This window comes from Ochotona curzoniae, unplaced genomic scaffold (genome assembly GCF_017591425.1).
Source record: "Ochotona curzoniae isolate NIBS_2020 unplaced genomic scaffold, NIBS_Ocur_1.0 contig_883, whole genome shotgun sequence".
Lineage (NCBI taxonomy): Eukaryota > Metazoa > Chordata > Mammalia > Lagomorpha > Ochotonidae > Ochotona > Ochotona curzoniae.
In genome coordinates, this window is record NW_024466599.1 from 50311858 (window position 1) to 50433879 (window position 122022).

At 53.9% G+C, this 122022-nt stretch overlaps 2 protein-coding genes and 1 long non-coding RNA gene across 6 annotated transcripts; 1 reads left to right on the forward strand and 2 right to left on the reverse strand.

Annotated features, from left to right (window-relative positions):
- Positions 1–9624: 9624 nt before the first annotated feature.
- On the reverse strand, positions 9625–76938 carry KCNIP3 (potassium voltage-gated channel interacting protein 3). 3 transcript variants are annotated; one of them, XM_040994063.1, is made up of 9 exons: positions 76906–76938; positions 65848–66013; positions 19821–19945; positions 19398–19467; positions 19096–19166; positions 11303–11410; positions 10845–10949; positions 10003–10065; positions 9625–9794 (listed from the first exon to the last, which is right to left on the reverse strand). In XM_040994063.1, exons 1-9 carry the CDS (start codon positions 76918–76920, stop codon positions 9747–9749), a joined length of 771 nt encoding a protein of 256 aa, XP_040849997.1. In that variant the 5' UTR covers positions 76921–76938; the 3' UTR covers positions 9625–9746. The 3 variants fall into 3 exon arrangements, with proteins under 3 accessions (XP_040849997.1, XP_040849998.1, XP_040850000.1); XM_040994064.1 differs by lacking the exon at positions 76906–76938 and adding an exon at positions 66340–66345 and having other exon boundaries at positions 65848–66010; XM_040994066.1 differs by lacking the exons at positions 65848–66013; positions 76906–76938 and adding an exon at positions 36418–36520.
- On the forward strand, positions 57721–58783 carry LOC121165063. The gene is made up of 2 exons (XR_005885193.1): positions 57721–57758; positions 58225–58783. It is a non-coding gene; the product is annotated as an uncharacterized LOC121165063 (long non-coding RNA).
- A 4337-nt stretch (positions 76939–81275) lies between the features above and the next one.
- On the reverse strand, positions 81276–96234 carry PROM2 (prominin 2). Of its 2 annotated transcripts, XM_040994067.1 has the most exons (24): positions 95988–96234; positions 95303–95352; positions 94802–95004; positions 94583–94703; positions 94312–94375; positions 94050–94139; positions 93525–93727; positions 93163–93237; positions 92447–92510; positions 92055–92214; positions 91615–91767; positions 90296–90419; positions 89705–89796; positions 89508–89592; positions 86855–87001; positions 86325–86396; positions 84970–85062; positions 84797–84856; positions 84413–84487; positions 84214–84282; positions 83645–83734; positions 83354–83460; positions 82961–83035; positions 81276–82738 (listed from the first exon to the last, which is right to left on the reverse strand). In XM_040994067.1, the coding sequence occupies exons 1-23, from the start codon at positions 96232–96234 to the stop codon at positions 82972–82974; spliced, it is 2508 nt and encodes an 835-aa protein (XP_040850001.1). In that variant the 3' UTR covers positions 81276–82738; positions 82961–82971. The 2 variants fall into 2 exon arrangements, with proteins under 2 accessions (XP_040850001.1, XP_040850002.1); XM_040994068.1 differs by lacking the exon at positions 81276–82738 and having other exon boundaries at positions 82972–82996; positions 83357–83460.
- Positions 96235–122022: the final 25788 nt, after the last annotated feature.

The window sequence follows — 122022 nt, forward strand, 5'->3', positions numbered from 1 at the left end:
GCCGCGGCCTCCTCTTCACAACTGTGACATTGGGTGTAACTTGGTGTCCATTCAGATGATTTACTTTGTCATGTCTCCCAGAAGTTGCACCCGGAAAGGTTTGCCGATATTCTGCTGTTTTCTTCCCGGTACCTGGGGCAGAGCAGGTGCAGAAGGGATTCTCACGATATTTTCTCTAAATGAATGAATGGATGGAGCAACGGGCTGGTGGCAGGGGCAAGATGGATGGATGCTGGCGTGGAGGTTCCTCCCCTCCAATAGGTCTTCTAGCTTTTTCCATAGAGGTGGGCCGGGGGTGGGGGTGATGAGATGAGACCAGTGTCCCTCCCTTTGGGACCTGTTGTCCCTGGACAGAAGCCTGGACTAGGACCCGAGGGAGTTATTCACAAATCCAGAGACTTGGGGACTTGGCAGTCAGGAAGTGACATGCAGCCTGCTCTCAGGGGCATTATTGTTAGTTTCTGGGTGTTTTACTCTTTTTGTTTTTTTTTTTTTTCCAAACCTGAGGAAATTGTTGCCTAATTTTGTGCAGCGTAAGGAGGGAGACTCCAGGTGCCTGGACATAGGGTCGGGGGAGACAGAGATCCCACAGGTTCAAGGACGCGCAGAGCCAGCCACGAGAGCTAAGCAGAAGACCAGAGGCTGAGCAGGTGGACTGGAGGGCAGCAGCGGGTCCCTGCAGGAGATACAGACAGAGGCGAAAGGAACAATGCAGCTGCTGGCTGGAAGCCTAGGTTGAGGCTGAGACTGGGCAGCCATCGTGCGTGCATGCATGCGTGTGGTATGTGTGCATGTGTGTGCATGTGGTGTGCATGTGTGTGTGTGTGTGGTGTCTGTTCAGTCCATAGAAGCTTACACAGGCACCCAGAAGAGGGTGATATGCTGGGGCCCGCCATGCCCATTCCCTGTTCGCTGCCTGGTCTCTGGGACCTTCCCACTCTGGGCAGGGGCCAAGCAGACCCATAGCTTCTCTCTGGCTGTGAGCTAGACATGTGGGAGGGCGTGGGTGGGGTGGTGACAGATTCGCTGAAAGGCCCTCATCTTGGCCCTACCCAGGCCAGGGGTGACCTCAGCTGGGCTGGATGTGTGCACACTGAACTCCCCTGTCTTCCCCCACCCCAGGGGGGGAGCACAGCTGCGGGCATCTGCCCATCCTTCCTTGGACAGTCCATTGGTCTGATGCCCAGGCTGTCAGGGTGGTTCGTGTGTGTCACTCCCGTGGTGTTCTTTCTGGCTGTGATGGTAGCTGGGCCCTTACCTGAAGGGCTAGCTAGGAGTCAGATGACGTGCCCTGCACTTAATGTGGACTTGGGAGGGGTGCTTCTCTTGGGGGCTGGGGTACAGGAGGTTACTGAGTGCAATGAAAAGTGCCCCATCTGGACGCTGGGACCTTAGGCAGGAGGGGTGGGCATCTCAGCAGTATGTCTCCTGCTTGCAGGCATCCAACAGGGGGCACCCGAGGAATGAGGAGGGGGCTCTGGCACCCTCTTTGCTCAGTGCAGACACAGCAGCCCCTCCACCTGACCTGGCCAGCCTTCTGGCTCCCTGGGAAGGACTAGCTAGCAAGCTGGGCCCTGCAGCACCCACGCTGTGGTCCGGGGCTCCTTGCCACTGCCTGCTGGGGTCTGGGGGGTGGCCAGCAGACACTGCCGCTGGGTCACATGTCCAGCTCCTTCCTTTAGACCTGAGGACTTGGAAGGGAGCTTGAGGAATGACTGCCCGAGGTGAAGAACCAGGTGGCAGCCCCCCACCCCAAACACGTGGAAATGATTGGACGCTCTCCCAGGGGTGGGGGATAGGGGGCCAGGAACGAAGAGCTCTGTGACTTCAGGAGCCTCTGAGAGAGACCCGTGTGTGAACTTGAATGATGGGAGGGCTGATGGTCCCTAAGACTCCAGGCCCCTAAACCACAGATGAGTGCCGCCCCCTCCTGCCGGCTCCCAGGGGAAGGTGTGGGTGTGTGGTTCCTCATGGCTGTTGGACCACAGACACATCACTGATGCCTGCACTCTGCATGGGAGTGTCTGGGCGCTGGTCCAGGCTCCCTCTCCTAACTCCAACCTCTTGCTAGTCCAGACCCTGGGAGTACCTGGGTCCCTGCACACCCATGTGCAGGTCTGGACTGAGTTTCTGGTTCTCAGCTTCAGCCTGGTCTAGCCAGGTTGGACCTGGTCCAGCCCCTTGCTCTTCCCATCTTTCTTGCCTATTAAATATATATATTTATATATATTTCTGGGCCAGCCATGTCTGGGAGGGGCGGAAATGGAAATCTGGGGCTTTGCCCCCACCCCCCCAGGACTTCAAAAAGGCCATGCTGGGAGGATAGGTGTGTCCCAGTTAAGGACATAGGAGGACAGGTTTCTGTGCCGCCTCTCCCCAGCACCTTTCGTGGGAGCCCCCCGAGCGGCTGGCACTGCATTCACTCCGTGTTTGGAAGCCCAGTGGCGACTGGAGCAGAAACCACCTGTTCTTTGCGGCGCCCAGAGATAAGAAGGCTGGTGTGTGGCTCGGGTTCCCCCTGGTGGTCAGCACTTGCTCTGCAGGTGGAGAAGGCACCCTGAGCCGTTGTAGACCAGCCCAGCCAGGCAGGCTTGGGAACCTTAGCCAGTGTCTGGGAATCTGGGTCTCCTCTCTCCTGCAGGGTAGCTAGGAGGGTGTCCTGGCCAGGGCCAGGCTCCATGCTTGCAGTGAACCCTCTGTGAATGGCACCGGGAAGTAGGTCACCTACTAGACTTCTCCTTGGCTAACTGGTCCCTAAGTGGGTATTGGGGTTGCAAGCGAGCAGAGTTGGGGGGCCATTATAGGTGTATTCCCTCCTCTGACAGTGCTTGCTCCCAGAGAACTGGAGTGGGTGCAAGAAAACTTGGATTGGGGCGCAAGGAGGCTGAGGAGGGAGGAGCGTGGGGAAACAGGAGAGGGAGGAAGGAGGGATGGAAGAATGTGAGAGGGAGGAGGCTGGAGGGAGGACGGGGAGAGAGGAGGCTGGGGAGGGAAGGGGGTGGGGAGCAAGGGGGCTGGCAAAGACTGGGGGACTTCAGACAGTTCAGGTGTCTCTCAGGTCCTCTTTGCGCAGAACTGTTGAGATCCCCGTGCACGTTCCCAACCGCCCCAGCGGCACCACAGAGCTCCAGAGTGGGAGCATGCACCTGTGCCCCAGATGTCCTAAGGCTCTGCAGACATGGTGAGTGTTAAGGAGTTATGGGGCTGGGGCCCAGCGTGGTAGCCTAGTGGCTAAATCCTCACCTTGCACCTGCTGGGAACCCATGTGGGCGCCAGTTCGTATCCTGGTTGCTCCACTTCCCATATCCAGCTCCCTGCTTGTGGCCTGGGAAAGCAGTGGAAGATGGCCCAAAGCCTTGGGACCTGCACTCGTATGGGAGACCCAGAAGAAGTTCTTGGCTCCTGGTTTTGGATCAACCTTAGCTCTGGCCGTTATGACCACTTGGAGAGTGAATCAGCAGTTGGAAGATCTTTTTCTCTATATCTCCTTCTCTTTATATATCTACCTTTCCAATAAAAAACATAAAATAAATCTTTTTTTTTTTTTAAGTTATGAGGTGGGGGTGGGGAAGACAGCATTGTGGTGTAGTGAGTTAAGCCTCTACCTGTGATGCTGTCACCCCAGTGGGAGCTAGTTCCAGTCACAGCTGCTCCACTTCCAGCATTGTTGATGTGCCTGGAAAGGTGGTGGAAGGTGATTCAAGTGCTTGAGCCCCTGAACCCATGTGGGACACCTGGAGGAGGGTTCTGGCTCCTGGCTTCAGACTGGTCCAGCTCTGGCCATCACAGCCTTTTGGGGAGTGAACTAGCAGATGGAAGATTCTCCTTGTCTCTCCTCCTTTATTTGTAACTCTGCCTTTCAAATACATATGTTTGAAATATATATATATATATATATATACATATACATATATATATGCCTTCCAACTACAATAACAATAATAAAAGACAAGCTTATATATTTAAAAAATTTATTTATTTTTATTGAAAACTTAGACATGAACCAGTGCCCATATGGGATGCCTGAGATTAGCCAGTTGAATCGCTGCACTGGCCCTGAAAACAAACTTATTTTTAAGAAAAGTTAAGGGGAGGGGTTTGGTGTGAACCAGGGACACAGCTGTTCTCCAGCCTCAGGGCAAGGTGCCTGGGAGGAGAAGGCCTCCTCAAACCGAACCACACCCACCGCCCTGGGCTGCTCCAACCCCTTTCGCCCAGGCGTGTCCCTGGAGCAGCAGGTCTAGAGGCTGACCAGAGTTGTGGCAGAGGAAGGCCATGGCCAGCGGGAAGGAGCCCCTTCAGGCCGCCCCATGTCTTTGCGGGCCATGGGAGTTCCCAGGACGGGAAGCCACAGTGGCCTCGGCAAGGGGAAGAGGAAGAGAACAGCCCAGTGTCCTCGGAGGCCACGACACTGTATCTGGATAGAAGATGGCCCGTCCCCCTGTCCAAGCTGGGACCTCCTAGGGTTGCCTAGGACAGGCGCTGACCCTGTGCTGGTTTCCCAGGTCCACGTTGGAAGGTGGAGGCCCAGAGAGGCAACCTGGATTCCAAGCTTCTGTCCACCTGGGGTGCAGGAGGTGCTAGCAGGCTGTCCTGTCCTCATTGGACGCCCTTCTCAGCTCCCTGGTGTTCAGCGGGGCCCCTTGTAGGGCACCTGCCACTTCCCTGCCCAGGAACATCTGTTCAAGTGACTTCTCAGCTGGAAGCAGACAGTGCCTGGCCACACTCACCATCAAGTCCCACAGGCAGAAGTGAGTCCTCCCTCCTGTTATGCTCTCATAACCATGTTTTAGTTTATGATTTTTTATTTGATTTGAGCAGCAGAGAATGCACATCCACTCCTTAGATGCCTGCAGCGGCTGGGGTTCAAGCTGGGAGCTGGGAACTCCTTCCAGGTCTCCTGAGAAGGCAGTGGGCATCCACCGATCACAGCCATCACTGCTGCCTCGCGGGGAGTGGGCACTGAGCACTGACCAGAGGCCCTGTGATAGGAGATGTGGGCATCTTCATAACACTAAATGCTCACCCCCATGCCCAATAGGAAGATTATTAAGAGGGGTGGGATTTAGCCTTGCTGTTGAGACTTCTGGTTTAAGACACTTGTGTTGGTGGGGGAGGGCTGGCACCTTGGTGTAATAGATTAAGCCTCTGCCTGAAGTGCTGGCATCCTGTATGGGCACTGGTTTGAATCCTGATTGCTCCAATTCCATTCCAGGACCTGGGAAAGTAGTGGAGGATGGCCACCCATGTGGGAGACCTGGAAGAAGCTCAGGGCTCCTGGCTTGGAACTAGCCCAGCTCTGGCCATTACAGCTATTTGGGGAGTGAATCAGGGGATGGATGATCAGATTGCCTTTCCCTCTGTAACTCTTTCAAATAAAAATAAATAAATCTGAAAGAGAAAGGAAGGAAGGAAGGAAAAAAGGAAGGAAGGAAAGAAAGCAAGCAAGCAGGCAAGAAAGAAAGCAAGCAAGCAAGAAAAAGAGAGAAGCGTCAAACTCCCGATGCCAGCTTCCTGCTGAAGCAGGCCTGGGAGGCAGCGATGATGGCTGAGGTCACTGAGTTTCTGCCTCCCACACCGCAGACCTCATCTAGTTCCTGCTCCCAGCCTTAGTCTGGCTTAGCCCGGCTGTGGTGTGCACCTGAGGAATGAATCAGCACATGCGACTCTTTCCTTCTCTTTCAAATAAGTATATATATATATATAATCATAATTGCTAAGACTTAAAAAACTGGATGAACTACAAGATAGCACTGGAATGTCATTCATGTCCACATCGCTTCTGTCTCTCTTAAACTCACCACTCCACTTACCACAGAGAGAGCACAGACGTTGGGGTCTGCGAAAGCTGCCAGCTCCCTCCTGTCACAGTTTTCACTTAAGGCCACCTGCAGCCTTGCGATGGGCGATCGGAGTCTGACCGTGAAGGGACAGAGCCTGACACAGCCGTGTGTCACGGGGATGCATCATCAGCCCCAAGACGTTTCTCTTCTGGTCCCGATTTTCTTCATTCCAAGTGGATGTTGGATGTTGCTAATGCTTTTCTGTATCTCAGGAGACCATCCTCTAACATATTGTTCTAATAATGACTCCTGTAAAAAACCCTCCAAGGCTGTAGTGGCTGCAGACCTGCAGATTGGTCTGCAGGCAGGGCGGGGCTGGGCAGCTGTGACGGTGCAGTGCGCGTCAGGGCACTGCTCCCCACTCACCCACTCACATTCACATGCGTGGACACTGCTGTTGCTGACCGTGAGCCAGGACAGCAGTGACATGCATGTGTGGCCCCTCTCCTGAGTTTGTCTTGAACCCTTCGATGATCTTGACCTAGAAGTCCCGCCTATCGCTCCTGCCACATTCCGTTCACCAAGACACATACGGTACTACTGACACACAACACTGCCTGGTCCAGGGCCCAGAGAGCAAACGCCATCACTTTACTAATTGTTGATTTCATTTGTTTGGAAGGCAGAGCAACACAGAGAGCTCTTTCTGCTGGTTCACTTCCCAAATGGCTACAGTAGTCAGGCTGGGTCAGGACAAAGTCAGGAAACCATGAACTTCGTTCCAGGTTTCCCACCTGGGTGCCAGGGACTCAAGCATTTGGTTCACTTTCCAAGTGCATCGGTAGGGAGCTGGATCAGCAAGGCTGAAAACAGTTCTCCTGTATGGGATGCGGGTACTATTAGTGGCAGCTTAACCAGCTGAACCACAGTGCTGGTGCTAATTTTCTTTTATGAGACATGTTGCATTTCCTTAACATTTTGCCTGGTATGGGGTGAGCAGTTGGTGCTACAAGTGACACAGCTTAGAGTCCCTTGTTGGAGAGCCTCGTTCTTGTGTCGGCTCCTTTGCTTATAATCCAGCTTCTTGTTACCAGGCACGCTGGGAGACAACAGGTGACAGTTGAAGTGGCTGAGTCTCTGCTACCCACACAGGAGACCCCCGGGCTTAAGGGTCAGCGACCCTGACTCTGGCCTGGCCCAGCCCTGGCTGTTGAGGCCATTAGAGAAGTCAACCAGTAGCTCAAGATCGATCTCTCTGCCTTTTGAATGAAATGAAAATGCAAAAAACACATACCTGAAGAAAGACTAATCAATACCATTTTCCTCCTTCAAAATAATGCAGTCCTCACTGATTTAAACGCAGCCATTGCTACTTACTCCAATTTTATTTTGAACTTGAATCTGGGTTCCTGTGGGGGGTGATGTCATGCAGTTGGGCATGGGGGTGTGGTAGGGGGCTGGCCCTACAGCATGGTCAAAGCACACCTCTCCCAGAATCCTCTCTTTACTATCACAGACAGCCTCACACCCGGTGTGCCTACCCCCAACTTAACTCAGAGTTCAAACTCCCAAAAACCAACACAAGAAAGATTTTCATCCTATTTCTGCTTCCTTCTGACCATGACCTACACCCCTCGTAGCAAGAGCAGACCCCAGAATGGGGCCCGGTGTTGTGGCTGCAGCGGGTTAAGCCACTGACCTGTGAGCACTGGTTCCTGTCTTGGCAGTGGATGAGGGTCCCAGAGGCTGGGCCCCAGCTGCCCCTGAGGGAGATGTGCCTTGAGCTCCTGGCTCTTGGCTTTGGGCTGGACCTGGACTGGTCAGAGCAGCCGCTTGGGGAGTGAAGCAGCAGATGGACGATGGAACATTCTCCCTCTCTTGGTAATTCTGCCTTTTAAATACACAAATCTTAAAACAAAACCAACCAACCAACCAAACAAACAAACAAACAAATCAAAGTTCAGCATGGCTTCCTGGGAGTGGGCATGATGATGCCATGGGGGAAGAATCATAGCTGGCACCTCTGGAGGTTCAGGTGGCTGGAGCCTCTGGCTGGAGGTCCCCATGGGCCACTGGGCTTATCTCTCCTGCCTCTGCTCCCTGACGTCACACTGGGAGCTGGATACTCTCTGGGGAACTCCGTCTCCCAGAGCTGGCTGCCAACACATCTGCCCTTGCAGCCCTGGGCAGAAGGGCTAACCGCAGCACGGATGGACCCAAGTTCAAGGTCAGGTAAAAGTCAACACGAGACCCTCTCCTTTGCCAGGTTTATTTTATTAAAATATATGGGGGCTGAGAACAGGAACCACCCTTACAGGCTGTGCCCGAGGGAGATGCTTCTGCCATGCAGACATGCGGCCAGTCTGCGCCCTCCCAGCGGGCTGAGGGGATGGGGCAGGGCCTCTCCTGTGGCCTGGGCCCCTCAAAAGCACAGCAACACCAGATGGGAAGGTCAGGCCAACGACAGGGTTGGGGTAGAGAGTGAGGGAGGGGGTTGGGACTCAAGATGTCTGCCAGTGCCATTCATCCTGGGTTCGGCCCACCTGCCCAAGAGTGCCAGGAACCACAAGGCCTCTGCCATCCCACCTTTCTCGCAGGGCCCCACTCACCCTGGGACCAGGCCTGAGCAGAGGCCGAGCAGCCACAGATGGAATGTACATGTGGGAATATCTCCCTCTCCCCTGCTGCCAGGAGCAGGTGCCAGCCCACAGCTATCTCCCGGCTTCTCTTGGCTTGCCACCCAGCCATGGGCCCTGTAACCCACTCTCTCTGCTGGCTCTGGCTTCAGGCCATGGGTGGGGGAAGCCTCCATTCCTAGGGTGGAGCCCTGCCCAGCACAGCTCCCCAGGTTTGTGCTTTTGAATGTTGGTGAATGGGCTGGGCTGGAGCTGCTGTAGCCCCTGACTGTGGCTCTGAGGCTCTGGGGAGCCCCTAGCTTCTTCCCTGGACTCCAGGCCCTGGGCCCAACAGGAGGGTCTGGCCTCTGCCAAGCAGTGTCCCCGGCTCTCCTCGTGGGCTACGGCCTGAGCTGATGTGGCGTTTGTGCTTTTCATCTGGGGTTGCGCTGCTGGGCAGAGTAACAGGGCAAGAGGAAGAAAAGGGAGCAAGACCCTGCCCCAGGCTGCCAGTCCCTGAGCCACGTTGCCTTCTTAGGGCCAATAGTGTGGTACTGGGTGGGGTGAGGGCAGCCCCAGTCACTGTAGGCCCACCCAGCCAGCTAGGATTGGGACAGGAGGAAACTTCTGCTCCCTGGAGTTGGCTAAGAGTGCCCCCTCCAATCCAACAATGAGACCTTCACTGAAGGTGAGTCTGGGACGGAGTGAAAACACTGCCCAGGAACCCCTCAGTTCCCAAGCTCACAGGTGGGGCGGTAGGGACCATGGGGGTCAGGGTCCTGGGGAAGTGAAGGACTCTGTTCCATTTCCACTTCCTTCCTGGTCAGTCCTCCCCTCCAGCCCAAGCTGTCCCCCTCCTCCAACCCCCCATGGTGCTACACTCAGTGTTCCCCTGGGAGTGCAGGCTGGGGACAAGGCCAGTGCAGCCAGAGGGTTGGCCCTGGGTGGAGAGGGAAAGGAGGAGCAGGGAGGAAGGTGTGTCTTGCAGGAGGGGCCCTTCCCCAAGAAGGAGTGGAGGGTTCTTGAGCCACTTCCTGGTAGCATCCAGTGGCTAGTGGCTTACAGGCTCTGTGCAGCCCACCGCACCCTGGTCCTGCCAGCCTGGGAACAGCTGGCTGGGCCTATGTGGCTCTTGTCACCTAGACTTGGTTCCCTCTCCCATCAACCTCAGGCCTGTTTGCTGGCCCACAACATATGTGTGTGTGCGTGTGAGTATGTGTGTTGGGAGCAAACTGCTCACATTTTGCAAATGTACTAGAAAAAGTTTCTTTTGGCGGCTGCTCCAGGCAGGACTGAAGTTTTCCTGGGGGGTGTGGGGGCCGTGCCACCAGGCTCTCCTCCTGCTGGCCTAGATGACATTCTCAAACAGCTGCATGGAGTTCATGATGTTCTCATCCTGTGTGCACAGAGAGAGGGGAGGGCTGCTCAGACACAGGGTGGGGAGAAAGACCCCAGATCAGGGAGCTGAGAAGGCAGTGCTGGGGCGATGGGGAGGCTCTTCTGGGTACCTTTTTCCCATGTGGCCCTTTCCCATCACCTCCTGCCGGCCCCTCGTGTCCGTCCCAGTCACCCACCTGTTCCCAGAGCCGCTGGCTGCCACCTACCTTCTGACAGGTCTCCAGGAACTCATCCATGGTCACCACCCCATCCTGATTCCGGTCCATTTTCTGCAACCCAAGCCATGTCCAAGGTGAGACTATGCCTGCCGGGGACATCCCAGACAGCAGCAGGAGGGCAAGGCGCCTGTTGCCCATTTGTTCTCCTACCCCCCATCTTGGATGCAGGCTGGGCCTCCTCAGCCCCTTCTCCATCACTGTCCCTTCTTGTCCTGCTTTCCACCTCCGAGATGATCTACCTCCCTTGACCCGTCCTCATGAACATGGATCCCTCTCTTCCCTGACACGTGGCTTGGGCAGACAGAGCCACCGAGGCAGAGATGGCCACGGATCTTGAGGGCCCCCGGCAAGCGGGAGCCTTCAGCCCTCGGGAGCACAAAGCAAAGAACCACATAGAGGGAGCTGGAGAAGCTTCTGGAAGGCACTGACTTGGAGCAGGGAGGTACAGTCCAGCAGGGTGTGTGTATGTCTGTTTTTCATTTATTTGAAAGGAGTGCACACACACAGACCTGTACCATGGTTCACTCCCAAATGCCCGCAACAGCCAGGGCTGTGCCTAGCTGAAGCCAGAAGCTCCTACAAGGCTGGCAGGGACCACTGCCAAACCATCAAGCGCTCAGCCATCACCGCTGCCTCCCAGGTCCGCATTCACAGGAAGCTGGACCTGCAAGGAGGGCTGGGACTGAAGCCTGGGCACTCCTACACGGAAGTCTAACTGGCGTCCCTCTTCATGCAGCAAGATGCAGAGGGGAAGTGGCTTGCCTGGGGCTGCCCCAGGCCCTCTCCTCTGCATGCTCCCTGCGGAAGCCTGGGGGCGGGGACTGGCTCACCTGGAAGAACCGCTCCACGTGCTCCCGAGGGGCGTCCTCCCGCAGGATGGGGTAGGTATGGCGGCCCATCATGTCGTAGATGGACTTCATGATGGCCAGCATCTCCTGGGAACGGGGAGCGCTGTGTGAGTCCCACCCCACTCCACCCAGGTGGCCTCTTCCTCTTCCTGGCAGTAGTGAGTGTGGGAATGGGGCCCGCAGGCTGGACAGAGATCAGTTTGTCCGCTCTCTGGCCCATCCAGCAGGAGTTTCAGCCGCTCCTCAGCTGCTGTTCCATCCTTGCCCTCAGGAATCACACCACCACCCCCTGTCCCTCAAGCAGGGATCAGGGCAGGGCCCCTGGCCCCTTTGGTAAGAGCTGGGGAGCCAGGAGTGGTGAGGCCACCTGAGGACACGCTGGGGCCTGGCTGTGACAGCAGGAGAGGGAAGGTGCAGGTGCCCTGCCAGGTGCCAGTTACCTCCTTGGTGATGTAGCCGTCCTTGTTGATGTCGTAGAGGTTGAAGGCCCACTTGAGCTTCTCGTGGACTGTCCCTCGCAGCAGGATGGAGAGCCCGACCACAAAATCCTACAGAGGACACAGCAGGGGGTGGAACAAGGGGCTGGTGGCGAAGAGGGACAGTGCCCTGCCAAGCTGCCACCTGCAGCTTCCTGGGTGGCTTCTGCTGAAAACCACCCCTCCACTCAGGACCCCAAGGCCTCGTAACTGACACTGAGCTCAAAGAACGGCCGTCAAACATGTGGTGTCCCAGGCACCTGTGCCGTGTCGGCTGCTGACAGAAGACACAGACGCTCCACATTGAGTTACCAGCTATTCTCATGCCAAAGGCGCTTGAACAACTTCACACTAAAAGTGTTTTTTTAAAAAAGATTTATTTATTTTTATTGCAAAGTCAGATGTACAGAGAGGAGGAGAGACAGAGAAGAAGATCTTCTGTCCATTGATTCACTCCCCAAGTGGCTGCAACGGTAAGAGCTGAGCTGATCCGAAGCCAGGAGCTCTTCTGGGTCTTCCACACGGGTGCAGGGTCCCAAGGCTTTGGGACATCCTAAACTGCTTTCCCAGACCACAAGCAGGGAGCTGGATGGGAAGTGGGCCACTGGGATCAGAATTGCTGCCCATTTGGGATCCCAACACATACAAGATGAGGGCTTTAGCCACTAGGCTACAGCACCAGGCCCTAAAATTTTCATTTAGTCATTTGAAAGGCAGAATGACAGGGAGACATCTTCCATTTGCTGGTTCACTTCCCAAATGGCTGTTAAAGCCCAAGGCCGGACCAGGCTGAAGCCAGAAGCCAGAAACCAGGAACTCCAGTCGGGTCTCTCACATTTGTGGCAGACCTGGATCATCTTCCATTGGCTTCCCCGGTGCACCAATAGGGAGCTAGATGGAAAATGGAGCACCAGCAACTTGGACAGACATTCTACCATGAAATGGTGGTATCACAAATACTGGCTTAATCCACGGCTCCACGTTGCTGGCCCTTTAAAAAGTTCTGAACTAGCTGGAGAGGTGGTGTATCAGGCTAATCCTCTACTGCAGTGCTGGTATCCCGTATGGCTGCCGGTTTGAGTCCTAGTTGCTCCACTTCAACCCAGTTCCCTGTTGGTGACTTGGGAACGCAGCAGAGAATATAGTCCAAGTCTTTGAGCCCCTGCATCCATGTGGGAGACTCAGAAGCAACCCTTGGCTCCCAGCTTCAGATCAGGTCAGGTTAAATAAATCCCTTATAAAAAAATTTTAAGTTCTGAACCAACGGTGCTCAGCTTTTGAACTCCGACACCCCAGAGGTGTCACCTCTGAAAGTGACAGATACATGTATATTACTAATGTGACAGGCTTGACTGTCGCTGTGGCTTCTCTGTTACAATAGCAGGTGGCAAGTAAGTCTTTCTCCCCCCACCTCCTGGAAGGTCTGAAGCTTAAGCCCTCCCAGCTCCGTGAGTTCCTCCTGGGCAACTCTGAATGTGGGTGGAGAATGCGATGAGTGAAGGCAGGGGGTCAGGGCCACGTCCCAGGAGTTAGGCTCCACTCACACACAGGCACATGCTGCCCAGCAACCTGTCAATCAAAGACGGCACATACAGCAGTGGCCCCAGACGGTGATCAAGAAGCTGTACAATTCCCGTTGCCTAGTGACCCTGGCAGCTGCTGTCACGGCGATGCTGGTGTGAGGGGGCCCCACTGTGCTACCAGTTGTATAAAAGCACAGTATATAAGTGGTTAACATGCCCATGGGAATACCCATATATCATATTAGAGTGCCTGGGTTCAAGGCCTGGCTCTGCTCCCTAGTCTCAGCTCCTTCAAGTGCACGCCCTGAGAGACAGCAGGGGCGGCTCAAGTGCTTGGGTCCCTGCCACTCAGGTGAGGGACTCAGATTGAATCCCAGGCTCCTGACTTTGACTTGGCCCAATCCTGACTGTTGTGGGCATTTGGAAAGTGAACCAGCGAATGGAAGGTCGCTGGTATTTTTTTTTTTTTTAATATGAGGCATGTACAACATTGTATGGAACATAATGATATCATAAAAGGGTTCTGGTTTATGGATTTGCTGCACTATTACTGTCTCTCATGGGTTTGGAGTGTTACCCCTACTTATACATAAATGTCAACCTGGGAACAGTGTGCTGGGTGACACGAGTGGCAGCCTCATCCCTCTGGTGTTTGCAGCATCTCCTGATCTCATGCAGGGACCACATCAAGTGTCTGACCTGCATGTTCCAGGCTTCTGCAGGTTCACTCTGCGAGGTACCCCCCACGACGAAGCTGCCTAAGGACACGGTGGTCCCCAGAACACATCCCTGTCCTTCAGGGACACATGGCTCTGTTAGGTTTATCTGAAGAACTCTGTACCATGAGAAGACTAAGGAATCAGGAGTTGGGAAGAAACGTTACTCCAGCACAAAAAAGTTAACTATCAGATCCAGTGATTAGGAATCTTGCATCTCTAAAAGGAGACTACTGGGGGAAAAAATATGAAAGTGCACTTGGGCCTTAGAAATAAGAACACTAGGGCTGGTGTTATGGCTTACTGGGGAAAGCCTCTGTGACATTGGCATTCCATATAGGTGCAGGTTCATGTCCTGACTGCTCCACTTCCTATCAAGCTCCCTGCTAGTGCATCTGAGAAGGCAGCAGAAGATGGCCCAAGTGTTTGGACTCCTGACAGCCATGTGGAAGACCCGGAAGAACCTCCTGCTCCTGGCTTTCCGTGGCTCAATGCTGGTCATTATGACCATTGGAGAGTGAATGGAAGCAGATGAAAAATTGCTTGGTAGCTCTGACCTTCAAATAAGTAAATAAATCTTAAAAACAACTGATGGATCAAGGATGGAGACTTGATCCAGTTATGGATCCATGGGGGTTCTTGAGATCACTGAGCCGTTGTCCTCAAGGTAGTTTGTATAAGTGTGTTTTCTGTTCTCTCTCCTTCTTGGCTTGCCATGTGATCTGCCAACCTCACCGGATACCAGAATCACTTGGGCCCCCAATCTTGGGACTATGTACCTCCAAAACTTGAAACTGAAATAAGCCTTCCTTCCTTCCTTCCTTCCTTCCTTCCTTCCTTCCTTCCTTCCTTCCTTCCTTCCAGTGTCTTCTTCCAGGTGAAAGTACAAGTGGGATCTTTCAGAAAGTGAAAGGAGAAGGCAGCAAAGAGCCGGAACACAGGTGCCAAAAGAGGAGAATGAGAAGTCCGGCACAAAGGGGCTGTCGCTGGACATCAGGAGTTCCAGGGAGAAGTGGACAAAAGGGAGGAGCATATGTCAAAGTGATCCTGAGAGAAGACTGCTCAGGATGGAGGCCTGTGACATCTGAGGTCACTGTAGAGCCTGGCACAGTGCAAGACAACAGTGCCCGCCTAGCCTGTAGGCAGAGTCATGGTGAAACTTCAGACCCTGCAAGTGTCCAGAGAGAAAGGCAAAGCAGAGCAAGAAAAACAGAACCAAGCACTGTTGCTATACACAGGACCCCGACAGCAGACCATCCTCCCCGGCACTGGAAGTAGCAGGCCAATGGAACAGCACCATGAGTTCCTGAATGAAACCAACCCCCATGGGTGTTCTCATCCATGCCCCAGGCCAAGCAGGAGTGGGAACAGAAAAAGACACTTCCAGACACAAGGCTCAAAAGTTTCGTGGCACACACTCTTCTCAAGGAAACTGCTGAAGGTTGTGGCCCTGAAAAGAGAGAAGGAGAGAGGAAGATGAATGATTCTGGAGTTGGAAGATAACCCAGAAGAGAGGGGAAGAGAACCCCGGGAGAGTGAGGCAGGGGAGGCATCCTCTGGAAGATGTTGGATGGGAAGTGTAGACCACTGATGGTTCTGGCGGGGGCTGGTCTTGAATAAATGAGGTCACAGAAAACCAAGCAAAGGGAAGATGAGGGCCATGGCTAATCATAGGCAAAGTTAAAATGTGTGCAGCAGAGGAAAACCTATCTGTTGACTGCAAAGCTCCAGGGACAGAGCTGACATTATCAGAGTCAAGTGAGTCTTTGCCCAGTCTGATTCCTAGAGAGATGCCCATCTATTTGCCACGGGGCTGCGGCCGGATGAGCACATTGTAGCCTGAAAATATCACATGCTGGAAATGCATGGTATCTGCCTCATCCACCTAGCCACGTGCCTCTGCCCACACCATAAGAGAGAATCTGGCCACGTGCTGCAAGTCTGGGCTAAGGTCAAATTTGGCAACACTGGGTGTCACTTTTGCGCCATCACAAAGTTGTAAAGGCGGAAAATCATTAAGTGGAACCATGGTGAGACAGGAGTGGCCACAGTCTAGTGGGAAGCCAGGGAAAGGAGCCGGTGTGCGTGAGAGAGGCTGAGTCCTCCTCACCCACAGCAGAGGGCCAGTATGCCACAGCTAAACCAGGGCAGCCGAGAAGAGCCATGAGAGCAAGTGCCGGGGGGCACAGATCCAAGCGCTGACAAGAGGCCTGCTGCTTCCCCAGCACATCCTGTAACTCTGCTAGATCCCTGAAGCTATGCATGCATAAGGGAAGGAAAATCTATATTTTTTAAAATCAAGGAGGAACAATGTCATATTTCCAGATGTCTGAGTTGGAGGAACAATCGTTGAAGTCTGGATACAGCTGATTCACATGTCATCCCCAAATCTGGATCTTCCCCATCCCTGCAGTGGGAGGGGCTTCCCCAGTAGGGTCCAAGTGTGTCCCCCCACCTGCCTGTCTTTGCAGCTGGCATCCAGGCTGACAGAGGCCTGGCAGGTGGCTGGTCTGTCTATCATTGTGGAAGCCCTCATGTTCAGCTACAGAGCCTCAATGCATGTCTCCATTAGGTTTCCTTTAGTGTGTGTGTGAGGGAAGTGGAGAGAGAGAATGGGAATGTCACGTGGGAGGCCCCTGGGCAGTGCTCATTTGTAAAGGTAACACACAGAAGATCCTCAGTTCAGTCTGTCCATGTTCAAATGCTGTTCCAAACTCTGTGTCACACACCAGGCTTTCTCTGCACCCATCACTGCCTCCAACTCCCTGCATGCAGCTCCAAGCTGTAGGAAGCCCAGCACAGCCACAGCCCCCTGCTCTGTGGCTGCCCCTACATGACAGTGCCCAGGGTGGCTATAGTGAAACAGCAGACACCAGTTTTAGACTGAGATGCTCCAGCGTGCACTTGCACGGTGTCCAGTAGAGACCTAGGCAGATGCTCAGATGTGCTGGGAGCCAAGGGCATGATTCCTGGAGTCCTGCTACTCTGGTGACCGGACTTGGCCACCACACCCAGTGCTTAGGCAAGGTGACCACAATCCCCCAGACATGTGTCCTGCTGTCATTTTCTGAAAGAGCATCATGACAAATGTCACTTCCGACAAAGGCAGCTGAACTCTCTCCTGGCACCCATCCTTTAGGACCCACAGCCTAAAAGCTCCTTTTGAGAGCTTTGCACCAGTCCAGCAAGATGAACTGCTGAATTGAAAAGGCCCGGAATCGCATGCAGTATCAAAGTGTGTGTGTGTGCGCATGTGTGCACGTGGTATCGCCCCATCAGGAGGGGCAGAGGCTGACACCTGTCTCCCTCCTGAGGGCAGATAGATCTCAGCAGTCATATGGAATGGAGCAGAAACCAGGCCTTGGGGTGGGACTGCTGTGGGGACACAGCAGGGGAGGGGCGCTGAGTCCGACTTGTCGATGACTGACAGTTCTGGCTGAGCTGAGGTTGGACGCTTCAGCTGACCTGCAGCCACACAGCTCCTTACTGATCTGCTGGACAGCACGGGTCAGTTGACAGCTCTGGTCAAACTGCTGTGGACAACCAGGACCAGCAGAGGTGGGTGACTGATCGCTCCTGGCCATCTGCTTTTTGACAGTCACGGTGGCCCCACCATGGGACAGCTGTGGCCAGTCCATGACAGTGCTGTGTACATCCCTTCCACTTCTGTGCACAACCCAAGCCCCCGTCCTACGCACTGTGAAGGCCCACTTCCCATGCACCAGCAAGCCCTCAACACTCTCCGAGCAGCAGAAATGGAAAGTTCCACAGACTGCCAACCTGTAACTGGTGCTAGCTGGAAATACCCAACATGGCTGCACGATGTGTCCTTCCTGAGGGTTAGGCCATTATCATATCAGTATAATAAAATTACCATATGGGAATGCCCACTCTTAAAGAGGGCATGGCAATGGGTGGGCTCAAGCTCCATGCTAAACCCTACCCCCTTTGAATATTCAATTGGGCTCCCCCCAGTCAAGGAGATCCTCCAAGGGAGAATGCTGGTGTGAAACCAGGCTCCTGGGCAGACAGCCACACAGCAGGCCCAGGAGACAACAACCAGAGACCCTGCTGCGGTTTGGAGGGGGTGGGTCCCAAATGTCCCAGTGCTGCTGAAGACTGGCCCCATTTGTAACAGCACTGGGAGGTGGCGGTAGTTATAAGGTGGGGCTGGAGGGAGTGACAGAGACAGCTCCAGCCATCATAAGATGGGCTAGGTCCTGCCACAGCAGGTTGTCATAGAGCCAGGGGCATGGCCATGTCTTTGAGGGGCGGTAGTGGTGGTGGGGGGGTCCCTTCCCAGAGTCCTGTTGCAGCACAACATCACCCCCAGCCCAGCCACGAGCAGACTCAGTCCCCACAAAGCGTAGCAAAGGGCTGCACAGACCTCTCCCACGGGGTGGAGGGGGTTAGAGTGGTGACCATAGCATGGGAACCCGGCCCCTCCCAGGGCGCCCTGTTGAGCCAAACAGCCATCTCATCGTGGATGAGGAAAGCTGTCCCACAAAGCCTTGACCATTGCACTCCTTCCTCTTGGTGCCCCGGTAAGTCGCCGGAGCGGTTAAGCAGGGGTGGGTGCAAGGCAAGGACCCTGCCTTTTTGCCTGCCCGTACCTTTGGGCTGACTGTGTGTTCCCCATGTGGCCTGGCATGGGCATGGCATCACAGGTGTTACTGGAACTACAGAGGCCAGAAGGGCTTCCAGAGCAGCCCTCCTGAGTGTGGTCTAGGGGAGGCTCTGCTGTGGACCCACCCTGGCATATCTCCGTGCCTAACGGCTCACTGTGTAAAAATAACCCCAACCACCACATCGATGAGTTATTATTACCCCCATGTGTCCAGGGCTTTCTGAGCAGGCCAGCCACAGCCGCCCTTGGCCCTGGGCTGGTTATCGATCAGGCCTGCCTCTCAGCGAGGTTTTCCTCTCTGAAGAGGTTTCAGTTTTGTGCCTGTGGCTATTTTTAGGGACCTGGGCTCCACAGATGGGGCCTCTCGCAAGTGATCCTGTGTGGCCAGGCCTGGGAGGAGCCCATGATGCCAACCACAGCCAGCACACAGCTCAGGCAAGGCACCCTGCGTGCAGAGGCTGTGTATGTATGTGTGTGTATGCTAGCCTCTGTTTCCCCACAGTGGGGAACACCAGGCTTCCTGACCAGGACCCAGCTGGAATGACCTTTCCTCCCCAATTCCTAGGGGTCCACAAAGGCTGGGGGAGCGGTTTCTGAATGTTTCTGGCCTGTTCTGAACCTAGGGGCTTGAAATTCCACAGAGTCTGCCCCCTTTTAAAATGCAAGTTCAACGCCAGGTCACCTCTGACCCAGTATGGCCAGACAGAACCTGGTGCACACTCCGGGGATGGAAGAGCTGGCTGCCAGCAAGGTGACTCAATCACAAAACCTACCACCCTACTAGCCCTGGCCTAGGACCATCACTTTTGAATCCCGCAGCCCTGGGAACAGGGAGATCACCTGCAGGTCACAGGGGCCAGGGCCTGGAGCAAGGAGTCCTTGGGCACCTACCTCAAAGCGGATGGCCCCGTTGCCATCGGCGTCAAAGGCATTGAAGAGGAAGTGCGCATAGGTGGTAGCATCTGTGGAAAGCCAGGTGAGGGCTGGGGTTTGTGAGGGGCCACCTGGCTGCTGGGCTTTCCCTCCAACCCAGGCTGACCCATTGGGGTGTGTCCAGGCAGCCTCCACCCACTACAGGCTCTGGCAGGCAAGGGAGGTGGGGCCGGCTGAAAAGATGGATGCAGGCTCCGCCCTATGATGGAGGGGCGGGGCTCCGGAGGAGTGGGGGTGGCAAGGGCGGGGCTTACACTCACCTCCCTGGGGGAAGAACTGTGAGTAGATGAGCTTGAAGGTGTCTTCGTCCACCAGGCCCGTGGGACACTCCTGCAGCAGGAGGTGGTCTCCCTCAGCACCTCGGCCACCCCCAAGTCCACGCCCTGACTGGGGAGGTCTGGGTGGGGGTGGAAGAGAAGCAGGAGCGGGCACTGGTCTCCCCACACCCTCTTACCAGGACCAGACTGGTTGGGGAAGGGAGGATGCAAAGAAGGGAAGGGGGGGGGGCCTTGACAAAACGGACTGACAACCAGGGTCACATCCTGCCAGCTGGGATACTTGCTGTGCTGTGAAGATGTTTCTAGAAGGTTCTATTTTCTAGAAGGTCACTCCTGCTGGAGTCAGGCAGGGACAGGCTGCCCAGGGGCCTTGGGAGTGGCATGGCGGGGAGGAGGGGGACTCACATTCTTGAAGCCCCTGTAGAGAGACTGCAGCTCCTTCTTCGTGAACTTGGTCTGTGCCTGCAGCTGGTCCAGCCCTTCCGGCTGGTGGCGCACGGTGGACAGCTCCAGCTCACTGTCGCTGCTGTCTGGAGGGGGGACACAGACCCAGGAGGGTGAGGGCCAAGGCCCTGCAACCTCTCTGAGGAATAGGCAAGTGCTGGGTGAGGGCTGGGCCATGGTGCAAGGGGCTGTTCACGTGACTGGCAGGATTCAGTTCTTACAGTGAAAGCTAGCCTTGTTCCCACTGGGAGGAGGCGAGGTGCTGGTGATCTTACTTATTTTATTTTATGATTTTTTAAAAAAAAGATTTATTTATTTTTACTACAAAGTCGGAAATACAGAGAGGAGGAAAGACAGGAAGATCCTCCATCCGATGATTCACTCCCCAAGTGAGCGCAACGGCTGGTGCTGTGTCAAACCAAAGCCAGAAGCCAGGAACCTCCTCCAGGTCTCCCATGTGGGTGCAGGGTCCCAAAGCCTTGGGCTGTCCTCCACTGCTTTCCCAGGCCACAAGCAGGGAGCTGGATGGAAAGTGGAGCTGCTGGGATTAGAACTGGCACCCATAAGGGATCCCGGCATGTTCAAGAAGAGGACTTTAGCCGCCAGGCCACTGCACTGGGCCTCTCTTGAGGGAGTGGCGGCCACCACTCATGTTGCCTACTTCACTGACGCTGCCCAGCAGGCAGCTATTACACATCCTCTTTAAGCTTCCAGAATCCCTTCCCCCATTGTTACCCTTGGTCGCTGTTAGTGTCACTGAGAAGACATAGCAAGGGAAGACATTTTTGGGCCACACGGGACCTCTCACCTGCCTCCAGTCAGGACATTCGCCTTCCCTCTGTCTCTGTCGCTGTTCCTTGCGAGGGCCTACCTTTCCACCTGGGCAGCGCTCCCAACACCTGTCACCTAGTCAAGCAGGCGGCTCCAGCATCTCTTCCCTTCCTCTTCTCCTCCCTGCACTCCCCCTGTTCCCGCCCCCAGCCTTCTGGAACATTCCCATCATTCTGTGGACACTGTTCAATTTGGCCATCCTTAGTCAAATGAAGTAGGCTAAGTCTGCCAGAGATTCCCCTCCGGGTAAACATTCCATGTAGATTCTGCCCAAGCAAAGAGGCCTCTAGGGATGGTGCCAGCAACAGTACTTTCAGGGCAGGACCTTAGAGGTAACTCAGACATGTGAGGCATGGAGGATGCATCCAAGGGACAGCCATGCAGTGGGTCACACGGACACCACAGCAGCGTGGGCAGGTGGTAACAATAAGGTGCCACCTTCAATTATGAGGCTGACCTTAGACAGACATACTTAACTAGATGCTCTGTCCAGAAACGATTCCCTGAATACATAGGCTAGATGACTGTAGGGTAAGATATTCTATTAATTGATAAAAATAGAATCCACGTTCTTTTCAATAACACCTCCTGTGGTTACCAAAGCGACCCAGACACTTGAACATAAAACTGAATTTGATCATAATGGCGTTAAAATTCAAAGCAAGGTGTTTAGAAAAATCTCAGATACTTGAACATGAGACAGTATTGCTTCTAATGAACCCACCAGTCACAGAAGAGAAATTTCAAAGTTAAATTTTACAATATTTTTAATTGGTCAATAATGAGAACACATCAACAATTTGTTGGATGCAGGTAAAACTGTGAAAAGAGAAAAATTTATAGCCTCAAATTTCTTTATTAAAAAATAAAATAGGAGTGAAACTAATAATGACAAAGTTTCCAGATCTGGGATTCTCAGAATCTAGAAAAAAGCAGGGTAAATGAAGTCTAAGTAACTAGAAAAAAAGGCATACAAGAAGTCAATGAAAAAGAAAACAAAGAAAAACTGGCCAAGTCATTAAGAAATTCAACAGGCAAAGGACAGGCTGAGGTAACCTATCCTGAATCCTTACACAAAGACTCATTTCCAGAACTTAGGATGAACTTCTACAACTCAATAGGGCTAAAACTTTTTTTTTTTAACAGGCAAAAGACAAGACATTTCTCTCACCACACATGCAAAAGATTACTAAGCACAGGAAATAAGCACGGTAATCATCAGAGAATGCAAGTGATCCCCATGCAAGATAAAAAGCACCCATCACTGAGCACCAAATGTCATAAGGATGTGCAGGAACAGACATTCTCGTGTATTGCTGGGGAACACGTGCAGTGGTACAGACACTCCTCAGAACTGCCTGGGCAGTTCACAACATAAACCAAACCCCAGGGCGTTGTGTCTAGAAAAGACGACCACAAACATGTTCTTACGAGAGTAGTTGCAGCAGCTTTACCATAACAATCCCAGACTGCAGACCGCCCAATTCAACAGAAACGCAATCTGTGGCACATTTATATAGTGAAATACTGTCCTCCATTAGAAATAAAAGGATGAACTATTGGATATGTGACCACACAGGCACCTTTCAAAAGTATGCTAATCAAAATGTTGGATGTTCTCGAGTTGATATGCCTGATTCCATTTATGCCAAGTTCTAGAGCAGCCAGGGCTAATGCACTGTGACAGAAAGCAGTACACAGGAGGTGGTGGTACTAAGGGTGCATACCATCATCGTCAAAGCTCACCGAACCATACAGTAAACATCTGTGTATTACATTGTATGCAAATTAGACAAACAAAAAGGAAACATACCAATTAGACTTGTGCTTCCAAGCCTAAGATAAAGTCAGGTGTACCTTTCCGCTGCAAGCAACTCTGAACCTGGAAGAATTAGGTGAAGGCAAGGGTCTGATGTGATGGCTCAGTTGTCCCATCCTCCCCTTGCAGGTGCTGGGATGCCATGGAGGCGCCAGTCCATGTCCTGGCTGCTCCACTTCCCATCCAGCTCCCTGCTTGTGGCCTGGGAAAACAGCAGAGGATGGCCCAAAGCCTTGGAACCCTGTACCTGTGTGGGAGACCTGAAGCAGGCTCTTGGCTCCTGGCTTTGAATTGATTCAGCTCTGGCTGTTGCAATCACTTGGGGAGTGGACCAGTAATGGGGGATGTTTTTCTCTGTTTCTTCTTTTCTCTGCAAATCTGCCTTTCCAATAAAAACAAATCGTAATAATAATAATAATGATGAAATAATTGGGTGAAGTAAGTGTTGTCAGGCTTTGAACTGTGTCATGGGGCTGCAGTCTTGGAAGTAAGGGAATGGCACTGAGTAAGCTCTGAGGCTCTTTCCCATCTGGACTCAGCAAGTGGGCAGGATAGAAGCCAGGACACAGTAATCTTACTGAACTGGCAAGGGCTTGAGGCTGCTGAGGCAGGTGGAATGTTCAAAGCAGGATCCTGGAGAGAAATGACTCACACAAAACATGGGCCCTGAGGTCTCTGTGGGTTCCCCTTGGGGCTGTGTTGACTTAAATAAATAATATTTTTAAGTACATTACTTAGAGGTTGGGCTCCTTTGGAGGACCAGAGGACTCAACCAAAGCCTGAGTCCACAAAGGCTGCCAGACAAGATTAATACGTGAACATCAACGGCGACTCTCTTCCCCCAGCAACAGCCACCAAGCCCCTTGTTCAGTGACGGACTGCTTGGCACTCAGCAGACAGCAGCTGATAGGAGCTGGGGAGCAGATAGGGACCGGGCACCCGCAAAGACACAACGGAATTCATGCGGTGATGGGGAACATTGGAGAGCGGGTCCAGCCAGGGGAGATGATCTAGAGTTTAGTGGAAATTCCAGAAAGGAGACACTTTAGAAGGACCAGATCCTCAGGTGAGCACACGCTTTAGAACCAAGGGCAAAACCAAAACAAACCTGTCCTGGTAAAATCTAAAATAAATGCTAATGAAGATAAGTGGCTACAACAGTAACTTAACTACCAGACAAACTAAAATTCAATAGCATTTAAATTAATAATAGAACCAATCATGACATCATATATGTGTATATATATATATATATATATATATATGAATATATAAAGGTATGAGAAGAGGGCCCGGCGCGGTGGTGCAAGTGGTTAAAGGTCCTCGCCTTGCACGCCCGGGATCCCATATGGGCGCCGGTTCTAATCCTGGCAGCCCCGCTTCCCTTCCAGCTCCCTGCTTGTGGCCTGGGAAAGCAGTCGAGGACGGCCCAAAGCTTTGGGACCCTGCACCCGCGTGGGAGACCCGGAAGAGGCTCCTGGCTTCGGATTGGCATAGTATCGGCCCGTTGCGCTCACTTGGGGAGTGAATCATCGGATGGAAGATCTTCCTCTCTGTCTCTCCTCTCTGTATATCTGCCTTTCCAATAAAAAAATCATAAAAATAAATCTTTAAAAAAAAAAAGGTATGAGAAGAATCAGGAAAATGCAACCCTGTCCAAGACATAAAGGAATTGATAGGACAAGTAAACTCAGCAGGATAATTACTATAACTATTACAAAAGAACTTTAAAAGAACTATTGTCAATATGTTGAAATAATTCAAGGAAGAAAACCAGTAACAGGTGGGTACAGTTGTCATAGAAAAAAACAAAACAATTTTACAAAGAACCAAGTGAAACTCCATCTGGTCTCCCAAGTCTGAAATTCACCATTTCCAGCTGCATGAACAGGGAGCTGTACTGGAAGTGGAGCAGCCAGGACTGGGATCAGGGCTCTGATATGGCATGCTGGCCTCACAAGCAGTAGCTTCACCTTCTGAGTCACAGCACCAGCGCCCAGCAGAGTGACTGTGACCCCCCCAAACCCCATAAAGACATTACCAGAGCAAAAGTCATATGTTCATTTTTAGACATAGATACAAAACCCAAAAGCAAGCACTTGTCAAATGATCTAAATGCATTTTAAAAAGTATATCAAGACCAAAAGGGTTTTATCTGGAAGAGTATAGGACAGAAAGTCACAGCCATCTTCATTCAGAAAAAGACATTTGATAAACTGCCTCAACGATTTATAAAGGAAATATGAAAACAAAAGTTTTCGGCAAGACCTGGCACAATGGCACAATTGGTTAATCCTCCCCCTGCAAGTGCAAGCATCTTATTATGTCCTGGCTGCGCTAGTTCCTAAAGCAGCTGAGAATGGCCCAAATACCTTGCGACCCTGTACCCATGTGGGAGAACGAGAAGAAACTCCTGGCTTCTGCCTTCGGATCTACTCAGCTCTGGCTGTCGAGGCCATTTGAAGAGTGAACCAGCAAATGAAAGATCTTTCTCTCTCTCTTTTCTGTAAATCTGCCTTTTCAGGAAGAATAAATAAATCTTTAAAAAAAATTTTCTCAGCAAATTAGCAATCAAACAGAACTTCTTTAGCTTGATGACATGTATATTTTATTTTTTTTCTTTTTTGATATGTATATATATATATTTTTTTTTTAATTATTTTTTCATTGGAAAGGCGGATATACAGAGAGGAGAGACAGAGAGGAAGATCTTCCGTCCGATGATTCACTCCCCAAGTGAGCGCAACGGGCCGATACTATGCCAATCCGAAGCCAGGAGCCTCTTCCGGGTCTCCCACGCGGGTGCAGGCTCCCAAGGCTTTGGGCCGTCCTTGACTGCTTTCCCGGGCCACAGGCAGGGAGCTGGAAGGGAAGCGGGGCTGCCGGGATTAGAACCGGTGCCCATATGGGATCCCGGGCGTGCGAGGCGAGGACCTTTAACCACTTGAGCCACCGCGCCGGGCCCTGATATGTATATTTTTAAATGACCTGTTTGTTCACAGCAAAATTTACAGGAGATATTAGAGAAAAGGGCAAAAATACAGATATATTCTCTTTAAGATTGAGACCAATCACCACTCATCAATGTCCTGTCAAGGCAATAAGGAAATTCAGGGAAAATAATAACAGTGTGAAAATGGGAAGGGGTTGGCACTGTTGCCAGGTGGGTTAAGCCACTGCCTCTGACACTGGCATCGCATCATCGAACGGTCACTGCCAGTTTGCACCCCAGCTGCTCTGCTTCAGCTCCCTGCTGCTGTGCTTGGGAAGGCAGCAGATGTCCCAAGCACTTGAGCCACTGCCACCTCTGCAGGGAAGCTGGAAGGAGTTCCAGGCTCCCGGCTTCAGCCTGGCCATTACAGCCATCTGGGGAGTGAAGCAGCAGATGGAGGATCTCTGTCTCTCCCTCTCTCTGGGTCACTCTACCTGCCAATTACACATTTTTTAAAAAAAAAGATAATTAAACAAATTGGAAAGTAGAGGATAAATTTTTATTATTTAAGTACATTATTTACAGGATGGGCTCCTCATGAGGACCAGAGGACTCAACCATTGCCTAAGTCCAGGAAGGCTGCCAGACACAAGATTAATATGTGAACATCAAGGGCAATTCTTTACACCAGCAACAGCCACCAAGGAAATACAGTAAGAATACATTAGCATGACTACTACTATGGATAAAACAAAAACATATCTAGCATTAATCCAAACTCACTGTGTAGAAAGAGAATCTGAAACCGACACGTTCCATCCTAGATGGGCCTGCATCAGATCATGAAGATGCCATCACTGCCCCGAGGAATCTCTAAGTTAATTCAGTGCAAGCCTCAAGTTAAACATCCAAGCTGGAGTTTTGAGAACTTTGATAAATATTCAAAAAGTTTTCAAAAACTTCATGTTAAATACACATTAAAAATTATACATAAACTTTGAAATTTCTGTGCACTAAAGTCAGCTTATCTTTTAATTCCATTTTTCCATATTTTTGAAGTACCTTTATATACACAGGAATAACAAAGCCACATAAAAATCTAAACAGGGAGAACAGAGTTTTCCCTCTCATTTGCTATACACTTTACACAATCACCATAATAAAAATGTTGGCTACAAGAAGAAACAGATCTGGGGCAGGGCGGCGTGGCCTATTGGCTAAAGTCCTCACCTTGAACACACATCGGGATCCCATATGAACGCTGGTTCTAATCCCAGCAGCTCCACTTCCCATCCAGCTCCCTGCTTGTGGCCTGGAAAAGCAGTCAAGGATGGCCCAAAGCTTTGGGACCCTGCACCCGTGTGGGATACCCGGAAGAAGTTCCTGGGTCCTGGCTTCTGGATTGGCATAGCATCGCCTGTTGCGCTCACTTGGGGAGTGAATCATCGGATAGAAGATCTTCCTCTCTGTCTCTCCTCCTCTCTATATTATCTGACTTTCCAATAAAATAAGTAAATCTTAAAAAAACAAAAAGAAAGAACAAACAGATCTGTGAGCTCAAGAATGTGAGGTGTAGAAGGAAATTACACAAAAGACATAACTGAAAGGTCAGATTGTTTGGAAACCAGATCACCACAGAAGGGACACACACCTAGACTCTCTTCCACCTGACAGGCAAGCATGGGTGCCTGCCAGCCTGATGTCTCCAATCTGAACGGTAAGCCATCAGGTCACGCGGGACGTAAGACAGCTGTTGTTAATCTAGGAGTGCAGATTCATGAAAACTCCAAAAGCTCAAACCACAAAGGGGAAAAAAAAATCGATCATTTCTATTAAACCAAAATGGAAGTATTAGAGACTGGCAGACTGGCTGTTGAATGGGAAGAGATGGGGTACATGGTTTGCAAATGATGGAGGAGAAACGCCTGCCACAGAGACCCATTCAAAGAGGGGTCTGGAGAGGGGCATGCATACAGCGGGCCATCGGGCCATCGTATCCTGACTCTGCACCTGTGGCCTCACCACTGGGCATGGAAAACGTTCGCAAAACACAGCTGCATCAGTCCTGAACATATCCTGTCATTATCCCCCAGCTAACACAACAGCTATTTACACAGCTGTGAAAGCGGATCAGGTGTGGCAAGTGGGCTAGAGAGCCCTTGGAGTGCACGGGAGGGGGTGGCTAGGTTTGATTCAAATGTTGTGCCATTCTATGGAACAGTTTTGCATCTCTGTAGATTCAAGTAGCTGCAGGGAGTCCTGGATCCATCCCCAAAGACACCAAGAGATAAGTGGCCATGAAAGATGGCACAATGTCAGGAATACGGAGAAAAAGAATACAACTTATGATGAGAAGGCAACATCTCCTGGACTAGCAAGAAATAACAGCAATGACAATGACAACAGCAACAAAAAGTCTGACAATGTTAAACTTGGGAGAGGAAGTGGATCCATAGTAGCTCTGTTTTAAACATTTTTATTTATGCATTTGAGAACAAAAGACAGAGCTCCCAACTGGTGGTTCACTTTTGAGATGTCTGCAAAAGTCAGGCTGGGCCAGTGCTGATTCTGGAAGCTGGCTGGAAATGGGATCTAGCACTCCCGCATGGGTGGCAGGAACCCAATGAATTGAGCCGATGCCACTACCTCTCAGGGTCTGAGTTGGCAGGAAGCTGTAATTAGAAGCCAGAGCTGGCCATTAAATTCTGGCACTCTGGTGTGGCACATGAGCATCTTAACCACTAAGTTAAACAAACAAACAAACAACACTGGCCAAGGTGTAGACTGGTATAACCACTGAGGAAACCATCGTCATGTTTCAGATGGATGCGTAAGTTGTACAAAATGAACACTTGGCATGAAACTAGCACTGGGCCTGGGAGTCAGCAATTCTCAGGTACATACGCTAAGCCCAGGTTCTCCAGAGATACATACAAGCAAAATCACTGGAGCACTCTACAGCATCAATAGCTCCCGCTGACATGGCAGGTGAATGTATCATGAGTGGACACCTGACCAAACGTCACACAGCAGTGAAGCCACAACAGCACAAGGTTATCTGAATGGGTCTGAATGGGCGTTGAATGAAACACCAGCCCCAAGAAACCATATACTACCATTTTTTAAAAAATAAAATGCACAGCTAAGACTAACTTGGTCATATATATATATATATATATATATATATATATATATATATATAAAATCATAGAATGACTCACTGGTTTTCATTCCACTGTTTTTTTGCAATTTATTTATAAGATACATATAATACATATTTGTGTTTATTAGCAGTTAATTGAAGTGTTTAAGACTGGTTTCCCAGAGCAAGAGAGACTAAGAGCAAGGGGTGGAGGTGGCAGTGGGGAGGTGTTGGAGAAGTCTGGGTTAAACACCAGATGCTTAGGAAACAAGAAGAAAATACCAAGAGAAATAGCCAAGGGATGTGAGTGAACAGACCAAAAGGCCAACGAGCACAGATGGAGGTGTGGGAAGACACTGGCAGTGAAACAGGTGCGTGAGGATAATGACAGCAAACATGAAACGGAGAATTCCAGGGCTACTGATGCAGCCAGGCTTGGTTGGCAGACGTGGATTAGTCGTCCCAAGAGCTCCACACCAACCTGTGCACTGTTCACCCGCCCTTAGATGCCTGGGAAGTGTCCATGAAAACACGTCCCGACTGAGCTGCTGGGCGTCCCCTAAGCCTGGCCCTCTCCTGGCCTCTCGCAACTCCATCACCTCTCCTTACCAATATCGCTGCTTCTAACTTAGCCCCTGCCAGTCCATCCTTCAAGTGTGACTGCGTCTATTAGCGGAGTCACAGGGGTGAGGTTCTACCCCTACAGTACATGTTAAGGGAGAGGACGAGAGTTGTTACTCCCTCTGTGTGTGCACACTTAGCCTGCACCATGTGAAGGTGGAGCGAGAAGTGGTGCAGCTTCCAGAACCGAGAGAAAGCCCAGTTTCCGGGTGTAAGCCTGTCTGCAATGTGGCTCGAGGAGACCGGGACAACCGGCTTATTGTTGGTCTCTCCCGACTTGCTACTTTGGAGACTTCAGCAGGGACAGAGCCAGGAGACCGGTCACTCAGGTGGGCGGCACAGATCTGAGTACATGTGGTACATGACCTGCTGCCTCCCAGGCTGTGCACAAGCAGGAAGCGGGTTAGGAAGCAGAGCAGGGCATCAAGCTCAGGCACTCCAAGCAGTGGGCATCGAAGCAATGTCCTAGGAGCTGTGTCAAATGCCTGTCCCCTTTTTTAGGTTCATGTATTTAAAAAGCAGAGTGACAGAGATGAAGAGAGAGCACTTCTTCAGGGTTCAAAGTTGGCTGTCCCTAACTTGTACTGTAGCCTGACAGACGATAACCTTGGCTTTCTTCGTGGGCTGTAACAGTCTCCCTCTGTGTGTGACCCACCTTCAGGGGCTTGGGAGTCATGGCTTCAAACCCATATCCCACCAAGCCGAGATACAGCAGGTGCTCACTGAGGGGAGCTTTGGGGGCCACCCTGGTGGCATTTCCCAAGCTCCGCGTACACCACACCTTTCTAACAGCACCAGCAGGGGGATTTTGCCAGCTTGGGATTAGGACCCAGGATGCTGTCATCACTGTGGGCTCCAGGCACCTGTCCTGTAAGAGGCTGGGGCCCACGTGGCTGCATCCAGGGGTCCTGTGAGCCCTTCAGTTAGAGACACAGCTGAGGCAGGCATGCTGGCATTTGGAAAGCCCCGGTCTCCACTCTCCTGCTGGGCAACAGTGGAGGAGCCACGTAGCCTCCCTGAGGCTTAGCATCTTCACACAAATCTGGCTGTACACAGAATACCTGGCAGAGAGAATGTTCACCAGGTGCTGGCCCCTGTCCTTGTCATCAGCATCATAGAGAAAGAGAAATAGCAGTGGGCTTCTCAGCCAGCTCCCAGCCAAGGCCTTCAGGGTTCCCTTTACAGGCCTGGCTCCTGGGGACAGAGAGGGAACTGCAGTATGTCTGGGCATCTCCTGCGAGGGAGGAGCGGGGCTGGTGTATCAGGCTGCTGGCACCCGAGTCTGGGTGCTGGCAACACAGGCATCTGCTCCTCCACCTGGCACCTCGCACCTGTTGTCTTTTCCCTCTAAGACTCCAGCCACCATAACTGAGTCTCTCAGTCCCCATCCCAGCCACAGGGGCCTCCTCGAGCAGGGCATCGTCCCAGTGCCCAAGAACCTCTGTGCATCCTGGAGTAGCCTCATCATCCTGCTTGGCACACAACAGATGCCCAATAAGTGCATGCCGGCACTGGTGGATAACTTGCATGTTGTCAGCACAGTTTGCTGGGCTGGGCTGGGTTCGGTTCACTGTAAAGCTTGCACCTCCCTGTCTTTCACAGAGATGGCCTAGTCTGCTGGGCATCATCTAATACCTGCAGGGACAGGGAGTGGAGAGGGCCAGGGTCAGCTGTGGGAGAAGCAAGCTCTGAACTCACAGCTGGGGAAGAGCTCTGGCGGGAGCAGTGAAGCAACTGCCAGCCCTGGCCAGTGCTCCTTCTGGCACTGGCTCCCTCCGTACCTTGTGGCATTGGGATCACAGACCCCTTTGTGGTAGAAGCTATGTACAGCATCCCTGGCCTGCACCCACTCCCAGCCATGAGTCTCTGTGGTTAAGAAGCTAGAATTAGGGCCAGTGAAGGGGCTGAACAGGCTAATTCTCCACCTGTAAGTGCTGACATCCCATATGGATATCGGTTTCAATCTTTTCTGTTTTGCTCCCTGCTTATGGTCTGGGAAAGCAGTGGAAGATGGCTTAGGCCCTTGGGACCCTACATCCAATGCAGGAGACCAGGAAGAAACTCCTGGCTTCAGATTGGCTCAGCTCTAGCCATCGCAGCCATTGACGATGAGGGAGGGGGATGAGCGAGAAGATGGAAGATCTTTCTCTTTTCTCTCCTTCTCTCTGTAAATATATCTCTCAAATAAAAAGTACATAAATATTTCTAAAAAGCCAGAATCCCACCTGGAGTATGTGGATTTGATCCCTGGCTCTGGCTCCTGATTCCAGCTTCCTGCTAACATAGACCTCGGCAGGCAGTGGTGACAGCTCAGGTGGTAGGCTTCCACCGGCCCCATGGGAGAGCTGGATTAAACTTTAGGCTCCCAGCTTCAGCCCAGTCCATTCCTGGTTATTGTGGGCAGGTGCGGAGTGAACCAGCAGACAGGAGATACTCTACCTCCTGAATAAATGCACATATGAAGCATCATGCATGTATTTAAAGATTTATGTGTTACTTAAAGACAAGGCAACAGAGGGAGAGGGAAAGACGGGAAGATCTTCTAGTTAGGCCAAAAAGACAGTCTAGTTAAGCCAAAACCAGGAGCTAGGAATTGGTCTCCCACATGGGTGGCAGAGGTCCAATAACTTGGGCCATCAATTGCTGTTCTCCCAGGCCCTTTAGAATGCTAGATTGGAAGCAGGGCTGTCCTGACGAGAACCTGCTATACCACAACACCAGTCCCTGGGAGATCGAGGGCAGAATTACAAAAATAAATAAATAAATAAAATAAAATAAAATAAAATAATTGGGCCTAGCGCAGTAGTCTAGTGGCTAAAGTCCTTGCCTTGAATGGGCCCGGATCCCTTATGGGCACCGGCTCTAATCCCGGCAGCCCCATTTCCCATCCAGCTCCCTGCTTGTGACCTAGGAAAGCAGTAGAGTATGGCCCAAAGCCTTGGGACCCTGCACCCGTGTGGGAGACCCGGAAGAGGCACCTAGCTCCCGGTTTTGGATCAGAGCTCAGTTTTGGCCACTCTGGCCGCTTGGTGAGTGAACCATCAGACGGAGGATCTTCTCTGTGTCTCCTCCTCTCTGTATATCTGCATTCCCAATAAAACTAAAATAAATCTTTAAAAAAAAATTCTCCCTGGGGCTGGCATTGTAGTGCAATAAGCTAAGTTGTTGCCTGCATGCTGGCATTGCATATCAAAGCACTGGCTTAAGCCCTGGCTGCTCTGCTTCTAACCCAGCTCCCTGCTAATGCACCTGGGGTAGCAGTAGAGGATGGTTCAAGTACTTGGGCCCCTGCACCCACATGGGAGATCCAGATGGAGCCCTGGCTCTTGGCTTTGGCCATGCCCAGTCCCAGTCACTGCAGCCATTTAGAGAGGGAACCAGCAAATGGAAGGCATCTTTCTCCCCTCCTCTTCCTCCTCCTTCCTTCCTCCCTCTGTCTCATTGCTCTGTCTTTCAAATAAGTAGCTAAAATTTGCAAATAAAAAACCTAAACACCACATTGTTTGAGTTACACCCACAGATCCAGGATTTGGGGGCCTGGAGTAGACATGGCAGGTGTTTTGTCAAAACTCCCCAGATGATGATAACGTGATATGGGGAAGACCAGCACTGCCCCCCCGCAACCCAGCAGTGCCCCTCTGCCACCTCTCTCACTAGGGCTCCTCACTCACTCTGCCCCAGCGACACTTAGCCCCTCTCACAGCTGCCACACCTCCCCTTCCCAGCCTCTGCATCTCACGGTCACTTCTTTGCACTACAGTCAGCAGCTCTCCCAGGACCCAGCCTCGGATTCAGCAAAGGCTGGAGCAGAGTGGGCATGAGGTGGACCTGGTTCTCCTAGGGCACCCAGACTCCTCCCTGAGCCGCAGGCACACTGCTCCAGGTCCAGGGCTGCCACAGTGCACAGGCAAAATCACTGCTTTGGTGGCTAACATCTGGCAACAGCTGGTCACAATCCAAGAAAGCAACTAAGACACCCGGTGCTTTTCGGCAGAGATGGGGCTGTGGGGGAAACTCAAGTGGAGGCCGCTGCATGGCACAGAAAGAGCCCAGCTTCCACTGACAACACCAGCATTCCACATCAGAACACCTGTTTGAGTCTCCACTTCCGATCCAGCTCCTTGCTCATGTGCCTGGGGAAGGCACTGCAAGAGCAGTGCACTTGGACCCTGCCACCCACAGGGAGACCTGGATGGAGTTCCTGCTCCTGGCTTTAGTCTGATTCAGTCTCCCCTCCCCCGAGTCACTGCAGCCATTTGCAGAGTGAGCCAGTGCATGGCTGATCTCTCCTTTCCTCCCCACCCCTCTTTACCTTTCAAATATGTAACTCTTTACAAAGAACAAAAGAAAACTCAAGTGCAGGACAAACGCGGATGAAGACCTTGCTGGGGCCTGGCATTCACCACATGCTCAGTGGCTCAGTGTAGAGCCACAGAGGCTCCCGACCTTGAACCTGTTGGAACAGAACACCCCTGCCCTGCTGTTCCCCCACTCCCCATCCACCAGCTCTCATCCTGGGAGAACCACTGTGCTTCAGGATTGCGGGAAAAACCACCACTCAGCCTTGCCTGTAATTTCAGGGACTCAACGGAGACTCCATCGTCAAACGCTGAGTGTTACACATCACTCAGAGAAGCCACAGTCCTGGCAAGCAGACCTCAGCCCCCGCCTCTCCTGGCCCCAGTGCTGGGGTGGGGGGGGTCCAGGGCTCCCAAACCAGGAAGGCCCAGTGACACTGGGCTCTTGTGTTCTTCCCGCATGAGGCAGTTCCTACACCCACAATTACCCCATGCAAGGTTGTTCGCAAGGAAGGAGAAAACACCCATTTCCTAGCATCCTCTGGGACAGGCCAGCCTCCTGCCAGGCCTGACCCCTGTGCCAGTGGCTCTGCCCTGGTGGTCTGGGCACCCTGGCTCTGCCTGCTTGTGTGGGGAGCAAGGACCCCCCTCCCCCGTGCACATGGCCATCACACACACACGAACACCCACAGGAAGGCCTTCACGAAGGCTGCATCTCTAGAACCGAGATCCATTAGTCCCTAACAGTGCCCAGGGGAACTGGTTCTTGCCTTCTGCAGATGAGAACCACAGAGAGCAGAGACACCTCCCTGGCCCATCCACCATGCTCAGAGGGGCCCGGGAGCACTGCCCCTTGCCTGCCCACAGCAGCCCACGAGAAAGCTCACGCCCACAGCCCCACGGCTCATGGCACAGTCTCCTAGATGCCATGGCCCAGCCCAACCAGCACTTGCAGGCCGTCAGCCAGCACCACTCCCTGTAAACACCCACCCACACAACATCCATGCCTTGAGCCAACAGCTTCTCTACTTAGACCTAGACAGGTGTTGGGGAGCCGCGGGAGGGAGCGTTTTCAACTGTGACTTGGGCCTGTGGTCAGGAGTAGCCACACACTGGTGACAGAGCCACTGCTCGTAAAGCCTGCACACGGACCAGCCCCTGAGAAGGGTGCTGAGGCTGTTCAAGAACCCAACTGATGGGCTACTGTCTGCCATAGCGCTAGAACAGGAGTGACTATGAGCCCATTTTATGGAGGGTAAAACTGAGACTTAACAGTTACAGCAGTTTTATAGCCAGTTTGTGAGGGTCACAGGACTTTGGGTCAGACCTGGCTGATTCTAACACTTCTGTGCGCCCCTTCCCGGGCATGTCAGAGCCTTGAACACTGAGGGACACAGAAAATCAAACAGAAAAGAGAAACTCCTTAGAGCTGGAAGCAGGTTGAATAAACCACCTGCAGTCTTGGACATTCTCTACTCGGGTAAAAAAATCATTTTTCAAACACTGCAAATCAAACCCCAGGCTGCCCCAGTCCTGTAAGGCAGGCTCAATTAGGAAGATCACCCAGCCAAAACAAAGAGCACCTGGCCACTGTTCCTGGCCCCTAGAAGGACCCCAAAACAGAGAGGAGCACCGGACTGGCCAAGGCTTCCCTAGGCACCAACTCCCTACATCCACTCCAGCTCCAGGCAGGGATAGCATGTGCCAGGGGTTCAGTTCTCACCATGCCAATCGCAGATACTTGTGCAGTGTTGCCCACCAAGCTCCCTGTCCCAGATGCCCTCGCCCTACCCCAGCAGAGGCCCAGTTGGGGCCATTTCCCTCCTCACCTGCAGTGGAGAGCTTAGGGTGGCAGCGAAGCTTCTGGGCCTCCACAACTCACCCAGACTAAGCCATCCAGGAAGCCAGTGCTGGCTTCGGAGGGGCTGGTGGCCAAGGACTTCAGCTAAGGACCAGCCTGATCTCTGGAGGCACAATGATAAGGGCAAAGGTGCCTCCCTGGCCCGGGACACCCTCCTGCCCTCAGCAGCCCTAGCACAGGGGCCCTCCAGGTGCTGCTGGGCTCTCAGAACCACAGACAGGTGCTTCCTCTCCTCTCCCTCCAGGCCTCTGGGTTTTAGCTCGCAAGGTCAGGCAGGCAGGCAGGATGCCCACTGGAGTACAGAGAGGGCAGCAGAGGGGACGGGCACAGGCGAGAGATGACAGGGTCCCTTACAGTGCAGAGGAGAATGAGAAAGGGGTAGTGGGGCCCCCTTCAGAACCAGGTATGCCATGGAGGGGCTCTTCCTCCTCAACTTGTCCAGAGGGTGGGGAGCAGATCCCAGGGCATCTGCGGGGGGGGACAGGCAGGGGTCCTAGGATCCAATGGGGTCAGATTTTAAAAGCACTCCTGTCTGCTATGTTAATATTTTATTGCACTGCAATGTGGTGCCTGCGGATTTAGTTACAGATCCCATAGGCCTGAGCCTTCTCTGGAGAGAGGAACTAGATATGGAGTGGGGTGGGGGTCGAACAGGGCTGCATCATCACGTGGCAGTGATCTCAGATCACTGGCAGCCACAGGGCACCCTGGGCTTAGGGTCTTTCAGGGCATGGACTACTGTTACCCCGCACCACCTCCAGCCCAAGCTCTCTGCACTCACCGGAGGCAGCTCGGACTTGCAGGCCTGTGATGGCCAGATACTGCTCAAGGTGTTACCGGACACCTCACTCAGGCCACCCCCAAGCGTCCGCCCGCTGTCTCCCTCCACCCCTTGAGACCCAGGCCCAACCCTACAGAGCCTGGAGGTGCGGCAGGCTCCAGGGGCCCGCACCTCGCCAGACCCGGTAGACTCGGGCGAGCTGCTCCCTTCCCCGCTGAGTGCGAGCCCTTGGGGGGAAAGGTAATGATAGGCAGGTGGTCGGTCGCACAATACCTTCCATGGACATGGGTTCCAGGATGCCAAACTGTTTGAGGACGGCGATGAACAGCAGCACGACCACGGCCATGGCGCACAACTCCATGCCCTGGATGCCCATGGCGACCGGGCTGCCTGGGGCCGGGGCGCGCCCCTCGCCCGAGCGCAGGCTGCCACGAGAGGCGCCCGGGCCGGTGCAGCCCGCCCGGCCTCTGGGGGAGGCGGTGGCTCACATGCCCCGGGCAGGCGGGGCTGCGGGAGCTGGCGGAGCCGGGACCCCGCGGAGGGCGGCGGTGGCGGGTGGCGGTAAGAGTAAAGCCGTCCGGGAGACTGGAAGCGGCGCCGGGGCCGAGCCCCAGCCGGAGCACAACTTTCCGAGTCAGCCAGCAAACTTCAAGGCGCGGCAGCGGCGCGGAGCGCACCTCGGGCAGCCGGCGTGGGCCGGGGGTGCCTCCATGCCCTCGCGCAGGCGTCGCGCCTCTGTCTCCCCCTGTCTTGCCCCGATGGCGCGGGGGCCAAGGGGGCACGGCGACGAGGGTCCCAGGTGCTCCCGGACGCCCCTGCCTTCATCGCGGCTCCCCGCGCGCTCATTGGCCTAGGCTCGGCGACCACTGGGGGCGGCGTTCCCTGCGGTCCTCCTCCGCCTACCCCGCACCCGCGGCCCCGCCCCGCACGGTCCGGCCCGGGACGGCACCTGGCGTTCGGCCACCGCTCCTCAGGCAGCCCCCGGGAGGGTTGCGCTCGGCGCGTTCGCCCAGGCACGGTAGGGGCCGGGTGGCTGGGAGGGTGCGAGGAACTGGGGCTGGGACGGAGAGGGCGGATGGCGCCGCTCAGCCCCCGACGGGAATGGGGGTTCCACCCTCCCAGCGCGAGGGAGCTGAGCCTGGCCTCCGCCCTCCACCGCGCAGCCTCTGCTCCGGGAAGAGCGGGGAGCCCTCTCCCGGGGATGTTTCCCGCGCGACCCTCTAACCCCTCCTCCCCGCCGGAGACTCAACTTGGCTCTGTAGGCTGGCCCTCCTTTGCCAAGTGGAGAAGTTGGTTTGCCAAGTTCTCCAGTTCTCGAGCGCTCTGTGCGCTCTAGGCTTGGGGGAGATGGGGGTGGGGAGGGACGTGCAGGTTTTGGCATTGGAGCCTCCAGAAAGGAGTTCAAGGGCCGACTTTGCTGCGTGACCTTGCAGGAGTCACGGACCCACGGTCTCCTCCTCCTCCTCCTCCAAGAAAGTCCGACGCCTGCCTTTCCGGCCGTGCGGACGAGCTGCGAGTGTGCAGAGTGCTCGGCGCGGACAGGCCAAGGGCGTGTTAATTAGCCTGCGGGCGGCTTTCTTCCTGCTGGGCTTCAAGGCTGAGAAAGGGAAGCCGCGGCGAGAAAGGAGAGAGGAGGAGGAGAGGACGGGGCGTGGCAGGGCGGAGTCGGAGATCTAGCCGCGATGCCCTGGAGTGGGGGAACCGCAGGGCTGACGAGCGCCCTGGCTTCTGCCGCCCTCCAGCGGGCGCCGCGCTGTGCGGCTTCCCTGCCCGGCGCGGATTTGCACGGGCGGGAATCGCGCAGTGAGCCCCAACCCCACCCAGTGTTGGGGAAAAGGGAGGTTTTCCGAACCTGAAAGTGTGATGCGTGCCTGGACCTAGGGCCCCCAACGATCGCAGCTTCCACTGGTGGATCCTCGGCTCCCCATTCAGCCGAGCCTACACTCTGGTGCCAGGCGTGGAGCTGGAGGCCGGCCCGAGGCGGGGAACCGCAGCGGGTGGCTTCCCGGAGGCCCAATGGACTGGCACGTGCATGCTAAGCCATAAGGTTTATTTCCAATCAGTAAAGGACCTCCCTCTTCCTCCCCATGTTCTTCCACCTCTTCCCCGCCACGCCTCTCCCTGATTTACAGGTGGAGGAAGCAAATCTCACAACGGGCACCAGCCCCATCTGCCAGGCCCACTGTGCCATGACGCCCAGCTGTTGCCAGCCTTACTGGTGACAAGTTTGAACGTTGGTGATATTGTTAGGAAACAAGTGCCCAGCTTTTCAGCTTGGGAGGTGGTGGCTCTCTCCACTGATCCAAGAGGCTAAGACTTTTAGAAAATGCTTAGAAGTCCCGGCTGGCCACAGAGCCTCCTGGCATCTACTTTACCCACTGCACTACTGGGCTGCACATGTAGCCTGTGTCCCAGGCTGATCAACGCTGAAGCCTGGTTGAGAACCAGGTCGTAGATAACCTCTCCAGGCAATGGTAAGTGGACCTCTCTGGAGGTTTTGTCTGTGGCAGTGGCTCTGACTGCCTCCATTGGTGATGTGCCCTCAGGGCTGGGTGTGCCCAGCTTTGCAAGGTGACAAGGTGACACCTCCAAGCAGGTGCTCCTGAAACCAGTCCCCGTATTCTGGTTCCTGTGCCTCAGTTTCCCCTGCTTCTTCTGAGCATCTTGCCAGTTCCCAGTGAAAGCTTTAATGACGTCAGCATTTAGCTAGAGAGGAGACATCGATCCCCAGGCTCTGCGGTGTGAAATATTAACGACGCCTAAGTGGATACCAGGCCCAGGAGCAGAACGTCCAATTGGTATTAGCAGCCTGGGCCATGGGCCTAATGCATGGGAAGCTGACTGCCCTGCTTGCTCACCAGCTTGAGGCCTGTCAGCTCCAGGTCCGCTGAGGCTGGGCTGGCTGCCCTGTCACACTCCCTTCCCTGGCACCTGGACAAAGGCCCCCTCCCTTACACAGACCCTGTGTATCTTTCCTCTGTGTAAAATACTGGGCAAGCCGCCCCCCCCCCCAACTCCCTCTGGCTCTCCTGCCGGAAGACCATCTGGGCCCCTCCCCAACATCTCCAAGTGTGTGCATACATGTGGCATCTACTAGGTACTGTTGGCCCTCGCTGCCTTGAGGGAAGGGACAGGCTTGGGATGGGACACACACAGAGTATTTCAAGAAGTTCGTGGAAAATGGAATTGTAAAACGAGTTTAGTTTGGTCACTGATCATTGAAACCTATGCACTCAAGGGGAAATTTAGAAAATTCATGGAAAATGCTTATAGTATAAAAGGGATACATGGATTTCCATGGTTTTTTGCACCAAAATAAAAGCATCTTTTAATTCCATTTGGGGGACCCAACGGGGATCCCATGTGAGGGATGTCGTGAATCTCAGCTACTCTGCTTCTGACCCAACTCCCTGCTAACACACCTGGGGAAGCAGTGGAAGATGGTCCAAGTGCTTGGGCTCCTGCACACACATGAGAGACCTGGATGCGGTTCTAAGTTCCTGGCTTTGGCCTGGTCTAGCTCTGACCACCACAGCCATCTGAGGAGTAAAGCCAGCAGATGGAATATGTTTTATTTTCTGTCATACTTCTCAATAAAGAAATTTTTAACTCCCATTTTCCGCCAGGTGCGCTCATGCAGAGATCCCTGCTGGATAGATGCGGAGTGCCTGCTGCCCAGGTGAGGTCACGGGGCAGCACACTGGTGGGGCAGCTCCCTCTTCCTTCAGTGGTTAGGGAAAGGTGGGGCCGTGAGAGCCCACTGAAGACCTGGGGGTACCTGGGAGGCTCAGCAAAGCTCCACACATCCTGGCTAGGTTAGAAAATATTCCGTGAAAATGGTAGGGCACCCCTGAGGTCGCAGTCTCTGCTTGCCTGGAATATTGAAGCTGCCACCAGCTGTCAGCCCAATGCCACCAGCCCTGCCTGCCCACCACCTCCTCTGAGCCACTACGGCCTCTGCCACCTGCGTCTTGGTGGCTGTCCTGCCTTCTCACCACAACCGCACAGTCAGGTCCTGGAGCCGGGGACCCTGTGGCTTGACTGTTATCCTCTGCCCTCCCCACCCCCTAACCAGACTCCAGCTCCTGACCACCCGAGTATGGAAGAGACCCTTGGCCTCAAGAGAGGGACCAGGTGGGCCACAGACTGTTTGAGGAACCCATGTTTGGAAACAGCACAGTGATATGGTCCAACCCTGTCTTTCCTAGGGGAGGGAGGTGGGAGAGAGCAGGCCTCCCTGGGTTCTAGCTCATTCTACAGTGAGAAGCAGACAGCATTCTGCGTATCCTCCTCAGGTCTCGTTGAGTGTCCAGGAGTGGGAGTCCACATTCCAAAGAGATACTTCTTCCTTCTGGTTAGCCCGAAGTGCTTCAAATTCAGCCTCACCCACAGCTGACCTCCAGTCTGCCCTGGACCCGGCCATCTGCCAGGCTCCCTGTCTTAGCTGCCCTGGCCACAGCCCTGACCCTTACTGCAGAATCCACCTGTTGTGTCTCTCACCGAGCTCTGGCACTGTGCCTCCACTGTCACCTGCTGTGCTGCCATGAGCCCAGCCATACCCTCATCCCGGTGTGCTGAAACTCATCTCTACCTCCTCACCCCACTGCCGTCTCTGTCCTCCCATTCCCTCTCCATTTAGCAACTGGACATCAAGTCCCGCATGTAAAACCTCCTGAGGTGGCACATGTTTGACCTCACAGGTCAGATGCCCTCGTCTCCCCGTGGGACTGTCTTTCTGTACCCAGCTCTGGCTCCTGCCGGTGGAGACCCTAGGAGACCACAGTGATGTCTTCCAGGGGATTGGGCTGCTGCCACCCACGTGGGATTGAATTCCCAGCTCCTGGCTTTGGCTTGGCCCAGTCTGATTGTGACACGCCTCTGGGGAGTGAACTGGCCTGTTGTGGGAGCTCAGTCTGTTGTGTCTCTGTCTCAGGCAGACACACAAGCAAGAAAAGGGCGAGTACTCCTGTGGATCCCTGACTTGGCGCTGCCTGCGTTTGCCTGCTCAGCACTCTTCCTCCCAGATCTGTCACCACACCCGCTTTCCCCTAAGGCACCTTGTGCTCCACCTGCCCTGCTGAGAACACCCCTAATCAGTCAGCGTCAGTTCCTGTCTGCCACACTGGGCACTGGGACAAGTAGGAGACTCTGGGAGCCAAGTGGCCACCCTCCCACCATGTAGGAAGCAGCGAATCTGAGAATGCAGTCAGCTTGGGTTTAAAAAAAAAAAACCACCACATTGGCCATGCCATATGTCTGCATCCCACTGTACCTGATGCCCAGCTAAGCAATTCTGTCAGGTGTATCAGCCTGCAGAATCCCCCTTTGTTGCTCAAATCAGTGGGAGCTGAGCTGCTGTCCTTGCAGCCAGGAGGGTCCTAATTGCACTGTATCACACACAGCAAGTCCAGCAGGAGGGAGGGTTCCAGAAGCAGGCAGCTTTGGTGCATCATTGAGCACCCCTTGGTAGTAGATTCTCGCATCTCCCCTCACTGCCAGCCTCAGAGCATGTAGCTTCTCTTGCCAGTGGAGGTGATGGTTCCTACCCCCTCATTCTCTTCCCCTTATCCACTGCTGGGACCCAGAAGTGGTGCTGAGCATCCCAGCCAGGCAGTGGGAGCCGAAGGTGGAAGGGGTCCCTGGACCCCTGACTGGCTGCCCGGAACAGCCCACAGCTCTGCCCCCGCTCCCCTCTCTGTCATCCGTCTCAGACACTCATTTTTGCTACTAGAGACATGAATGTTTTATTTCCGAAAGAAAGAGGTGGGATTGGAGAACTGTCTGTTTTGAAAACAGAGATGCCAGATATCAAAAAGTTCTTTGCTGTGTTGAAAAAGCAAATGGCTTTTTTGGACAGAACAGAAGAAATAAGTATTGCACACACACACATACATTAAAAAAAAAAAAACAGATCCTTTAAGTTTTCTCAGATATTCACAAAGTCAATCGTGACCTCCAAGTGATGGATGGCATAGGAAGCCCTGGTGATGGTGATGGGAGGTGGAGCTGGCTGCAAGCAGATGGCCAGAAACCAGCTACATCTCGCAGGGGTTGGAAGGTGCATGGTGCTAGAAACTGGACTCCTGCATCAGAAAAGCCTAAGGGCCTTTAGCACCAGGACTTCCATATCTGCAGCCTTCTCAGTGGCCACCCAGGTGAGGATGGAGCTGAATCTGCAGAGGGAGAGGCTGGGTTCATGGTGGGGGGCGGGGGCGTCAGATAGTGGAGATTCCCGAGTGTAAAATGGAAGTTCCTCATTCCACTGCCCAAGTTCCTGGGTTCAGAGTGTGGGTGTTACTGCAGTACTTTTCAGTCATGCAACCCGACCAGTAACACAGACATTGGAATCTATCTGATCGCTGGTAACCATGAGTGATCATGGATGAAAGTGATTTCCAAAGCGTACCTGAATCTGATCGGTCCCTCAGTTTGGATAGGGAGACTTCTGATCGCAATGATACTTGTCTTGGAGATTGCTGAACAATGCCTGAATTTCTACATCTTTTTGCACCAAAATACACTTATCTTTTAACTCTGTTTGCCACCAACTGTTTGAAGCACCCTAGGGGCTGGAGGAGTGATATGCGTAGAGGTGTGTGACAGGCAGTGACAGAACCCACCAGACATACACAAAAATCCTCCCTCCTTCTGAGTGATGGGCACAGGCGCCTCCTGACAGATGGAGTCTGGAGACACGTTTCCAAGCCCTCTGGGGCTAGGGGTGTGACTAGGTTCTCCCCCGTGGAATGCGCTGCCCCAGGTGCAGCGCATGTTCTTTCTAGGTGAGGCCTCTTGGCACTGGACGTGGCCTCACCGTGTTCTCACAGCGGGAACCCTGGCCCACGTATTGATCAGCCTTCAACATGTGACAGCAGTGACGAAGCTCTGGGAGTTGACAGAGCCACAAGGTGGAAGGCACATGGGCCATGGACGCTCATGGGGAGAGAGAAAACTTCTTTAACCATGAGGTTTTTATTGAGGGGTTGGCAGCGGGGGGTGTCTCGTTGGTACAGCACCTGGCCTAGGCTAACCCATGCCACACAGTGGTCAGGCAAGGCTCCTGCTGTGACCGCGGAGGAAAAGACACACCTGAAGAGCTAAGAACAGACCTGACTACTGAGGGAGGAGGAGAGGGGCAGATGAGATACAGCAACTGTGCCTTACTCGCTCCTTGGGGTACCTGGGCTCAAGGCCCCAAGCCCCTTCCTTTACCCAGTGAGAGAAAAGGGGATAGATGTGGCACAGCAGGTCAGGTGACCATCTGAGATGCCCACATCCCATGTCAAAGTGCCTAGCTCCAGTCTCAGCATCTCTGTGTTTCAAATCCAGCTCCCTGCTGATGTGCCTGGGAAGCAGCAGATGATAGTTCAGGTACTTGAGTGCCTGCCATGTCCATGGGAGACCCGGAGGAAACCCCTGTCTCCTGGCTTCAGCCTGGCCCAACCCTGACTGTTAACAGGCATTTGAGAGTGAAGCACGTGCTCTCTCTCTTTATTTGACTCTGTCTTTCGAACACGTGTCAAGAGACTCAACTCTTGGCTACGTTTAGCTGCTTGGCATAACCCCATCCCATAAAGCGGAAAGGAAGAAGGAGAAATGGCAGAAGAGTGGCTGCCTGCAGGTTGCCCCACACTGTAGCTCCGTGTTGGGCTGGGCGTTCTCTCATCAGCACCTACTCAGAGAAGTCTGGAGACAGGGAAGCCCTTGGCAAAGGCAAAGAAGAGCTTGGGTGGAAGATGGGGGTGGCATGAGGGAGGCAGAAGCAGAACTGGAGAGGAGAGAACATCGTTAAGAGAAATCAATGAAGCCAGGAGCTTCTGCAGGTCTCAAATGCAGCCTGGGAGAAGGCACTGGGGCATTCAAGACTCTGCCGAGTCAGCGATTTCCCCGTAGCTTATATTTATAACAAAACTGTAAGCAGATTGAGATCATTTTTCAGATGGCTGGGTGGTGGCTCATAGTGCGGGCTTGGCAGGTTAGCTCACTTGGGTTCCACTGTTGGCTTGTCCACCTGTTACTCATGTGGCATTAGCCAAGTCCCTTAGCCCAGTGTGACTCAAGTTTCTATGGCTACAAAGCGGGAATGATAATAGAACACATGACAGAGCATGAAGGTGAAGTAAATTAGGATGAGGGCTCTTAAAAAGTTCACAGAAGGGTGTGGTGCAGTAGCCTAGTGGCTAAAGTCCTTGCTTTGCACGCACCAGAATCCCATATGGGCACCGGTTCGAGTCCTGGTGGCCCCTCTTTCCTTCCAGCTCCCTGCTTGTGGCCTGGGAAAGCAGTTGAGGACGGCCCAAAGCCTTGGGACCTTGCACCTGCATGGAGATCTTGGCTTCAGATTGGCTCAACTCTGGCCTTTGTGGCCAGTTAGGGAGTGAACCAGCAGATGGAAGATCTTCTTTGTCTTTCCTTTTCTCTGTAAATCCAATTTTCCAATAAAAAATAAAAATCTTTTTTTAAAAGTTCACAGAAAATCTGTTTTATGAAAATAACAAGATCTCATGCACCAACAAACTTAAGTTCATTTTCCACTGAGCTTCTAAAAACTGCTCTCGTGTAGGGCTGGCACCATGGCACAGGGGGTGCAACCACCACCTGTAGTGCCAACATCCCATATGGACACTGGTTTGATTCTCAGCTGCTCTACTTCCCATTCAGCTTCTTGCTAATGGCTTGGAAAAGCAGTGGAGGACAGTGCAGGTACACCCTGTGAACAAGATTGTGCAACCGTGGGAGACCAGGAGGACACTCCTGCTGTCAGCCTGGTACTCCAGAACACTAGAATTGCCTCATTTAAGGGCTGGAGCCACTGCGACTAGTAGAAAGAAAAGACTGTCTCAGAGACCAAGCAGAGCCCTAGATGGGTGTGAATAAACTTGTGCATTTTACCAGGCAAGCACCCTGTCATCTCTCAGCCACCCTGAATTCAGGGAAAGTTCCAGCCACGATTGAATAGCTGGCATCAGGCTTACCTTACTATTAAAAGACCAAGACAAAATGCAACAAGCGGGCCCAGCGGCGTGGCCTAGCGGCTAAAGTCCTCACCTTGAACACGCCCGGGATCCCATATGAGTACCAATTCTAATTCCAGCAGCTCCATTTCCTATCCAGCTCCCTGCTTGTGGCCTGGGAAAGCAGTCGAGGATGGCCCAAAGCTTTGGTACCCTGCACGCGCGTGGGATCCTGGCTTTGGATCGGCATAGCATTGGCTGTTGCGTTCACTTGGGGAGTGAATCATCGGACGGAAGATCTTCCTCTCTGTCTCTTCTCCTGTGTATATCTGACTTTCCAATAAATAAACAAATCTTTTAAAAAATGCAAGAAGCAACCATATGAGGGCGCTAGACAGCAATTAACACAGGGCAATGATCTTTCCTGGGCTTCAAAGCCTCTAGAGTGACCATTGGAGGAAGGAGATAGAGATTAGAATTCAGGTCTGGTAAGGTGGCCATGATTTGAAGGGACAGGGGTCTGGAATGGAGGGAGTCCCAGAGAAGGAGCAGCCTCACATGCCCCTTTGAGTCCTTGGGCAGTTCCTAGGCTGGGCACAAGGAGGGGCAGATTCTGGAAGGGTTTGGTGGACTGTAGTCCCTGGGGGAACCCGAGAGCAAAGCACGAGTTTGGAGGTCCTATAGCTCTGGAGAGATATCAAGGTTCCAGCCCCCGCGGACATGTAGAACACTGGGGAACACCCTGGGCTTGCCGTGAGGACCCCAGGAAGACCATCCTGAGGATTAGGGGCAAGCCTTGAGAGAAGGCGACACACTCTGAGTGATCCTAGCACAGGCTAGGCTACAAGCAATCTTTTACAGGATGAGTGTAATTGGCCAAAATTTATACCTGCTTGCCAAGACAAAGCTCAACACTTCTGTGAGAGAGGCTAATGGACAACCTCTTCAACTTATCATTCACAATTTCCAGAATGTAATTACAAATCCCTAGATATGAGAAAAAGGAAAAGTGGCTGATCATGAATGTAATAGAATCTAGGGATGACACAAATGTTTGAGTTAGCAGATAAAGATTCCAAAATAACAATGATCAACATGTTTAAAATATATATGTACGTTCAGGATTGGCACAGTAGCCTAGCAGCTAAAGTCTTCACCTTGCATGTGCCAGGATCCCATATAGGCACCGGTTCTAATTTCAGCAGCCCTGCTTCCCATTCAGCTCTCTGTTTGTGGCCTGGAAAAGCCGTAGAGAATGGCCCAAAGCCTTGGGACCCTGCACCCACATGGGAGACCTGGAAGAAGCTCCAGCAATCTAGCTTAGGATCAGCTCAGCTCCGGCCCTTGCGGCCACTTGGGGAGTGAATCAATGGACAGAAGATCTTCCTCTCTGGCTCTCCTCTTCTCTGTACATCTGACTTTTCAATAAAAATAAATAAATAAAAAATATATGTATGTGCATGTGCGTTTGTACTGAGAGGAAGAGAGAGAGAGAGAGAGAATTCTTATTTGCTGGGTCAGTCCCCCAGATGCCCACAGTAGCTTGGGTCAGGTCAAGTCAGGTTGAAACTGGCAACTCAGAACTCCAGCTAGGTCTCCCATGAGGTTGGCAGTCTCCCAGTTACTTGAGCCATCATCTCTGCCTTCCAGGGTGTACATTAACAAGAAGCTGATGTCAGAGTGCCCATGTGGAGAGACTGCTGGGGGTACAAGATCGGAAAACGCAGACCACGCCTCTGAAGGATACTGGATGCTACAGCTCTGCATGCCTCATTCTTGCACCCAGAGGCACTGGCAGTGTCTCAGCCCCCATTCTCAGGAAGCTGTTACTGGTGGCTGACATTGATGACTGCTGCACATCAGCCAGGGATGCATTGCCACCGTGGGCAGCTGTAGTAGGCCACCTTTGGTGCCATCTCCAAGACCTGCAGCTGCCTGGCCCCTGACCTCTGGAAAGACTTCCCTGTCGGGAACTCAAAGGCCACCTTGTACAGAGGACCAAGGCTCCAGCTGTGGCTACAAAACAAAGTGAATTAAGCCTGCTAAAAATTAATAATTAAAAAAAGTTTTTTTTTTTTTTAATGCATCCAGGACTTAGATCCAGATACTCTCAGGTGCAAAGTGTTTTAAGTGACAGCTTAACTTCTAGGCCAAATGCCCACCCCTGTGTTTTTATTTATTAATTCATTTAAAGATTTTATTTATTCATTTGAAAGGCAGAATTAAGAGATAAGGATAAAGACACACAGAGATATCTATCCATGGTTTATTCCCCCAAATGGCCACAACAGCTATGGCTGGCCCAGGCTGAGTTCAGGAGCCAGGAACTTCTTCTGGGTCTCAGGTGGGTGCAGAGGTTGAAGCACTTGGGCCATCTTCCACTGCTTTTTCAGGCACATTAGCAGGGAGCTGCACTGGAAGTGGAGAAGCTGGGACTTGAACCAGAATCCATACAGGATGCTAGTATCACATGCTATGGCCTAACCCGCTAAGCCGCAACGCTAGCCCTCCCCACTTTATTTGTAAAAGCAGAAAAAAAAAAAAGAAATGAGCAAGAAGAGGAAGCATACATTCTAGGAGAGAATTTGGCTCTTGTGTTAGTGAAGCTTTGTTCATGGAAGCAGAATCACTATGCATGATATGGAATCTGGGCTTTATTATAAGAATGAAACCTATTCTAGTCAGGTTAGGGTAGCTGGAGAAGAAGGCTGTCGCCTCTGCACATGCATGACGTTGTAGGTCAGTAGAACCAGCAGACAGGACATAGAGAAAAAGTGAAAGAAAATTGGTACCCAAGGCGACAAGCTGGAATCCACATTTGTCTCTTGTTACATCCAACACTAGCAACACAGGTGACCTGCCGAAGAAGCTGATGCCACCTGCCACAGAGCTGCTGAATTACAAGAGGAAATGCGAAGAAGCCAGAAAGTGTGAACACAGCAGATGGCAGTAAAGGATGACAGGGGAAGAGGAAGACAGGTGACAAATGGCAGCACAAACCCAATCACATCGGTAATTCCTATCAGTGTCAATGGGAGTGACAAAGGGGCCTTTGGTGTACCAGTGTAGGTGCCGCTTGGGGTTCCACATCCCATGTCAAAGTGCCCAGCTTCAGCTCTGTCCCCCATGTCACCCTCCTTTTTCCTGTGCACCATGTGAAGCAGCAACTGATGACCCAAGTACTTGAGTTTCTACCTCTCAGGGGGAGATTTGAAGTGAGTCCTAGGCTCCTGGCTTCAGCCCTGCCCCACTCCAGCTGTTGTGGACCTTTGGACATTGTCTCCATTTCTGTTCTCTGCCTTTCAAATGTAATTAGTTAATTTAAAAATAACAGGAATGGAAAGAAAAAAAAAGCAGAAAAGAATGTAAGGAAGATGTGCAACCAAGTTAAAAAAAATTCTAACCAATGTGCACTTGAAATTTCTGAAAAGAAAGAGAAAAGGAAGAATTAGAAGAAATCATTTGGGAAAATGCTGATAATAATTAGGAAACTGATTTGAAGAAGCGCAGATCCAATTTGAAGAAATTTCTAAAATCGATGATCTGACAGGATGAACAAATCCCAGGCAGGATAACTCAATGGAAAGCACAATTCATCATGGCAAAGTCCAGAGGTTAAAGAAGCATTGGAAGCACGCAGAGGAAGACAGGCAGTTCATTCAGAGCAATGTCAAAGCTGGGGATGGGAAACTCTGTAACAAAGCTCCAGGAGCCAACACACAATGATACACATGTCCTGAAAAGCTCAAAGACATGTCAGGGGAAGCTAAAATTTTATACCCAGCCAAACACCTTCCAAAAAGGAAGGGTGAAGTCAGACGTTTTGAGTTAAATGGAACTGCCAAACCTGACCATCTGTGGGACACATTTCTCAGGATGGCACTTGTTGTATGTGAAGCTGGTCACCACAGGAGCTGGACTCATTGCTAGCAACCCTCATCTGTCAAGGTGGAACCAAGGCCTGTGGCCACTGCAAGGGGTCGAACTTCACCACTCTTGGTTAAGTGGCACTGACTCCCGTGGGAAGCACAAGAGGACCTGGCTACTTAGCCATGTGGCTTCTTCTCCAGAGGTCGATGTGGCAGGGGGCCCCTTGCTGCCCTTTAGTTGCCCAGTGACCCATCAGTGCATCCCAAGTGATCAGGAGGAGGAGGAAGAGATCTCTTTTCCTGTCTCCTCCCCTGTACAAGGCAAGGCCAAATCCCTTCTATTGTTCCCAGGAATGACAAGACTCTAAAGAACAGTAAGAGGGCACCTGGTCCTCTGAGCCCTCTTCTTGCTCCCCAGCCCCCAGCGATGGGAGAGCCTCACTCCCTCCCAGAAAGGCTAACCAGCTCCAGCACAAAAGACCTGGGTACAGCAGCAGGGTCTCACCAGCAGCTTGGCTCTGACCACTTAGTTTGTGCCATTGCCCATCACATGGGTTAGTGGGTTTTTCCGGGCAAATTTGATTCTTGGCTAGACATGACTTTCCCACGTCTTCATAAAAGGGGTCTGGGTGAGGCTGAGACAAGGGGCCCACAGCTATGCGTTCCTCCCCTCAACGGCCTCATCTCCAAAGCTGGGGAGGACTCCCCAACCTCCAGCTTGTGACACACCCAGGCCCATGGGGGTGCTCTGTTCATGGAGGGGCTCCAGGGACCTACTAACTAGCTGGGGTCATTCTGCTCTGACCCCTGCTGTCTGTGCACCAGAGCCTGAGCACTGGTGCCTGCCCAAAAGGCAGTCCTGGCAGACTTGCCCTGCCCGCTCCCCTTTCCCCCTGGCTTTCGCCCCAGTCCCTCGCAGCCATCAATCCTCGGGTTTTATGATGCTGACGCAAAGTGCTCTCTGGTCACATCCTCACTGCTGATCTGTGAAGATAGCTGGACAGCGTTCTTTTGTTTGAACTCTAGCAGAGGCCCCAAGGGTGGCTTGGGAATTTCCATTTGGGACGCTCGGTGCCAGCATTTCAGCCGCTATCGCAGTGCTCACTGACAGCTCAGATGCCCTGCGTCTGTGGGACAGTGATGGATGATTCAAGATTTGAAGCGGAAAGGAGCAGGGGAGAGGCTGGAACCTAGCTCTGGGAGTTGGAAACCTTGGATCTGAACCTCAACTTTGATACGCTGTGTGGGGCCCAGTGCCTCTGGACGCTGACAGTGAAGGAACTGGGTGATGAGGAGGAAGAAGAACATGATGATGGCAGCTCCAGTTGCTGAGTGCTCACCATGCATCAGGCAGGCCTGGTGACACTGGGTCACCTTCATGACACCCCGTAAGGTAGACACTACCCTATGCACAATTGCGTGGAGTAGAAGCTGCTTTGCAGGGAGTTGGGTTGGCTGAGGGAGGTGGCCTCGGAGGCCAGCGTGAGCATCAGCCAGATCCAGGGGGAAACAGTCTTAGATTCTTCTAACCCAGGCAGAGACAGGATTTCAGTGGTGGATGAAGTCTCAACCCCTACATTAACTCACTCCTCAAGCATTTGCCCCTGACTCTACCCTGCACCTGCCAGGTACAGCCAAGAACGTAGCAAACACCACCCCAGGCTCCAGGATTCCCACTTGCTCCCCAGGGGGGAGACATAAACTTAAACAGATACAACAGAGTGTGGCAAGGAGGTGCTACTGTCCCAGAGGAGGGCTCCTGGGTGTTGTGCGGGTGAAGGAGAGTGTGTTAGGTTCCAGCACTGGGGATGGGTTAGCTGGGGGCGGGGTGGGGGGAGGGAGGACTGGAGTGGCTTAGAGTGTGAGCAGGGAGGAGGAGCCAGACTGGCAGGTAGGCAGGGCCAGGCTAGGAGGTGAGCAGGACTAATGCTCCCCTCACCTTGCTTGACAGTGGGGTGCACAGACAAACCCCTCACTGTGACTTGCGAGGATGACAGGAAATGCCAGCTGTGTTTCATCTATTACTTAGTGTTTCCCTCCTCTGAGATCTGCCACCAGCTTCCTGGGATTTGGCTGTGTCTTGTACAGGGATAAAATAAAGTGCTGAAGTGACTCCACACACATTTTTGCTCCTTTTTTTTTCCCCCTCTACCTTTTCGTAGGGAACCCTGGTAGGATTTCCAGGCGCTGTAGCCAAGCTGGTGGCCATTGTGCTATTCAACCCATCCATGAAGCGTCCCACCTGTCAACCCTCATAGCTACTGTTGACTTACTCACTGTTGACTCTGGGGTTTACCTGTCAGCAACTTGCATATTTCAACAAGTAGCCTTTCACTTCTGAGATCTTTGACTTGGGTGTGTCCACAATGTCATCTCGGGTCTCTGAAAACAGCAACTAGATTATTCTGTTAAATACTTGACCTTTTGTTGGTCTTAGTAACTCTGTTTACTCCTGCATTGTTTGTTCATTTCATAGAGTTCAGTGCTTCTCTTTGATGCTGCTGGCTTCCTCAGTGGCTCTCGGGCACACACCTGTGACTTAGGTTTGGCGCCACGTGGATCTATGCCAGCGGATGGGTGCTTGCCAAGAGGGGTGTGCCCGGCCTGCCTCCTGGTGGCCTCACCCTCCTGGATGAGGGAGGCCCCTGCCACTCACATGGCCCTGCTTGCAGGTGCCTGGATCCTCTGTGCTCTGCTGTCACCTCCCACATCTGAGGTCTATAGCTCTTCCTGTGTGACTTCCTGCTTCCGTGGGACCCCATGTGCTTTCTGCCGCTCGGTTACCCCTATGGCCACTACGGCCACCCCTCTTTGTTCTCCGGTGACCATTTCTCTGCTTCCCAGGAGAGCTGCCAGCAGCTTGCACTGTGCTGGCTTCTCCCACCTCCTTTGCTTAACACACATTAAGGAGCCATGTGTGTCTCAGCAAATGTGTGTTCAGTAGGTGTGCAATAAACAGACACCCATGGATGCCGCTGGGGACACTTGCCTTGCACACTAGACTGCCTGGAACGTAAAGTCCCAGCTCCATTCCCCAGTTCCAGCTTCCTGCCGAGGCTCAAATGCTTGGGTCCCTGCCACCCGTGTGAGAGACCTGGATTGAATTTCTGACTCCTGGCTTTTGCCTGGCCTAGTCTTGGTTGTTCTGGACATTTGGGGAATGAACCAGTGGATGGGAAATTCTCTATCTTTCTCTCTCTGTCTCCCTTCACCCCGCCCTGTTTCTCCCCCACCTCTCTCTCTGCTTTCTTCTTCTTCTTCTTCTTTTTTTTTTTAGATTTTTTAAAAAAATTTAAGTGGCAGAGTTATAAGGAGAGAGGAAGGGGCCCAGGGCTACAGCACAATATAGTGTGTTGAACTGCTGACAGTCATGTTGGCGAGCCAGTTCAAAACCCAGCCATTCCACTTCTCATCCAGCTCCCTGATAATGGTCTGGGAAGGTAGTGGAGGATGGCCAAGTCCTTGGGCCCCTGCACGGAAGTGGGAGACTGGGAAGAAGTCCTGGTTCTTGGCTTTGCCCTGACCCTGTCCTGGTCATTGCAAGCCATTTGGGGACTGAATCAGCAGATGGAAGATTTCTCTCTCTTCTGACTTTCCCTGTCTCTCTGTAACTCTGTCTTTCAAATAAATAAATAGTAGATGATTGACAGGTGGCAAATAATAGGTAGATAGGTATCTTGGCAGGATTTTCACCAGTCCATCCTGGGCCAAGTACCTGCCCAAGCCGATGGGTATTCCTGTGCCTTTGGATAGCAAGGAGTCCTCATTGCCACTAATGGTTAGAACAAGATGAGGCTGTGCTTTGGAACATGGATAGGCGTTTTGTTTTGTTTGAGTATAATAAGCAAGAGCCTTCTGCAGGTGCCAAGGGCTGAGCAACAGAGCTGGGTCTGGGCAGCAGAGTCTGAGGCCTTTGAACACGGGTCCCCTGGCATGCCCTGATGCCACCAGGCTCCTGCCTTCACATCCCACCTGTGTAGCTGATTGGCACTGTCCTGCAGCCTGTCTCTCCCCCCGCCACCTGCCTCCTTAGGACCCGGATGTCGTAGGTGCTTCAGATGTGGGTGCTACTGCCAAGCCCCACCTCCCACTCCAGGCCTGCCCCTCCTGACTTTCCCATTACTGAACGTCACCATGCCACTCTCCTGGCTGCTCAGGACCCAAACCTGGGCAGTATCAGGGCCGTGTCCTCTCTCTGTCTCTTGCACCCTACATCTTGTCTAGCATCACCACACTCCTTTGGTCCCTTCCTCTAAATCCTGGGGCGCCTGCGTGACCCTGAGCCTGACTGTCCCCTTCACCCCTAAGGCTCACTGTCATCCAGGCGCAGCTAGAGGAGGGTCCAGGACCCACCTGGCTTCCTCCCCTGGGGTTGGGGTCCTGCTAACCCTCTGCCTGGACAGCCTAGTCCTGGGCTCTCACTGGCTGTCAGCTTCTTATTGTGGTCACTTCGAGCCCTTCCCCACAGTTCTTTTAGGAGACTTGTCATTTCCATGTGATAGCCTCTGGGACTCTGCACTGTGAATTCTCTGCCATGCCCCAGGGCCCAGGACAGCACCTGCTGAACAGGCACTTCCAGTACTTGCCCTGGGTGGGCAGTTGGATGCTCTGGGCTTGACCTGGGGACAGAGGGTAGAGGAGGGGGAAGGGCTGGGAGCCACAGCTGGCCCTAGGAGGTTCGAATATGAGTTCCCTCTGCAATGGTGGCTGCCAGCTGGAGCCTGGCACAGGTTCTGGTCACCATGCGCTGGCTCTGTCCTTGCTGCCCTCACACAATGCCCACCTCAAGGCTGGCCACGTGGCTGGAAGTATTTCACACAGGCAGTGGGGGTAACATGAACAATTCCCCTCTGGTGTCCCTCATTAGCCTGACCGGGAAGGGAGGTGGTGGTTCAGAAACTCCCTGTGAGCCGCCCGGCCAAGGGGTACGGCTGGGCCACCGCGCAGTCCCCAAGTCTCCCTGTCATGTGGAGATGGCCTTCAGAGGGCACTGTGGAGCAGCACTGGGCCAAGCACGCCAGCAAAGATCCATCTGACTGCCCCATGGGGCAGGACCCAGGCAGGAGCAGCTTCCCCTTATCATCACCAGGCACCCCTACCCCAGCGGGGTGTTGTGGCCAGATCTCTCCACCTCAGCCTTGCGACTCAGCCACGCAAGGTCTCCCTCCCTCCCCGCCAGGCTGCAGCAGTGTGGAGGCAGCTGTGGCTGGGGCCTCCGTCAGAGGTGAGGAAGTTTTTGACCAAAGCGGCCGCAGGCGGAGCAGGTAGATCAGGGTCTGCAGCAAGAATGGGGGCCAAGGGGGCCCTGGCATCGGACAGGAGGGGAGGAGCGGGGCCGGGACGAAGGGCCTGAGTTGGCATTTTCAGGTTTGCATTTGGAGACAATTAGGTGCTGAATTATTAAAGACGCCGCGGGCCAGAGGCTGTTTTTGAGGAGGCATGAGTAAGCAGGGCCATCTCACGGCAGCGCGCGGGATCGAAGCCGATCAATGGCGGCGTTGGCTGCCAAGAGGCGCTCGGCTTAGCAGTGGACGCGTGTGCCGGCCGACCCCTGCACGCACACCTCAGACCCCTGCTCGGCGGCTGGCACCCACCCACAGCTGGGTCACAGCTGGCAGCTGCTTAACTTCCCAGGACCTCAGAAGTTACATCTGAGAAATGGGTTGAGCATGTGTGCCTGGTGCCCACGTACAAACCCAAAGTGGCTGACACTCAGCCAATCCTGTCCTTTCAGTCCCGTGGAACCTGAGATGGCAGCAGATGCCTGGGCTCTGGTTTTTACCCAAGACCCCTGGCTTAGAGAAAATATAGAGTTTGCTGTCTCAAAAGTGGACCTGCAGTTCAGGTCCCTCCAAGCCTTTCTGGGTCCCCTGGGCTACAGTGAGTCCCGTTCCTCCGCTGCAGCCCACTTCTGGTCACTTGGAACTGCCCCAGGCTCCTGGCCACCCAGGCCTGCAGGGCAAGTCCAAGGGCTGGCAAAGGCTGGCGCCAAAAGGGAGGCTGACCTCTGGGTGTTCCTACGAAGTGTCAGCCCCGGGATCAAGGAGCTGCATGGGCCGAGCTGCTGCCCACCAAGATCAACGACAGACCTCTACGATCCTTCAGTCAAGGATTGAGAATGGGACTGCAAGAGGATGTGAAGCTGGTGAATGTACACACACGGATGCATACACAGATACACACATATACACACAAGCATACACAAGTCCACACATGTGCACTTGTACACACGTAACACACGTACACCACACACGTGTACATGCACACACCTGTATACCACGTGCACGCATGCACATACACTTGGTTACCCTTCCCAGCACAGACATAGCCCCCAGCTCTAGATCCGGGCCCTCCTCCTCTCCACCCCAGACCCTGAGCCTAAGAGGGCTTCACACAGTACAGGAAGGAACACTGTGCCCAGAGTCCCCAAGCCTGTAGCACCCAAACTGCTGCTGTTCTCTTTCCAGCTCTGTGCCGAGGACTCAGCGGGGTGCCTGAGGCCACAGTGGGCTCTGCCTCCTCTGTCGTTTCTCCCAGTCCCAGCAAAGCTTGCCAGAAGGTGCTGTGTGCGTTGGAGATCCCACCAGCGCTGGAAGGAACTTGACTCTGCTGCCTCCCACCCAGGACATGTAGGGTCTGTCCATCACGGCCAGCTGGCAGCAGAGGGAGGGGATTCCTGTGGCCTTCAGCCCCAACCCCTGCCTGTGAAGGCACAATTTGGGGGGGACAGGGTGGAAACTGCCGAGCTGGTCACTTTAAAGATTTAGATCTGGGGCCTTGGCATGGTAGCCTAGTGGCTAAAGTCCTTGTTTTGCACATGTCAGGATCCCATATGGGCGCTGATTCTAATTCCAGCAGCCCCACTTCCCATCCAGCTCCCTGCTTGTGGCCTGGGAAAGCAGTCAAGGACTGCCCAAAGCCTTGGAACCCTGCACCCGCGTGGGAGACCCAGAAGAGGTTCCTGGCTCCTGGCTTAGGATTGGCTCAGCTCCAGCCTTTGCGGCCACTTTGGGAGTAAATCAGCGGACATAAGATCTTCCTCTTTGTCTCTCTTTTCTGTATATCTGTCTTTCCAAAAAAAAAAAGTCAGATCTGAGAAAGAGGAAAGACCGCTGGTGCCTGCTGCCCTCTGGTGGGAAGAAGGGGGGGATGCTTGCTGAGTGCTCTTTGGGCAAGTGGGGAGGGAAGTGGAGTCCTGTCTGCCCAAAGCCACCCCCTGCCCCCCACGCACTCAGTGACCTGCTTCATCACATGACTCTGCTTTTTTTCCTTGAGGGTCCCCTAGCAAGGCACAATGACATTTCCTCCCATCCCAGAGAATCTGGAAGCTCCCCCTGTCTCCCCTCCCTAATTGCGCTCAAGAACCTCCCCACCCTTACCACCATCCTAGAGGACAAGGGACAGGGACCTGGCAACTGCTAGACAGCCACACCCACCATGCTGGGGAGGGGCTTGGTGCCAGAAAGGTGGTTTGTGCCATGCAGCAAGGCAGACATAGACCTGAGTGTGTGAAAAGGGCTGGAGGGACAAACCGGGGATGCTCCAAGCTTGCCTTGGGAACCGACCAGCAGAGCCTGCAGGTGGAAAGTCTGGTCCTGGTTTGAGCACCTGGCCAGGCTGTCTCCAGCTCTCCCTCTCCTGGGATGGGGATGGGGTAGCCTAGGGGAACCTTTCCTGTCAGGCACCAAAGGGCCACTGTGGCCAGCCCCAGCTGTGCTAAGTTGGGAGGAATTTGAGGAATTCCATACTCTGAAAGCCTTTTACCCAGCAATTTTCCAGAAAAGGGGAGTGGGAGGGGGGAGATCTGGAGGGTGTATGCTCACAGCCATGAAACACTTCATAAGAACACCGGGGCTTAGTAAGCTAAGCCTCTACCGGAAGCATCAGAATCCCATTTCTGATCGTGGGTGCTCCGCATCTGATCCAGCTCCCTGCTAATGTTCCTGGGAGGGCAGCAGAGCATGGATCAAGAAGTGCTTGGGTCCCTGCACTCATGTGGGAGACTCAGGACAAGCTCCTGGCTCCTGGAACCAGGAGGACTTATCTCTCCTCTCTATATATAACTGGCTTTCCAATAAACATTAATAAATCTTAAAAACTACAATAACAACAGCAACAAACAACTCTCGCTCTCTGAGGCACCTGCTTGGTTCCTCAGGCGTGTGCTCCTCAGGAAACCTTGCCACCTTGTTTTCCACCATTCTCTGTCTGCACTGAAGTCCCTCCCATCAGCCTTCTCCACTAACTCCCATTCTCTCTGGCTGTGAACAGGCAGGTCATGGTGAGGGGCAGGGGGGTAGAGGCAGCAGCGGGGGTGGGGAACATCGTAGTCTGTGCAATCTGGAGAGCTCCAACCCCGGGGACAGGAAGGGCACTACTTTACTACTGGGCTTGCCCTGAGCAAGGCTGGGGGAGAGCTCCTGAGGGGCAGGGCTGGGTAGCCCCTGCCCTGGGATATCCAACAGCCACCCACACACTCCACACTCCCCAGGCCTCTGGAGTAAGCATGATGGGGAGAGACCCCAGGATGTACAGCCACTCCTTGACCTTGAACATCCTCCTCCCTGACCTTCATTTCACAGACTCGCAGAGGGAAAGCCGGTTTCTGTTGCTACCAGCTCTGCCACAATGGCTGGTAGGGTCCTGTGGGCCTGGTTGAAGCTTCAAGATCACCGTCTGCTGTACCCATCGAACATTCGGGCAAATCAAGACAGAGAGACTGGGGTGCTTTTCCCACGCACCTGATGGCAGCCTTCTCCACTACCTCATGCTTCTCATGGCCATTTTACAGGTGAGGCAACTGAGGAGGGGTCAGAAGTGATGTTCTCTGCACAGAGCTGGGGCAGGGATGAGACTCGGTCCTTCTGGCTCTGCTACTCGGCTGGGTCCCTCGCTCAGGACTCCTGCTCAGTGTCTGCCTGCAGGAATGCTGATGGCGTCTTTAATGCATTACAAGGCAAGTCAAGCCAGACAGGCCCAGCTCTGCCTGTGACCTTGGCTCTCTGCAGCCTCTGCCCCCCTTCTCTCTCCAACCCCTGCCACCACCTGCCTTGTGCCAGGCTGGGCTGCCCAGGGTAAAGGGCACTCCCTCCTGCCTCAGCAGACTCCATGTCTCTTCCCTCCCTTTTGGGCTTGGGCAGAGGTCCCGAGAAAGCTGAGAACACAACAGGAGACTCCAGGCTGACCAGGCAGGGCCTTCTAGCCTCACTTGAGTTCAGACCCAGCCTGCTCTCAGCCGCCCCGTTTTGTTCTTCCAGGTAGCTCCTCCCCAGCTTGAGGAGAGTCAAGACCAGCAGCACTCAGACCTGACAGAGCCGAGAGGTGGACCAGCAAACCCAGGCTTTGGGCTCTAGGGGAGGTCCAAGAGAGCCAAAGCACTGGGACCCATCCTCCGGCATCACACACCTGCCACTCCCTCCCTCTCCTCTGCAGATGCACCTGGGCCACTTGGAGAGCCACCGTCTTGGCTTCTGATCAGGTGGGAGGCTTTCTTCCTGTCTCACTAAGGGAGAAACTGAGGCCAGCAGAGGAGCAGAGAGAGAAAGAAGGTGCATCTACCAGCCTGCAGGCAGATGGAGGGCTTCCTGGACTGGGGAAGACCCAGCAGCCACAGGACACCCTTGTTGCTGTGATAAACTGGAAGTCTTGGGGAACTCTGAGTGGCCTGCCCTGAGCCCCTTGAACTTGCCCCCAGGTCTAGACTCAGACCTCCCTCTGCAAGTCCTGGCAGTGTCAGGACACAGTCTTCCTAAGCCCAGGGATGAGTGTTGCTCTTCCATGTTTCAAACCATTAATATTCTACAGATTTTGAGGTAATTGATTCCAGGTTAAATTTTTCTGTTTTGATTCTTCTTCAAATGTTATTCATTCACACGACACGCATTTAATATTCCCGGCTCCATGGTGCTAGATGATCAGGGACAGGGTAGGGAGCAAGAAAGGAAATCCCCCTGTCCTCCCTGCAAGAGGGGATGGAGATCCAGCCATTGCAGCCAGGGCCCCTGGGGTAGCTAGCAGGTTGCCGGCAGCTGTGAGCACCACAGACTTGGTGCTTTGGTGCTTGGGACCGAAATGGCACCAGGTTTCTTGCCAAGGACCCAGCAGCCCCTCCCCTGCGCCAGCCTGGTGCTCCCTGGTCTGGGGACTGCCCAGCTCCTGGGGAAACACAGATGGGAATGTCCCCTGGACACAACATCTGTCTTAGATGGAAGAAGCTGGGGGAGGAAGGCAGGTAAGGAAGGGGTAGGCTCAGGTGAGGCCATGCAGGTAGCAGGGAGCACTGCCTTTCCCTCTGTCTTTGGCTGGACCTGGGTCCATGAACACTGTGGCAAACAACCTAGGGGGTGGTGCATTCTGCCTGGCCACCCACTGCCCGCAGACCACAGTGAAGAGCAATGGAGCTCAGAGCCTGGGGTGCTTCCGGGCCAGCTGCCAGAGCCACTATCCCTGGCCCTCCCAGCCCCAGAGCAGCCCTCCCAGCCCCAGAGCAGCCCTCCCCACTCCCTTTCCCAGGAAGCCCGGCAGAGCAGCCCTCACCTCGAGCCAGGTTCCCGGAGATGAAGCGGAAGAAGAGGCCGATGACGCTGCCCAGCTGCTCCTTGCAGCCCTGCTGGCATTCTCGCAGGCCTGGGCTGGGGGGCTCGCCACGCCCTGCCATCTCAGCCTTGCCCTGTTCCTCCCTCAACCTGCCTCTCTCCCCACCCAGACACAGCAAACACTGTTCTCTTTCTAGAACGTTCCCTCCATGTCTCCTTGCTCCTGTTCTGTCTGCTCTGGGCATCTGTCTGCTTCTCTGGGCTTCTCCAAGGTCAGAGCTCCCATGGGCGGCCAGGTCACTGCTGGTGCCCTGCCTCCTCCAGCAGCTCCCACGGTAGGGTCCTTCACCTCCCACATCCAGGACTCGCTGCTCTGGGAGGTGGACAGGCTCCTGCAGCTGCCCAGGCTGGGAGGGGTCAGCAGGGGTGGGTGCTGCTTCTGTGCTCCCGGCACCAATGGGAGAGGTGCCACTGTCCTGATTCTTGGCTTGGGTGTGATCTCACCGCAGATGGATCACACCCTGATCCCAGGGCGTCTCTGTAGTTGGAGAAGCAGCAGCCTGCTCCCACCTGCTCCCTGACCTTCAAGGCTCTGGGCTGTAGAGCTGTGGGGATGGGCAGGGTCCTGGGCTTCCACTGCCTACTGACCTCTGACCTCTGCTTCCTGACCATCCCCCTCCCGGGCCCTTCTGGCGATTTTCTAGATAGAAAGGGAGACAAGGGGGCACCAGTATAGGACCTCCTCCCCATTTATTCTTCATCTGACAGGTACCAGGCATCTTGTTAAGTCCTTTGGGGCACCACGGAGTATGCTTGGTCACCAGAACACCCCTGCAGCCAGGGTGGCTCTACTCTGGTCAGTGAAATGTAGGCAGGAATCTTCCAGAGGTTTCTGTGAGCGCTGCTTTATCAACACAGGCACTGCCATGCTCCTCCTCCTTTGCCACCCAATCTTTCCTGCTTCTGTGCTGGAATGAGGCCACGACAACCGGAGCCAAAGCAGCTACCTTGCAACCTTGAAGGAAAGGTCAGAACAACTGAAGGTGCTGGCCCTGACATTTTCCAAGCTGCCAAGCTAGGGCCAGCCACTACCCAGATCAGGACTGTCTCACCTAGGAGACAAACACACTTGGGTCTTGGCTAAGCCGCTGGAATTTTCATCATGGGTGAGTGTAGACAAGGTGAAAGAAACATCTCCGCCAAAGCACAAGTCGAACATCGAACTTTCTACTGCTTAATCAGGGCAGGCCCGTAGGTGTTGTGCCTCAGTGCCCTGAGCTGCCAGAGGCTCAGCAGGGTCCACCCCTCAACACCTGCTCCCAGGGTTTGTACCTCTTATTGCTACCACTCTAGGTGAGGGGATACCAGTACCTGGGCTGAACTGGGAATGGAGATTACTGCTCAACCGTCTACACTGCCCACACCACTCACGCTGCTCACACCAAGGGCCTGGCAAGGGTGTCTCCTCACACCGAGGGCCACGTGGTAAATTGATGATGGCTGCGAGCTTCACACCCACACACATGAAGGAGTTGTTGTGCCCTCCTCTCCTGGGGTCTGGTGACTTGTTTTGGCCATCGGAATGCGGTAGGAAGGATCCTGTGTGCCAGTGTAGTACCTGGTTAGGTCCCCAGGGACCTTGCATCTTCCTCCTGTTCCCCACCCCATGTGGAGATCCGCCATCAGGTGAGGGCTCCGCGTGCCAGAGAACGACCAGGGTGCCTGGGCAGCCACGTAGAGAGATGGCTCCTGAGATGGTGGCACACGCTGCCCCTGCTGGCCTAGCCCACTGCTAAGGAACAGTATGGGGGAGGCTGCCCAACATTCATGGAATTGAGAGGAGGAAATCATGGCTGTTTCACGGCACTGCATGGTGGGGATAACAGAGGCGACCCCGATGACGCTGCATGGTGGAGATAACAGAGGTTACCCAGATGACGCTGCATGGTGGGGATAACAGAGGCGACCCGGATGACGCTGCATGGTGGGGATAACAGAGGTGACCCAGATGTTGTTCCCTCCACCTGGAGGTTGGGCTGGGAGCAACTCTTTCTGGAGAAAGCCTCTTCCCCAATTCTTTCTCCCAACTCCAACTGTGTGGTTCTCTCTCTCTCTCTCTCTCTCTTTTATTCTTCGCCCCACCCCACCACTCCTTGAAAGGCAGTTTACACAGACAGAGGGAGAGAGAGACATAGCTTTCATCTCTTGGTTCACTCCCCAGATGGTCACAAGAGTTAAAGTTGAGTCAAGGCAAAGCCAGGAGGCAGGAGCTTCATCCGGGTCTCCCATGTGGTGCAGGGATCATCCTCTGCTGCTTTTCCCAGGCCATTAACGGGAATGCTAGTGTCTCAGGTGGTGGATTTACCCGCTATCCCACAGAGCCAACTCCCAGCTGTTCATTTCCTATACTTCTGAGAAGGGGAGAAGTTTTAACAGCCATGTAATCAACTTTCGCATAATTCCTTGAAAATCTGAATATGGTCTGACAACTGTCTTGGCAACATGATGTCCATGTTGGTGCTTCAACACATTACAATTCTCTCAATACAGTCACCCCTCAGGAGCCTTAAGGGGTTGCTGCCAGGACCCACAGAGAGATCAAGTCCCTTGTATCAAGCAGTGTAAGGGGTGGGCGCCTGGCTTAGCAGCTAGGGTGCCCTCATTTCATTCTGGAAAATGTGGCTTCAATAGCTGGCTCCAGCACTTGACTCCAGCTTCCTGCTAATGCATTTCTGGAAGGCAGCGGGGGAATGGCTCAAGGAGTTGAGTTCCTGTTGCTCATGTGGGGAAGCCTGGATCGAGTTCCTGGCTCCCAGCTTTGGCCTCACCCAACCCCAGCTGTTAGAGGCATGGGGAAGAATCAAACAGCAAGCAGATGGGGACTTTTGCTGTTTCTTGGTTTCTGCTTGTCTCTCAAACTTGTTTGGCTAAACAGGAGCAGTGTTTTCATCCAGTCTACTCAATGTACCTGAATCATCTCTGGGTGATTTGTAAGGCCTCATACAATGTCCATTCTGTGTACTTTGTTGTGACACTGTGTTGGGAGAAATAGAAAGGAAAAAAAAGCCTGCGCAGGGTCAGTACAGACACTTTTTTTTAAAATGAACAGTTTTGGTTCCTAGTTGGTTGAATCCAAGGATGTAGAATCTGTAGCTTTGGAGGGCAAAGAATGCTCATGTATCCTTCGGCATTGGGTCCCCCTCTCCCCATGTCCACAACCCTCTGCCACCACTTCTTGTCAGATATGCTGCTGGTGGCAGCCACAGCCTCATGATTTCTCACGTGATCATGTCATCTGAGTAGCTCCCAGAGTGGAAGCCAGCAGGGTTCATGGGGTGCTGGGTCTCCACTCTGGGACACGGACAGGAATGACTGAGAAACAGATTTTATGTCACACAGAAGCATGTGGCTGCTGTCCCAGTGTCCCTGCCAGAGCAGCCAGGAAGTGAGGCCCTCCCCATGTGGCAGGTGCAACCCTAGCTTTGGCATACCAGGGCCACCATTTTCTGGTTATCCCCTAGCTTCTGCGAACTCCCTGAGGCCTGGAGCCACTGTGTCTCTACTTAACCCTAGGCAACCTGGATTCTGTCACCCACAGCTAGGACCCCAGGTTATCCATGGTATCGTTAGTCCAGCCTGACAGTCCCAGCGTGGAGTTAGTCTGGACTCAAGGCTTTGGCCCTGCCCCGGGACACACAACCAGCCAGGACGGCCCAAGATGATGGTTGAGAAATGTTGCTAAGTCTCAACCTCTGGGTCATTCAGGAGAGTCCCCCAGGTTTCCTGTGAGGAGGGGCCTCCTACTGAGGGGTGGGGGATATCAGTCCATGTTGCCTGTCTTATAAATACTACCACCTGGGCCCACGCATCCTAGAGGCCACCACTGCTGGATATCTCCCAGCTCTATTCTGGAGTCTTGGCAGTCCAGGGTACAAGCAGCTGGCTCAGCCCTGGCATCTCCTGCCCACTCCTTGCCAAGCTTCCATCCGTTGGGCCCTGGCTTCCGCTCCCAGCTGTCCCAGGCATGTGTCTCCCTGGCCCCACTGCTGCCGGCTGAAAAAAATCCCAACAACAAGGGCACGGTGTGTGGGCTTCCCAGCTGCCAAAAGCTCCCAGGCACCCAGGGTGCCCACTGGGGCCCGCTGGGCACGTGCCCGGAACTGCTGTGAATGGCGCCCATTGTCCTGGGTAGCTCAGCCTCCGGAGCTTCCTTGCTCTGCACTGGGTAGTGTTTCTCACATGCACACACTCCTGGGAGAGACAGCGCTGCCACATGAGGAGACCAGCTGTGGGAGCCCAGGCTGAGGGGGACCGGGGCGTCATTCTTGGTGCCTCACACCATGAGGTCCCAGGGCTCCCTGGGGACATCCAGGCCAGATGGGTCCTCCAATTCAGGGCCCAGCTGGAGGCCCAATACCCTCCCGCCCCCCCCCCCATTCCACCTACTACTGAGTACGGTACCTCTCCTGCTAACCCCCGTGGAGTCTTCAGTAGTTCAGGATGATGAGCTCGGCATTGTCTACCTCACACCTTTGTCTGGGGTCTCACCATGCCACTTTACCTGTGGGCTCCCAATGCCTGCATGGAGCCTGGTGACCCTGTCCTTGTCCCTGCCCCTTGTGTTCTACTGTGTGCCCTGGACTTGCTGGCAGACTGCCTAGTGGTAGAGGACCCACTGTGGAGAGGTGGTGGCCTGCAGCAGATGCCCCCACTGGAGCTGGGCAGAGCCCTTTGCAGTGGCTGTGAACACACCATGCCCTCCTTGGGCTCATTGGGCTTGACGGCTGCCATCTCGGGCTGCCATCACAGATGTGCTGCAAGCCTCACTGTCAGCCCCTCACGTGGAGCCGGAGCAGCTGCAGGATCCGCGGTGGGGGTGGGGAATAGGGGGACAACAGGGGCGGGTGTCTGCTTCCAACTCCTTTTGAATACCTGCTTTACCACCAGGAAAACCCAGAAAGACTAGGCAAGTCACAAATGATGTGAATCTCCAGGTGCCACATTTGAGCCTTCTCTGGCTCACCTGCGCTCTTGGCTCCTGCTGCTGCTGACTTGCTGTCCTGCTGCAGAGAGGGGAGCTTAGCCCAGGGGCCTCCTTCCCACGGATGGACGCTGTTTGTAGGTGCACTTAGGTGTTTCTGCCACACCCCACCCCTACTCCTTACCAAGTAAAGTTTGTGGGACACCTATAGGTTCATCCACACGTGCTAGCACTTCCATGGAAAAGCAAGGGAACCGTTGCTGCCCAGGGAGTTGGAGAGACAGAGGCTGAGCAAGAGAACTCCCAGGGTGGGATTGGCAGGTAAAGGACAAGAACCTGGCAAGCAGCTGTTGGGTTCCCTCGTGCACAGGCCTGGGCCACTGCACGTAGCTGCCAGCCACTGGGCCACTCAGGCCATCTCCTCCATGCATGACACCTTGGAAGCCTGGAACCCCTGTTGCATCCTGGTGCCTGAGGTTCCCTGGAAGTCACACTGTGAGAGAGGGTCCAGGGCCAAAAGCCAGATGCAGTGAGTGGTCAAGGTCAAGTGTGTGCCTTTCCTGAAGGTCAAAGAGGCAGATAGATGCTCAGCAGCCATCAGCAGCTTCTACCTGAGCTGTCTGCCCACGACTTCCTGTGTTCAGTACATCTACCTTGGCTCACGCTTGCCTTTGCTGCATTCTTTATAATACCGCCCACGGCGCCAGCCTCAATCGGTCACTTCCTGAGATGTTTTTTTCTTTTCTTTTTTTAAAAAAGGCAGTTCCTTCTACATGCCTGGCACATGATCACACGATTGCATGTGCCTGCATGTGAGCACAAAAGTATACACGGTGTACAAGTGTGCTTGGCATGTTTGTGTTGGACACGCGGACATGTGTGCACAGGTGTGGGAGGTGTGCATCTGAGTGAAATCATGGGGACCGTGTGAGGCCACCCCTGCCTCTCCTGCTCTGTCATCCTCAAACATTGCCAAGAGGAAGCGCGTGGCAGCCATATTTACCAGGTCCCCTCCTCCTCTCCAGAACACCCTAAAATATCTACACTGGCTCCAGGAGGGGCTGATGGCGGGGCCTGCTTCTCACCAGGCTCCTGCCCACATCAGGTCTGGCTTTGGGTATGTTCTGTGGGTGGACTTGGTCCCCTCTTTGCACAGAGGCCCCTTAGCGGGGGAGTGGGTACAGGGGATAGGGTAGGGTCTGGTTGCCCTACCTGTTCCTTGTATACTTAACTCCCTGGCAGGGTAGGCAGACGCAGTTAACCCAGGCTAGGGCTCCTAAAACACAGATAGCCCCCCATGATGCCCCCCATTCATACACACACACACACACACACACACACCACACCCCGCAGCCCTTCCTTACCTGAGCCCTGTGGCGCTGCGCTAGACAGGATCCACTTGACCAAGCAGCAGCGCATGAAGGCCTGGCGAGTGAGCCGCGGCCTCTGCCACTTGACTCCCTCCTTCTTGCGCAGTGGTGTGCGCCCTGGGTCGCCCAGGAGGCTGCCGTCTGCCGCCTTCATGGCCTCCTGCAATGGAAAACAGACAAGTTGCCCTGAGCTCTTGTTCCCATGGGTCACCTTTGGGCCGACCGCAGCTGCCCGGATGGGTGTCTCAGCCTCCGGACATCCCAGGAGAGACTAGCCTTAAGCCACCTGGGGGCTCACATTCCAGGAGCGCTTACTAGGACCACTAGGCCTGGCTGGGAGATTCCCAGAACTCTGCAGCCCTGAGGCATTGCTGTACCTCATCCATGGGTTCCTCCCGTCTGCACCTGACCTTGGCTTATGATGGGGGCCCTTAGAAGGAGCGTCATAAGGGGTCCAGAGAGGAGAGTTCTGAGGTGAGCCTGGACTTGCTTGGTCCTTTACCACAACCATCCAGTTCTCCCTTTGTTGGAACCCAGAGAGAGAATGGAAACGCACAGCAGTACCCCCCAGGGGCCTCTATACTGCCTATTTTTACTCTGGGAGAGCTTGCAGGTGAGTGACAAGCCAGATGACCACCCAGGAGGGCCACAGCTATGGAAGCCACCATCCCAGCCCTGCAGAAACTCTGGGGCCTGAGGGAAACAGGTGGGAGCAGGAGGTGGAAGAGGAGGTGGGAGCAGGGCCAGTGTGGGTGAAGAGAGGGCAGCCTGGGGCTACGGCCCCAGAGGCAGGAGGTTTGTGTCTTCCTACAATAGTGTTTGGTGTCCCCCTCAATTTTGGCACCTAAACAGCTTGCCATCTTCCATGCCTGAGGAGCTGGTGCCAGGGTCACCTCTTGCTGGCAGGGACTGGGAGAGGCTGATCCTTTGTGTTGTAGCCCCCACTCAGTTCCAGCTGGGGGAGGAGCCAGCACCCTCTTTAAGGGCACCATTCTGAGTTGTTGAGTTTGTTGGCCATCAGGGTGGGCCACTAGGTTGGAGAGCTGGCCATGGACACTCCATGGTTGTGAGTTTTTCACATGTGCCACTTCGGTACAGTCCTGCAAGGTGTGTGACTAGAGGGAAAACCAGACAGGGCATCGTTCAGGTTCTGCAGGCACAGCACTCCAGGGCAGCTCTGTCTCTAGCAGGCTGCCAGGTGCAAGGGACCTGAGACTGGCCCAGACAGACTTCCCCAGGACAGGAAACTTCAGCAGAGAGCAGCAGCCAGCAGTACTTCCTGGAAAGGCCTGGGAGCCAGGCTCAGGGACAGAGCAAGGAGGAAAGTGGGCCTGGCAGACCTGGGCAGGTCCACATGTCACTCATCCCCCACTCCCAACCACTGCTGGATGTCACTGGCCCCAATCCTAGGGGCATTGGACCTGCAACCCCCACTGACGGCCTGAGTAACCCAGAGTGGGGCCACTGTATCCTTCCCTAGTAGGGTCACAATTGACACCCCCACCTCCTCCACAAACACCCCCACATTCTTCCTCTTCTCCAAGGCTGTCCCCAGAGGTGAGAAATGGGGCCCAGAGCTGCTGCAAAGGGTGGGTCATACAAGGGGGAGAGCCAGGTTGGGCACGTGTGAAGGAGGCAGAGGGAAGCCCCTACACTCATCTACTCTACACATGCACACACACGTGGGTACGCATGCACGCATATATGCACGCCCACGAACACGTGCTGCCCAAGCTGGGTCAGAAAGGGGCCTCTTCCATTATTAAAGAGCTTATTCCGGAGAGAAAGGGCCTGAATGAATAAAGCCTTTATTTCGGGTGAGGAGCAGGGAGGGGTGGCGGGCAGCTGGGACTTTGTTATCTCGTGTATTCTCTGCGGGCTCCACGTGCAGGGTCAGCAGACACCTGTCCAGAGGAGACCCTGAGGCAAGCCCAGGAGCCTCTGGTGAGAGCTCAGCAATGGGAGACTGTCCCACCAGGACGGTGCCGGTGCCCAATGCAAGGGATGCTCTGGCCCATGACTGGTGTGGGAGCGACCCTACCTGAGTTCTGCTATGAGATGCCTCAAATGCGGCTGTTTGGGGCCACAAGTCCAGGAGGCAGGCGACACCACCGTCATCTCCCAGGTACAGGAATCAAGTTCCTGAGAAGTCTGGGAGAGGCCAGGGCCAGGGCCCATGTGTGGAGGTCTCAGCCATGGCATTGCTCAGCCTGGGTCACTGAAAGGGAAAAGTTGGGGGTTGGGGGGATGAAGGAGTGGCAGTCGCCATGTCACTGCTGTGCCCAAAGTAACCGTTACTCCATGTCCTGCTGTTTTCCTGGACTGAGGGCTTCTCCCTGGTGAGGAAGGCAAGGAGGGACTCCTGGACCTGGAAGAAGGTCCAGGATCCCATCTGCGAACACCAGGAGACAGCTTTGTGTCCACCGGATTCCGAAGTTGGAGCCGGGGTAGGAGGCCACAGAAGCTGGGCTGGGGCAGGCAGAGAGGGAGGGTGGAGGGGGCAGGTCACACTCATGAATATTTGACACATGTCTGTCTGGGAGAGGGTCTGGTTGAGCTGTCAGGGAACATTAAATCAGCCTGCAGGGCAGCCAGCATCACCCAGCATGGAGAGCCAGGAGCCCCAAGGGGCAGCCCTGTGGCCTTGCCCATGTGAGGGGTGACCCGGTGATGACCCAGTCCCAGCCTGACCATGCCAGTCCCATCTCACCTGCATCTCTCCCCCAGCCACACGCACAGTGCTGAGGGCCTGCTGCTCCTCCTGGAATGAAGCTTGTCAAGGACCGTGGGATATTTATGAGCTCATTCTCAGGCCACACAGAATGATCAGCATGGAAATGAGGAATTTTGCAGGACTCACACAGCCAGAAGGCACACTCTTGACACACTGTTTGGGGTCACAAGTCAAAGGTTCGCTAAGGGGACAGTTCCCGGGACACCCCTTTCCTTGACCCTATCTTCCCATACCCTATTTGTCTCTCAGCCCCTATCCTGTTCCTCTGGCACATTTCCTGCCTCCCCACCAACCCTGCTCTCTGCCCCCTAATGTCAATCCTAAGAGTGTTAGCCCCAGGGCTCGGCACAGTAGCCTAGTAGTTAAAGTCCTCACCTTGCAAGTGCCAGGGTCCCATATTGACACTGGTTCATGTCCTGGCAGCCCTGTCTCCCATACAGCTCCCTGCTTGTGGCCTGGGAAAGCAGTTAAGGATGGTCCAAAGCCTTGGGACCATGTACCCGTGAGAGACCCGGAAGAGGCTCCGTGCTCTTGGTGTCAGATCAGTTCAGCTCCAGCCATTGCAGCCACTTGGAGAATGAATGAGCAGGCGGAAGATCTTCCTCTCTGTATATCTGACTTTCCAATAAAAATAAATAAGTCTTTAAAGAAGAAAGAGAGAGAGTTGGCCCTGGCTCCTGGGTGCCTAACTCCTGAAACACCTTCACCCCCAAACGTAATAGTGAGCAAAGAACCCATTCTGTTTGAAAGCAGGTGAGAGCCGCACACAGGTGGCAAGCAAGCGGGTGGACAAATGCTCAACCCATCAGCCACCAAGGTGTGCTAATGAGACTTGTGTCGTGAGCAGCCATGACGAGTCATCCAAATGGCTAGAATAGACAGCAGTGACAACACCAACTAGGGGTGAGGACAAGGCCCAACGGCAGACCTGCTCGTTGCCAATGGGTAAGCAAAATGCCACGGCCACGCCTGAGAACGGCTGGCAGCTTCTTACAAAAAATAACACGGACGACTCCCACACAATCGCTGTCACGGGGCTTGAGCCCAGAGAAAGGAGGAGCTGTGTTTGCACACAGCAGCCTGTTCAGGAGTGCTCACAGCACTTTCTTTGTAACAGCCTGATGACCTTCAGCGGGTGATTGGTCAAGCAGGCCGCCCTGCAGCAGAGCCGCGGAATTCCAAGCCATGAAAGGAAACGAGCAGCTGACGCTCCCAACCTGGCTGTGAAGCCAGCCAGTGCTCGGAGGTCACCTGGTGCTCTGTGGTGCAGTTTACAGAGCCTTTCAGAATGACCACATTTTTGGAGACCAGATCATAGGGCAGGAAGGAGGCAGGGGACTGGGGTTTGGCTGGGCAGTTGCCTTGGTGGTGACACAGTCTCATTGTGCCCAGGCTCCTCCACACTGGGCTCTGCCTCCGGATCCCCACCTCTTGCTGATGGGGACATTGGGAACCAGCAATCATGGTTGAAGTAAATGGCTCCCTGCCACCCACAGGGGAGACCCAAATTGAGTTTTAGCTGCTGCCTTTGGCCTCGGGTCTGGGAAAGCAGGGTCATGGTGCCAGCATCCCATGTGGGTGTCAGCTTAAGTCCTGGCTGTTCCATTTCTGATCCAACTTCCTGCTTATAGTCTGGGAAATCAGCACAAGATGGCTCAAGTCCTTGGGTCCCCTGAACCCATATGGGAGCCCTGGGGGAGTCTCCTGGCTCAAGGCTGTGGATCAGCTCAGCTTTCCAAGTGCTACTGATCCATGGGGTGGGGGAGTGATAGAAAGGGAACTACATGGAAAATGTACCTGCTGTGCACCCTCACCGAGTTAAGTGTTTGGAGAACTTGTCTTATCTATGCTCACTCCAACCATAAAAGGGTCCTAAAAACACCGAGTCACCCAACTGAATCCCACGGCCTCCTCTGACCTGGCCAGACCCCCTTTGGTTTGTGTTCCCCCTCCTTCCAAAGGAGAGACAGCCACGATTTGTTCTGGTGGCTGTGAGGTAGAGGTCTCTGACACCAGGGGGCCATATCTCTGTGCTAGAAGTCAGTTAGACTCTGGTTGCCCATAGCACCCCGCTAACTCCCTGTAACCCCAAGCTCAGAAAAGGGAGGGTGTGGCCTCCATCCAGAGCCTCTGACAGGTGGCACACTTGGGGCGTGGGATTGAATACTGTTGTTTCCACTTCCATAACTTTGTTGTAATGACTTCAGCAAGTGGCACTGTGGACTCTCCATTTACAAACCGACTGGAAGGTTACTCTTTAAATCGATTTATTAAGACACAAAATGCTAGGTGTTTTAAAGAAAATGTTAAAACCAACAGCACAGCTTGAGACAGGTGAGAGTGAGCACCAATGGACCAGAAAGTTTGTCTTTCTCCTCCTGAGCATGGCCGATGGAGGCTGAGGTACCTGCCGCGCTCAGCAGGCCAAGTGTCCCAGACCCTGAGCCATCCGCTGTGGCTACTAAACACTTGACCAGCGGCTAGCTCTGGCAGAGTGGTGCTGTCGATGTGAAGGTTCACTGGGTTTCCCACCTTTATTCATTAGCCTATAAAATAGCCATTCAATAATATTTTTATATGGGTAACACATTGAAATGATCACAAATAATTTCACTTTGTTTTCTATTCTCTTCGAGCATTGTAAAAGATGTTGAAGCCCTGCATGGTGTTTGCATGGTTCAGTGGATGGTTTTCCACTGGCTGGCTGGCTGAATTGGGCCTGCCTCCTGCTATCAGGGTACACAGTGGCCCCAGCTGTTCAGTCACTCCTGCTCAAGTCCTAGCCAGAGGTGTTTCAGAAATGAAGTCAGGTGGACTGTGGAGGATGAGCTGGAGGACAGCAGGAAGCCAACTTGGATTAGGAGTGGAAGGGATGCCAAGTGAGGGACCGGAAGGGAGCGTGCCAAGGGGCAGTTTAGGGAAGGTGTGCAGAGGCTCCTGGCAAACTTGGGTTAAATTATCCAGGCTGTTTCCTGTAGAGGTGATACCCTGGGTGTAGGCATGAAGCAGAAATCACTGCGCGCTCTTGGGTGCTCCGGGATTCTTCACCAACCCCTGGGCAGTGGAGGATGTGGGGCAGACAGCAAAACTTGTTGGAAAGGATCCTCCAGATCCTAGCACGTGCACGCACACGCACACACATGCTTCCAGGTGTCATGACGGGAGAACAACAATGATGACTTCCTAAGAGCCTCTGACATGCACTGGACACTGGGACACAGCAGGCGAGGGAATGGGCAGGTGAGGTTGCAAGTAGGTGGACCTAACTTGAGTTAGCTGAGGACAGTGGAAAGGGGCCAGTAGAGGGTCAGATAAGAACTTGCTGAGCCTGGCCAAAGTCCTTGACCACTAGGAACCTCTGCACAATGGGCATAACAGTGACCCCTCACGGAGGGGTGAGGAAGGTGATGTGAGTTGGTGAATGCGGAGCTCCTGGGAGAGATGATCCCTGTTGGTTACCCTCTGATCCTGAGCAAAGACCTGTCTGGCATAGGAGCCAGGCCCAAATTCATGGCCCAGTCGTGTCCAGCAGGGAAAGCTCCTCAGGCTTTCCCCACAATCAGACTGCCTGGGGTTGCATCACTGGCTCCAAGGGGTGTGTGCATGGGCTCCACCTGACGTCATGGCTCAGGTGCAGGTGCCTGGACCCCTGATACACAGACCTGGGCCCTGTCTGTAGGGGAGGCGTACCCATGTTCTCAGCCCCTTCCCTTTCAGGGAGAGCTGGGGACACCGAGAGCTGCTCACACGCCTGACTGTCCCCCTGAGGCCTGGGCTGCAGCTCAGGCTGGCTCGCCCAGCACCCACGTGCCGTCGCTCTATTTCCATCACTCGGGACAGATGGCAGGAAGCAGAGGTGGGCGTTGTGTCGTGCAGGCCCTTGGGATTAGGGATGGGGAGGCTTCTGGGAGCTGGGATTCTCCACCCACCCCTGGGCACAGATGTGGGCCAGACAGCAAACCTTGGTGGGGAGGATCCTACAGATCCCAGCACTCATGCACACACATACACACTCACATATATACTTATGCATACCCACGCACTCGCACATCTGTGTACATGTAAGTACACACACACTCACACCTACACACATGCACACACACGCCCCGGGCCTTATCCTTACAGCCCTGGGACAGAGCTGGGGTGGGATGTCCTGTGTGGCCCCAGTCCTGCCTCTCATGGCTCCCCTACTCTCCAGCAATGCAGGTCTCACACTAACCCAGGACTTGCCCCAAGCAACTGATTGGCATCAATCTCCGGGCTCTGCTCATCAACCAAAAGATATAGCAACATCAGTGTTTCCTCTGTTTATGGGGCTCAGGCCACATGCCAAGGACCAGGGAAAGTGGGCTGATTGGGGATCTCATTTGTCTAGGAGATGGGGCTGTTCTCCCCCAGGGGAGTAAGGAAACCATGGCACAGAGGAGCTAGGTAACTTGTCTGAAGACACACAGCTAAGGTGAGAAGGGGGCAGAGCTGGCCCCAGTTCTGCCTCATGGAGCCATGCTACCTGCCTGGGCCACCTGTCTCCTGCAATAGCAGACAGCAGGTGTCTGAGTGTGAGTCTGTGAGTTTATATGAAACGGAATGCATCTCTGCGTGTGTCTCTGTGTATGTGTGTTTGCATGCTGAGGGACATGGGGCCTGCATTGTGGCTCTTTGGGTAAGGCCTCCACCTTGACCTTGAGTCCATAGGACACATGCCCTCATTCTCAACTGTACTGCCCCTGACTGCTCAGCACAATGACCTGGGTCCAGGTGGGGGCCTGGCAGAGGCTATCTCAGGCCCAGAAAGAAACAGAGAGACCAGGCATTGTCCCAAATCACTGAGGTGCATTGGCTATCCTGGAGCTGCTACCCAGGATGCCCTCCAGGAGAGATGCTCTTAGGACAGGGCTGGGATCCAGCATCAAGGAAGTGCAGATCTTGCCCCCTCCGCTGCCCACTGCTGTGGGCCAGTCAGAGGTGGAGATGAGGCCAGCAGGGCTGCTCTGCCTGGCTGAGCACAGCTCAGGCCCGGGCCAGCCTAACAGAGGGGGCAGCTGGGCTGACAGATGGGGCAGCCGCTCCAAGCAGGAGTGATGTGTGTGTGAGGGGGTGGGCAAGGCCCCCTGAGATGCGGGACAGGAGCCCTCTCAGCTGTCCTCCAGCTTCAGCTCAGTGCCCTGTCCCTCCCCACCACCTCTGGCACCCAGAGATGTCCTGGACTCTCTCCCTGTCACGTGGCTGCACTGTGACATCCTAGGACATGGGCTGATCACAGCTCACAGCTGTACCTGTTCAAGGGAAACATCACTCAGCTGGGGCCAGGGCTCGGGGTGGGGTGAAGTGGTGCCCCCCTGCTCTGTGTCTCCCCCTCTGCTCTGTGCCTCCCCCCTGCCCTGTGCTTTCCCCCTGTTCTGTGCTTTCCCCCTGCTCTGTCCCCTCTTGTCCCAGCTTGGGGCTCCTGGAAAGGCACACACATTAATTTCTCTCCTCTCTCTCTCTCTCTCTCTCTTCTTTTTCTTAGAAATCAAAGGTGCTCTTCTCCACCCACCCCCAGATGCCAACTCGGGGCCCTGTAGTTACTCCTGGGGTCTCCAGAGAGGCCTGGAGCTGGGTAGGAGAGAGCTGGGGCAGGGAGAGCTCTGAGCCCCAGCTCCCAAGTCAGTAAATCTGCTCTTCCTTTCTTGAGCATTTTGAAAAGAGAGAGGACCTGAATTTAAAACACTGGGGTCTTCTCCTTCACACCTCTCAGTCAGCAAGTTCAAAAAGAAAACATAGCTGGTTCAAGGTCAATGGCTGAGGCAGGGGGATGGAGAGGAGCGGTATGGCTTAGGTGGTCCCCTCACTTGTAGGACCAGAGGGCGCAACGAGACCCAGCCCATGGAGCTGGTTAAGATGCTCTCTCTCTTGGAGATGGTACCAAGAGGTATCATGTCAAGCCCCTGCCTGCAGTGCCAGCCTCCCATATGGAAGTCCCAGCTGCTCTACTTCCCATCCAGCTCTCTGCTTATGGGCTGGAAAAGCACTAGAAAATGGCACACGTCCTTAGGCCCCTGCACGCAAGTGGGAGACTCAGAAGAACCTCCTGACTCCTGGCTTCAGACTGACCCAGCTCCAGCTGTACCAATCATTTGGGGAGTGAACCAGGCAATGGAAGATTCTCTCTCCTCCTCTCTCTCTGTTGTAACTCTGCCTTTGAAGTAAAAATAAATCTACTTATAAAGAATAAGATAAAAGATAGTCCCTTCTCTCATGAGTCCCAGGCCAAGGGGCTTTCTCGCTGTAAGGTGGGGACAGCACTCAGAGCTGCCTGACGAGTTGCACGAAGCTCCAAGGAGATGAGGGTGGGTGGCACTTCGGGGCTCTGGACCCCTTGTATGGCTCTCAGTGTCTTGAATGAGAGTGGCAGGCACTCCCAGGGATGATTGACGGAAAGTTAGCCAATGACTGAGGAATGTGGAGGGAAGGCTGAGAGGCTGGGCTGACAGTTCAGGGTGTTATGGGGTGAGGGTGGGCCTTGACTGTGGCTGACAAGTCGACCAGGTCTTTGCTGTCCTTGAAGCCAATAGACTCTTCCAGGCTCCCCCTAGGACCTCTGTCCCTGTGGGGCCAGTCACAGAAGGGACCCTAGCAGGAATGCAAGTGGTAGATTCACTGGGATCCAGAAACTGGCTGGGGAGGAGAGGGAGGCCATGAGTGTGGGACCACAACGGCTGAGCATACGCCCAAATGCACTCAAAGGTCTCCTACCTTCTACCCCTACCCCATGCATCTGGGAGGAGCAGGGACTCAAGTACCCAAAGCAACCTCCTGCAGTCAGGGTCAGCAGAGGGGCCTGGTGGAAAGATTGCCTCCCTGCTGGTGGACAGAGCTGGCTGGGCACATCTACGAGCAGCCGATTCTATCCCGATGGATAGAAATCCATGGGCATGCAGGGTGCAAGGTACTGTGGCCCGTGGCTGGGGCTATAGGGCAAGCACACGTGTACACAGACTAGCTATAGGACGTGTGCAGCCTGCTGCCTGTGGATGCGTGGGGCCTGCGCTGCATGTGATGTGTGCATGCAGAGTGAGTGTGAACCAACCGGAATAAGGTGCTAAGTTTTCCTGCTTCTGTCCTGGCATGCCTGGCAGTTGCCAGAGCACAGTTGGGACAACAAGAAGGCATCTTTTTCAAGGCGACTTGCCACTTTGCTCCCAGGGCTTCGTGCTCTCATGTCTGCTGACGTTGCTGATGTTGAGAGATGGACTCCACAGGGTAGGGGCAGCCCAGGCCCCGAAACCAGTTTCTCCTTGGGGTGGGGGAGGGTAGTGGTGGAAGAGAGGCAGGAAGTCATCTTTGTTGTGGGGAGTCCCTGTGAGATACATCCCAGGATGCATCATTTCTTACAACACCCTGACTTTATTTGGATCCTTGTGCCCTTGTTTCTTGCTGCCAGCAGGTGCTGGCTGGAGCCCCAGCAGCCCTTAAGGAAGGCTCAGGGATGGAGGCCAGTGAGACAGACAGAGCCCTCGTCCCAACTGCCTAGCGCACTAGCCCTTTTATCTCACCTCTAAGACTGCTGCACGGGAGAGACACACTGCCAGCCTTGGCTCAACCACTGGCCTCTGGGAAGCTGTGCTCCTAGCACCCAGCCCCAACATTGCTTCTCTGGCTGGGATGCATCCCAGGGCAGCAGGCCAGGCCTCCCGAGGCTTAACTCCCTGCTGGTCGGAGCAGAAGGACTCAGCTGCTTTGCCTCCTCTCAGTCCTCCTCATGAGTTCTCCTCCTTCCTTCCCCTCCCGCAGCAGCCCCGTTTCTTGATCTCCTTGCCAGGCATCCCCTTTACATTCTGTCTGGCCTCCCAGCGATCCCGCGGAGAGGGGCCCGTTAACAAGTGTCTTTGTTGGGGCTCTCACAGGCCTCTCAGAAGAGGGAGGCCTTCGCCAACTACTTGGTTGATGGATGAAAGGATGCATTCACAGCCAAACACTGAGCAGGAGGCACCTGTGCCCCAGGACCCTCCCCTCCTTCAGCCCTAAGGGCAGGGGCCCAGGGTCAGGATCAGCTGCGCCAGGACCTAACTGCACTGGACCTGGCTCCAGGCTGGCCTTCAAGCACCTCCCCTGCCTGGTTTGTCTTCCACAAATACACAAAACCTCTCACCCAAAAGGGGACTGGATCCCAGCCAGGACACCCCAATATACACTTTCTCCCAAGCAGTCCTTATAAGGGCAACAGGAAATGGGGTCACAAGAGGAAACGGGACAAGCTATCTTGGGTGTAGAGCAACCCCCAGAAGCCTCTGGCAGCCCCCACCATCTGACGAGCCCCCGGCCCCACCGTCACCCACCTGGGCCCGCTGCATCCTGAGCACGGAAGGGAACGGTTGCTGGTTGCTCCGCTTCGCAGCCCGGGCAAATGGGACTGCCCGGCCTGGCTGGCAGCTGTCTCATGTTTGCTTGGACCCAGACGTAATTGTCACCAGCGGCTTCTCGCCCGCCCCCTGCCCACCCCTCACTCCCTCCCTCTCTGCCTGCCTGCTTCCACCGCTCCACCCCTTCTCCTGGGTGCCCGCCCCCTGCCTCTCTCTTTCTTTCTGTCTCTCTCTCTCTCACACACACACACACACACTCACATGCGCACGCACACACACGCTCTGTTCCCAGTCACAGGCCGGGTGGGGGTAAGGAAGTGCAGGAGCTGAGGCTTGCGGGGAGGGGGCTGCAGGGCCTGGGTCGGGGGTGCACAGGACAGGGTGGGGGTGCATTCTCGATGTCAGACCAGCCTCTCCCCTCTCTGTCCCCCTTCCCTTCTCTGCCTTGTCCCTCCCTGCCAGACACCAGGTACTGGCAAGCTTCAGATGACCTGGGCTGGCCTGAAAGGAGCTGTCTCACAGAAGGTGGCTGCTCTTTGGGGACCTCATGCAACCTGCTACTCTTCAAACAGAATGAAAGCCATTGGGGTGACATGGCCAGTAAAACCTGGGGCGGTTCTCTTGTCTTTCATCTGTCTGGCTGGGCCTTCCTTACCTTCTTTTTGCCCTGTGGTGGGGCCGGCTGCAGGATTCCCTCATTCTTCCCAAATGCTGCCATCCCTGCCTGGGTTTGAGTCTGGGACCCCATTCAGGACAGCCAAGGCAGGGGTCCCACCTGATCTCCTGGAGAGTGGGGAGGCCAGGACAGGACGCCGAGGCATCCCTGGGAGATGGAGGGGACATCTGTTCAGCCCCTAGGGAAGCCACCCAGGTGCCTCAACCCTCTGCCAAGTTTCCCTTTTTGGAGCTTGGAGGAACCAGCCGGTGCAAGTGGTTCCCATGGAAACAGAGCCCAGAGACAACCCCCTCCTTTGCCACGTGCAGGAGAGCACTTGCTGGCCCATCCCTCTCTCTCTCCTTCTCTGGAACCAGCCCAGTTGCTCCAACTTTGTGTTCTTCAAGGCGAAAGGCCACAACCTAGAGCCCTGGATTTACTGAGGCCCTGGGTGCTCCCCCAGGATCTCCTTTTGGGGCAGGGTAGTGGACACTGTGGGGGGAAGTGCTCAGTAGACCTGGATTCTGAGCTGAGGGAATGGGGGTAGGTAGGCCCCTCCATGACATCAGGCAAGGAGCAGCTTCCCGGGAGTTCTGTGGCCTCTCACACCCAGGCAGCCCTATTCAACTGGCCTGGAACATGTATCCACAGACTTCCACAAGCAGAGGCACGTTGGGTGTTTTGAACCGAGGAGAGTTAAAGATTTGCCCGGTGACAAACAGCTCACAAGGCATGACCCTTCCATCCCCAAGGGAGTTCTCTGTGCCCGGATTTCACATGTTGGCTTGGAAACTGTTGACGACAGTCCTGGCCCCACTCATGGTGACAGGACCAGAGAAGCCCCTCTTCCCACTACCCCAAGCCAGTCCTGGCCCCTGACAGCCACCAGGTCATAGCTTGGTATAGGACAAGCTATGACAAAGCAGTTACCAGGACAACTACCCACCCCTGTTATACCCACCACTTGTCCTTCAGGTCATGGGCACCTCCTCCTCAGGCTGCCAGCCCAGCCAGTGCCCAGTGCAGATGCAAACCAGTGTGCCCCACTGCCCCATGTTGATGTTTGTGGCTTCTCCATGGTCCCTAAGCTCCTAGCTGGGACCCTTCCAGGGAATGTGGGGAAGTGCAGGAAGGAGAAAGAACAGGAGGGAAAGGCCTTGGACGGGATCCTCAATTCATGCTGGGGGCACTGGGACCTCAGCAAACACCCCCAGAGAGACTAAAATTGTTCACAATGTATAACCACAAGAGGGAAAGGCAGCCAGTGAGAGCCCTGAGGGTTTCAGCTGTCCCTCCCCCGGGGTCAAGGTCTCTTCCCTGCCCAGCTCAGGCCTGGGGGAAGGCAGGGCATGTGGCCAGCTGTGGTGGGTCCAATTGGAAGTTCACAGACACACTTTTTCATCTCTGGGATTCCTCCGTGCACAGCCATGCCTCCTCATTTTTTGAGGTTCCTTCAAGGGTCCTCAGAGCCTGCCAGTGCTGGGCACCTGTTTCACGTGGCCTTCCAGGGAAATGGGACCAGGAAGCCGCTCAAATCCAGTGGCGATTCCACCTTCTCTAGGATTAGGTCTGTTTGCCACTCTTCCCCAGCCCTGCCACCACCTGCTGCCAACTCTTCCAGCCTATTTTTGGCTATAGACTTCAAGAAGGAACAACTGTTGTTTCCTGTAGTCCCTGAGCTGTGGGGGCCCCTTTAAAGCTGAGGGACCTCCCCCCAAGCTTGCCATCCAGTACAATTGTCATGCAGTTCCCTGCCCCCGACACACACCAGTGCCTGCACCCCAGAGGCCAGGGGCTGGAGATGGGCCATCCTCTTCCTATATACCTGGGAGCTGGGATACTCGGTATGAGATGGAATGGCCTGAGGTCCCCTGTCCAGGGCTCATCCAGGATTCAACCAAAACTGCAGCCACAGCCTGTGCTGGGTGCATGAGTCTTGATTTGGGTCCTTGGTATTTGAGCTCAGAGAGACAGGATTTTAGGAGGTTGGCTGCAAGAGGGTGAGGGAGAGAGGCACCCTTAGGTCCACCCAGAGGAGGGCCTCAAGCTGCCTCCAGGCCTGCAATGGCACCAGCATCAGTCAACTCTGAAAGCAAACACTATCCATTCTACTCAGTGCATATCCCATGCCTATGTCCTCCCATGCTCACCCATGAAGTAGACAAATCACAATGCTTCTCTCTTAGTTGCTTCATGAAAAGTGCTAAGCAAACTTCCTGGCTCGCACTCACAGTCCAGTAAATACACGTGAATGCCAGGTGGTCTCCTCAGGTGACCTGGACAGCCTCTGGCCCCAGCCATGTGGCTATCCCCCAGCCAGCCACCTGGACCCTCGATGCCCTGGCCCAGGTGGCGTTTCATTGGCAGAAAGCATCACAGGCCTTTTCTGGACTGCAGCATCTGGCAGAACTCCCAGGGCCCTCAATCTGTCATCCCTCCTGTCACAGGGACAGCAAGGACACCTGGATCAAATCTCCTAGGAGACAGAGTCTCTGTCCCATGCACCCACAGGGCGGACTGCACCCTGGCAGTGCATCCCAAAGAGCCAGGGACCACAGGACCCGAAAACAAAGCCTGCCTGGGCTTTTGCCCTATGGCACCCTAAACCAGCTCAAGGAACTTCCTGGGGTGGCATCTGCTCAACTACAGGTGATGACCCCCTCCAAACCACCACCCTGAGACTGAGGACAGATAAGATGGAGTCTCCTAGATAAAGTCGCATTACATTTCAGGATTCTAGCATTTTAAAACCATGGAAGCAGGTAATCTCTCTGTGGTTATTTCTGTCTCTTTGCCAGCTGCCATGCCCATCTGCAGGTGACCCCTTGACTACAGCGATGCTCTCCCTGGATAAAGCTCCAGGGGAAACCCAAGATCCAATGGAATAGACAGAGGTTTCCAGAAACCAAATTCAAAGCATGACAGCCTTTCCTCAATTCACAGACAGAACATCAAAACCAAATCTTTGCCACTACTTCAGGTCATGGTCGACTCGGTCATTTGGACCAAATGCTCAACTGAGGGTGAGTTTAAAAACAGTTCATTCTGAGCAGCTTTTCAAGTTATAGCTGTATTTATTTAACATGTATGTATTATGTCCTATAGGTCCTATCATATAAATGTGCACATGTATATATAGCTCAATCGAGGGCGTGGGGGAGCATGAGAAAGTGCTGGCTTCTCTCACTGTGTGATTGGCTAAGACCAGGAAACCCAGCAAAGACACAAAGCAGAGCTTCGCAAAACTCCTGGGGCAAACCCTAGGCGCACCAAGAAGGCATGCCTGGAAACGTTTCCAGCTTCAGGTTGGGGCCCCAGGAGTTGTCATCCAGGACGACACAGGTCCACTGGAAGTAGATCTGCCCTCCTTCTTTGCCTGTGGATTAAGCTGAATCCCAACCCGCTCCTCCTGCAGAAGATAACTTCATCCAGGGCTTCAAATGATTCCTACAGGTTTTCAGGTACAGCATGAGGTGCTCAACCAAAACAACAACAAAAGCAAAAACCAACCAAATCCAAGAGAAACAACAGACACCAGGAGCAGACACGTGAGGGCTCCGCAGGAGGAACCCTCTGACTGTGATGAGCATGCTCGAACACGCATAGAAGACAGGATAGGCAATTTGGCAGAAAACTGGAAATGACATTTTAATTATTTCTGTTTCATTTGTTTTAACATCTTTAATTGCATTAAAAAAAAAATAAAAAGAACCTGCAGGTACTAATTCCCCTGTCCAGGTCAACAGATGAATAACAAGTGAAAACCCCCCCACTGGGAAAAGCTGAAGAGGTAATCGCGCTCCATTCAAGGTTGCTGGCTTGAGAATGCACTTGTAGCAGTGACAAGACTTTGTGTAGGTGGCATCCTAATTCCTAGCGGAAATTTGTTGCTGATTTACAAAGTGCAATTAAAGACAATCTGAAAGGGCTTCCAGCTCCCTCTTCTCTTGAGCTTGCCTGGTTCCTATTTCTACCCCTGGCTCCGTCCGGCTCCCATCCACAGAGCATTCTGAGCTAGGGCCCTCCACACATGATCACATTTCATTTCCAGCCCTCAGTGAGGAGGCAGGAACTGTTCTCACATAATACAGGTTGGGGAGACTTCAACACAGCATGCTGAAGAGATGCCAGTTAATAAACAAGAGGGCCAGGTGAGCTGCTGGCCAGCAGGAGCCCTGGTTCCTGCAGCCAGGAGGCCTCGGAATTCTCTCCATGAACACTCATTAAACACCGCCTGTACAGGCCTGGCTCTAGGCACCCAAACCCAAGGCACAGGGTGGCGCATGTTTTCAAAACAGACCCCAGGTTTATCCATCTCTCTTCTCTCCCCTTTCTCTTCCTCATTTATGGAAGTCAGGGGATAGTACGCAGGGACATTCTAAGAGCCAGCCAGGCTACAGGCACAGGAGGGTAGGGGGAACACAACAGCCTGTTCTGGCCACCAGATCCCTCCCAGGATACCTGCATGATGGGAACATGCCGGTCCCTGGGGAGCTGAGGGGAGAACCCTCACTGTAGCCCAGGGTTCCAGGCCCCTTCCTAACTTGGGGTACAGGTAGGGTGGCCCAGCCTTCAGACAGGCCTCCCTGCCCACCGAGTTGGGGTGGAAGCAATAAACCTAGGCTGGGGCCAGCCAAAGTCTCAAGCCCGGGGTGGCAGAAGGCTTGGAGTCCCTTAGAGCTCACATCCAGCCCCCATTGGCCCCTGCCTTCTCAATGGCTTTACATGGCCCAGCAGGGATCCCTGGGAAACTCAGCAGGGAAGTAGGGCCAGGTGGACATGGAGAGGGACAGTGGAGGCCTGGCAGGACAAGAACAGAGCAAGATGCAGTAGCCTTGCGCAGGGTTGCTCTCCCTCCCAAGGCACCCAGGATGACATTGCACGAGGTAGAGCTCAGTCCTTCCTGGTGCTGACCCAGCGCTACCTGGAGGAAGAAGCTGCAGCTCCGTAGCTCAACTAGCTCAACAGAAGTGTGATGGCTGCAGTGGTGAGGGATGGCGGAGCATATACAGAACAGGGTGGAAAGGAGCAGGCGAAATGGAGCTGGGCAGGCTGCAGGGAGGGGAAGGCCGTCTCTGGAGAGCTACAGACGTCCTGGGGTCCAGGCGAATCAGTGGGGACACAGATGGGCAGTCCTGGGGTCACCTTGCCCAGCTGTAGGTTAGGAAGGAAACACATGAGGAGGGAGCAGGACTGAAGCTGGCCAGTGTCCTGCTGAGAGGGCCACAGCCAGCCAGGACGCAGGCGGAGACGCTGCTGCCACCACTGCCACCGCTGAGTCCCTGAGCCTTTCGGCCCTCCTAGGTCCTGGATAGCCCATCCCCCAGCACCTCCCCTTCCCCAAGATGGAGAGTTTCAGAGGACAAGGCAACTCACCCAGGGGGGTGCTACAGCTTCAGGGAGGTGACCCGGGGGATGTGGAAGAGCTGCGTCTCTTCGGAGCTGGTGGAGCTGTGGCAGCCCCCAGGGACAGTGAGAGAGCCCCCAGCACAGGGGCACACGTGGCTGGCAGAAGGACCCACCCTCTGGGACAGTGAGAGTCCCCAAGAAGGATGCCTTGTGGCGAGAAGGATAAGGGGCAGACCCGTGCAAGGACTTCCTGAGCCTGGAGATGCTCAGAGTGTGTGTGTGTAGGAGGGGGGCTCTTCAGGGCCATGCCAGGAGCACAGCCAGGAGTGCCCCTACTCTGCCTGGGAGGCCCCAGGAAGGGAGTTCCCGGTGGGGAGGAGCCACAGAAGGACACCTCCCTAGGTCCCACACGCCCCTCACCTGAGGCGTTTCCGGATAGGACGGAAGTATTTGGAGGTCTTGACGGCAAAGATGATGCTGGGGATGAGGAAGAAGGTGCACCACGCCAGGCAGAACCAGAAGGCATTCTGGAACAGGTGCATGCAGTCAGCTCACCTGGCCGGGGAGCCGTGCCGCCTTTCCTGGCTCCCTCAGCCCAGGGCAGGAGTAGCAGAGGGCAGAGCCAAGGGAAGCAGCTACTCCTCCCTTCCCACCTACCCCTGCCAGGAACCTGATGGATGTCCCCAATCCCTGAGGAGCTGGGGCACTCACCCAGGGGTCAGCCATCATGTCACACAGGATCACATGGCTGTTGTCCAGAGCTCCGGATAGGGGCTGGCAGGTGGCAATGTGTTGGGTCACCTGTGTTGACAACCACGTGGTCCGTATATGCAGACATCCAGACGCAGGGATGGAGAAAGAGAAAGGATACCTGGCTCTGGGCTGTAAGGCATGATCTCACGGGACAGGCATCGTAGGTGTCCCCATAGGCTCACCCAAGTACACAGGCACACTCATGGATGAGCCTGATGCCCTGCCAGTCTTAGTATGGGTGCCCAGGCAGTTCGTGGAGCCCATGGGTAGTGGTATCCAGAGGTCTGCCAGGGGAGCTGGCCTGGGCCAAGCTGGGCAAAAAGACAGTGGCCCACGGGAGGTGTGGCTGGAACGCTGTAGTGCAGCTCATAAGGCAGAGGCAGGGAGATGGGGGCAGAACAAGCCCGCTAGCTTGAGAGTTTTGGTTCAGACCAGAAGGAGCTCAGGAGTAGCAGGAGAAGCACAGAGCCAGAGGCCCAGCCTAAGGGAGGATGTCTGAGAGCAGGTGGGTCCAAGCCCCTACTCACCTCCTCCTTCACCCAGGCCAGGTACTGGGAGAAGTAGCCCATCTCCCGACTCAGGAAACATGCACTGACCTGCAGGCAAGGAGAGAATGCAGGCTGGGCAGGGGTCCCAGCACCTTCTTCCCCATGCCTGATGCCACGGGACAGAAGTCCATGCTGCTCTGGTCCCAAACCCTGCCCTCCATCTGCTGCCTGCACTCACGTTCCTCAGGATGTGGTTGGTCCGGGCAGGCAGCTCTGCTTTTAGACGAGTGATGTTGCTTAGGACTTCGGCAACCTCTAGCTGGAGGATGGGAGGGTGCTTGGACTCAGGGCCCCATCTAGCATGGGAGCGGCTGCTCGCTCGCTCCCTCCCTCCTTCCCTCCCTCGCCCATTCATCCATATATTCATTCATTCATCCATCCAATTCTAGAACTCTGAGAACACAGAGGCCAGAAATGTTGGTCCTCCAGGTTCTGGCCACCCACCCCATCTAATCCATCCACCCCTCAACTGTAGCCAGATCAGCAAAGCAGGCAAGCTCCCAGCCAGCTGAACTCCTTCCTTCCTCCCGGGGGCAAGGGTGTCTTCCTGCCCCACCCCCACAGACACCTGAAGCTTTGGGGTGGAGGACTCCAGGGCCCTGACGCTGAGCGTAAGTTTGGCCTGCAGAGAAAAGATGAAAGCTGATTAGGGGAAGGAGTGAGGAGAAAGGCAGTGGTCCCAGGGCTCTGCCCCATCCTTCCCTCCCGCCTCTGCCAGGCCCAGGCTCCCCTTACCACAAGGTTCTGCTGGACGGTGACCCTCTCCTGATAGAGATTTCTAAGTCGTTGGGCTTCCTCCTGCAGCTGTTGCCCCAGCCCAGGATTGACCTGCAGGGAGGCACAGGTGAATATGGCTCCTGCTTAGGCAGGACTGCCTTGGCCAAGATATTCTTGACTCAGCCTTTGAACTGGACATGTGAGGGCAGCTGAGCAAGTCCTGGGCTCAGAAGCAGAAAACCAAAGCTCCAGGACCTGACTCTGGGTCTAGACTCAAGTTCTCAGTTCCCCCCCTCATTTTCTGGGTGCCCTGATGAATGTTCCCTGCTCTATACACCACTCAGGGTTGCCGAAGTGTTCGTTCAATGTCACAAAGAGAGCTTGGACACTCCAGGGATGCTTATAGCCATGAAAAGCTGTTCTTCTCAAGATAGTGGCTGTCGGAGGGCCTGACCCATCGCTGTGTCCTTACTGCACTTGACCCAGCACATCTTGCAGGTGGCATGAGTACAGCCATTTGACTATGACCAGGTACAGGGCACCAGGAAAATGGCAGGACTTGCTTCTTGCCAAGGCAGGCTCCCATGGTGCAAGCTTCACACGCACTCATTTCTGATTCTAGATAGCAGAGCCCCACGTACATCAAGTTATGCTTCAAGGATAGATTGCCAGCTCTTCCTCCCTTTGGTAAACACCGTGGGACTTTTCTAGCCAGAGCAGAGTGGTCCACCCTAGGACAGGGTCCATCTCTGTCCCCTGCAGACCTTCTGGAGGCCTGAGTGATGACGCCACGGCTGTTCAGTACCTGGCCTTCGGTTTTGGCCTTTATCGCAGCTAGCAGGAAGATGAGCTGTTTCTCCTGCATTTTTCTGTGAAATCAGCACTTTCCCATGCAGCTTCAGTTAAAAACAAAAAAGCCAGAGCCTCTTCACTAAGCAGGGCAGCGGCGCTTGAGTGCTAATCCGCTGCTGTTGTCATCTGTCCTTGAACCTCCAGCCTGGTCTGTGTTTACCCTGATCAGGTGCTAAGGAGCAAGACCCAGATTCCGGGCATAAGGCTAGCTCCATCATCAGACAGAAGATGAGTGGTTCACCTTACGGATGAGGAAACTGAAGGCCAGAGAGGCCAGATGACATACCCAGGGCCACATAGCCCCACTGGTTGTAAAGTTTATGTTACAACCAAAGTGTGACACCCTCAAGCCAACTGACCCTGGAGATGAAGGAGGCTTCCTACCTCTGAGACCAGGAGTGGGTGAGGAGCCTAGGACCTCAACCCCTTGTCTCTGCCCTCCCTTTTCCAAGTTTGCCCCGCCCGAGCCCCACCTCCCAGACTCCTTCCCCTACGGACTAGTAGTATCTCTGTTCTCTCACTTGGGCCTGGGCCAGTGCCTCCAACTGCTGGGCCAACTGCTCCGTGTCGGTCTTCACCACGGGCTTCTGGATCTGAGGGCAGAAGGTAGAAGCCAAGATGGAGATGGCTCTAGGTTTCCCCAGTGCCCAACCATTATCCTCCAGCCTCTGAATGCCCAACCTTGGCAAGAGCCCTCTGCATCTGCTCAATGTATTGAGATATACTCGCCACTGTGAGTCTGGCCCTGATCTGAGAAATCTTTCAGATATTTTTCAACAAGATAAAACAACAAGTAAGTGAGGGGCCCTCTGGTTAGGCTTCAAGGAAGACATGACTGCTCCCCAGCATTCCCCCAGCAGTGTGTTCAGGACCATGAACAGCGACTCATGCTATTGGGGTTGCAGGGCAACACTCTGGGGGAGACCCTCAATAGAAAGGCACAAGACACCTGTGGGAGTGTGAAGGAAGGTTGAGGACATGGACACGGTCTCCTGCCAAGCTTCTCTGTGGGCCTCTCTGCTCGTCCTGACCCCCTGCAGGGTGTGCTCACCTGGACAAGCAAGTCCTGGTAGTTGATGCTCTCGATCCCGCTGCTCTTCAGGGCTTCCAGGTCCCGGTGAGCAGCTGGAGTCAGCAGATCCAGCTCCTGCATGTCCATTTTGAGACCCTGCACCTGCTGCTGCAGTTTCTGAGCAAACTGGGAGGGCCAAAGGAGGGCAGGGCATGGAGCACGTGCTGGGCCAGGGTCCTGGACATCTTCCCTTGCCTTGAGCACAACTCCAGCCCAAACAGGCTCTCAAGAGGCTTATTGCTCCTTCCACACAGTTAAGACCCAGCCTCCTGGGCCCGGCACGATAGCGTAGGGGCTAAAGTCCTCACCGTGCACGCCCGGAACCCCATATGGGCACCTGTTCTAATCCTGGCAGCCCCGCTTCCCGTCCCGCTCCTTGCTTATGGCCTGGGAAAGCAGTCGAGGACGGCCCAAGGCCTTGGGACCCTGCACCCACGTGGGAGACCCGGAAGAGGCTCCTGGTTTCTGGCTTCGGATTGGCATAGCTCCGGCCATTGGGGCCGCTTGGGGAGTGAACCATCGGACAGAAGATCTTCCTCTCTGTCTCTCCTTCTCTATATATATCTGACTTTGCGATAAAAATAAAATAAATCTTAAAAAAAAAAGACCCAGCCTCCTGCCAGGGTTTGAGCTACCGGGCTGTGACAGACCTTCCCTGGTCACCTGCTATCTGTCAGCACTTGTGCCTGACTTTAGCACCTCACCTGCGCTTCCTTGTTCTTCATTGCACCTAAGGCTCTGCGATCACTTGTGTGTGTGCTTGTTCCTGACAGTGGAACCTTGCCTGTCTGTCTTTTCCCAACCCTTAGCATCTAGAGCAGAGGACCCCCACACAGTGGGTGAAGACAAATCTGCGAACTGTGTGATTAAATGAATGAAGGAATGGACACAGCTACTTTTCCAGGCAAGACCCTGGGCATTTCCCAACGACCCCTGGAAGAGATTTAGAGTTTGTGATCTCCAACCTAAAGAAGCTAAGGTCAGAGAAGAGCGTTGATGTGCCATGGTCCTGCAGCAAGTTAGAGGACACAGCCCAGGCCGGCTCACCCCTCCTTTCCACCCCACTTCCTCTATAGCTAGGAGAAAAGGCCTGACCTCCCGAGGGCAGCACTGGGGCCATGCCGACAGCGAGGATGGGACCCATGCTCTGGAAACCACACCTTGACCTGCTCACCTGCTCATAATCAAATCACTAGGACCTGCTTTAAGAAATTACCTGGCGTGGTAACCTAGCGGCTAAAGTCCTCACCTTGCATGTGCTGAGATACCCTGTGGGCACTGGTTTGTGTCCTGGCGGCTCCACTTCCCATCCAGCTCCCTGCTTGTGGCCTGGGAAAGCAGTTGAGGACGGCCCAAAGCCTTGGGAACCTGCACCGATGTGGGAGACCCAGAAGAAGCTCCTGGATCCTGGCTTCAGATTGGCTCAGCTCTAGCCATTGCAGCCAGTTGGAGAGTGAACCAGCAGATGGAAGATCTTCCTTTGTTTCTCCTCCTCTCTGTATATTTGTCTTTCCAATTTAAAAAAAAAATAAAATCTTAAAAGAACTTTTTTTTAAAAAATTGAGAAGCAGAGAGAGAAAGGGAAAGGAGAGGAGAGAGAGAGAAAGAATGCTCATCTGTGACTTCTCTAACACCCACAGGGCTAGGTCTGGTTAAATCCAGAAACCAGCAAGTCAAGCCCACTGCCTTCCAGTGTGTGCATTTAGCAGGAGGCCAAACTTGGGAGCCAGAGCCAGGATTCAAAGCCAGGCACTGTCACCGGCGTCTTAGCTGCTAGGCCAGATGCCTGCCCCAAAGACGGAAAAAAAAAAATATATATATATATACATATATATATATATATATATAAATTATATATATATTTGATTTCTTTTTTAATTAAAAAGGCAGATGTACAAAGAGAAGGAGAGATAGAGAGAAATATCCATCTGTGGGTTCACTCCTCAAGTAGCCACAATGATCAGAGCTGAGCCAAACCACAGGCAGGAACCAGGAGCTTCTTCTGGGTCTCCCACACAGGTGCAGGGTCCCAAGGCTTTGGGTCGTCCTCTACTGTTTTCCCAGGTCACAGGCAGAGAGCTAAATGGGAAGTGGAACAGCTGGGACACAAACTGGTACCCATATGGGATCCTAGCAGATACAAGGTAAGGAGTTAACCACTAGGCTATCGCACTGAGAGCAAGATAAATATTTTAAGGTCACAGCAGCCCTGTGATGGCAGGAAGAAGATTGGGAGTCAAGCAGTTGGTTAGGCTTGAGGCAGAGTCCCTGACTCCACCTGCTGGCTCTGTGAGCCCTCAGCAGTATCACCCAGTTTCATCACTGACACCCTCTCACCTCCCAATCAATGTCTGTCCTCAGTCAGGACACACTCCTGCCACCATCCTTCCCTGTCATAACCTCAGCCATGGTCAGTTGTCCAGAAGCACAGTGTTCAGAGTTGGCCATGACCTCTAGGTTGTCACATGCCTGAATCTTCCCCAGGTGCCATCCCTGATCCTGTAGCTAAGGTCTACACTCCGAGGATGTCAGCTGCTCTTACAGAAAGACAGCTGCTCCCACAGAAGCAAGACAACAGGAGCGGGGAGAATGCAGAAGGTGGTCCTCAGAACCTTCCAGAATTTTCTCCTACCTGGCTTACATCCAGGTGCTTCTCTAGGTCGTAGGAGTCGTTGAGCTGCAGAACCTTCCAGAGCGCGGCCCCCTCCTTGCACTGCCTGAGAGGGAATGTTGGGCAACAAGAGTGAGCAGCAGTGGATGGCAGATCCAAGGGACTCCTTGCCCCACGCCCCTCCCGGTGCGCAGCCGCAGCCCAGGCTAGCTACTCACTGATAGGCCAGGAGGATGCTGAGGTTCTTCTGCAGGCCCAGAAGATGGGACAGGTTCATGGACGGGGGCAAGTTTCCCGGTGTGTCTACAAACTGGCAATGGGTAGGGAGAGATGAGGTATTGGAGGAGGGGGCAGTGCTGCGGGCAAGGACCCTCCGTCCCAAGGTCCCCTAGCACCTGGCCTATGCTGTCCTGGTGCCACAGACACCTGGGGCAGGTGACACCCCTGCAACTCCCATTCCAAACTGACCTCTAGCTTCAGTTACCCCGGGCCCTAACTCCTGGGAACCCCTGCCATGAAGCATGGGGTGCTGCGGCTAGCAACTCAGCTCATCCGCTAGTGAGCACACAGTGGTTCTGGACCAAGGGTTACAGAAAGAGCTTGAATCTGGGTGCTCTTCCCCAGGATTTCCATCCAAGTGCCTGGGCAGCAGTCCAGGACTCACAGGGCCCTCTGGCTCCTTGTTGCCCCACCCCATCCACTGGAGATTTTCTGCTTTTCTCCCTGGCCATTTCTATTCTCATTCCTCCCGCTCTGGCCCCTAACCCTTTCGTTCTGCCTCCCCTCCCTCCACCCGTGCCTGGGCCCACCTCAAACAGCTCTCCGCTCTCCCAGCTCTGGCACACCAGGGTCTGCACATTGCCGCCCACCAGGAAGGTGGCGAAGACCAGGAGGATGAGGGGTGCAGCGAACAGGAAACTGAAGCCTACACCTCTGGGAAGTGTGACAGATGCGTCACGGGAGAGGGGACACTGGCTGCCCCCCACTCCCGTACACACACATGCCAGAACCAGCCTGGCCAGAGAGCTGGCCCCAGGGCTGAGCCTTCCGGGCAGAGGAGCTGGCCAGCGCCAGCCTCCTGCATGGGAGGGAGGACTCAGAAAACTCCTGCCTATTCACTCGTCATCACTGGGGCCCTGCTGGGCCTGATGACAGGTGCGGAGTGGGGGAGGGAGGAGGAAGGCAGCTGCTTTGCTCCTTGCTTTTCTGAGAGGCAGACAGACACAGAGCTGCTGTCTGCCGGTCCACTCCCAAATGCACACAGCGGCTGGGCAGAGCATGCTGAAGCCAGCAGCTAGGAGCATCATCCCAAGTGGACTCGTCCACTTGCGTCATCGCCGGCTCCTCGTGGGGTGTGCTTGGGGAGGCAGCAGAAACTTGAACTCTGGCACTCTGATGTGGGAGACACATATCCCAGCTGCATCTCAACTGACAGGTCGAGCACCCCCAAGCTCCCTGCCCCCTGATATTTGTTTGGAGGAGAGCCAGGACTGTCAGCTTCGGAGTGTGGGAGGTTCAGGAAGATGAGAACCCATCCCTCCAAGGGGTCCCCTTGGCCTGTTCAGGTATGACCCATCAGCTTGTCTGAGTAACTATGACTCTCAGAGCAGGAGCTACTGATTTGTGGGGCCTGTTGGGCAGTGAGCTCTAGAGCTTGGAGAGTGAAGCGTGGGGTGCTCTTCAGCCCCCCTCTCCTCCCAGGCCAGCCACCCTTGTTGAATACACAGCATGTACAACAGTATATGGCAGCCCTGACCTTGAAGTCTAGGGATGTCAAACTCTACATCTGTCTGTTGGTGGTGGTAGATATCTGGAAGGTGGCTTAAAAAAGATTCTGAGGTTGTGAGAAAGTGCCAACTGGGTATTGCAGTGGTTACCAGCACACAGAGGAAAGGGCTTCTTATTGGCCATTGCTTCTCTAGTCCAACCTGTATGCAAATGAGGCATCCCAGGTCCCATGGCAAGTTGCCCAGGATCACCCAGGGAGTGAAGGGTGCCAGGTCAGCACCGAAGCTCAGGCCCTTGCCTCCCAGGAAGTTGTTACTGTAGCCCCTCCAGGGACACAGGAGTGAGGGGGAATCTGGCTGACACAGTCTCCCTGCTGTCCTCCAACCCAGCCCCGACTTACACCATGAGGAAGCGGGCTCCAGCCTCGCCCCTGGCTTCTGAGTGGCTGGAGTCCTCCCGAGCAGACAGCCCCCAGATCCCCAAGTTGAGGCCCAGCAGGTTGCACAGCACTATGAGCAGGAGGACGGAACACAGCACACAGCCCACAATCCACCTGTCAGTGAGGGCGCGGGGTCACTGAGAAGAGAAGCAGCTGACCACAGCATGGGACAGGATTGGCTGGCATGCTGTGGATAATCTAAGACTCCTGGAGTCCCACGGCCAGGCAGAGAGCCAAAGACCCCAAGAGTCAGGAGTCCTGACTCTGCCAGGCTCAGGGCACCCAGGCAGATCAGCGGGGGACTGGAAATAGGGCTCAGAGAAGACAGGGCCGCCCCGTCCACCCTCACCTGCCCCCTCCCCCCATCCACCCTTGCCCTACGGTTGGCAGGCACCATGTACCTATAGGTCTCGTATCTCTGCACTTCCTGCAGGTAGGGGCGGCTGTTCCGTTCCAAGTCCTCCAGGGCCTGGCTCCATTGGGAGGCTGTCTGTAAGCCTGGGAACCCCTCGGCCAAGGTCCTCAGTCCTTGGGGCTCCTGGGCCACTATCTCCTTCAACTCTGCTCAAAGCAGTGGAAAAAGTGGGGTGAGGGTAGGGAGGATAGAGGGACTTGCGGCATGATGAGGGTACCCAGAGGCCAGGCAGGAGGGACATCTAGACCCACCAAGGTTCAACTACCTTCTGGGGGCCCAGCCAAGGAAGCCAGCCTTCTCCCTGCCCATCACTTGCCACTGACTACAGCTCCTTGGTGGAGGTCTTGGTGGGGACGATGTTCTGGGGAAGGGCCTCACCTTTGATTGTGTTGGCCATCTGCATGCCAGCCAGCAGTGGGAGGGCGTTGAAGGTGTTGTTGTCCTGCAGGGTGGGGGGAACCAAGAGGGGTTCTGCTATCTTCCACCTGGTGTTCCCAAGTTTGGGGCACCCCAAAGTCGCCAGACCCAGTGGAAAACCCATACCTTATTCTCCAGGCTATTGTCTCCCCACATCACTCTTTTGGTTCAGTCTGGCCAAACTCCCCAGGTTGCTCCTGCAGACCCCCACCTTAACCCCCTTTTCCTCCCCAGCACCCATCTGTAGTCCTCAATTCAGCCATATCCTCATGTCTCCCATGCACCCTACACTTAACCTGCCTCCTGCAGGCCTCCCACTTCCCCCTACCCCCACCCTGGGAGCCTTTGGCTCCAGCCACCCGGACCGACTGACTCACCCTTGGTCTGACTCAGGGCCCTGGGTCACAGGAGCTGACTCACGTTCTGCTCCCCACCCCCCCAGGTCTGCAGGGTGCTGGTTCCCTTGCCACTCCCAGGCCCACTTCCTTTGAGGGTCTCTGGCTCTTCTTGTGAAGCCTCAGGCCCACCTTTCTCCACAAAGGAGGGTGCCTCCATCCCAGGACACAAAGTGGTAGGTGAGACCTTTAGGCAAGTTCAACTGAGCTCCCACCCCAAAAAGGGAAAGCTGAGGTCCCTCATTTGCGGGGACCAGTGGGTGGCCCAGGTAGAGCACTCACCTCCTCGACCATGCTGGAAAAGTTGGCCTCCGGGACACCCCTTAGACGATGCAGGACAGTGTGCATGGAAGGCACCTGCGGGAACCAGAGGGGTGGTGGGGAGACAGATTATGACAGTGATAGCCAAGCAAGGTTCCTGAGAGGGACAGGCAACATGGGGATCACCCCGGATGATAACAAGAATGCAGGAAGTTCATATGATTCAGGAAGAGATCCTGACCCATGCCCAGGACATCCATCCTTAAGGGAAGAGGAACTCCCAGATGGGGCACAGGTGCCCAGGCACTCCTGGGCCAGAGGGAGTGCCTTGGGCAGCCCTTCCAAGCACCCACTGCAAAGAGGCCTCTTTTGTGGGCCTGTACCTGGCTGAAGTCAGCACCCAGCTCCAGGGTGTGGGCCTGCTCCAGGGCCCGTGGGCAGTCGCCCTGGCACCCGGGCTCCTGCAGCAAGGCTAGGAGGTGTTCCCGGCGCTCGCGCATGGCCAACTCCAGGGGCTCCTGCCGACCCTGCAGCTCTGTCAAGGTGTCATTGAGGGCTCGGAGGTGATCCGTGAAGACCTGCAGGGCTGAGAGAGCCGCACCTGGTCTCGTCGAGCTCCACGGCTCCCGTCCTCTTGGCTGGAGGCAGAACATCCCTTCCCCCAGCCAACAGGGACCTGCCATCTTTAACCTCCCCAGTTTCTGTGGAAACTGCCCTGGGGCACGTGTAGAGCCAGGAAATGGGCCTGGTTGGGATAATCTTGGGGTAATGAATGCAATGAAAAAGTCATGGGCAGGGCTGAAGTGGTCTAAGAAATTCAGGGCTGGGTGAGGCTGGACTTGCCCCTCCCCTACAGAGCACTGGTCTCTCCCCCTCCCTCCCCCCCCCCCCCCCCCCCCCCGCCTCACCTTGGCCCAGGCTGTGCAATGAGGCCAGTGCCAAGTACACCGTGCTGCTGAGCCCACTGTGGAGGATGTTCCCAATGAGCTCTCCGGCACCTGGAAAGCACACGGTGTCTGCAGCCTGCAGGCCCAGAGGCCCAGAGCCCACCTGTCCATCCTGCCTCCCAGGCCCTCCCAGGCCCTGGGGGGGTGTAGGGTAGAGGATGGGAGGGGTGCTGGTGGGGGGGCCCTGGGGCTGGCCAGGCTGCCAGTCAGCTGTAACCCTCACCATCCAGCTCCTTCAGGACTCGCCCCTGGGGCAGCGAGAATTGCTGTGCCACAGCCTGCAGCTCCTAGGAAACAGGGCTGTGAGCCACCACTCCCAGCCACCTGCAGCTCCCTGTCTGCTGACGATGCCCTTGGTGCACTACACCAAAGCTCGAGGGGACGGGAAACAAAGAAAGGACCTCCTTTTTGATCCGCAAGCTCTGGGTTCTGGAAGACCCACTGCGCCCTGTGTCCTGCCAGGCGACCGAGGTTCAGGGGTTTTGGGGGCTCACCTGAGGCACATTGGAGACCAGGCCCTGGAGGCTGCGCAGGGTCTCCGGCACCGCCTCCACACTGGGGCCTGTGTGCTCATGGGTTCGCTGGTTGGTGACAAAGGCACAGACCAGCCCCACCCTGGGAGGAAAAAGAGGAGGGGAACAGGGGCTTGCTGCGAGCGGAGGGGGATGGGGCCACCGCCCAGCCTCCCCGCCTTGACCTGGGTGGCCCCTCACAGCAGCACGAGGGTGGTCAGCAGCAGGAAGACCATGAGGGTGCCACGCTCACAGGCCATGGCCTTGTGCTCCGTCTTCACGCGACCTCCGCAGCGACGGCGGCAGCGGCACCAGCCAAAGCACAGCCCGGTGGTGGGGACGGCCAGGAGGTAGAGGCCGGCAATAACAGCACATACCACATAACCAGCCTCATACCGCACCACCTGCACGGGACAGCAGTAAGGCATGAGCCAACCACCCTGATGCCACCTGTGGCCCACAGCCCAGGGCCCCTGCCTGGCTGCAGACAGGAAGTTCAAGTCCAGCAGCAGCAAGCCTGGCTGCCGCTACGGGGCAGAGCTGAGATTGGAACTCAGCACTTGTGGAGGAGGGAAGGAGAGCGAGGCCGGAGCCACCCTCCCCACTACCACCACCGGGTAGGCACCCACAGCCAGGGGCTAGGCTTTTCTCTTGCTCACCCCTGCACGGCCTCCCGCACTCCCACCCTGCCCCAGTTCTCACCTCATTCACCTTCACGGAGGTTGGATCATTTAACAGGGTCTTCACCAACTCTAGTGGAGAGAGCCAAGCCAGGAGTTTGCACCCTCCCAGATCCAAGCCTTCTCCCCCGTCAGGCCAAGCGGAGCCCCATGAGGCGTTCTTGCCCCATGTGTTCCCCGCCTGCTGGCACCCCCGCTGCCACCTCCAAATTCCACCCAGGGCAGTGGCCAGGCCTGGGCAGAGAGCTGCAGCAGGGAGCAGCAACAGCCTGAGAAAGGGCCAGGCATGTACCTGGCCTAGCACAGCAGGGGTTGGGTGCCCCAGCCCCTCCCAGCCCTCCTGAGCCTGGCTCCACTGGACTCGGGAAACAACAGCAAAGGCAGGTCTAATACAAGGTGCTTCTAATGCAACCTCCTGCACTTGATACATGGAAGTGGGGGCTCAGAAGGGTGGCTTGTCCAAGGTCACATGGAAGGTTCTGGAGTCCTCTCCAGATGCTGCTCTGTCCCACATGGGGCTTTTGTGAAGGAAGAGGTTGGTTGGGGAGGGCGGGGGATAAAGGGGGAATCCTTCCCTCGCAGTGCCTGCTGACAGGGTGGGCTCATCCTAGGGCTAACAGGGGGAGGGGGTGGGGGGAGTAAGGCGCTGCCCAGGAGCTCCCTAACCAGCTGAGACCGTCCTGGTCGCAGTGGTGGACACAACTCACCTGAAGGGAACGGGTTGAGCTGCACTGCCGAGAGGAAGCGACGCACGGTGCCATAGAGGGGGTCCAGGGGCCCCGGCGGCCGAACGCGAGGGGTCAGCCAGCGGGTCCTGGCTGCAGGTGCGAACGTCAGGCGCTCTGCCTGGCCGAGGAAGTCGCAGTCGGCGGCGGCCACCCTGGGCAGGCTCTGGGCTAGTCCCAGCAGCAGGCCCAGCAGGGACGCCCCCACGAGGCCCCCGGTGCGCGCCATGGGGGTCACTTGGGTGGGTAACTAGGCAGGCTCAGGCGGCGGAGGGTACACGCGAGCACAGGGCAGGACAGGCATCCTTCCCCAGCCTTCCTCCCTCTGTCCCCTTGGCTCTCTTCTCAAAACCGGTCGGGCAGGTTTGAGCTCCCCGGGCTACCTGGGCGCCCGCCCCTCCCGCCCGCCTGCTTGCCTGCCTAGAGTATAGGAAGGGCAGGGGCGGAGGCCTGGGTAAAGGGGGCAGGGCCTGCCCGGGTCTTCTCTTGATGGTCCAAGCGGGAAGCCTTGCGCCTACATCCTCCCAGGCAAGGGCCACCTCTTAGTTAGTCCAAGAGGCTTCTATGTGGCTCTGGATTAAGTTCAAATAGCCTATCCCATGCTGGGGCCCCTGCAGAATCAATCCAGGGCAGCAGTGTCCCCAGGGGTCACACCTGGTACCCACAGCCAGCCAGCTGGGAGCAGCAGCTTCTGACAAGCGCAGTTTGGGGATGGTGATGGCCACAAGGTGCCCTCAGCGGAAGGTGCTCATCTAGGCTGTACCCACAGATGAGTCTGCACAGGCCCCTGCTTTGTATGCCCGGTGCCCAGAAAGCTGACTGCTGCCATGCAGGTGACAGGGGAGAAAGTGCTGAATGGGTGATGTCAGACCACGGAACTGGTCCCCGAGGCCCGCCCCCAGGAGATGGCCCTAAGAACAGCCCGCATGACCCGCTGGGGAGTGACCACGGAGAACCAGCTAGAAGCTTTTTGACGTGAAAGATTCTTGTTAGGTGTGAATGAGCACTGAGCACCGACAGCAGGTCACAGGGAAGGCTAGGAATAGTCATCCTCTTTTTGAATCTTTATCTCCTCGGCTCGTCTTTGGACAGTTCGTGGAAAACATCTGTTATGTAAAAACAAACAAAACAGAAAAATGACACAAGCGTTTCCAAAGTGTTTTGTACCAAAATACATTTAGCTTTTAATTCCATTTCGTGTTTCGCATCCTAACTTTTGTTCATGAAGCACCTGTTCATGTGTTCACAGAAGTAAAAGCAGCCTGTGAATTTCCATGTCAGCCTGCCAGCTGACATCGAGGGAGGGGCTAGCTGTGTGGTTCCTGGGATGCTTTGAGTTGAGCTCAGGGCAGTGTTCAGAACTGGGTTGTGGGATTTGGATCAGCTGTAATCCTGAAGAAGTCTTAAGTTGGACACAGCAGTGACTCTTGGCAAGTTCCTGCTTGGGACGCCGTGGTCTTGTAGGTGAGTGCCTGGACGTGCTGGGTGGCTCCTCTGTGATGCCAGCTCTGTGCTGAGGCTGCAGGCAAGGGCCCGTGTAGCTGTGTTCCTGCCACCTCCTGTGATGGACCTGGATTGAGCTCTGGGCTCCAGGCTGCGGCCTGGCCCTGCCCTGCTCTAGCCATTTCTACACATTTGGAGAAGGGACCAATGGATGGAAGACAGTGCTCTCTCTGTCCCTACCTTTCAAATGAAAATGAGAAACTGAAGTTGGAGTCAGGGCTGATCTCCAGTGCAGTTCTCCCCCTTCCCATGGAGGCCCCAACATCCAGTGAATGAGAAATGGGTTCTCTTCAAAGGGAAATGTAGAAATGAAAATCAGGGCTGCTTCCGGGAGGAATGGCTGGGATGCCGGCTTTGGCTCCCAGGGAGGAGGCAGTGTGGAGCAAGGCCCCTGAATGGGGGCTGTCTTGGCCCACAGCCTATCCCTTTGGGCTTACCTGAGCAGATGTCTGTGTTGGAACTTCCGGGCCTCATAGGGAACCTGCTGCTGGGAAGGGCTGGTCCCTCCAGGGCCTGTCAGCTGCCTTCTTTCTCCCTCCCTCTCTCCACCCTGGCAGTCAGTGAAATTGGTAGAAACAACCATTGTTCTAGCAATCATTTTCTAACTTTAGTCCCCATTCCCTCAGGGTGGGAATTACCCTTGGCCAACTCTGGTTATCACCCCCTAAGGGTCCGTGAGTAGGTGACCTGACTTGATGTAGGTTTTCTGACTTGATGCACTGGCAATGGGAGGATTTAGGTCCCAGCTCCCCAGGAAGGATCTGAAGCCTTTGGGAGTCTTGGGAAATAAGCAGGTTCTCCACTACCCACACCCTCTCTCTCAAGGATTGTAATTAAGCCAGTCAGCAGCAGCTGCTATTGTTTCCATAAACATCTGCAATAAAAACACTATACTTTGAAGGTAAGATTTCCCTTGGCCAGGGCATAGGGAGTGCGTTCATCCTGTTCTCAGCCTGGAGGCGGGAGAGATGATGCAGAGGTACCTATTTGACAGGTGGAAAAACTGAGGTGCAAAAAAGAAAACTTTCTCAAGCCAGGGGCCACACCCCACACTTCCTTCCAGAGCAGGCTCCATTGAGACACTCTGTCATCACTGACAGATCCATTAGTAGCCCCGCCCAGGAAACAGGAGGAAGCTAAGGCTAAGGAGGCAGAAGAGCTGCCCCCACGGCTGACCTCCCCACAGGGGAGCCTGCTGTGTGGGCATCCTGCTTGTCCTTGGGGATGTCTCCTGCTTTCCAGGAAGGGACTGGCAGGCGGAAGAGATGGAGGGTTCTGGAAGTGGGGCAGGGGCCAGGCGGGGCCAGAGAGCTGCCCTGCCCTTCCCCCTTATTCCCACCTCTCCGGACCCCCTTGCACCTCCCTTCCTTGTCCCGCAGGACCCAGTGTCTTTCATACGAGTCCTCTCGTTGACGTGGCACACCTGAACTATTTATCTGGGGGCTGCATTCCCACCATTAATGCCTTCTTCCCCAACAGTTTGGTGCTTTCTAAGCTGCACAGTGCTCAGGTGGAGGTGGGAGGAACATGGAGACCCAAGCAAGGGGAAGCTTCTACCTTCCACCATGTACTTGGACCCTGCCAAGACCAGGGAGGAAGACCGGGCCAGCTGTCATCAAAGAGAAAGTAGATGCCTGGGGATGGATCTTTAACCAACCCCAGAGATGAAGACCCACTTACCAGATCCTGGAGGCCAACGTTGTCTTAGTCAACACTCTTGATGGTGAAAGTTAAACCCCACTTGGACCAGTGGAAAGATTTTAAAAGTGGGAATTGGTTACAGAAATACAAGGGACCAGAGGACAAGAGGCTTTAGGAAGATTCAGAGCCCAGAACTGGAGATTTCTCAGGCACCCACTGCTTTCTCCCATGGCACACCGGCCCCTCTGTCCCCAACACACACTGTCCTTGCAGGTGCTTACTCTGAATCCTACTGGCAGGCCAACTCTTCAACCTTGGTGGGAAGATACAGAGGAGTCCAACCAAAAGCAGCATCCCCTCTGTCCACCATGGACTGTCACCCAGCATGACAGCTTCATGTGCACAGGCACAGCTGGTGGGCCCAAGCTGACAGCGTATGGTGTGTGTGTGAGAGAGAGAACAGGCACAGCAAAAGGTGTTGGTTACAGCCATGGAAGAAGAATATGTGTGGGAATATTTTGGAGGGTTTCCACTAGCGTGCTGGCTTCCTGTCCTGCCACCTCATGAAGGTTGCCCCCTGGTTTTTTTTTTTTAAAGATTTATTTTTATGATTTTTTTATTGGAAAGGCAGATATACAGAGAGGAGAGACAGAGAGGAAGATCTTCCGTCCGATGATTCACTCCCCAAGTGAGCGCAACGGGTCGATACTATGCCGATCCGAAGCCAGGAGCCTCTTCCGGGTCTCCCACGTGGGTGCAGGTTCCCAAGGCTTTGGGCTGTCCTCGACTGCTTTCCCAGGCCACAAGCAGGGAGCTGGAAGGGAAGCGGGGCTGCCGGGATTAGAACCGGCGCCCATATGGGATCCCGGGCGTGCAAGGCGAGGATCTTTAACCACTTGCGCCACTGCGCCGGGCCCGCCCCCTGGTTTTAAATGCTTCCATATTTCCAGCACCAGGCCCTTCACCATGGGAACCTACTTCAGTTCACCTGCTGCTTCTTGAGATGCTCTTTGTACCCCAGCCCTGAGCACAGAACTCAACACATAGTGTATTCTCCATGATTGCTTCTCCAAGCTTTGGGGAAGCAGATTTCAATCTGTTGCACTGAGCATCAGGCCCTGACTAGCCTGCCTTCATGGGCCCAGAATTCTCCCATCTAACATCAAGCCCATTGACTGTTATGGAATTTATTGAATAGTGCACTGAAAAGGAAAAACAGATGGGTTAGATGAGCTTGCTTTCACACCATCACCAAGTTGAGCCATGTAAGTCAGTAGTGATCAGGGTAGGGAAGGCAGGGGCCCAGGCAGATGAGCTTCTAGAAAGATCTCCCAGGAGGACTTGGAGCCAGGCCCACTGGGTAGGCTCTGCACTCTGTGCCTGGGCGGTTGTGTCCTGTAACTGTGTCCCCAAGACTTGCTGGCTTCAACACCAAAAGGGAGCTCGGCATCTGCCAACTGAGCCAGGTTTCATGGAGAACCTGGACTGCAAGTGTCTCCTCTTCTTGTTTGCCAGTGTGTCCCCACTGCCCGTCTCTCCAAGGTCATGGACAAAGGCTTGTGTGAAGGTCAGGAGCTGGGTTGGTTCCATCTGTTTGTCACATAAGCTCCCTGCTCTCCCAGTGGCATGGCAGCCATGGCCCCTTGGGAGAAGATGGAGACTGAGGCTGAGGTGCAGAGCCTCAAGTTACACAGGGATTGGGGGGTGGGCACACGCTGTCCAACAGCATCAGAGGATCCCTGAAGAACCCAACTGAGGGGGCCCGGTGGTGTGGCCTAGCAGCTAAAGTCCTCGCCTTGAACGTGCCGGGGTCTCATATGGGTGCCGGTTCTAATCCCGGCAGCTCCACTTCCCATCCAGCTCCCTGCTTGTGGCCTGGGAAAGCAGTCGAGGACAGCCCAAAGCTTTGGGACCTTTCCCCTGTGTGGGATACCCGGAAGAAGTTCCTGGCTCCCGGCTTCGGACTGGCATAGCATCAGCTGTTGCGCTCACTTGGGGAGTGAATCATTGGATGGAAGATCTTCCTCTCTGTCTCTCCTCCTCGCTGTATATCTGACTTTCCAATAAATAAATAAATCTTAAAAACAACAACAACAAAAAAGAACCCAACTGAGGAAGGCAACAGACACGCAAACTGGATGGTCTTCTGGTCCTCTTTTAGCAGCATTGTCTGCTGCTGTAACAAAACACCCAAGCTCTGGGCAATTCGTAGTAAATAGAGGGTTATCCAGTGCCCAGTGCTGGAGGTTCCAAGGTAGTCCTGCTGGCTCTGGTGAGGGCCACTTGGCAAATGGCATCGCAATGTGTGTACAGAAGGGATCACAGGAAGCCAGACAGTGGGAATGGTCAGTGTTGTTCCTGTGTATTCATAACAGCAGAATGAGTCCCCCCATCTGGGAGTACACCAAACCAACTGCCCCTAGGCTCCACACCTAAAAGTTCTGTCACCTCTGCATCTGCACCTTGGCGCCAGGCATTTAGCATATGCAAGTGACAGCAGACTCCTAAGCCTTCCACTTCTCATTAATGCAGGAGACGTTGCTGATAGCCCTTATTTGGAGGTCCCAGAGGCTGTGCTTCCCTCAGGGCTTATGACAACACCGGTTTCTCCTGGACATGGTCTTTATTATTATTATTATTGATGAGATTTACACAGTTGATCAGGGTGAGAAGGATCGAGGTTTAAGGAAAAGTGGGTGAGACCATTGTCTCCAATTTTTTTCTTCCTCTTGTATCTGGGGAAAGGGGGAGACACCCAGCCTCCCAACCACCTCAGCATCCAGAGATTGGGGAACGACTACCCCATACCAACCCAGGGTCCCCAATATGGCATATGCTCCAAGGGTTCTGCTCAAGGGGTTTCACTGGTTTCGAAATGCTGTCGATTTCACCGATCCAAGGTTGAGGAAATTCATCCAAGGCCCATTGGCTGACATAGTCAACCTTAGAGTCTCCATTCACCCAGATTTTTGTTGTCAACACTTGGCTGGGGTAGTTGGCCAATTTATTCTGCCCTCGTTCCTCTGCTATGGTACCAGATGTCCTCTGCAGGCCCCAATGGACTGCCATATCCTCCATTTGCATCTGGGTATCCATCCACTGCTCCATCTAAGCACTGAGGAGGCCCAGCTCTCACACATACACTCTATGGTCAGTCCTTGAATCCTGTGATTCTCCCCATAGTCGGAGTTCTAAGTCGAGTGGCTCAGTTGGGGAGGCTCTCCAAAGAGACTTCGTCTGAGGTGATCCTAGACTGACCCTGTGTGTGCTTGCCAGTATGGGGTCTGGCTCAGTCTGTGACCCACATCAGCCTACACACACACTGATAATTGTAATTGCTGAGTCAGTTCTGTCTCCAGCCCCACCTATTATGTAAACCAATGCATGCTGTGGCCCAGACCAACCCAGCCCACTACACATTCAGCCCTTATGTACACCAGCAGAAACTGCAGCCTAGTTGGCGCTACCCTCAATAATCCCCCCAGGCCTGCTGTCAATCCTGGTTCCTACGCTTGCCAATATGTGAACCAGACTGGTCCAGTCTGTCCCATCTCCTAGTCAGCTCTCGTACACATCAGTGGGCGTTGGAGCCTAGTTCAACCTAACTGACCACACTCATGTCAGCAGGTTCCACCGCCTATCTAGCCAGGCCCCAGGCCTCGTTCTCATTCTCACCAACAGGAGCTCAACCTATCAGAGAGGTGCCCAGTTTCCCTACTGGGCCAACTCCCAGTCCCGGATCTTGTACCCTCAAGGTAGTTCTGCAGTTAAGCTTGACAGTATTTGCCCCCCAGTCTCAGCACTTGCAGAAAAGCTGGGCATGTTTTTTTTTTTTTAAGATTTATTTTATTTTATTTTATTGTAAAGTCAGATATACAGAGAGGAGAGACAGAGAGGAAGACCTTCTGTATGATGATTCACTCCCCAAGTGGCTGCAATGGCCAGAACTGTACCATTCCAAAGCCAGGAGCCTCTTCTGGGTCTTCCATGAAGGTGCAGGGTATACTTTCCTAGGGCCACAAGCAGGGAGCTGGATGGCAAGCAGGGCTGCCGGAATTAGAACTGGCACCCATATGGGATCCTGGTGTGTGCAAGGCGAGGACCTTAGCCACTAGGTTACTGAGCTGGATCCTGGGCATGGTCTTAAAGGCACAAAACTTCCATTGCATTAAGAAAGTGAGCCCCCCCCCGCCCCAACTCTGTCTCCAGAGGACACAGGACATAAAATCCAAAACTTCCTATTCTGGAGGGCTTTGTGGTTTAGAGTTAAGAAGCCCACTCACTGGCAGCCAGAAGACTGAACTAGCGGACAACAGCTATATGGGAAACCCAACCCCAAAACCTGGGGTCTCCAAGCCTGTGTCTGCTCAGCCCCTGGAATTCAGTCTTACCAGAGGTACAATATGCTGGTGGCAGAATGAGGACCAGAAAGAATGTTGGCCAACTGGAAAGAGGTGTTCAAGCCCAGGAGGGGAAAAGAGGCAGGAGCACAGCTGCAACCCACTAACAGGTTCCCAGCTGGTGGTGGAAACCACAAGATCATCCTGGGTTAGCTGGGCTAGCTGGGATAGCATGGCAATCACGTAAGGAGGCAACTTAGATGCTTGTACAAGGCCAAATGCCTCAAGGGGTCAAAGGTTTTGGGCAGCCAGAGTCCAGTGCCATTGTCCAGCAAGCCCAGTTCTGCCTGCAGCTGGGATCTTCCCTCTAGAAACAGATAGGAGATGTAGGACAGGGGCTGGCCTCCAGGCCGGGCTGAGCACAGGAGCCCTCCCGAGGGTCCGAAGCAAGGCCAGGAAGGATCAGGAAAGGACAGCATTGGCTTGTGGTCTTCCACGCTAGAAGGAATCAAGAGAGCTGGCTCCATCTTGTCTCATCTCCCGTACATCCTCAGCCACCCATGCCATCCATGCCTGGTAGGGAGCTGGCCACCCAAGCCTGGTGTGTGATGATTGGAGGACAAGCCTGCTGCCTGAGTATGCATTCCCATCACCATTTCCCTTTCCTAGATGGCTGGGGCAGGCTGGATGTGGCAGTCCCTCCCACAGACCACAGGGGAGAGCATGCATGCCTGATACCCAGCAGGTCCAAAGCACTCCTGAGCCCCTGCCTCCAGCAGACCTCTCAGAAGCACACCCAGGTGGCATTCCCTTAAGGATGTTCCCTGGAAGGGATTGGCCTGAGTGTCTTTAAAAAGCTAGGCATTCCCTTTTGGGGTGACCTGTAAAAAGTATCCCCTTTGCCTGGTGAATGATCAGCTCCAAATCGAGTGTCCTCTTGGGACAGGTGTCAGGTTGAGCCTCTGCTCGCTGAAACAAAGCGTGAAGTCTGGGCACACCCTCTAATGAGTCACAATGTGGGGGTGTGGATCCCCAAAATATCAGGCACCACAGAAAACTGGGTGAAAAACCAGCCATTGAGGAACGGGAATAAAGCTACTCCTGGCCTATTTTCTTTATGATAACCCAGAAGATCCCCACGACCTATTTTGGCAGGATTGGTTTTTGAGGGGCTGGACGGGAGCTGCCACCTGAGCAGAGCAGAAGCATGCTGCTGAGGCCACAGCTTAGGCAAGGAAGCAAAGCATGTGGCGAAGGCCCTCCAGGTGCCCCCCAGGAGGGGCCCGGGAGCTACCTGCAAATGCAAATCTCCAGGTCAAGGGTGCAAGCTTTGTGGGACTCCTGGTGTGCCAGCCCGGGAGCCAGGGCTACCCTAAAGCTCCCTCACAGGAACAGCCCTCATCCAGGAGGGCAGGGGTGCCCCAGCTTTCTGCACCCCTGTAGTTCCTGCCTGTGTGGGGAGGATATCAGGATTCATTTCTGCCATGACCAGCCTTATGCCCACCCCACCCACTCCTCACTCCTTGCAGGCAGCATTCACCTTAAGAATAAGCAGCCCAGGGCCCAGCATGGTGGCGCAGTGGTTAAGGTCCTCACCTTGCACGCCCCGGGATCCCATATGGGCGCCGGTTCTATCCCGGCAGCCCCGCTTCCCTTCCAGCTCCCTGCTTGTGGCCTGGGAAAGCAGTCGAGGACAGCCCAAAGCTTTGGGACCCTGCACCCGCGTGGGAGACCTGGAAGAGGCTCCTGGCTTTGGTTTGGCATAGCATTGGCCGTTGCGCTCACTTGGGGAGTGAATCATCGGATGGAAGATCTTCCTCTCTGTCTCTCCTCTCTTTGTATCTGCCTTTCCAATAAAAAATAATAAAAATAAATCTTTAAAAAAAAGAATAAGCAGCCCAGAGTCAGGTTCAGGTGGATGTGTATGAGAGAGGGGTACAGCATCATGGACAGTGTGGGGCAGAAAGCAGCGGATGACTGGGGTAGCTGGGAGGAGCCCCTTGGGAAGCCTTCACTTGCTGTGAGTGCATTTGCAGATGCAGAGACCTCCCAAGTGTGGCGCACGAGCCGGCAAGAAACCCAGGAGGCCAGGGACTGGTGCAGTGCCTCTGCTGTGAGACCCTCCCCTCAACCACCAGTCGGCCCCAGTGCAGAGGCAGGTATCCCCAGTACACGATACTGGCCCACTCCCTACTTTTCATCAAGTTATCTTTCTCAGATATTTTGTCATAGTCACAAGAACCAGAATGATTCAATGCCTGTTGGAGCATCTGGAAAGAAAAATGTGTGCCTAGTAAACAGTATAAGTTGTCAAACATGGGAAAAGGAGAAGCAGTCCCAGCCCATGTGGAATAGTCAGGCCAACTGTGAACACAGAACTCATTCAGCAAACGGCTATGTTGGTGTAAGAGCTCGGGAAGGGGTTGGCACAGTGGCAGGCTAATTTTCTGCCTGCACTGCCAGCATCCCATATGGGTGCCGATTCGTATACTGGCTGCTCCACTTCTGATCCAGATCCCTGCTTATGGCCTGGGGAAGCACTACGGTATGGCCCAAAACCTTGGGATTCCGCACCTGTATGGGAGACCAGGAAGAAGCTCCTGCTTCAGGTCTGATGAGTTCAGCTCCAGCTGTTGCAATTATTTGAGGGGTGAACCACAGATGGAAGGTTTTCTCTCTCTGTCTCTCCTTCTTTCTGCAATTCTACTTTTCAATTAAAAAATAATCTTTCTAAGAAATAACTTATAAAAGGGATGGCTAATAAGCAAACTCTTATGCTTGTAATTCTAGATGCAGGCGCAGCAGCCTATTACTATGGGGAGAACATCAGAAAAAATAAAGAAAAAGAAAGAATCCCAAGGTGGAAATGTGACTGCAGGCTGCTTGGGCAGGATGGGGTTTCATTGGCTTTGGTCTAATTCCTTCCGTATGATTTTATTTTTAGCCATAGTTACCTGTGATTTTGCCAGAAGTGTAACAAGAAGAGTTGCTCATATTTCTGTGTTCATTTTCTGTTGTTGCCGAAACACCCAAGCTTAGTGGTTTCAAACGACACCCGTTTGTCATCTTTTGGTTCCAAGGTCAGAAAGGGGGAGGGCAGGGCAGGTGGCTTGGCTGGTTCCTCTGCTCAGAGTCACCCGAGGCTGTGAGCAGCACGTGGGTTGCTTCTCCAGGCTGTCATCTGGGGCAGGACCACAGTCCAGGCTGCTCCAGGCTGCTGGGAGTCCCTGTGACCACGTGGCTGTGACCCCCAGCAGCGCCAGGTGCCTCAGGTCCTTCTCAGCAGCAACCCCAGCACTCACACCCTGACACCTGCACGGCCCAGGCTTGGTTCTAGGTTCGCAGATTTTCTCATTAGCCTAACAAAATACCCCAGGCTGGGTCATGTAGAGAGACAAGGGGTTGAGGCAGCTAGTGGTTTCAGGATCTGAGAAAATTAATTAGGATCAGATGACCTCATTTGACTGGCCATTGGTGGGCAGCTTCACAGCAAATGGCATCATGGTGGGAGCTCCTGTGAGTGGAGAGTGAGTCCAGGGAGGTGGGGTCTTGCTCTAACACCTGGCTCTCTCTGGAGTCCAGGGTCAGTCCCTCCCCAAAGCATGGCCACACTGAGACTGAACTCCAACTAGGCCCTGCCCCTTAAAGGCACCGCCATTTCTCAACAGGGCTGCACTGGGCGCAAGCCTCCCACATGCTAGCCACAGGCTGATCCAGCATCCTTGAATGATGTCCAAACTGTATCAGCTCCATATCTGCACGCCAGCTCATTAGCGGCATTAACGGTATCTGCAAAGTCCCTTCCCAGCAGGACTTCCCTGGATAAGCACAAGACAGCACTCCTCAGAGGACAGCTTCAGAAATTGGCATCCAGTCACGTTCTTCATTATAAAGCTTCATACTGTCTTCGCTTTGCTGACCGACTGTCTCATAAAGGGTTTTTCCATGTCAGATACTGCTTAAGATTAGATTCAATTGAATATGTCAAGAAACTCAAAATAGCAGTGGATAGACCCAGACAGAAAGACGATCGTTCTTCAACAAGACTGGAGGGTGATCACCCAGGCCCAGCCTGGCAGCCTCCTGGGGCGCCACTGATCCATGCTCTTCTCTTTCTTTCTTTCTTTCTTCCTTCCTTTCTTTCTTTCTCTTTCTTTCTTTCTTTCTTTCTTTCTTTCTTTCTTTCTTTCTTTCTTTCTTTCTTTCTTTCTTTCTTTCTTTCTTTCTTTCTTTCTTTTTGGATTTATTTATTTTCACTGGAAAGTCAGATATACAGACAGGAGGAGAGACAGAGAGGAAGATCTTCCGTCTGATGATTCACTCCCCAAGTGAGCACAATGGCTGGTGCTGCGCCGATCCGAAGCCAGGAGCTAGGAGCCTCTTCCGGGTCTTCTACCTGGGTGCAGGGTCCCAAGACTTTGAGCCATCCTTAACTGCTTTCCCAGGCCACAAGCAGGGAGCTGGATGGGAGGCGGGGTCGCCGGGATTAGAACTGGCACCCATATGGAATCCCAGTGTATTCAAGGCGAGGATTTCAGCTGCTAGGCCATGCCACTGGGCCGGTCTTCTCTCTTTCTAATCCATCATCCTAACACAGTTTCTAACCACTCACGGTTGCTTCATGGAGCAAAGTGGCTGCTGGAGGTCCAGCATCACATCCCTCTTGGTTGAAGAAACTACCTTTAAACTGCCTTCCCAGAAGTTGCCCCCGACCTTGAACTTTGGACAGGATTTGGTTGTTAGACTGCACAGTGCTATAGGCAGCCTGGGAAACAGGGTCCTTCAGCTCTCTGGAAAACAGCCAAGGCCCTGTGGCTCTGGGCAAAGGGGTGTGTGGGCATTGCGTGCACCCAGCCGCAGTGCTGCACTGGGGTTCCCGGGCACATCTGATGGCCAGAGCCTTTGTTCCAAGAGCACCAACTCAACATCTTGGTGGCCAGGCCAGAGGGCGTGGCTGTTTTCCTAGCCGCAGACTCTTGCACTTGCCCTCTGGCCACCGGTAGGTTTCCTCTACTCTCTCCCAGCCCCAATTAGAGTAAACACTTGCAAGTACATCACATGGTCCTGAGGAAAGTGCAAACCTGCCGCTCTCGCTTGTCCAACTTAACCCACGTCATTCCACTTTCTCTTTTCCTTCCTGCTCCTGTTTTACGCCCCCTGGTATTGTTCATGTGGTGTCCCATGCGTGTCCAGCACGTGGGACAGCACTCAAGTACTGTGAAGAGGAAGAGTTCCCCGAGTCCCTACATTGGGGTCCATTCCTACCCAGGACACCCCCATCCCCCCTGCCCCACAATCAGACCAGATAGAAAAAAGTAACAGTCAGGACTCCTGCCTGGAAGGGTCTCCAGGTCCTCCTCTCCGTCCACATCCCCTTGGGCTGTGCCGTCCCTCCCCTCCTCTTGGCCACATCCTCTATGGGAGACCTTGGGACAGAGGAGCCCTAACCTGTGGTCTGGAGGGTCTCACCCTTGCCTGTCCACTCCCTGCCCCCCGCCCTATGCCCCGAATCTCCAGTAACGGAACTGTGTGAGAAGCAAGACATAAGGACAGGCTGTTGGTCATCTTATGTCAGACATTAGGTATGAGCAGTTGCCACAAGCACCTGCCAAGCCCCTCCCCTTCCTGCATTGCTACTTGCTGCCCCGGTGCCTGCCCTGCCTCCCTCTCCCTAGGGACAGAGTCAGAGTAAAGAGTGTAGAACCCACTCCTCACTGTTCTGGAGACTGGGAGGTTCCAGTTGTAGGTGCAGGTGCTGCCCTAACCAGGCGCACCTTCACCCACAGAATAGACTCAGCAACCCCCTCTGGCAGGGGATGGCAGGTGGGTGGAGAAGGGCACCCCTCCCTCTATACCATTTGGGGCAAGTCATGTCCCAAGGGCCTGATGCATCCATTCATAGGGAAGGGGGCCTCAGGACCTAATCACCAAGCAAACCCTGCCCCCACCCAGTGCTGGCACCCCAGACGTTCAGCTTTCACACTTGAATTCTGGACGGAAAACACAGAAGCCAGAGAGGGCTTCCTCCTTTTCTAGATCTTGGCACCTTGGGACCACGCAACTGTGTGGGAAACCCAGAAGAAGCTCTTGGCTCCTGACTTCAGAGATTGGCTCTGCTCCGGCTGTTGTGGCCACCTGGGGAGTGAATTCAACAGCTGGATGATCTCTCTGTCTCTCTTCTCTATAGATCTGCCTTTCCAATAAAAAATAAATCTTAAAAATAAAGGAAAACAGTTGCCTCTGCTAGGCAGGGCCTGAGATAAAGTGGGCAGAGGTGTTGTTGGCCGGGGGCAGGGCACGGGAGGGGGCAGGCTCTTTAGCTGTGGATTCCACTAGAGAAAGGATGTGAAACTGGGAGGCTGGCTTTAACGGAGGGGCTGGAGGACCACGCACGTGCGGGAGATCTGCCATGGGCTTGCTCCAGAGTGGCCAGAAGGTGTACCTAATGGGAAACACACAGGTGCAGACAAAGAGCAGGCCCTGGAGAAGAGGGTGTGACCAGGTGGGGGTCACCAGGGATGGCGGGTGGGAAGAATCAGGCAGGGAAGAGCTGGGGTTAAGGACGTCGGCAGACAGGGGCCACAGAGGAGGCGGGAAGTTAAGTGTCATGCTCCTGAGTGGCAAACCTTCCGCCGCGGCTAGAAGCCTGACATGCAGGGGTGGCTGCGGCCTGGAGCCAGCAAGAACTGGCTCGGCAGAGACAGAGGTTCCCGGCAAGTAAACACAGGTCCCGGCAGGCAGCAGGCAGCTGGGGAGCCGAGGATGACAAAGAATGCAGAGGCAGGGCCAGGGAGAAAGAGCCTAGAGTGCTGGCAGCCGCATGTGTCTACACCCCTGCAGGCAGAACTGCCCTGCTCAACTCAGCATGCCGTGTGGACTTCAGGGCCAGACTGGGCTCAGTGGCCATGGTTTCCGGTGGGGGAGGAGAGGAGAGCAGCTGGGCCCCTCCCTCACTGGCATAAAATCCCTGGCACTCAGCAAGCAGCACCAGCTACGCCCCGGAGTGGCCCCGGGCTCTGCTGGCTGGGAACCCAACGCTCCAGTTCTGCCTGCACCCCTTTCCCAAAGAACATTCTCTGAATACTTAACATTCTCCAAAGGAATACTTGGTGCCCCCACCATCAAGTTTGGTCCTATATGTCTATAGACCACCAGGACCACATCCATGCTCCCCATGCACCAAACTCTGTCCCCTTCACCACTCCTGGCTGCTGGAAAAGGCTGCTCCATGGTGGCTGGGTTGGGGCCATATGGCTAATTCTGCTGTGGAAATAGAGTGAGTCACTTCCTGGCCAAAGCTTGGCCTAGCTAGTAGAGCTGGGGACCCTAGGACTGTGCCTTCATCAGTCTGGTTCCCCGAATCTTGGCACAGCTTCCACACCCAACACCCTGTCCTCTCCTCTCCCTGCCCCCGCCCCCAAAAAAACTACCAATCTTGATGAAATGTAGCAGAATATGCTGTTCCCAAATATGTCACCTTGGGACCCATGCTGTGGCACAGTGGGTTAGACCTCACCTGTAATACTGGCATCCCTAGTTAGCAACAGCTCCAGTCTCAGCTGCTCTAGTTCCCATCCAGCCTCTAATACCCCTGGAACAGCAGCCTGAAGGTGGTCTGAGCGCTTGGGCCCTGCCACCCACAAGGGAGACCCAGTTGGAATTCCAGGCTCCTGGTTTCATTTGGCTAATATGGCAAGGAACTAGCAAATGGAAGGACAATCTCTCTCCTCTCTTGTTTTCACTCTCGCTCTACCTTTCAGACGAGCAAACGAACAGATCTTAAAACCCAACGCAATGCCGTCTTGGCGTAGGCATTAGCGTGAACTAAAGACAACTTGAAAAACAGCAGGTGCAAGAGAGATATTCCAATCTCCCTGACAACCAGAGATGAAAATCCCACAGGAGTTTTCTCTCCTTATGGGAGAAGGGAACCGTGCTTACAGGGACCCGTCACAGCCCAGAGACCCCTGTGCACACAGAGCATGTGGAAGGAGCTGTATCTGCCCGTAGCCTCGGCACATGGCTACCTCTCCCACCGCCACCGTCTCTGCTGTTCACAGAGGGGTTTTGCCAAGTTATTTTGTCTTCATTTTGCCACAAAGGCTCCCACATCAGGTCCTCCTTACATTACGTCGGGCTGTTACTGTCATCTGGCTCAAGAATTTCAAGCCAGGACCCTCAGTGGGAAGAAAGAAAGTTTTGCTTTCACTACATCCACCAGCACCAACACGGGTCAGAGTGAGAACAAACTCTTGTCAGAGGAAGATACTGAAACCAGGAGTGAAGTGGTCCTGGGAGCAGAACCCAGGCCACCCCAACCCACCACAGCTCAGGGATCCGGCATCTTCAAGTTCTCTTTGCACACTGGCCAGATTTTTCTTTCTTCTTAAAGATTTCTTTCTATTTGAAAGACACACAGAGAGAAGGAAAGACAGAAAGAGAGAGCCTCCATTCATTGGTTCACTCCCCAAATGGCCACAATTGCCAGGACTGGGCCAGACTGAAACCAGAGCCCAGGAGCTCTGCACAGGGGAGAGGGCCCAGGGCCTTGAGTCACCCTCTGCTGCCTTCCCTGGTACATTTGCAGGGAGCAGGATTGGAAGTGGAGAAGCCAGGACTGGAACTGGTGCCCATAGGGGACGATGGCACTAGGAGTAAAGGGTTAGCCTGAGATGCCATCACGCCAATCCTTGGTCACACTTTGCACATCCTGGCACCAACCACTATCTCCAGGGCCATCTGCCACAGCGCTCCGTCCCAGCTTGCCATGGCCTTTCATGCCCCCTCCCTGCCCTTTGAACATGCTGTTCCCTGACCCCAGGGCCCTTTCTTACTTCTCCATTAGCAAAGCTTTCAACTGCACCGCTCAGGCTGGACTCCCACCTCTCCTCCGACGGGGTGATGTGGCATCTGTCCCTCCTCCCCACGTGACAGTGCTTCCCAGCAGCAAGGCCATGTCCCAGAAAGAACACCGAGTATGCTCACTGGGCTGTGGCTCAGAGCACTGTGAAAGCCTGGCTGGGGACAGAACAGCCTGGAGGGTTCAAGGGTCACCTCCACAAACAGCCAGAAAGAGCTTCAACCCAATGCCCCTCATCAGGGCTAATGACGGGGAGCATTCCAAATGGGCCCTGGTTCAAGGCCTGGCTGCTCCACTTCCTATCCAGCTCCCCGCTAACGTGTCTGGGTAGGCAGCAGAGGGTTTACTAGGAGCTCGGGCACCTGCTCCCATATGGGAGAGCCAGAAGAAGCTCGTGGCTTTAGCTTGCTCCAGCCACAGTCATTGTAGCCATCTGGGGAGTAAAACAACAGATGGAAGATTCTCTCTAACTCTGCCTTTCAAATAATCTTTTTTTTTTTTTAAAGCCTCTCATGTTGTGATGGGAGTCCTGAGAGACACCCTCAGTCCCCTGCCTAGGCCACCATCCAAGAGGGGTCCGTCCTTCCTGGCTCCTGACACATGGAGATTCCCACCCCAGGTCCTGCCTCTGCCAGGCTTAAGCCCATCTCTGCTGGTTACTATGGTAATACCTGTATACATCGGGGAACAGCACAGTGGGCTGGTGTGGTGGCTCCTGGTTCCATGTGGGCTCCGTTCAGGAGCTGCAGGACTACACAACGGCAGTGCCAGCAGTGGTTATCTGGAGCCAAGCACAGGTGTTTATGGAAAAGGGAAAGGAATAGTTATGTGTGTGTATGTGCGTCAAGTTGGAATGAGGAGCGATGATTTGCAGTCCTTATCAGAAACCCTGGAGAAAGGTGTACTTCTGAACAATAAAAGCAGGGCTCAGAAGGTGACGCGTCATCATCCCTCAGCAAAGTGTGTCTTTCAAAAACAATTAGCCCAGCAGGAAACAGCACAGCCCACATAATGAGGTGAGCTAGAATTAGAGGGCTAGGCATAATTTCAGGTGTGCTTTGCCAAGAACTCAACAGGCCACTCATTTCCCCAAACCTGCACTTAGCACCCATTGCGCATTCACGCCACGCAGCAGACAAGGGTGACTGGATGCAATTCAGCCACGCTGCTGCCTCAAACACAGAAGCAGTCCAAGTGATTGGCGCCACGGACAAGATCAGGGCCCAAAGACATGCTGAGGCACGACGGGAAAATGTCGGCATTTTTCTTGTTATTTTCTCCAACTTAGACAGGGCTTCTACCTGTACAACTGTCTTTGGAAGCCATTAAGTTGCAGGTCCTAGCTCGGGTGTTGCGGCATGCATGCGGGCTATAATAGCAAGATAAACATTGGCCTGAAGAAACAAAATGAAACAAACCATTGGTCTGTGAAGCCACGCAGGCGCTCTCAAGGAACCAACAGCAAAATATAGCATGCAGATGTTTGCCAAAATATACATTCTACATCTTGCTCAGTGGCTAGGCCAGGGGTGTGGCAGGAGCAGCCTGGTTAGCCCAGATCCCCCTGGTGGGGGTGTGCCCTGAAGTCCTACCGCTAAGGCTATGGCACCTACCGCCCCGCCCAGCACTGGAACATCACGGAGCTCCCGTTATCTGCTGCTTCATCCGAAGCACTGCGAGTTTGATAAGCTTTCCCTCCTAAAGCAGAAATAATGCCACCGAGGCTTAGCAGTTAGGGCAGTGCCTGATGTCGGGCAAGCATTAATGAGTGTCACCCAGGCCTGGGGACGAGGGGTAACAAGGAAAGGGAAAGCCATGCAGGTGAGCCTCTCGGGAGGCGAGGGACTGCTGGAGGGAAATCGTGCCTGCTCTGCCAAACCCTCGCCAAGGAGCTGTGCTGTGCCCATGCCTCCTGTTCTGGGAGAGGCTTGCATTTCCGTATGGCTCTACCCAGCTTTCTACAGCGCCTTAGACACGGTCCCTTACCCAAGGGTCCGTTAGGCACCTGCAATGGTGCCACATGTGCGCCCTAACAGATAGCAGCGGCTCCTAACCAAGCCCGGTGGGTCACACAGCAGAGAGAGGCAGTGTTTGCTCCAGAGGATTAATAGAACACGAGGAACCCAGCGCCCCGCCAGACGGATGACCGCTGCACCACTGCCACCTGCTGACGCTGACGGGAAGTACAGGGCGCGCCGCTCCCGTGGCTGCGCTTTGCCACAAACATGGACTCAGTTCTCACCAAGGCCTTCCAGGGCAACTACTAGTATCTTTCCTTTCAAATTTCTTTTTGAACACAAAAGACGAAGGTCGCATACATATTCATTTATATACGTGTATTAGGAACAATCTGACAGACATTGCCTACCTAGATCCTGGCTGATGAGCTGTGAGGAACAGCATCAGAACGTTGTCATCGCCCCGGACACGCCTCTGTGTCCCCTTCTGGGTAGTCCTCTGCCCTTTTCTGCCACTATTGACCGGTTGGTTTTCTCTAGAGCTCTGTCTACGTGGAAGCAGAGCACTTCTCCCACTGAACGTGATGTTTCTGAACTTCCTCCATGGGTCAGGCAGTAGCTTGGTTTGTGGTTTTGTGACTGTACCATAATTTGCACTTGTTTTCTTGCTGTTGGCCTCTCTGGCTGTTTCCGGCTTGGGCTACGTGGGCAGCACTACCATGCATGAGCCAGTGTTTTCATGACATACGTTTTCATTTTTCTTGGGAAAACAGCCATTAGTCAGCCTGCTGGGTCAGTGGGCACCATTATAGGAAAGTGCCAAATCATTTTTCAAAGTGGCAAGAATATTTTTAATTTCTTTTTATTGTTCAAGCTTGGAAGAGTCCAGTACTACACCACCAACAAAATAAGAATGATTCATTGGGCTAGCACAGTGTCATAGCACGCTGTGCCTCTGCCTGGGATGCTGACATCCCCATGGGCACTGGTTCAGGTCCTGGCTGATCTCCCTGTTTATGACCTGGGAAAGCAGTAGAGAGAGGATGGCCCCAAGTCTCGAGCCCTGCACCCATATGGGAGACCTGGAGGAAGTTCCTAACCTCTGGCTTTGGATCAGCTCAACTCTGACCATTGAGGCCACTTTGGGAGTAAACCAGCAGATAGAAGATCTCTCTTCTGTCTTCTCTCTGTAAAATCTGCCTTTCTAAAGAAATAAATCTTTAAAACCAATTTTATGAAAAAATAAAGTTCTTGAAAGTGGGGCTAGTCAACTCTGAATGTGAGAGCTGAATGGGAGACCAGTCCCCTGCACATGCTGGCAAACACAGAAACCAGAGCTGGGGGGCCAGCCTAGCTGGAGTTATTGGGGGTCGCTCTGACTGGGCTGCAGCTCCTGGTGGTGTATGTGAGGGCACTGGGCTGGGCTGCAGCACCCACTGATTTGCATATGAAATTGGGATGGAGATAGATCTGATCTAACAATTACCCGCGTGGACGTAGGCTGATGCGGGTGACGGGATGATCTGGACCCCATGCAGGAGCACACACATAGATAGGTCTGAGATCACCTCAGATGAGATTTCTGTGAGGATCCCTCCAACTAAACCACTGGACTTACAACTCCAACCATGTGGAGACTAACAGGACCGGTGGTCTTCCAAGAGAGTGCACATGTCAAAACTGGGTTTCCTCAATGCTTTAATGGAGCAGTAGGCAGCGTGCCCAGAAGCACACGGAGGATATTTCAGACCACTGGAGGCTGTGAAGGACATCTGATACCAAAGCAGAGGAGGGCAGAACAAGCTGGTTCATCACCCCAGTGAAACATGACAGCGAATTTCTGAGCGAACAGACTCTGAGATGGACTGTGTCAGCCAACGGGCCTTCCTTGGATTGGCGAACTTGACAGCATTTCAGAACTATTGAAATCACTTGAGCAAGCTCCATATCGGGGACCCTGGGATGACACTGTGTGGCCGTTCCCCACCCAGGGCACTGAGGTGATCGCGAAGCTTGGTGTGGCTTCTCCCCATATCTCCCCACTTCCCTCGGATACTGCAAAGAAGTAAAAGAAAATTTGGAAACAATGGTCTGACTCACTTGCCTGTAATCTTCAACCCTTCCCACTTTAATCAACTGCAAAATCATAAAAATGAAATGAAATGAAACGGACAGCGAGGCTGGTGTGGTCATATGTAGCACAGCTAACCCTCTGCCTGCAAGCTCAGGCATCCCATATGGGTGGAGGTTCGCGTCCCTGTTGCTCGTTGCTCCACTTCAGATCTGGTTTGCTGCTAACATGCCTGGAATGCAGTGAAGGGTGGCTCAGGTGCTTGGGTCCCTGAAGAAACTCTTGACTCCCGGCTCCCCACTTCAGACTGACCCAGCTCCTGCCACTGTGACTATTTAGGGAGCAAGCCAGCAGGTGGAAATCCTCTCTCTGTGTCTTTTCTTATATTTCTGTAGAACTTCCTATCAAATACAAATAAATAAAACTATTAAAAAATGGGCGGGAGATAGATACAGAAAGCCCCCCCCTTCTTTTTTTTAAAGATTTATTTATTTATTATTGGAAAATCAGATATATAAAGAGGAGGAGAGACAGATTCACTCCCCAAGCAGCTGCAACAGTCAGAGCTGAGCCAATCTGAAGCTAGGAGCCCTGAACCTCTTCCGGGTCTCCTACACGGGTGCAGGGTCCCAAGGCCTTGGGCCGTCCTCGACTGCTTTCCCAGGCCACAAGCAGGGAGCTGGATGAAAAGCAGGGCTGCCAGAATTAAAACTGGCGCCCATAGGGGATCCTGATGTGTGTAAGGCGAGGACCTTTGCCACCAGGCTACTGCGCTGGACCCTATTCCTCTCTTTTTGCAAGAACACCAGCTACTAAGAGTAGAAGAGATAACAGGATTAGAAAACGTCATCTTGAAGCACTAATGTGATGATTGATTCTGGCAAGGTCAAGTGTGGTTGCAAAACAAGTTCTTCACAGATTATTTATCAAGTACAAAGGCAGAGGCTATTCATTACGAGGATATTTTTGACAACATGGAACAAAGCAATTAAACTTGACAATGAAATAGGACAAATTGGGATTCTGAGTCTTTTGACGTGACCAGAATTAGCCAGCTTCTGTGCAGATGCAAATCTGGAAGAATGAAAAGAACAAGGAGGAAGAAGGCCTAGAAATAGAGCATCCTATGTGTAACAAAATGAACTCCAGTAGTGGGGCCAAGGCGACTACTGGGGCAGGGAGACTCTCCCCAGCAAACAGTGCTGGGAGAACTGGGTACCCACGTGCTAAGGGATAAAGTCGGATCCTTCCTTATAACACACAAAAACTTCACTCAAAATGGATCCGAGAACAAAATACAAAAATTGAAATTAGAAGAAAATACAGGGCCCGGCGCGGTGGCGCAAGTGGTTAAAGGTCCTCGCCTTGCACGCCCGGGATCCCATATGGGCGCCGGTTCTAATCCCGGCAGCCCCGCTTCCCTTCCAGCTCCCTGCCTGTGGCCTGGGAAAGCAGTCGAGGACGGCCCAAAGCTTTGGGAACCTGCACCCGCGTGGGAGACCTGGAAGAGGCTCCTGGCTTCGGCTCGGCATAGTATCGGCCCGTTGCGCTCACTTGGGGAGTGGGTCATCGGACGGAAGACCTTCCTCTCTGTCTCTCCTCTCTGTATATCTGCCTTTCCAATGAAAAAATAATAAAAATAAAATCTTTACAAAAAAAAAAAAAGAAGAAAATACAGGGGGAAGCCTTGACCTTGGACGTGGCAAGAATTTCATGGACATGATACAGAAACACAGGGCCAAAGGAAGGCAGAGACCAGTGGGACTTTACTGAAGTCAGCCTAGGAATGAAAAATGTTTTAAAATTATTTATCCTGCAAGAGGTTAATCTCAAAAACATACAAACACTACAACTTAGTACTATCAACAATGAAAACACAAACAACCTTATTTAAAATTTAGCAAAGAAGTAGGGGGCCTGTGCCGTAGCCTAGCAGCTAAGTTCCTTGCCTTGAGTGCACTGGGATCCCATATGGGTGCCGGCTCTAATCCCAGTGGTCCCGCTTCCCATCCAGCTCCCTGCTTGTGGCCTGGGAAAGCAGTCGAGGACAGCCCAAAGCCTTGGAACCTGCACCCGTGTGGGAGACCCGGAGGAGACTATAGGCTCCTGGCTTCAGATTGGCATAGCTCCGGGGAGTGAGTCAGCAGATGGAAGATCTTCCTCTCTGCCTCTCCTCCTCGCTGTATATCTGACTTTCCAATAAAAATAAATCTAAAAAAAAAAAAAAAGCAGCCACACTCGTGGGAGCAGGCAGAAGAGGGGCGGGCTGGGGGTGTCGATGCTCAACGGATGTCACCCTTCAGATGGGCAGACCCACCACACAGCGATCCCACACTCCTGGACTATACATGCTAAAAGGGTTCAGAAGGTCAATTTAATTTTTACCACAAAAAAAATGAAAGATTTTTTTAAAAGAAATTAAATAATGACATATTTCACAATACGGACGAACTTTTTTGCAAGTTTTTTTTTCAACATTTTTATTTCAAAGGTAGATTTATATAGAGAGAAGGAGACACACAGAGTGAAAGATCTTCCAACCGCTGGTTCACTCCCCAAAGGCCTACAACAGCCAGAGCTGGGCCAGTCGGGGCCAGGAGCCAGGAGCTTGTTTCAGATTCCCCATGCGTCTGCAGGGGCCCAGGCTCTTGGGCCATCCTCCGCTGCTTTTCCAGGTGCATTAGCAGGGAGCTGCATTGGTAGTAGAGCAGCTGGGACTAGAACCAGCTCCCATAAGGGGTGCTGGCATTGAAGACAGAGGATTAACCTACTATACTACCTAACCAGCCCTATAGATGAACTTTTTAAAAAAAATTTTTTTAATATTTATTTATTTTATTTTTATTGGAGAATTAGATATCCAGAGAGGAGCAGAGACAGAGAGGAAGATCTTCCATCTGATGATTCACTCCCCAAGTGACTGCAATGGCCAGTGCTGAGCCGATCCTAAGACAGGAGCCAGGAGCTTCTTCCGGGTCTTCCATGAAGGTGCAGGGTCTCAAGGTGCTGGGCCGTCCTCTGCTGCCTTCCCAGGTCACAAGCAGGGAGCTGGATGGCAAGCAGGGATGCTGGGATTAGAACCAGTGCCCATATGGTATCCCAGCACATGCAAAGCGAGGACTTTAGCTGCAAGGCTACTGTGCCAGGCCTAGTGTGGCTGTTTTACAAAGGGAAACATTGATGTAAAACTCTATATACAAATGTTTATTCATAAAAACCAAAATCTAGAAATAAGTCAAACATTTTTTAGTGGGTCAATGGATAAAAACATTGCGATATTTAACATTGAAAACCATTCATAATGACAGAGGAACATGTGACACGCATACAATATGGATGGATCTCAGAGCTATTAGTTGACAACACTTCAAAAAGCTCATGGAAAGTATTTATTTTCAATAAAATATGGAAATATGAATAATAATAAAAATTTGTCTTTTAAGCCCCCTTTCAGAGGGTATGGAACAGCACCCTTGTATTCAGTGGAAGAAAACGCTCCTATAAAATGGGGCAGCCTAAGGGGCGTGCAGACGTGACGGCACTGTTCTGGGCCTGCGTTGTGCTGCTGTAGTGAATAACCTTAGCTGTGGAAGTCGCTTTGGAATTGAATAATGGGTATAGGCTAAAAAAGTTTTGAGGTGCATGCTATGCTAGAAATACGGATGTTATAGGCCATTCTGGTCTCAGATGGCTATTGCAAATATGTTATTGAAACTATAGGGGAAAAAAAGAAACTAGAGGAAAGATCTTTGCTATAAAGTAGCATAGAAGTTGTCTTAACTGTAGTGTTTTGTGACAAGCGGCAGTAGGGAGTGACACATTACCTGGCAGAGGATATCTGCCAAGTAAAGCACTGGAGGTGTGGCTGAGACTTGCTGACTGCTTAGTGTTAAACCTAGGAGGCTGGAGATGAACTAAAGAATGAGGTAATGCAGAAATGAATCTAGAACTTAGAGCTCTGGAAAATTCTGTCTCTCCATATGACAAGAGTCCGTTCTGAAAGTGCTAAGCATGCGGCTGAACAACCATTGCACTGAGAACAGATGGGACTCATGGTCTTAACCAACCACCTCAACAGGAGCCAGGGGTAGAAACGGGATGACGCCAGCAGCATTGCCACGTACGACTCCAGGTGACTGGAAAGAAGAGGTGAAATGAAAAAGGGATACCATACGTTCTAGCTCCTACATGGCCAGGCAATAGAGCATGTGGCTGTGGGTCCAGATCTTCAAGAATACCCAAGAATGGCCCTCAAGACAAACCTCAGATGGTGACCGCTCAGCCTGAGCAGTATGACTGCCCTTCCAAGTCTTGAGCATGGGGCCACCCGGCAGGGCCACAGGGGCAGGAATGCGGCCCCGTGGGTCCAGAAGCCAGAGCATCAGATCAAAGAGAAGTGTTTCTAAGTCTTCCCAGCTCCTGGAATCTGCCTTGCTAGATCTGGGCCTCCCTTGGCAGCCCTCACTTTTCTCTTTTGCCTATTTCTTCCTAGGCCTCGTTACCCTGTGCCTGGGTTGTAACTGTATTTTGCAAGCAAATAATCTGTTTGCTTTCAAGTTTATTGGAGAGGATCTGGCTTCAGGATGAACCATATTCATGTCTGATTCAGGGCGTTCTTAAACGAAATTGTGAACTGCAGACTTTCAAGTTGATGCAGGGGATGAGGCAAAGCTTTGGAGGCTATGAAGGCAGAAAGAATGAATTTTGCAGGCCAGGATACAAATCTGAGGAGTCAATGATCTTCAGAGAGCATAAAAAACAAATCCACAATCAGACACATTATAGCAAAATTGTTGAAAAATTTAAAAGTATATCTGCTGCTGCATTCAAAATTTTTCTAATTATAACCTTTAAAATTACAGTGAAAAACAAAACAAAACAAAAAACTGGCATCTGCCTCTATCCAGGAGTAAAATGGTAAAAGGCAAGTACTTAAAAATCTTTTCAAGCTTTTTATCATCTAATATGTAATGTCAGTTCAAATCTACAGTTAAATTTTACTATGGAAAAGGGTCCGGCGCCGTGGCCTAGTGGCTAAAGTCCTCGCCTTGAACGCACCAGGATCCCAAATGGGCACTGGTTCTAACCCCCATCAGCCCCGCTTCCCATCCAGCTCCCTGCTTGTGGCCTGGGAAAGCAGTCAAGGATGGCCCAAAGCTTTGGGACCCTGCACCCGCGTGGGAGACCCATAAGAAGCTCCTGACTCCTGGCTTCAAATCGGCTCAGCTCTGGCCGTTGTGGCTGCTTGTGGAGAGAATCAATAGCCGGAAGATCTTCCTCTCTGTCTCTCCTCCTCTCTATGTGTGACTTTCCAATAAGAATAAAATAAAATACATTTTTACTATGGAATGAACAACAACAAAAGCTCATGTACAGACGACACAGAACTGAGGTAAATCTTTATAAATAAGCACATTCACAGGTGACACAGCTGCAAACCCTGGACACACCAGAGGCCTCTCGTGTCCTCTCCCTGCGTGACCCGCAGCTCCTGGCTTTGACATGAACATGGTCCTTGCTAAGCAGCATCTTCACACGCGAGGTCTAAAAGGCCAAAGGTCCAGGGGCAGACCCGCAGGCTAAGACTCCTCAGCTTCAGGGGAAAGCTGCTCCCACAGGACGCTGGCCACTTGTCCACTAAACA

Excerpts from the sequence above, each read along its gene's own strand:
- KCNIP3 (XM_040994063.1), bottom strand. Across the intron at positions 11,411-19,095 it reads ACGGGGCCATCCGCTTTGAG|GATTTTGTGGTCGGGCTCTC; the intron begins GTAGGTGCCCAA and ends TGTCCTCTGTAG. Across the intron at positions 10,950-11,302 it reads ACGGCTACATCACCAAGGAG|GAGATGCTGGCCATCATGAA; the intron begins GTAACTGGCACC and ends CCCCGTTCCCAG.
- PROM2 (XM_040994067.1), bottom strand. The coding sequence starts at position 96,234 with ATGGCGCGCACCGGGGGCCTCGTGGGGGCGTCCCTGCTGGGCCTGCTG. Across the intron at positions 94,376-94,582 it reads TGGTCTCCAATGTGCCTCAG|GAGCTGCAGGCTGTGGCACA; the intron begins GTGAGCCCCCAA and ends CCTGTTTCCTAG. Across the intron at positions 83,735-84,213 it reads TGGCCTGGGTGAAGGAGGAG|GTGACCCAACACATTGCCAC; the intron begins GTGAGTAGGGGC and ends TTGTCAACACAG.